At 32.1% G+C, this 144179-nt stretch overlaps 11 protein-coding genes and 1 non-coding gene across 15 annotated transcripts in view; 5 read left to right on the forward strand and 7 right to left on the reverse strand.

The window, feature by feature from the left end:
• The first annotated feature begins 1598 nt into the window (after positions 1–1598).
• On the forward strand, positions 1599–4085 carry LOC110633574 (ethylene-responsive transcription factor ERF119). The gene is made up of 3 exons (XM_021782237.2): positions 1599–1748; positions 2094–2330; positions 2456–4085. Exon 3 carries the CDS (start codon positions 2665–2667, stop codon positions 3739–3741), a length of 1077 nt encoding a protein of 358 aa, XP_021637929.2. The 5' UTR covers positions 1599–1748; positions 2094–2330; positions 2456–2664; the 3' UTR covers positions 3742–4085.
• Positions 4086–20464: 16379 nt separating this feature from the next.
• LOC110633585 (3-ketoacyl-CoA synthase 6) lies at positions 20465–22325 on the forward strand. Its single transcript, XM_021782249.2, has one exon. It carries the CDS (start codon positions 20577–20579, stop codon positions 22065–22067), a length of 1491 nt encoding a protein of 496 aa, XP_021637941.2. The 5' UTR covers positions 20465–20576; the 3' UTR covers positions 22068–22325.
• A 26795-nt stretch (positions 22326–49120) lies between these two features.
• Positions 49121–52232, forward strand: LOC110633554 (homocysteine S-methyltransferase 1). The gene is made up of 7 exons (XM_021782198.2): positions 49121–49636; positions 49755–49811; positions 50138–50343; positions 50469–50598; positions 51446–51649; positions 51729–51800; positions 51878–52232. Exons 1-7 carry the CDS (start codon positions 49466–49468, stop codon positions 52019–52021), a joined length of 984 nt encoding a protein of 327 aa, XP_021637890.1. The 5' UTR covers positions 49121–49465; the 3' UTR covers positions 52022–52232.
• A 1912-nt stretch (positions 52233–54144) lies between these two features.
• LOC110633563 (zinc finger protein CONSTANS-LIKE 6) lies at positions 54145–55971 on the forward strand. The gene is made up of 2 exons (XM_021782207.2): positions 54145–55493; positions 55579–55971. The coding sequence occupies exons 1-2, from the start codon at positions 54387–54389 to the stop codon at positions 55837–55839; spliced, it is 1368 nt and encodes a 455-aa protein (XP_021637899.2). The 5' UTR covers positions 54145–54386; the 3' UTR covers positions 55840–55971.
• A 5560-nt stretch (positions 55972–61531) lies between these two features.
• Positions 61532–62698, reverse strand: LOC110633592 (LOB domain-containing protein 42-like). Its single transcript, XM_021782258.2, has 2 exons — positions 62399–62698; positions 61532–62292 (listed from the first exon to the last, which is right to left on the reverse strand). Exons 1-2 carry the CDS (start codon positions 62586–62588, stop codon positions 61754–61756), a joined length of 729 nt encoding a protein of 242 aa, XP_021637950.2. The 5' UTR covers positions 62589–62698; the 3' UTR covers positions 61532–61753.
• Positions 62699–78852: 16154 nt separating this feature from the next.
• Positions 78853–84841, reverse strand: LOC110633584 (uncharacterized). Its single transcript, XM_021782248.2, has 3 exons — positions 84619–84841; positions 79689–79891; positions 78853–79309 (listed from the first exon to the last, which is right to left on the reverse strand). Exons 1-3 carry the CDS (start codon positions 84718–84720, stop codon positions 79042–79044), a joined length of 573 nt encoding a protein of 190 aa, XP_021637940.1. The 5' UTR covers positions 84721–84841; the 3' UTR covers positions 78853–79041.
• A 2479-nt stretch (positions 84842–87320) lies between these two features.
• LOC110633575 (uncharacterized) lies at positions 87321–89555 on the reverse strand. 2 transcript variants are annotated; one of them, XM_021782239.2, is made up of 4 exons: positions 89288–89555; positions 88667–88877; positions 88523–88586; positions 87321–88178 (listed from the first exon to the last, which is right to left on the reverse strand). In XM_021782239.2, the coding sequence occupies exons 2-4, from the start codon at positions 88828–88830 to the stop codon at positions 87864–87866; spliced, it is 543 nt and encodes a 180-aa protein (XP_021637931.2). In that variant the 5' UTR covers positions 88831–88877; positions 89288–89555; the 3' UTR covers positions 87321–87863. The 2 variants fall into 2 exon arrangements, with proteins under 2 accessions (XP_021637931.2, XP_021637930.2); XM_021782238.2 differs by having other exon boundaries at positions 89274–89555.
• A 5129-nt stretch (positions 89556–94684) lies between these two features.
• On the reverse strand, positions 94685–101054 carry LOC110633579 (50S ribosomal protein L15, chloroplastic). The gene is made up of 3 exons (XM_021782242.2): positions 100514–101054; positions 98232–98383; positions 94685–95098 (listed from the first exon to the last, which is right to left on the reverse strand). Exons 1-3 carry the CDS (start codon positions 100947–100949, stop codon positions 94877–94879), a joined length of 810 nt encoding a protein of 269 aa, XP_021637934.2. The 5' UTR covers positions 100950–101054; the 3' UTR covers positions 94685–94876.
• A 6840-nt stretch (positions 101055–107894) lies between these two features.
• On the forward strand, positions 107895–110690 carry LOC110633557 (zinc finger protein JAGGED). The gene is made up of 5 exons (XM_058140159.1): positions 107895–108220; positions 108372–108463; positions 108867–108998; positions 109271–109352; positions 109735–110690. Coding segments are annotated over exons 1-5 (813 nt in total). The 5' UTR covers positions 107895–108218; the 3' UTR covers positions 110240–110690.
• Positions 110691–118394: 7704 nt separating this feature from the next.
• Positions 118395–127916, reverse strand: LOC110633577 (uncharacterized). Of its 2 annotated transcripts, XM_058139921.1 has the most exons (6): positions 127760–127916; positions 127191–127323; positions 126927–127030; positions 120755–120926; positions 120499–120639; positions 118395–119133 (listed from the first exon to the last, which is right to left on the reverse strand). In XM_058139921.1, exons 1-6 carry the CDS (start codon positions 127807–127809, stop codon positions 118750–118752), a joined length of 984 nt encoding a protein of 327 aa, XP_057995904.1. In that variant the 5' UTR covers positions 127810–127916; the 3' UTR covers positions 118395–118749. The 2 variants fall into 2 exon arrangements, with proteins under 2 accessions (XP_057995904.1, XP_057995905.1); XM_058139922.1 differs by lacking the exon at positions 127191–127323 and having other exon boundaries at positions 127760–127898.
• Positions 127917–128509: 593 nt separating this feature from the next.
• On the reverse strand, positions 128510–132954 carry LOC110633580 (caffeoylshikimate esterase). Of its 2 annotated transcripts, none has more exons than XM_021782244.2 (8): positions 132320–132954; positions 132119–132148; positions 130977–131106; positions 130740–130886; positions 130479–130609; positions 129811–129948; positions 129046–129144; positions 128510–128904 (listed from the first exon to the last, which is right to left on the reverse strand). In XM_021782244.2, exons 1-8 carry the CDS (start codon positions 132608–132610, stop codon positions 128686–128688), a joined length of 1185 nt encoding a protein of 394 aa, XP_021637936.2. In that variant the 5' UTR covers positions 132611–132954; the 3' UTR covers positions 128510–128685. The 2 variants fall into 2 exon arrangements, with proteins under 2 accessions (XP_021637936.2, XP_021637935.2); XM_021782243.2 differs by having other exon boundaries at positions 132287–132953.
• Positions 132955–144172: 11218 nt separating this feature from the next.
• LOC131175767 (small nucleolar RNA R71) overlaps positions 144173–144179 on the reverse strand; it is a 107-nt gene continuing 100 nt past the window's right edge. The window contains exon 1 of the small nucleolar RNA XR_009145957.1: positions 144173–144179. This exon is cut by the window's right edge and continues 100 nt beyond it. This is a non-coding gene — a small nucleolar RNA (small nucleolar RNA R71).

Consider the following 144179-nt stretch of genomic DNA (forward strand, 5'->3'; position numbering starts at 1 on the left):
ATATATATATATATATATTAAATTAATTAAAGAAAAAATAATAAAAAAAATCCCAAACTTTCCACTTTTTATAATCATACCCTAAACTAAAATTTTTTAATAATTATATCATTTACTTTATATAACAAAACAATTCTAATCTCACCCTATGGTTAATAATTAATAAGCACATATAGGAATAGTAATAGATTAAATATTTATAGGATATTAAATCTAATCAAATTTTAATAATATAAATTCGATTTGAGCAATAATACTCATAGCAATTTAAATTATAAAAAAATTATAAAAAATTAAAAGATAAAAAGAGTAAATAGTTCCCAATAATATAAAAAGAGATAGGAACAAAACAAACACAAAGAGAAAAAATAAAAAAGTAATACCGATTTAAGATAATAAAATTGTATGGGAAATAATAATAATAAAAAAATATTGTAAAAAATGGAGGAAAAAAAATTCAAGAATAAATGAGGTTATGAACAAATAAGCTTGTTTATTTTATTTCTTGACTCTTTCGTTCACTTTCTCTACTCCTACACAAACTTCAACGTTAATCATTTATTTATTTATTTATTCGAAATAACGTGCAACTAACCGCAGGTGGAATTGTTTCATTATACACAATAAAGGCATAATTGTTAAAATATTTAATTTAATATTTAGGATTTTTTTACCATTTCCCTTAAATTATATCTATCAATTTATGTTGTCGGTGATAATATATATATATAATGTACAAATTTTCAAATATAAATTATAAATATTATAATAACATAATTTTACGAGAATGATATTTTTTTAACAAAATTTCAAGTATTTTTTAATGAACAATGAAACTTATCTAGCTAATAATTAATATCCTTATCTAAAATATAAACTCTTTTTTCCCTTCTCAATCACATTTTCAAATTTTCAAAATTTGAAAATGTGATAATAAAAAATTAAAAATATTCCATTGATATTGGATAAATACAAGTTTTTTAGATAATAAATTCTTGTTGGATAAAATACTCTACTTTATTTTGAATTTATATATATCTATATTATTTTGGATAAAGAAAATAAAAGTATTTTTTATTAATAAAAAACTAACCAAATATTTTTTAAAAAATAATAATATGTTTTTTCCTGGCGGTCGTACCGTGTACGATGGGAAAACTGACCGTGGAGTGGGTTGAGCCTCGACGCTTGAGAATTCTTAATTGAGCGCGAAGATTCTCAGTGGCAATACCTGTAAATGTCAACAATTACGGCCCTTATTTGGACGAAAAATTAGCATCGTAAGTCAAGAGAAACTGCCCTCCTGAATCTGATATATAGCCGACTCGAGGGGCTATTTTTTCTGCCATACGTGACTAATTTCCACGAGCATCTTACTAGCGCGTGCAAGAAAAAAACCATTAAAGGCGTGAGGATGAGGATGAGCCCACCCACCACATTAATGGACAATAGTCATCATCGGAGTGGAGCGTGTAGAGGACGCGCAAGAAGTTAAGTTTTGAAAGACGGGTGAGAGTAACAGGCTGTTGAGTGGAAGGCAATGGCATGATATGCAGGAGAGGAATGGATGGTCATGCATCAAGCATGTAAATATCCCAACGCCATGCCAGCTCATCAGCAAATATCTATTTATTGATTTATTATATATAATTTTTTACTTTTTCTAGCATCCGCCCTTTTAATGCCTTATTTTGACTGCTCAGATATCAGCAGTGAGAGAAAGGCACAGAGAATAAAGAAAAGAAAAGGTTTCATACATTTTGTTTATTTTATTTGATTAATGATTTTTCTTTTTAGTTTTTTTGTTTTTAATAAATTTTTTCTGTGGTTTCCATTGAGATTTGCGTCTTGGTCTATTGCCTGTGCTCCATTGTGTCAGTGAGGTTTAACTATGGTTAATTCTTTGTGAGAACGATAATAACTATCTATTGATGGTTGTCAATGTTCTGAAGAGCGAAATCATAGCCGTAGATTCGTAACCCCTTTTATTTTATTTATTTAGTTATTTATTTATCACACCGAGGGGTTTAGCTGTTTCACTATATTTATCACTAGCTCATTCTTTGGTTTGGCTTTTTGTTCTCTGCTTGAAGGAAGCTAGAACTCGAGAGGTTCTGTGTTCTCAGTAGCGGATTTATGTCGGCTAGTTTTGATTTGGCTTTGATTGGGGCTCTGTCGCAGCTCTGGTTTATTCCTTCCGCTTGTTCAACTCTTTCTATTTGCTTTGCTTCTCTCTGTTGTGGTTTTTTCTGCTATATGCTTCTCTGCTGTTTCCAGCAGAGGTTAAATCTGTGGTTTCCAGCTGTTTCGATGCGTTTGAGACCAAAAAGGTAAGCGGGTTTTGCTACCTTGTTATTTTTTGTTAAACCCATGTTTTATTTATTTATTTTGTAATAGTTTATGTTTTTGTTCGGAATCTGAAAGGGTTTTTGGGGTTTTTGATGTGGTTTTGCAGGACTTGTTCTGGTGTCGAGTGTTTTGGGGGTTTTCATATAAAGCGAATTTTCTACCTTTTCCTGTTCTTGAGAGGGGCTCTCACTTGACGCCACTGTGATATAATCCGACCTTTTTTCGTCTTTCATTTTTCCAGATTTTCGTTTTGTTTGTTAAAAAACAAGAAGTCATTGAGGGGGGTTTTGGCGAGTTTTAACCCATCATTTCCTGATGCCAGAGCCTAGAAAACATCCTTTGAACCCCAGTAAATCCTGCAAAAAAGTCGCTGACACCAAATCAATCTCGCCGGAAGAGTCGAGAATGGAGTCCAAAATGAGAAAAATTCGTGTCATTTACCGTGATCCATACGCGACTGATTCTGATTCAAGTGATGATGAATCAGAGATAAATGTTGAGAGATCGTTTAAATCCAAACGATTCGTGTCCGAGATCAATTTTCCATTCGTTGTCTTTCCTCAGTCAAAAACCCTCGAGCCTGAGAGTTCCTGTCAAGACAGTAACAACAGTGGCAAAACCCCCAACAAGAAGAGAAGGGTTTTGGGTAAAACCCCATCCCCTGCAACAACTGCAGCAACAGCAACAACTGAAACAAAAGTGGCGCGGAAGAAACCTGTAGGTGTTAGGCAAAGGAAGTGGGGTAAGTGGGCAGCCGAAATTAGAAATCCAGTCACCAAAGTCAGGACTTGGTTGGGTACTTACAATACTCTTGAAGAGGCTGCGCAGGCTTACGAGGCAAAGAAGCGCGAGTATGATGCTATGACCATGGCAGCCTCTGAGAAGAGCCAAAATATTTCCATTTCTGTGGCAGCCTCTCAGTCACAAAACAACAAGAAGAGCTGCACTAACCATCATGGTCCTGTTTCCTCAGAAGACACTGACAGCTTGTTATCACATACTTCTCCATCTTCGGTTCTGGATTTGGATATTTCAGTTGTGTCAAATCTTAATGGTGACTCTAGTGATTTGATCAAAGAAGGTGGTTTTGATGCAGATGTTGCAGATCTTGAGTTACCCGATTTGGGTTTTATGAATGAGCCATTGGGGTCGTGCCCAGTTGATGAAGATCTTAACCTGGGGTTGGAGTTTGGTAACCTCATTGATGATTTTGGGCAACTTTATGATGATTACTGTAACATTGAAGATCTAGACATTTGCAAGTTAGACACCGATGAACCAAGCGAGCTCCCTGATTATGATTTTGAGTTTGGCAACGAGGAATTTGCTTATTTGGATGATCTTCATCATCATCAACAGCATCCACTACCCTTCAATATTGCATGCCCATAAGTTTTGCAGCTAGGGTTTTTATTCGTGTTACTAGTAGTTTATATTAAGTTATATTACAGCAAGAAACACGTCTTAGGAACAAAAGATGGGTTCTCTAGATTGTTCTTGTGAGTGAGTTTTAATTTATTTGTTTGTTGAAAGATGGAGGTAGGGATGAGCTCTTTTTTGTAGGGAAAGAGTCCTTTGGGTTTTCCTGTGCTATCAGAGCCGTCCAAGGGATTCTAAAATGTCTTGAGGGTATTCAATGATGCTGGATTTTGAGAGTTTTGGACATTCCCTTCTTTTTCTTGCTTCTGAATTAAGATATGAAATGAGATGAGACTTGTGTGTGATTTAAATTATAAGATTGAATCTGTCCTTACTTATTTTAAGCATTTTTCATGCTCTTCACATTGTGTGGTTAATATTATTGATTATTGTCATTGTTTGATTTGATTATGCCGATGAATAGGTCTCCTCCAAAACCATTAACTACAATGCCCGCATTCTAAGGTCTTTTCAAGTGAGGATCTTTTAGCTGGGATTGGAAAATTATAGTTAACCTAATCTTTAGATCTTGATCCAGAATGATGGTATCATGGGTTGTATTTCTGTGTCTTGTGGCTGCTGATTTTCCTGTTGTGCATGACAGAAAACAGTATATAATTGGATTAGCTATGTTCATACAGTAGCAATTTTGGGTATTTTGATATTGTTTTTGGAATTTTTGTTGAGAAATTTATTTTTTTAAATATATTAATTAAAGAGTATTAAAAATAATTTAAAATTAAATTTAATAAATTTTAATTATAAAAATATTAAAATAATTAAAATTTCTTAAATTATTTTTTTAATAACATTTAAAATATTATTTTTATTAAAAAAAAATAATTTTAACATATGAAACTCAATATTAATAGGACACTTTATGGGCTCCGAGGAGGAGTGTTATTCTAAGGAGTTGTAAAATTCCGGTGGCATTCAAAGCATATCTGGATTTAAGAAAAAGGAAAGGAAAGTACGTAACGTTGAATCTAGAGGAGCCTTTATAAGCTAGCTGGATTCCAAATTGTAATGCCTATCTGCACTTGTCCTTCATTTAACGAAGCTCGTGTAAAGGTATGCCTTTTGTGGCCTTGTGTTTATTGGCACCTGCTTGAAATATTGTGCCTATTGTAATTTTGTGTCCCAACTCAATTATTTACATAAATTCATATTAATAATAAAATATAATTTAACTAGCAGTATTTCTAAATTTGTTAATCTCTAAATTTAACGGTATCTGTACTAACCCTCGCAGTGATACTGACTGGTTCGTTGAACGAACCTAATCAAATTAATAATAAATCATACTTGAAAAATGGGCCCTTCATTCAGCTAGTAGCTTTGTAGCCGATTTAGTGCCTAATTGCTGTAAAAAAATAAAAAAAAAAAAAAAAAAATCTCGATAATTCTTTCTTTTTCATTAAAATATATATATATTAGTAACTATTCTTTCTTCGCAAAAGATATTTGTGGAAGAACAAAATTAATCATAAAAAATATTTTATTTGTCATTTCTTTACAAGATAAATTAATTTTTCGGACTATAAATTTAATTAATGACACAATGAACCAAGTAATCTTATAAATGCAATCTAATAGTCTATCAACATCGGTAGTTGCTATCAATTATTTTGGATTTGTTGCTTGTTTATTTTTCTTTCAATTTTTTTTTATATTGAATAATAATAATAACAATTGTAAAATTTTAAATTTAAAATAATCAAAATTAATTATATAATTTTTTTGTTATTAAATTTGTTTAAATTTATGTAATATTCCCAAATTAATTAGGTTTCTATTCCTTAAAAACTTCTTCTATTAAAAAGAGAATGTTATTTTTTTGATAAAGAAAATATTTTAATTAAAGATAATAATTTTTAGAAAATAAACAGGGCCTAAAATTTTAATTTTTATATTATAAAATAAATACTTAATTAATCAGCTATTAATTCAATAATAATTGGAAGTTGAATATATATTGCGAATTACCAAAAATAACAAAGGTCATTGGAGTGTAGAAATGAATGTCTGTAGAGTTGAATTTTTTCATGAAAATGTAGGAGCACTTGCGGGTTGACATAGTCCAATGGGTGCACCATCGGCAACCCCAGCTTCATAATGCTGTTTCACCCACTACACGGTGATGTGAAACGCCATTGGCTGCAACTCACCATACCACCAAAGTAGAAAAACATCCACATATGCTAGTCAACGTAATATCGTCCCAATAAATTTCTTTTGAATTTTCAGCATTCATTCTCTAAAATTTTCTCCTAAGTATTATTTTATTTTTCTATTACATATATAGGGTAATCTGAATTTTTCAAATTCTTTATCATTGAGTTGTATTTACCATAGTCTTGGATATTATTTTTAATTTTATATAATTCATACTTCTTTTTTTTAATACAAATAATGAAAATGTGTTAATTTAGTAGTTCAGTCTTCATGATTGAATATTTATTTTATTTTATAATAGCTTATGTGTTTAAATTAGGTCGTTTTATATTTTTTTTAAAGAAAAAAAAATCTACATATAAAAAAAAATAAAATGAAAAATTTTGTATGATAATATTAGGTGGGTACTCACTTCCAGAAATAGAAGAATCAATCATAACCTCATCATGTGGTGATAATACCGATCATGTCTAGGATGGGCGTACCAAAAAAAGTAGCATAGGAGATGTCAAGTGCATTTGGGCTTAATCATTCACCTAATTAACTCAGGAAAGCTTAATTAATTAGGATAATACAGGATTGACTCTCTGTTTATTGGTTGAATTTCATTGTCAATTCAGTCCACCCCATATATTAATTATTTTTTTATTTCGAATGCAGGCTTAAATTGACAAAAAGCAGCATCCAACCGCTACACGGTCATCTTTGTTTTTGTGTAACTGGATTTTTTTTAATGTTTCCATGAACATATGTGATGAGCTAACATTGGAATAGAGTCTTATACAGAAAAACAGATCGAGTTTATTTTAATTTTTAAAATTAATTTAAATAAAGAAATATTTCAATTTTTATATTTATCATTTTTGGCTTATAATAATAATAATAATAAGAAAAAAAAGCTTAAAATCTTATAATAAGTCCTAGTCAACCTTCAACTCTAAAGTATTAAAGCAAGGGCTTGGCCGGCCTAATTTGTACGTCATAGTGAAAAAATAGAAAGAAACAAAATACAAGACAAAGGAGATTTGTACGTTAACTTTTAGATCTGGTTTGGTTGATCTAATTTAGTAAAAAGCTTACAATATGAACAGTATTTTGTGTTAGTAATATTCAAACCTTTGAGAAAAAGTTTGCAATTTGTGGTTCCCACTCCCATCACTGCGAAACTTCCTTCAAGAATTTCTTTCTTCTTCTTATTATTTTTTATTATACAATAAATTTATAAATAATCATCCTATATGCCTCCCTACTCACTAACTTTTTCCCCAAGAATGATAGTTCATAAGTCCACATCATCCCTTCTCCATTGAAAATTAAACGTTTTCTTTGTGGAACTGTTTATAAACTTTCCACCGCTACAATCCACCACCATTGGAGATCATTCATTTGGAAAGCAATGGAATGCTATGCTCTATAATTGACTTTTCTAATTCACAATTCCACAATTCTTCTATATATTTTATTTGTCTATAGGTATTTCATAAATTATTGACACCCCTTTCCTCTCCTTAATTTGTAAATATATAAGGGTAAATTGACTTGAGACTTGAATATAATAAGAAACATGGTGATATCACAAGACCAAATCAAACTCTACGAAATGTGCCTTCAACCCCTAGCTACTCTCTCTCTATATATATATCACCAAGAAATTCACTGCAAAACTCTTGGAGGTTGTTTTCTTCTAAAAGAGATAATTAGTCTACAAATATTTTAATTGTAATTATAAAAAAAAAAAGATTATTTGAAATATGAAGAAAAAAGTAAAAAATAAAACAGAAAGACAAGATTATTTTGGTGTGTGTGTATATATATATATATATATATATATTATTTTAATTACATATATAAGATGATAAGATATTCAATATATGTAGTTATCACTGAATCATGTTCGTTGCCATTGTTAATAATTTAATATAATAATTTAATTTATAAATTAATATATCACACCAAAATATTTTTTGATTAATTATACAAATGAAAAAGTGGAAAACACCAATTACTTTTAACTCGTGTAGTCTGAATTTGCAACAGGCTGCTTTTGTTTTGTCCAGAGAAAGCAGGCTACACTGTAGAATCTAATAAATGTTAAAATAATAAAGAATCATCCTACCGCATTGATTAACCTATGCACTTCTCCCAAAAAAAATATAAACAATCACGCAGGAGGAGTGATTTCATTACCAAAAGAAATAGTCCGACGGATCAGAGAGATTGAAGCAACGTTATTGATGGGTTTCTTTGCTATGTCATTTTCCTGATCAGGACAGGTGAAACCAGCAGTTGGGAAATTGGGATTCAAACTGGGACGACTCAGTTATTGCTGTCCAAGTGAGCAATATATCAACTATAATCTAATTTGTCTAAGATGATGGGTGTTAAAAATATTAAAATTTGAATATTAATATCTTATATTTATCATTGAATTACCAATAACAGTAGAATATAATGCATTGCAGCAAACTTGGGTAGGACTTGGAGACGATCCAATGATTCAAAGCCTACGATTGTTCTAATCAATTTCACAACGACGGCTTTATGAGCAAATCAAGGAAAACTCCATAACGTAGGCCCAATTTCATAACCCAGACCAAAAGGACGACCATATTTATTACATTAGCCTATCGGATTACCTAATTCCATAACCCAGCCCAAAAGGAACATACATTATTTTTTTTCTTTTCAATTGCAAGGAGCCAAGGAGCATACATAACATAAACCCAATTGAGCAATCTTGGTGGTTTCCATACTTTGTGGGTTGTTGTCTCCCTCCTGGCTGCTACACCTGAAAACCCACAACAAATTACATACACTAGCTCAAGTGAACCAGACAAAAACTATAGTGGAAATGTACATGGAAAAGTAGGGATATTTGACCCTCAGCATCTCAATTATCTCAGACCAGTGACCTAATGAGCTTGAGCAAACTAGCTACCCTGCCTGATGCTCTCCTATCCTCCATTTGCTAACGTATGAGCAGCAATCACATCGTTTATGTGCACAGGACCCACTGTTGTGTTGGGATATTCGCCTGGCAAACCTGACGAAGAAGTGATCCAAAATGCTCAGATTTTTTTTTCTTTTGCTTTAAATATGTTGAGTGTGCCTTGAATCGTTGACGGCTAACATTTTTTCATAATTCAGTACATGATCCTTGCATAGATATGGCGCAAGATCATCTCGAGGCCTTAGGATTTCAAGCCCTTGATTAAAATTTAATCAGAGGATTCTCCTTTTTGATGTGGGGGCGTAATCCATCACATGTAGCCATGCTTTTAAGCATACCAGAGCTGCAATCAATGAAGAATTAATTCTTCAAATCAACCAAAGATTAAAATTGAAGAGGGCAACAACGAGTGTACTGTTACATTGCAGCGTTTGCAGTGACTCGTTGAGGGTTGTTGGACATTATATCGGTATCTTATTGAAGAGCAGGAAGAGGTCAGCACAACTCGTTTCACACCACTAGCTTTGGTACAGGAAAGTCAGCACATTCAAGTTCCCTTAATGCATGGATCGATCAAAGTTGCCTGCTAAAAAAAATAAAATAAAAAATAAATGAAAAATTATATGACTTAATTACTATATCAAATTACATATGAGCTTTAATTACAAAGTTTTGAATTTAAATTCTCATTAAAATTTATATCATCGAATTACTTCACAAGAATCTTCCATAATTATTTTTTAATGAGCAAATTTATTAAAACGTAAAAATTCTTGAGATTTGCTGCAACAAACGTTTTGGCCTATGTTATTTTAAAATAATAATTTTAATTTATAATATCATCATTGAAAAGTATAACAATAAAAAAAAAACTGAATCTTAAAAATTAAATTTTATTTTATTTTAAAAGGTAACATGCTAAAATATAATTAAAATTGTAGTTTATATTTTCTAATAAATTATGAAGATGAGAATTATTAATTAAATTATAAAAATTAAATAAAATGTTATAGAAAATATTATAAAAATTTTAATAATTTATTAAAAAAATAAAGCACAAGAATGCCTAGATGGGGAAGCCATTTTTGTTAACTCCATAACAAGTTGAGAGGATCAGAGCCGGAATTGATGTGGACCAAAACGTCATTCAGTCAGCGATCAAAGGCAGGCTAGATTGGATAAATCCTTTTTGATTTGGCTTGGGCCATACAAGGAATAGCCTAGCTACACATTTGGTCGAACACGGGCCTAATTATTTAGCTCGCAATTTATTTTAATTTTAAAACCATGGTATAAATAAGGTGAAACGCAATTAGGGTTGATCAACAGGCTGAATCAGATCAGAATTAGAAGTTTAGAATTCGAAGCTAACAAGTCAACATAATGGAAATCATCGTCTGATGCAATAATGAAACCAAATAATTAAAGTTGTCGTGCCCCCAACAACCTCAGCCTCATAATGAATCAAAAACTGTAACCTATTAAGTCATCACCCGTGCAAGAGAATCCCGTACACTATACTTAAAGCCATTAATTTTACACTTAATCTGAAATTGAGGTAAAGGGCTTATTTAATATTAGTTTAAAAGCAAAAAAAAAAAAAATTTTTTGGCTTTAAAAAAATTATAAAAATTATTAATGAAATTTAAATTAGTGATATTAAAATTATCTCCAGCACTATAAAATTTGAATTTGAGCTATTTTTTCAAATTGTATTAAAAAAATAATTGAGAGCAATTTTTTAAATTTAATTAATATATTTTAAAACATTAAAAATTAATTTTTATTCACTTTTTCATTTAAAAAATATGTGAACAAGAATTTTTTTTTCTTCTACTTTTATTTTAAAGTTAAAAAAAAAAACTCTAATTTTCTATAAGTGAACGATCCTAGTTTCTTTTTAAATTGATAACAAGGTACAAAAGTAATAATTAAGCTAGTTGCCATAGTTTCATCATGGGTATTGTGCCAAGTAGCCTAAAGATAAGAGAACAAGACCATTTAATTTTTTACAGGGACAGATCAGCAAACACAACAGGTATCATTTCATGCGTTTGACGAGTACATTAGTATAAATACGGAAAAACAATTTTATGGCTCCAAGTGGGTACTATTGTTGAAATTTTTACAAAATCTTAATTGTTGAGACCAACGTACTTAATTAATTTGTGAAGATGGTGGTTAGGCCGAACAGGATTTGATTGAAATCGGAAAATTAAATTGAATTAAATTAATTTAATTTAATTAATTAAAATTTAAAATTTAATCAGATTTAATTTTATATTATAAAAATTTTAATTATTTTAATTATATTTAATTTAAAAAAATTAATTAAATCAAATCGAATTGAATAATAATTTATATATTTAAATTGAGTCAAATTAAATTAAATTAAATTTTGAATTGATTTATTTTTATAAAAAATTTATAAATTATATTTAATTATATATATATTAATTATTTAATTTTATTGATTAATGGTTATTAGATTAAAATTAAAGTTAAAATTAGATCAAATAATTTAAAAATTAAATTTAAATTAAAAAAATCAATTAAAAATCAAACCGATCACTTTAAACCTAATCGAATCGAAATAGAGCAGTTTTATTTAATTTAATTTTTCACCCATTTCAATTTAGTTCGATTTCTAAAATTTTAATTTTAATTTTTATAATTTAATTTGATTCGATTCGAACCGAAAACTTACCCTTAATGGTGGTTGAAAGCTGGTTGCTTTGTTATTATATGTGATTATTGTTATCATTATTAAGAGAATAATTACATTAATATTAATCCATCTCATTTCAGCATATATATAAATCAAATATATTTTATATTTTTTATATTTAAAACACTTGAAAAAATTTAATTAAATAAAAAATTATGTATTTTTTAGAAAAATGACTTCCTTACAAGAGGGAGTCATATTTTTATTTTTTATATTTTGATAATATCATTAAAATATAAAAATATTTATACATCTATAATATAAATATATATTATTAATTTAATATTATAATTAAATAATAAAAAATATTTTTATAAAAAATATTATTTTCAAAAATTTATTATATATAAATTATTTTTTATAAAATAAATAGAATCAAATACTCAATAATTTAACAAATAATTACATTTCTCTACTATCAAAGTGATATGGCCTTACAAATTTCTAAACCTTACTTTTCAATCATAACCGCCTCTCTAAACTCTCTCTTGCTTTCTTTACTTCTTTTATTTATGAATTCTTTGGAGTGGCTATTATTGAGTATTTTCACTTATAATTATTTTTTATTTTTTTTTTACTAAAATTATTTCTGAAATTATAAAATTTTAAATTTAATATCAATATTAAAAAAATTATGAGGAAACCTACTAAATAGGTTGGCCATAGAGGAGAAGAATAAAGCTAACAACATGATCTGTGCTGATGAAAACGTATGAGTACGTGTAAGTTGATACATGGAACACATGTGGAAGCCATTAAAGATATTGAAAAGACAGTGGGACAACGGGATCGGCATGTATTTCAAGCGATAGCCGTTGGTTGGTTGAATAGGTCACACCTCGGTTTGCAAATTCAATTCCCTACAACCCTCAAGCCTTCAAGCTGCCACCAAAAATCACATACAAGACCGCTATAACTTGTTACATGGACTACTTACCAAAGTTGAGAAATTCTGAATTTAAATCTTATTTTAAATTAATTATAAAAAATTAATGTTTATAATTATTCGAAAAGCAAAAATTCTCTCTATATATATATATATGTGAAGAGTTGGTACCATTAATTTTATAATAAAAAATAAAAAATTATTATTATTATCATTTATTTATGTGACTTTAAATTTTAAATATATTTTAATAAATTTAAATTATAATTTAATTTAAAAATTTTACGTTAGGATTCGATTAGAATATTTTATAAGATTTACAGTGATAGTCGAAAATATAATCTCTAAGAATATTATGAAAATTTCAATATGGACTAATATGAATATTTATAATTTTTTATATATTAATAGTGAAGGGTATGAATATTAGTATGAGCAACACGTCTTGCGATATAGATCAGTATAAATATTATATTTTTTATCTATTATAAAAATATTATAAAAAATTCGATAAATACATTAGAATTATGATTTGAGAATTATGAGTGAATTTATTTTATATTTTTTTAATATAATAAAATTTTTTTCCCTCAATTTATCCATGAACATAAACTTTATAATCAAATCACTTAAATTTTATATCTATTATTCTTCTCTTTTCTATGCCTTCAATTTCCATGTCTGATTTTACAATTAATATAAATTTATTACAGCAACGGCAAGAGTTAACATTTTGCTATTTTTAAATTATAATCATAAATTTTTCACAGCAAAAGTAGAGCTATATTGCCAACAAAATAAATTAGATATATATTTGTTTGTGATTTGTGCAGTATTTATTTATGGGTAAGACGATTTAGCTTAATTATTTTGTTGCATAATTGAATAATGAGTGAATCCCAATTGTAACGTCTTGTTATTGAAATTTTTGTTTAAAAGTAATATATTAAATATATTAACTATAAAATATTAAAATTAATTTAAAAATAAAATTTACATGTTTTATTTATAGGAAAACCAAATAATAAAGTAATTTTCAAATTACTTTTTTTTTTTCTGTTTAATGCGAAACAAGCATTTATTGGGTTTGCATTACTTGTCATTCTAGGCTTAAGAGATCACACCACTGGCTAGCCGCCAAATCAATTTTCCTTCGCATTATCTTTCTTTTTTTTTTTTTATATATATTTAGCACAGTCCAATAATGAATCACAAATTAATTTTTATACATGAAGCAAATTATCTCTTTATCCATATTTTAGAATATGAATTGTCTATCTTACCTTAATTGAATGACTACGGCCGGGGTTTTTTTTTCCTTATTATATTGAGAATTTTATTTTAAATTATACATTTTCATGCATAAATTTTTAATTTTATATTTAAATATGATGATTTGAAACAAGTAAGTTGGAATTTGATTTTAGAAGTATAAATTGATTGAATAAAAGTTGATTTATTACTTATATAGTATTAGATATGTGAATAAATATTTAATTTCTAATTGAAATTGTAATGAGAGCATAGTTTTATGAAATATTTCAAATTTATATTTAAATAAGATTTTTTTAATTATATATAAGCTAAATCCAAATTGATGATAATTGTAATTAATTAAGTAAAAACTTATAAATTATCAAATTTAAATATCGTGTTTATCGTATTAATCAAGAATAATTTGTTAAAGAAATATGTCAATGTCTCGCTATCATCACATAAGAATTAACAAATTATATCATTAATCATATGAGGTATGCACCTTCAATCAAGTGAAATTCATAATTTAAACATTTTCCATTGATGGGGAACTTTTCATCCTTTTGCAGACCAATTAAGAAAGAGATTCATAATGATAAAATTTGGATGGTTGGTCCTAAATCCATTCTTGTGCATGTTGACAAGAAATGAAGTAAAGTATAGCAGTGGACAAAGAACTCGAATTTTCACCCCTTATTATAACAAAAGTTTTCATAACCTAACTTCAATCAGCCTTTGGATAACGCAAAATGGCAAGAAAATAAATTGTTACGTTGCGACGACCCCACATAGCATTGGGCAGTTGTTTAGTTTGGTGATTAGTAAGGGATTAATTATGAGAATCTATACTTATCCAAATCTATACAACACTACATTATTCTATACAAATTTTATGGCTACACGTGTATATCAAAAAAAAAATTGCATATTGCTACAAATATAATCTAATTACTTCCAACTACCCAACTGTCAATATCAATGGCAATAAAACAATGGAAACGAATCCCAGCAAGGCAGAAAGATCAACTCAGTTTATGGCCCCAGATGTTAAAAAGGTCATTTGTATTTATATAGCTAAGTCCCCAATGCTAGGACTTTATTAATTTCTTTCTCTAATGCTTTCACTTTTTGCCTTTATAATTGTTATTTGGTGGGTTGTTCTTTACCCTCTATATGACTAATCAGATTCAGTGGAATAGAACTTGATAATTTCACTGCACATTTTTCTCTATTATTTTTGTTTTCGATTTCATTTAATACTAATAAATGAATTTTAATTTGATAATATTAATGTCATTATAGAAGTGTAAAATTTTGAGTTTGGGTCTCAATTAAATTTAATTAACAAAAAAGTAAGTTAATGAAAATTTAAAAATTATATACACTTCACAATTTAATTATTTATATTTAAATTATAAAGCAAAATAAAAATAAAAATAAAAATGTTAAATTTCATTTATATAAACGTGAATTTTAAATAATGAATTATTTAAATTTAATATAAAAGTGAATTTTAAATAAAGATTAATACTTATAAATGATTAATTAAGTTTTCTGTAACAGCAGGATAGTGTTCAATTAAATAAATAATTACAGAATGAAAGGTCTTTTTATCACAACGATATATAGGCCACGTTATATATATATATATATAACGTGGCCTATATATCGTTGTGATAAAAAGACCTTTCATTCTGTAATTATTTATTTAATTGAACACTATGCGTAAATATTATATATATATATTATATATAACGTGGCCTATATATCGTTGTGATAAAAAGACCTTTCATTCTATAATTATTTATTTAATTGAACACTATGTGCAAATATTATATATATATTTAACGTGGCCTATATATCGTTGTGATAAAAAGATCTTTCATTCTGTAATTATTTATTTAATTGAATACTGTGTGCAAATATCATATAGCAATTACATGTATTTGTAATAAACAAAATGTATAGTAATAATGTCTTTTATTAAATTCAGTCAATATTTTTGAAATCCTATTTAAAAATTATTATCTACATAAATAAAATAACTTTAGTGGGGCCACTTGCTTGTTAGGAAGGAAAATTTTTATTTAGACACAATTTATTGTGGACTCAAGTAATATGATGGTAAGAAAAAGAAAAATACTTGAAATCCTATTTAAATTATGATTTCTATTATAATTTGAATTTTTTAATTTTTATTTAGTTTTGATTTGTTATTTTTAGTTTATTAAAAACTCTAACATTATTTCAATTTAATATAGATTTTTAAATATTTTTATATTTAGATTAGCAGTTTTTTTAATTTATTCCTAGTTAATTTAGAATTTATAACTCTATAAATATTCATTCTATTCTCATAATGTACTAATTTTTCATATTTATTTGATAAAGTTTTTTTATTCATAAAGTTGTATTGCTTTATTTGTCTTTAGATTTTAGATTAGATTTTACATATTTTTAAGCATTCGATCGTACATCTATATTTTTCATACTATACGCTACATCACCAAGATATAAAATGTACTTGTGTATTGGATTTATGCAAATTGAGTTTAGATAAAAAAAAAATCCATTAGAAAGTAAGTGAAAAAAATATTGATAATCATGAGGATAAGATAGTAATCAAAAGATAATAAAGATGGGGAAAAAAGGTTAAGGTTGAGTATGTCTTAATGCAGATTGACATGCAGAAAGAAACAATAGGGGAGTAGGTGTTTGTAAAGTTAATTAGACAACAATTGTATTTTCCTGTTTTAATGTGAAGTACTTGCATATATATATATATATATATATATATATATATATATATATATATATATATATAAAGAAATAGATTGTGGGTAGATTACTTGTCCTTGCTATCTACTTAGAGCTATAGGTTTATGACTACCAGCTGAAAGAAAAATTAGCATTCCTATATCATTTAATTATTACATGATTTAATTGAGTAGATTATCATCCTGAAATTATTGGTCCATCTGCAGATATAATTTAATAACTAAACAAATAACAAAGGAATTGAGAAGAAATTCGAAGGAAAAAAAAAAGAAAAGAAAAGTCAAGTTATACAAAAATCATAAAAATAAAATCATCTAATAAAATGATGACAGTATTGTTATTGTTGACAATATGGTTTATATATATATATAGAAATTAATCAATTTTTTTTTTAAGAACAATTTAACCCTAACGCCTAAACTCATTATCATGCATATACACTTGTGGAAGTCCAAAAAGAGTTTCTTATTTTTATATATGATCCTTTTCTAATGTGATTAAAATCAACAAAATTAAGGTTTGTTTTATGAAAAATATTTTTTTTTAAATATGAATATATTTTTATTTTTTAACGATTAAAATATGATGTGGCCCAACTGCAAGTGCACGGGTCGTACAAGTAGTATAGAAAAAGATATCGTTCCCACGAGGAGTTGTGTTAATGATTGATTTTTGGATATAAAAAGTTGACTAAATTGAACTATCTTTGAAATTAAAGTAACAAATTGATGGGTATTTGAGTATGAAATCTATATGTGCAAAATTAATAATCTATCCAAAAATGTATTAATTAAACTAAAATTGCATCAAATTGAAATAAGCAAGTTCAAATATGGCAATATTTAAAATGGCAAATAATAAAATTCAATTAGAAATTGACAATGATAAAAAGGCGATTCCGGAGTTCGGGATTTCATATTCGAGCTATTTTGGGATTTTAAATTGGTTATCCAATCTTGCGGAACTTACGGGTTTTAAAGAGATTAATTCTTAAATCCTTTGAATACCCTTTCGAGTGAGACAAAGAGTGTCTTAATCAATCTAATCCTACTTTCGTGGAGTTAGAATTAATTAAGACCCATTAGGTTCTTTAATTAATATGTGAATCCTCTTAATCCTTAGTCTATTTCTAGATCTAAGTTAATTAAGTCCAATTTCTTGATTATCTATCACAAGGCCTTCTCCTTTCGGTGACTCAACCATGGATTAAGAACATCACTTAATGAGATCCTATATTAAGCATGTCATTAAGTACACAAGAAATGAATCAAATTCATTAAGACCACAAAATATGGATTACCCAATCAAAATTCACATAATATCTCAAATATTACAACCCTTACTCCAGAATCAAATAAAACTACTCACTACCCATAATGTTTACAATATATCCTTAGTTTAAATGGAAATAAAGCTTTAATCTAAGTTAGGAAACAAGAAACTAAACACTAAAAATGTAGGAAAAATGTAAGAAAAGAAAGAAATCTCCAAATCTGATTAGAAATGGTGTGGAAGGTGAATGTGACTCTTCAGTTGCTGCCTTTCCTCTTCTTCCTTTCCTTTTCTGCTCCTCTACTTTCTAAAATGGAAAATGGGGCTATTTATAACATTTTCTGACATGGAGCCCTAAAATGGTGTGTTTTAGGAGGAATTTTCTGAGGGAATCTTCTGAGGGAATCTTCTGCCAGCTCATTAATGAAACCTTTGTGGGACTGCATAAGTGGACTGCATAAGTTATGCGATCCTTATGCGATTTTTCACTTATGCGAAACTGCATGACTTGGCGCATAGGTTATGCACAATTCCGTGAGACTTGCATAAGGGAGGCGTGAATCTGCATAAGCTATGCACTCCCCTTATGCACCATTCGGCAGGTATTGGAACAATGATTTTCCTCCTTATGCAGATCTGCATAGCTTATGCGGCAAGTTATGCACAATTTGGTCAATGCATATTTCAGCTTGAAAACTTGTTTTTGACATCTTTGGCTGTAGAAGTCACTCCTCAATGGCAAAATTTCTCTTCAGTCCTTCAAAAACACCATTTTTCCTACAAAATAAAGTAAAAATTACAAATTAATCCAAAATTGACAATTATGAAAAACTAACTAAATAACTAATGAAATTAGCTAAAAATGACTAATAATCAAATAAAATGGCTATGAAATTAAACCTAAATGATTATGCAAAATGTATGCATCAAAATATTAAAGAAAATAAGTTAAAAAAAATATTTTTCTGATAGAAAAAAATTAAATTAATTTTAAATAAAATGTGTTTCTCTTTTTTAAAAAAGAAGTTATTTTTTATTTTTAAATTTAATAATCTTATTAAAATATGAATATATATATAATAAACACATAAAATTAATTTAACATTGTAACTAAATAACAAAAAATATTTTCTATACAAATTATTTTTCATAAAATAAACGGAGCCTAAAGTTAAACAATCCTTTCTTATCGCTAATATTATTCATAGTAGTTATATAAATAATCGTTTTTTAAGAGATCTGTCAAGCTATTCGTGTTAGTTATATATTCTAATCAATTCTTCAATGTGTAAAATATATTTGTATATGTTACTATTTTTTATTCTTTTAAATTTGAGAGAAAAATATGTAAAATTCGTATGTAAAAAATAACTGAATTCATAAATACCTTTTTTCTTTTATATTATATTTTGAAGAGAAGAGAAAAGAGGGTGGGAGGGATAATAAAGCTTTAACGTCTACATGCATGATAAGAAATCAATTAATCAGAACCCATTTTCCTCTTTTTTTTCCTCCCCTAATAAAATTTCTGCATATGAAATGTCAAACTAAACAGTTAATTAATCCATATAAAAATATAAAATTCCTCATTTTCCTGTTTATAATTGCAAGAGCAGTCATTTTTTGTTTAACAACAAAATTATTAATTAATCAAATGATACAGTTTTTTCATTTTATTTACAATTTCTACGAGGTTTCATTTGAATGCTAATATTATTAGTTTTTTTATTTTCAAAATTGTAGTTTTCATTTTGGCGATATCTACAAAAAAATGTTGATAAATTAATATTATCAACGCAAAGATTTAGTGTCACAAATAATGTGAAGGAATAACATTCACAGCAGCGCAAGCATTGACACTTGAAAAAAGTGAGGATGAATATTTAAGTTAATTAACGTCTCTAATTTAAATTATTAATATAATTATTAGGGTATTTTTTTGTGGCCATCTTTCTAAAAAAAATTAAGTAGTGGTATACTTTGACTTTTCTAAAATTTCCATCTTTTGCTTTAATGGATTCTACCAATTTGTCGATTTGCAGTTGGGGCAGTCAAATGCTGCCTCTTTGAGTTTCTATATTCCACCAAGCAGGATGGCCGTGTGAATGCTCTCTTCTCTGTGAAATGCCCCTCCAACCGTCTCTTTTTCATTTCGGCCATCACTTCCATATGCATTAAAAACCCAGATGGGGACATTTACAAAAAACGCACTAATTATTAATTTCATATTAATCCTCATCTTATACAACTAATTATTATTATTATTAGTAATTTTTTTTATTTATTTGATTCTAATTGAAAATTAAATTTTAAAACTCATAATTTTCAAGACAATTTTATTGTTGTTGAATAAAATTTATTGGTACAATTATTTACAATAATTTGATGATGATAACAAGTTAAGGGAATTAATGGGTATGCAAATACTTAATAGCTACATGGACAGATGCAACCATACGAAATCCTAGTTGGTGTATGTTGGGTGCTTAATTACAACTGGAAAGAAAGAAAAAAAAAAAGTAGGGAAAATTAATAGCAAGTTAAGTGAGCGTTGAGTGACGTGTGTCTCTCATTTAATCCTCTCATCTGCCTCCTTCATTACTGATCGGTCCCCTTTGCCTTTATATCTCCGCCATCCCAAGTCCTCTCCCATACCTCCTCAGTCCTTTCCTAATATCCTCTCTTCCTCTCCCTTTTCTTCTTTTTTTTTTCTTTTTTTTTTTCTCAAGCAACAAACAAGTTTCTGTTTCACATTGGTGAAAATGCCTCAAATCTTACCTGACTTCTCTAGTTCTGTTAAGCTCAAATACGTCAAGCTTGGGTATCAGTATCTTGTTAATCACATTCTTTACCTTTTGTTGATACCTGTTATGGTTGGTATTTCCATTGAGGTTCTTCGTTTAGGCCCTGATGAAATCTTGAACCTTTGGAAATCACTTCACTTTGATCTTGTTCAGATCCTTTGCTCTTCTTTCTTCATCATCTTTATTGCTACTGTTTACTTCATGTCCAAACCAAGGACAATCTATCTTGTGGATTATGCCTGCTACAAACCTCCAGTCACTTGCCGGGTTCCCTTCTCCACCTTCATGGAGCACTCCAGGCTTATTTTGAAAGATAACCCAAAGAGCGTTGAGTTCCAGATGAGGATTCTTGAGAGGTCTGGGCTTGGAGAAGAGACTTGCTTGCCTCCTGCGATTCATTATATCCCTCCAAAACCAACTATGGAGGCTGCAAGAGGAGAAGCTGAGCTTGTTATCTTCTCTGCCGTGGATTCTTTGTTCAAGACAACAGGGCTCAAACCTAAAGACATTGATATTCTCATTGTGAACTGCAGTCTCTTCTCTCCAACACCATCCCTGTCTGCCATGATTATTAATAAATACAAGCTTAGAAGCAATATTAAGAGCTTTAATCTCTCTGGCATGGGATGCAGTGCAGGGCTTATCTCCATCGACTTAGCTCGCGATCTTCTCCAAGTGCATCCAAATTCAAATGCAGTTGTGGTTAGCACAGAGATCATAACACCAAACTACTACCAAGGAAAAGAGCGAGCTATGCTTCTTCCAAATTGTCTCTTTCGCATGGGCGGTGCAGCAATTCTCCTCTCGAACCGCCGGTCTCAGCGGTGGAGAGCCAAGTACCGCCTAGTCCACGTGGTTCGAACCCACAAAGGAGCAGACGATAAAGCTTACCGTTGTGTGTTTGAGGAGGAAGATAAAGAAGGAAAAGTGGGGATCAATCTATCAAAAGATTTGATGGCCATTGCTGGTGAAGCCTTGAAATCAAATATCACGACTATTGGACCTCTAGTCCTTCCAGCATCTGAACAGATCCTGTTTTTGTTCACTCTCATTGGCAGAAAAATCTTTAACCCGAAATGGAAACCATATATTCCCGATTTCAAGCAGGCTTTTGAGCATTTCTGCATCCACGCAGGTGGGCGAGCAGTGATAGATGAACTGCAAAAGAACTTGCAGCTATCTGCAGAGCACGTTGAGGCTTCAAGGATGACACTGCACCGTTTTGGGAATACTTCATCTTCTTCGCTTTGGTATGAGTTGAGTTATATTGAGTCCAAGGGAAGGATGAAGAGAGGGGATAGGGTTTGGCAGATAGCATTTGGAAGTGGATTCAAGTGCAACAGTGCTGTTTGGAAGTGTAATAGAACAATTAAGACACCAACAGATGGGCCTTGGGCTGATTGCATTGATAGATACCCGGTTCATATTCCTGAAGTTGTCAAGCTCTAAGCTTCAAGAAATTAATATTTGGCGGGATTTGGCTTCATAGGATGATATCATCTTCTTGTTTGCATACTTAAAAATCTGGGATTTCCTTCCACTTTATCTTCTTCTTTGTGTTCTCTGTTTGCTCTTTAATTTCTTTATCAATTTCCAATATTCTAGACTGTATTAATTATCCTGGTTATCACTCTTTTTTTGCTTTATGTATAAATATTTATATATAAAAATTTGCATATATATATACACTTTGAGGTTTTATGGTTTTTTCTTTGACTTTTGAAAAAAAAAACATTAATTTTCATTGGCAACTGAAATATGTATGAATTTATATATAGCAAAATATGTTTATTTATTAGTGAAAGTTTGAGTTAATTGGTTGATCGATTTCGCTTGACTTTAATATAAGAAAAAAACAAAAAAAATTTAACTGATCGCAATTGAGCTGGCAATTAAAGCTTATAATTATGATCTCAATCGTACATGCCAAAATAAATGTACCCAAAGATATGATGATCACGTACCTGAGCCATATATAGTAATGCCATTTGGCATTTATAATTGGACCCCCTTAATGGAACCAGGGCCGGAGCTCTATCGGGACTAAGGGATGGATCGCTCCTATAAGTTTTTTTTTTTTTTTTAAGAAATATTTTTCATTTAAAATTAATATAATTAAAAATTATTTTAATTATTTAGTATTATAACATATTAATTATAATTTATTAAAATTATTGTATTACATCTTTTCTTTATATATAATTTTATACATGGCGTCATGCTCTCTCATAATCTAATGTCTAACCATTTAATGTGGTAAGATATACATTTTTTTTTCTTTAAAAAAATATAAGTTTTTTGTTTAAAATATCTTATAATTCATTTTTAATTTATTTTATTAAGGATCGAAAATTTAATTTAAAGAAAAACTATCATGAGGGAAGGTTTTCGATTCAGAATAGAATTAATGCATTTTTGTTTTATTATAAACAGCTGTTATAACTTATTAGCTTGATTGGTATTCGAAGATCGTGCACAGTTGGATAATACTCATATACTAATTCCATAAATTAAAAAAAGAAAAACTTTTTCTTCATTCTGTTTTCTTTTTTTTTTTTTTTTAAATATCTCCTTCGTTATAGTCCTTTGAAATTAAATTTGATTAAATTTTTGAAATTCACTATTGAATATTATCAATCAGGAAGTTCTATATAATGCACTCCACGGATAAAATCTCTATTATTTTTATTCTCATTGGGCATATTAAATAATTTTTAGTATACGCCACAAGAAAATTAGAGTTTTCGTAACGTATTTAAATATGTCACTAAAAATAATGGATCAGTGATGCAATATATATATATATATATATATACCACTTTGTTTCTAATGAGCCTGTAATTAAAGAATTAGTAATGAGATTTAATTTAGTGACCAACTTAGAGTATGTTTGTCTTAATTTATAAATTGTAAATTAATTGGCTAAATTGTTTGTATAATATTTTTTAAATTTATAAATTAAGCATATAAATTGAAAATAAGTTGGGAGTCAGCTTTTTCTACTATATATTTTAATTTTAATTTTTTAAATTTAGTGTAATTTTTAATTATTTTAATAATTAATATACTTATAAATTTTTTTTTATTACTAGAAAAGCGGTTGCTTATCCCACAATATATTTAGGCAAATAAAAATATTCTATCATACTATAAGTATTTTGTAGTCACACAAGCAAGCATGAAACTTCAATCAAATCAAAAGAAGCAATTCAACAAGTCAACTTATAAACTTTAAAATTAAGTTAACGTTCAAAATGATTTATAAAAATAAAAACTAGATAAAAATAATGTTTATATAATTTACTTGTAAATTAGTTTATCAATTATATTACCCCATTTGATTTTAACAATTTCACTGTATACTTTTATTTTAATTTTTTAAACTTAGTGCTTTTTAATTATTTTAACAATAAATATATGCATTAGTTACTTATTAGCCGCTATCCAACATATATCTTGGTAAAAATAAGATTTTGTTATAAGTATATCACACAGGCAGGCATGAAATTTCAATCAAACTAAAAGAAACAATTCAATAAGTACAAGATTAATAATCCAAATCAAGCAGAATAAAAAACGTTAAAATAACAACAGCAATACTTACATGATTGAGTCACGAAATTGACAAGGAAAGTTTAAGAAATATCAATAAAATTCTTCTTACTTTAAAAAAAAAAAAAAAAAGAATGACACGCTCCAACCTTAGCAGATAGATGGAAAACAAATAATAATAATAATAAGGCAAAGGTAAAACTTTAATAAGAGTTGGTTTAGAAAATATGTTGAGGATAATGGGGGCGGGTAATAACAAAATTATTACTTATCAAAACTTTTTCAATCCTTTAATTTGATGGGTTGAAAAAAATGAATATGTTTTTATGTAAAATGGATCAGCCCCAAGAAGATATTAATGAGCTTTGTAAGAGAACAAATTCGTTGTCATGGAATGAGGTCACTTTAGAATTTTATACAAATGATAAGGAAGCAGAATCTGTATCAACTTTAATTCTGGTGGGCAAAATTCTGGCAACAAGAAGCTTCCCTATAAACCATGTCAGAAATATTCTCAATCAGGTTTGGAATCTTGCTTTTGATTTTAATGTTAAGAATGTTCCTGAACATAAGAATACTTTTCTGTTCACTTTCAAGCATGAAAGAGATAAACAGAGAGTTTTATAAGGCATTCCTTAGTCAGTTAGCAATGCTCTATTAATTTTGAAATCATGGTCTCCACATCTAAAAATAGAAGAAGTTGATTTCTCTACATGTCCGTTTTGGGTTCAAGTGCATGGCCTTTCCCTAAATCAAATGACAAGAGAAAATGCTCTTAAAATAGGTAAGATCTTCCATGGGGTGCTTGATACCGATCTAGCTTCGAATGACGATGTGTCTATTGGGACCTGTATGAGAATTAGAGTAGATGGGGATACAAGGAAGCTGCTGTTTGAAGGTTTTACAAATAGAAGGGCAGATGGTTCTTTGGAAAGGGTGCGGTTTCGGTTTGAAAGGCTTCCTCACTGTTGCTATATGTGTGGTTTATTAGGTCACTAGATCCAAACATTTCTAAATATAAATCAAGTTACTGGAAGTGAAAACAAGGGGAAAAGGCAGGAGTTTGGTCCATGGATGAGAGTGGAAATTTTTTCCTCAAAGCCAAAGAAAAAGCCAGCAAGTACACATACGAAGAAGGATTTACCTCTGGTGACTTCCAAGGTGGTGGCGCGTAGCAACTACCCTCTTTAATTAGAAGTTTCTTCTTCTGAATTACAAGAGCAAACGCAAACTCCAACCCACCAAACAAGTCAACCAAACCTTACCTCTTTTAACCTAGAAATCATTGTACCTTTACCTAGCCATTCCCTCAAAATCTTCCAACTAGTACTTCTCTCACCAAACCTCTGCACAAATCAACTAGCCTTTACCCTAAACCTAAACATCAGTCTGTTACCTATGAGAAAATTGAATCAACAAGCAAACTTACCTTAACCCATGTTGACCTGACCCATAAAACAAACCAAACCTCATCTTCCTCATATGACAATCCAGCTCACCTCTGTTGTAACAATGCTTCTTCAAAATGGAAGATTTCATCAAACTTGTTCTCAATTACAAAGAGACAAAAAGAAAACTTGAAGCTTCCCAATTTGGATGTACCAAACCCATTACCTTGGCCTTCTTTATCTGGGCTTTCTTGCGCTCAAATTATTGGAAAACCAATCCACATCCCCGAAAGCAACCTAGTTCTCGACCTAAACACCATTCAGCCTTGCTCTACTTTCACAAACCTTACTTTGGCCAACCCTTTCTTTGAAACACAACATCAGTTACAAGAAGCCCATAGAGTCCCTAAGCTCAAACAACTGTCCATTTCAAGAAAACCCAAGCTTAAGGCCCTAGCCAGAACAACAACTCTAACCTCAAATAATCTACAAACACAGACAGAAACCTCCAACTTGGAAGGGCAACATAATGTTGAAAAGGAAAATGGTTCTACCATCTCTGAGGCTAAGGTGGCTAGCCAGAAGCCACCAAAATCGCCATGAGTCTTTTGTGTTGGAATTGTCAGGGGGCCGGGCAACCCCTGACAATGCGAGCTCTGAGAGAGCAAATAACAACAAACAAGCCCGGATTAGTTTTCCTTTCGGAGTCTAAAAAGAAGTGCAATTTTATGGATAGATGGAAATTAAAGTTTGGTTTTATTCACTCTTTCTACGTGGAACCATCAGGGTCATCAGGGGGATTAGCTCTTTGGTGGGATAATTCCTTTTTCTTTGCAGATTTTGGGTGCCTCTTCTCGTTGGATAGATGTATCTTACAGCGGTTCCTCCACCTGGCATGCTACTTTTGTTTATGGGGAGCCAGCGGAGCATAAAAGAATTTCTTTTCTCAAGGATCTTAGGTCCTAGAATCTTCATGATGGAGAACCTTGGCTAATTATTAGGGATGTTAATATTTGTAGTAAGCATGAGGATAAGTGGGGTCATCGCTCAATTAACAGGCAGATTGCAAATGAATACCATAATTTCTTATTTGATGGGTTGCTAGAAGAATTATAGTTCAAAGGGAATAGGTATACCTGGTCTAATATGCAATCGGGACAAGCTAGAGTCATGGAGCAGATCGACAAGGCCATTAATAATCCCGAATGGCGTCTTCTGTTTCCTTCTAGCCAACTAATACATGGAAAATTTAAAGGCTCGGATCATCGTCCTTTGATTCTATTTCTTAATCGAAGACCAAAGAAGGTTAGACGTAATTTTAATTTTGATTTGCGCTGGTCTTCTTTTTCTGATTGTGATGATATTATCAAGAATGTGTGGAATTCAGACCATCCTACCTCAGATAATCTGTTGGGAAACTTGGAATCTTGCAAAGAAGCTTTGTTGTCTTGGAGTAGAAGGAATGTGAGAAATTCTCAAAAGAGAATTTAGGAGTTATCAAGAACTCTTGAAATAATTCAATCTTCTCCTTTTTGTTCTGTTTCACAAGAAGAATTTTTCTCAAATCAAAGCTGAGTTGAATTTTCATTATAAGTTGGAAGAAGTCTATTAGTTTCAAAAATCAAGAATCAAATGGCTTTCATGTGGAGATAAAAATACTTAGTTTTTTTCATTCTTCCACAACTCAGCGAAGACAAAGAAACCAGATAGTCAAAATCTGGGATAAGTATGGTAACTGGATTCAAGAAGAGGGGGCAATTAAAGAAGAAGCTTTGAATTATTTCAAATCTTTGTTTACAGCAGAACAAAGTCCAGATAATAGTAATTTTTTTCCTCTTATTCCTCACCTTGTTTCAGATGAGATGAATGATTTTCTATGTGCTCCAGTTACTGACGAGGCGATTAAAGCTGTAGTCTTTAGTATGGGCGCATGTAAGGCACCAGGGCCAGACGGTTTTCAGGGGATTTTCTTTCAAAAATACTGGCCTGATGTGAAGAATTCTGTTATCAAAATGGTTCGAGACTTCTTTCAATCCGGTGTTTTGCCAGCCCATATAAATGAGACCACTATTGCTCTAATTCCCAAGAATAGCAATCCTAATTCCTTCGCAGAATTTCGCCCCATAAGCTTGTGCAATTTCTCTTATAAAATTATTTCAAAGACACTTGCAAATAGGCTTAAACTTTGGCTGAATGATCTCATTTCTCCCTTACAATATGCTTTTGTTCCCCATAGAAGCATTCAAGATAACTTGGTAGTTGCTCATGAAGCTTTCCATGGCCTTCAGCATCAATCTAGGAAGAAGGGGCGCTATGACTATAAAAGTAGACATGCATAAAGCTTATGACAGTGTCCATTGGAATTTATTGCTGTCTATCATGCGTAGGTTGGGGTTTTGTGGCAGATGGATAAAATGGATAGAGCAATGTATTTCCACTGTTAATTACTCCGTTATGATAAATGGTTCCAATTCATCTAGCTTCTCTCCATCAAGAGGTTTGAGACAAGGGGACCCAATTTCCATTTACCTCTTTCTCTTAGTTTCGGATTTGTTATCTAGGATGTTCTCTCAAGCTCAATCTGATGGGATTATTCATGGTTACAAAATTTCTAGAGCTTGTCCACCGCTAACACACATTCTTTTTGCGGATGATACAATTCTTTTTGGAGAAGCATCAATGGAAGAAGCTTCAAGGATTAAGGAGTTACTGGATTCTTATAGCTCCATTTGAGGCCAACAAATTAATTTTGTTAAATCAGACATCATTTTTAGTAGGAATACTCTGACTGCTCTTCAAGAAGCTATTTCTAACTTATTTCATATTCGCAATTCAGGTTCTCTCTCAAAATACTTGGGATTGCCAGTTTAATGGGGGAAGTCAAAAATTTAAGCTTTGTCCTTCCTTAGAGAGAGACTAATTGGCAAGCTACATGGGTGGAAGAGTATATTGCTTTCTCAAGCAGGGAAAGAAATTCTCATTAAATCAGTCATTCAATCAATTCCCTCTTATGTGATGTCTTTATTTAAGTTGCCATGTGGTCTTTTAGCTGATTTCCAAAGGCTAATAAAAAAATTTTGGTGCAGTCACTCCATAGGCAAAGGCAACATCCATTGGATTAATTGGAACCTTTTATCAAAGAGTAAACAGGAGGGAGGTATTGGTTTCAAACACTTAAATTTTTTAAATATTGCCTTGTTAGCAAAGCAAGCTTGGAGCGTAGTCTCAAATCCAGAAGCTCTTTAGGTTAGGATTTTAAAAGGGATTTACTTTTCTTATTCTGATTTTATGGATGCTAACTTGGGTAATAAGCCCTCTTGGGGTTGGAAAAGCTTGTTGGAAGGGAGGAAAACTCTGCAGATAGGGTTAAGATGGAATATAACTAGTCCATCTTTTGTTAATGTTTGGGAGGACCCTTGGGTTCCATCTCTTCCAGGTTTTAGATTATCTTCTTCTAGACCACCAAATAACCCTATTATTTATGTGGCAGATCTTATTGATGCATCTTCTAATCAATGGAATATGCCACTTTTATTCTCAATTTTTAATTCTGAAGATTGCAAGGCAATTTTGAAAATCCGTTTGGGTGGTATTGGCAGAGAAGCTCAAAGAATTTGGCGTTTTTCAAAAGATGGGAGATTAACTGTTAAATCTGCTTATTTCATTCTTAAAAGGCTCCAAACGAGTGACACCCTCCATAATCGTTCCACTTCATTCTCTTTATCTAATGTGTTCTGGAAAAGTATATTGAAACTGGATGTCCCGCACAAGAATAAAAACTTTGTTTGGAGAGCTGCAAATAACTCTTTAGCCACTAGAGAAAATTTATTGAGAAGAAACTGCTCCAGCTCTCCTTCCTGTCAAATTTGTGGATCTCATGTGGAATCTCTTGAGCATCTTTTATTTTTTTATCCTCATGCAACTGCTACATGGTTTGCTTCTTCTTTGAGCTTTCGGCCTATCCCTCAAGGATTTGGTTCTTTCGCAAATTGGTGGTTTTAGATGCATAATTTTGTATTCAAGAATGATCCTCAGCAATTGAGATTGATTGCTTTTATCTGTTGGCAAATCTGGAAAACTCGTAATTCAGCTATTTTTGATGGTAAGCATCCTGATCCTATTTTATCTGTGAGAAAAGCTCATAATGATTTCGAAGAGGTGCAACACTTAGCATTTCTTCAACAACATTCTCTGCTTAATCTAGCTGATTCAAGTAGAAGTTGTGAATTTTGGGTTCCACCTCCTATAGGTGTGGTTAAAATAAATTGTGATGCATCTTTTGACTCTAGATCAGGAAGAGCAGGAATTGATGTTCTGGTAAGGAATTCTCACGGTGTCCTAGTGGATGGAATAGCTTTTTCTATGTGGTCTCTGTCTCCTCTTGCTGCAGAAGGAGAAGCTATGCGTCAAGCAGTGATACTTGCCATTGCCAAGAATTACCATCAAGCTTATTTGGAAACAGATTCCTTGCAACTGGCTCAACTTTTCTCTTCACAATCCACTCCTGTGTGGGAGTTAGACGCCATTAGTCAAGACATTCGATTAATCTTGAGGAGCTATCCTTCTATTTCTATTATTTTCACTCCCAGGTCAGCTAATGCTTGTGCAGATTGGATAGCAAAAAATGTAAGATGTGACAATTTGTTTCAGGTTTGGGTTTCAAATACTCCCTCCCAGTTTCAGTCTCAGTTGTATAAGGATAGTTCTTCTCCTTCTATTTAATGCAATTCCACTTCAGATAAAAAAAAAAAAAAAAAAAAAAAAAAAAAAAAAAAACCCTTCAAAAAATTTATAAAAATTTTAACTTCATTACAAAATTTTTACTCTCAAACATGTCAGATATCTACTCGTTACGTTAAAAGTCATAACTTACTTTTAAAAATTTCCTCCCAAGTATATTACAAGGAGAGTGTAGCTTCTCCACTGCTTGGGCTTGCCTAGATTTAACTACTGGTAAAAAAAAAAAAAAAAAAAATCTTATTTCTGTACTCTGTATTTGTGAAGAAAATTAATGTGATTTTCTCTGGTGAAATTGTATTTTGTAGTAGTTGCTGTTATATCTCTAGGAATGATAGAGATTCTCAAAAGATGAACGTTACGATCACCCTAACTCTTCAGTAAATCCACTCCCTTTCTCTGCTCAAACATATCTATTTCGGTATCTATAACCTTGAATAAAGCATAATTTTTTGTTGCATTAACTAAAGAATTTTGCACTAATATGAAAATCGAAGTCCCATTTGATGTTCATGCCACATGCCATTTACCCATATGATTAAGATCGATGTGGGTCGAGGAAGATTCAGATGGACAAGGTTAATGATTGAATCCTTTTGTCATAGACGTTGAGTATACATTAGTTTCTTACTTGGTTTGTTTTAGCACTAATTAAAAAAATCTAAGACAATAATTATGGATTTTGGATGATCTTGATTCTTGAATTTTTGTTGTTCTGCAATGTACATGGCGTTTAAATTTCCCGTGACATTTCAAATAACAAAGGTGGACTGTTTGCTGCACAATAGACATTAGAACTGTGATTAGGGCTTATTTTTCTTCATGATCATGTAATGATATCAAGGAAAGTTGATTAAGGCCAATTTTTACTGTCAGTTATCTCAGAAAATTGAAGAAGCGTTGCACAGTTAATTAGGTTTGCATTTGAAAGCCATGAATTGTAATGTTTTGTCTCCTTCTATGATATTGTCTTCTCTAAATATTTTGTTTCCATCATTTATTAGGCTGAAAGTCGCAAGTATAATCTTTTCCGTTATGTAAATTACTCTCTCTCTCTCTCTCTCTCTCTCTCTCTCTCTCTCTCTCTCTCTCTCTTTGCTTCTTATGTTATGAAAAATTAATTTCATAAAATTGAAGAATATAAAATTTAAAGTTTTTTTTTTTTTTTGATAAACATTAGAGTCTATATTTTTTAAGCCCATTATAAACTTTGTGTAGTTGAGTGGTTGGAAGTGCTCAGCTTTCAGCTTTTAACTCTTAATTGCTGGTTTGAAGTATTTGATACACATAATTTTTAAATTAATTTTATTAAAGTTTTTAAATTGCTTAAAACTAAACTTTTAATTGTTAATTTTTCCCTTTCAATCATTAGATGTTAATCACTGACTCTGGCGGTTCAACTAAACATAACCTTAATTAGGCAACTTAAAAAATCATTGATGATTTCTCTTAAAAATCTTCTTGACTTATTTAGCTATTAAGCTAGTTGTTTAGTGATAAAATACCTATCTCAAAGTGCAATAAATAAGGTTTAGAGTGCAATTAAACCCTAGCAGCCTCTACGAGATGGATATTTTATTTTATAAATATTTCATATTTATAATTCAAATTAAAATTTAAAAATAACTATTTAACATAAAATTAACTATTATACTCTTAATGACAATATTTTCTGCTAGGTTCAAGTTGACTCCCACATGTGTTTCCTTTTCCTAAAAAGACTTAACAAAAAAAGTTGCTATAATAGTGACAACAATAGTGAATGCAACTTATGGTGTAATCAATTGGTAATATCTTATTTAGATTTGGTCTGTCAATGGATCTAAAATATAAATATGTGACACTAATTTATTTTATATAAAATATTTATCGATTAAATTCAGTCTATTGTGTAGATAAAATATAATATATATGGTGGAGCTCATATATAAAATAGATAAAATTCATATATTTGTATTTTGAATCTATAATAAAAAGAAGTTTTAAGCAATTTTTTTAATAGGAAATTAGAAAAGTTAGAGTTCGAATCTCGACATATTAGGTGAATAATAAGCCTTTAGCTACTAGATTAAGTCAGATTAGACAACTCTCAAACGACTTTTATATATGTATATAGCCTCAAATGGAATTGACGCCTCCATGATTAATTAGGTTTAGTTTGGTTTGGACATTGGATGTCTGAGTACCTTGTGTAGATAAGGTTATAGATGTGTGGATGTATACATAAATTAAATTCGACATTCATGCAGTCGTTGGTTGTTGAATGATTGCTACTTGTATTCCACTGTAACCATAACTTTAATGGAGAAACTATTAAGTGCACTCGATACGTATGTACCATCTCTCACAATCACGTGAGATTCACTCTCTATATTATAGAGAAAGTCCACTTTATATGCATCATTTTTTTAATTTCTTCCGCTCTTCTTTAGACTTCCTGCAATATATATATCTAATTAATATTGATAAACAATCATTTATACAAATTATAGTTAATTTAGCAATAGCATATATATGTTTATCAATGGATTCATTTGTGAATTATTTCCTTATTTTTCAAATTATTTTTATTGAATTTTTAATCATAGGTTATTCACTTTATTGCACCAATTAAAAGCTCAGGATTAAATTTCAACGTCAAAAACTATTTTACAAACAAAAGATAATTAATTATTGGTGTAGTTGAACCATAGAATCAAAATCTAAGGTCAAAGATGACGCGATTATGAATAGGCTTAATTGTAAAAAATATATATATATATATATATAAAATAATTTTTTAAAAATAACTTAAGTTTTTAATTTTTTTAATTATCAGGATAAATTTTTAAATTTATATCAATTATAGTACACAATTAACTTTTAGTTACTAATTTTATCATTTAAATTTTTTCTCTCATTTTTTTATAAATAAAACGGAAACGAAGCGAATTTAGCTGAAAGAATATTGGCTGAATCAATATTTAATTTATTTTTACTAGTAAACTCAAAAGCTCGTAGTCTGTAACAATATTGCTATCTTTTTATCTTTGAAATTGAACACAAAAATTTAATCTCCAAATCCATTATCATATAAATTATTAACATATTTCTAATTATTATAATGTCTTGAGAGACAAACCTGTAATGGTGTTCTTAAGAAAAAAAAATGGAAAAAACACATGTTAAATATCATAATTAGTTGAAATATTGCTTTTCAAATTCTTCTCTTTCAATTTTTTGTTTGTAGCTAGAGAGTGTAACACATCTTTTCTAGAGTTTGACCTCTTTTTTGTGGCTTAGCCTTATGGGTCTAATTTTTTTTACCAGCCCATGGATACCTACCTTGTTATGGCACTCATTATACTTTTTTCAAGTCTCTGCTCTAATGCCATGTAAAATTCTCTAATCTGATGACTGTGAAAAACTATCGGCAATGTCCATGAGCTAAGTTTGGGATTGACTCCACCAAAATAGCTTATGCAATTTGAACAAACTCCACTTATCATATATTCTCTTTCAAATTTTTGTTTGTAGTCGATATAGGATTCCACCTGTATTCAACTCGGCACAACATCTATATAAATAAAAACCCTGAACATGGAAAAAAAAATTAATACCATTACATAAAAAATCACAATTAAACCTTATGAAAAACCTAACATTAGCATAGTGTTATGGTGGGTTAAAACCTAACATTATATGTCTTATCATGGTTCCAGAGTAAATAAAAATTAAGTTTGTGAAAATTTTGAGAGACGGAGAAGGTTTTTATTCTCTATTACTTGTTTTGGTGGGTTAAATTAAAACACTTCAAATGTTATTTCCTTCCTCATCAAGTATAAAATAATTTGTTTATTTATTGTATTCTATCTTCTTTTCTTATGAGATATTTAGATTCAAAGATTTCAAATGGCGAAATCAATTTATTATAAACTAAAATCACAAATATACTTGTATACATCTAAAAGAACACAGATATATAAAAAAAATTATATACAAAATAGGTAGATTTTTCACATTATAAAACATGTCTTTAGCTCATAATTAGAGTGGGCAGTTTGAAAAATCAAATTAAAGTAAATTAGTTTAGTTCAATTGGTTATTTTTGAATCAAATGATTTAATTCAGTTTGAAGTTTTTGTAGTTTTGACTTGGTTCGATTATTTTTATAAAACCCAAAAAAAAAATCAAAATGGACGAAAATTCTATACTTTTGGCATATATATATATATATATATATATATATATATAGATTAAACCTGAAACACTAATCTCAATCATAGTCTCAAAGATGTCTCACCCTCACCCTTACCCTCGCGTCCCCCCTCCTTCACCTCGTCTCTCTCTCGATTTCTCACTCAAGTCACTCTCCTTTCACCCTGCAATGCTTCGACAAAGCCCTCGTCTCCTTTAATGGCTCTTTAACACTGAGTTGCGGTATTTGAACACTTCACTGTGCTTTGACAGCCTCTCAGTTTCAATGTGTTTCGACGACTTCTTCCCTTCCCTTTGTCTATTTCTTCATTCTTGCTTACCCATAACTAGTAAGTTGCTTTTGCATGCAACAAAGAGCCTTCAATTCTTAGGTTTCTTGTTTGCATTTGCATTTTGGTTATATTGTTGAAATTTATTGTGATTTTGTTAATTTGTTGTTGTGTAATTGATTTGTTGACAAATGATCATTTTTGTGCTTACTGGCTAGGCATTTTGCTCAAATCGATATATTAAACCGAATCAATTTGGTTTAGGTTGATTTGGTTATTTTCTCAATTCAATTTGATTTTGATTAATATTTTACATGAAACTAATTTTTAATTTTTTTAATCTAATTTATAATTGATTTTTTAATTTACATGAAAGCAATTATTATTTTTATAATTGATTTTTTTTAATCTAATTTAGTGCAACTGTGCTAGATAGTTGATAACGAACTAAAGGAGTCAAGGTCTTATGTCTATTAAAAAAAAAAATCTGAGTGAAAAGCAAGGAAGTTTTATTCTCGCTGTGCTATGGGTTGGGGTCCGCAGATGAGTTTGATATGCTTCATGAGCTGGTCTTTTGGGATTTGGAATTTCACAACAATTATGAATGAAATGTGTGAGTGACTTGTATAAAAATAAAAATTTTTTTAAAATTATTATAATTTTAATAAATATTTATTCTCCTCATCTATCTAGTCTTGTGTGTTTATGTCTATATAAGAAAAAAAAAAAAAGAAAAGTCTACTAGCTGTACGAAAAGCAATATAGCCTTTATGAGCTTAGCTGTGTTGGATCTGCAGTGAAAAAAAGGGTTGTACTCGAAGGAAGTAAATGAGCTCTTTTGTCAATTTTGATTTGGACTGAATTTAATTAATATGATGTACGAATGAGATTTGCTTCTGGAGAGGAGCCAAGGTCAGCCCCTTAATGGATTTTGAAGCTTCAAATTTTCTGGTTTCATAGGGTTTGATCGTTATTTTAGATTGAAAATAGCCTTTTTTAGATTGAAAATGAAACTCCATTAGAGAACCAAGACATTACATCGTCTAATGAAAGGGGACAAAGGATTGGAGGATAATCTTCCATCCGATCCTATATGCCATTAGTAGCCTTTTTTTTTTTTTTTTTTGGAACTGCAAACATATGCATTACAAGGCCCCAAGGGCATCAAAATACAAAGAAGATCTAAGTTCTGCTGGATGATTTACAATCCAATTATAAGGAAGGCTACCTCTAATCAATAATTTAGCAATACAGTCAGCAACTTTGTTTGCTTTTCGCCTAATTAAAGAGAAGGAGATGGACTCAAAGAAGAGAGACAATTCCTCTCTTTGGGTTAGGAAGTGGCTTTATTCCTCTCTTTCCATATATATCAACACACTATAGCAATTAAGCTCAAAGACTTGTCTTCAACTTGAAGGTCTTGAATGATTGCTATCCACCAATGGGCAAAGGATGAAAAGCCTATGGGATTTGGCTTGTAATTACGCTCACTTGAGAACCAAGAAACTTGAGAATGCATGCACCAAAACAACATATGCTCGACTGATGCTGAAGCATTATTGCATACAGGACAACTCGAACTAACAGGAAGGCCTCGTTTTGCTAGATTCTCTTGAACCGGCAATGTGTTTAACATCGCCTTCCACAAAAACACTTTTATCTTTGGAGGGATTGGCAGGCTCCACATCTTGTTCCATATGTGGGGAGGAATAGCTGTTGAGTGACTAGGGCCTTGGGACACTGCACTGTTCTGTCGAGCCTTTAAAAATCTGTAACCATCTCTCACAATGTAGTTGCCTGAGCTGTCATAGTGCCAAATGATGGAGTCCTTAGTTCCAACAGGTGCCACAGAGATGGATTGAATGACCCTTGCCAATTCCTGAGGAAAAAGAGCATTTACTAAGTTCTGCTTCCATTGGAGTCCATGATGGTCTATCAAGTCTGCTATATGGTTGAGATGGGGAGGGCAGTAACTAGGTCTATCTACCTGAAAATTCCCAGGTTGAGGAATCTAAGGATCAAACCAGATTAGGGTGTCCTTGCCATCTCCAATATTATGTCTAATTCCATCCTTAATGACATTCCTTCCTGCTATAAGACTCTTCCAAATCCAAGAGCATTGTTTATGAGAAGAAGAAGAAGCATGCCAGAATGATGTGTTTGGGAAGTAAAGACCTTTAAGAATTCTGCCCCATAAATTGGAAGGGTTTTGAATTAGTCTCCAATATTGCTTAGCAAGGCATGCTAAGTTAAAAAGTTTAAAATCTTTGAACCCCATGCCTCCTTCTGACTTTGGATTAGTAGCCGATTTCCAGCTAACCCAATGCACTTTTCTTTCATCTTCCTTCCTCCCCCACCAGAAATTAGAAATAACACTATTGAGCTGTTTGCAAAAACTGTGGGGGTATTGAAGAACAGCCATAGAATAAGTGGGAATAGCACAAAGAACAGATTTAATGAGTGTTTCTCTTCCTGCTTGAGAAAGGAGTTTTGTTTTCCACCCTTGAGTCTTAGATAAGATCCTTTCTTTGATGAAACTTAGTGCTTAATGTTTCGATCGTCCCTTAAAGGAGGGAAGACCGAGATATCTATCCTCTTTCCTCATTTCCTGCATTTGCATCATAGAGAGTATCTCATTCTTCAGCACTTGCGGAGTACGCTTGCTAAAACAAATGCTAGACTTTTGGATATTAACCCACTGCCCTGAAGCCATTGAATAAGCACAATGATGTTCTGGATAACTAGTGCTTCCCTAGTCGTGGCTTGACCAATCAACAGAGTATCATCTGCAGAGAGAGCATTAGTGACAATAGGAGTGTTCCTAGTCATCCTGAGTCCCTTCAAGGCTCCAGTTTGATTAGCTTGCATAATTAGACAAGATAGAGTTTGTGAAATGAATAAAAATAGATATGGGGACAATGGATCTCCCTGACGTAAGCCTCTCGAAGGATTGAAAGGCTGCGATGGAGAACCGTTAATAAGGATAGAGAAACTTACAGTTGTGACACATTGCATTATCAGATGAACCCATCTAGGATCAAACCCAAACTTCAACAGAATTTTTTGAAGGAAGGACCATTCCACTTGGTCATATGCTTTATGCATATCTAATTTTATAGCCATAGAAGGATGTTTGGAGTTCCCTTATTTTAAGAAATGAAAGACTTCATGAGCAATGACAATGTTGTCCTGGATTGCTCTAGCAGGAATGAAGGCAGCTTGGTCATGAGAAATGAGATAATCCATCCATGGTTTGAGCCTGTTAACAATCACTGTAGAGATAATCTTATAGATGAAATTGCATAGGCTTATAGGCCTATATTGATTCATTTTAATTGGGCTCTTACATTTGGGAATCAGTATAACATTTGTTCTATTGATTTCTTTCAACATATAACCATTGGAAAAAAAGTGTTGCACTGCTTTACAAACATCATTGCCTACAATTTCCCAGTTATGATGGTAGAAAACACCAGAAAAACCATCTGGACCTGGGGACTTCATACTACCTAGATCAAAAGCAGCTTTTCGAATCTCTTCATTGGAAACTTGGGTTAGCAGAGAGTTGTTGACATCCAGAGTGACCTTAGTAGGAAGTAGATGCACAACCTCATCTTCTCTAGAGGGGGAGCCTTTCGAATATAGGTTGTGGAAGTAAGAAAGAAATTCATTCCTAATATCAGAATCTGACTCAATCCAATCCCCGTTAGCCTTTTGAATTCTCACAATGGAATTTCTGTGATTTCTTTGGATGGTAGAAACATGGAAAAATTTTGTATTTTTGTCCCCTTCTAACAGCCACTGAATCCGGGATCTCTGATTCCAGTGAGTTTCCTCTCTTCTACCAAGCTCCTGAAGACGCTTGAGGATCTGTTGCTCAATCATTTTGTTGCTCTCAATATTCATATGGGAATATAGCTCCTCCAAAGTTTGCTTAACATGATTCCCATTAAAATGCATTTTGCTCCACTTGGATAGATCCTTGGGACAGTATTTCAACTTTTGAACCATAGAGAACAAGGGAGAGCCACGAAAGTTCTGTTGCCAAGCAATGGAGATGACATTAGAACACCCATTGTCCTGCATCCATTTTGCCTCAAATTTGAACAAGAATTGTCTTTTCCTTTTGATTCCTTCAAGTAGCAAGAGCAAGGGCCTATGGTCTGAGCTTAGCAGAGCTTCATGAACAATACAAGCATTAGGATAGGATTCCCTCCTTTCTATAGAAACCAATGCCCGATCAAGCCTCCCTTGAATAGCATAGCTGCCAAATTGCTTGTTGAACCAAGTATACAGAGGTCCCTTGCATTCTAGATCAATCAGATCTCCTTCAATAAAAAACTTCGAAAAATTTCGCACCTGGGACTGTCTGACTGCACTACCTCCTCTTTTTTCACCTTGAGAAATGATGGAGTTAAAATCTCCAATGCATATCCAAGGTTCAGGAGCTGGAGACTTTAAAGCCATAATTTCTTTCCATAATAGAGCGCGATCATCCCTATTAGGGCTCCCGTACACAAAGGTTGCATGCCATCCCACTAAATTATCTGCCAAAAGAATGTCAGTGTCCATGAAGTTGGTAGAAGTCTGCCGAATGGAAATATGAACATCATCATACCACCACAGAGATAATCCACCTGAAAGACCAGTAGGATCCACATAGCAGCTATTAACAAAACCCAATTGTCTTCTTAGATTTTCCATGATAACTTTTTTATTTTTATTCTCCATTAAAAACACAATGGAGGGGTGATATTTGAACAAAACCTCACGAAGAGCATGTACTGTCTGGGGGTGCCCAATCCCCTGACAGTTCCACACTAGGGCCATCATGGTGTCCCTGGTGGCTTTTGGCCAGCCACCGAGGCCTCAGAGATATGGAAGAGTTTACTGTTATTGAGAGATGGAGTTTCTGGGTTGCTATTCTGAGTTTCCTCATTTGCTTTAGCATTTTGAGATTGGGAATTTTCACTAGGTGCATCACGATCATCCCTGGTAGAGGGTCCACTCCTGGCCCTTCTCTTCCATTTGTGTTTGCTAATTGTTTTTTATTTCCCACCTTTATCTCCAACATTCTTAGAATGACTCTGAGCACCATCTTTAGGAATATCCTTGTAAGCCTGAAGAGTACAACGTTCTGTTTCGGATGAGGATATTAAAAGCTTCTGCTTTTTGAGCTTGCTTGGATCACTTTTGTTAAGGATGGAAGCGATTTCTTGGGGATTAGGCCCACAAAGGATGTCTTCTAGATGTGTGAGACTGGCAGCTAAATGGATGAGGCAATCAAAGGGCTTGGGTACTATAATCTCTGAATGTAAAGGATTTGGCCTTATAACTTCTAATTGGGCTAGTGAGTCATGGGAAAGTCTTTTTTTGGATCTCTCTACAGACGAGATTGGTGGGCTTGATTTGGTGAAAACAACTGCTGTGAGAGAGTTGGGCTGAGAGTTCCAGATCTTTTTGTCTTTAATTTGAGGTAAAGGGTTACCCTAGTCAAACTGAGATTTTATGTAACACCCTCATTTTAGTAAGTCTGTATATTCTATTGTTTTAGTGATTAGTGTCGGTTCAGACAGCTAGAATATCTGAAACTACATTTAGACTAGAGTGAGGAGTCATAAATAATTCAAATAAGTGTAAGAAAAATTAAGAAAAAATTTTAGAAATGAAATACAACGAAGTTAAATGAGTCAGTGCCCTAGCGATGGGTGACCCTAACGGGAAGTTGCTGTCTTCACAGCTAGTAACCTTAAACTCGAGGAGAATCCCATGAAATAATTTCGGGGATGCCAGAAAAGAGTTATGGCGCCCTAGGTAGCATTAGAATATCAAGAAAAGGTTAGGAGAATTTTTTAAGATCAGTACAGTCAATTTTGGCTTCTTAAGCCAAACAGAGGGCATTTTGATCATTTCGTTTTCAGAGATGATTTTTTACCAACTAGTCCAATTAAGTAAGTGAATTATATGACATAAAATATGATTTAATATTTGTGAGAAATTAATTAAAAGTGAGTAAAAGAAAGACTTATCGGTACTAAAGAAAAAGGCGAACTAAAAACTCGGTAAGAGTGAAAATTCGGTTAATGAAATTTTGAAGTCCCATATTGACCAGGAATGAAATTTATTAAGTCATAAAGCTAAATTAGTTTAATTAATGGAGATTATAAAAATTAAATATAATTAAATAAATAGTCAAAATAAAATGATTAGGAAATTCAAAGTAATTACAAATTTGTCATTCCACTTATTTACAAATTTGCCATTGAATATTTAATTAATATATAAATCACTTTTTGGGCATAAAATTCAGGCACCTTCATGTTTCCCGTCCATCCTTGCTCTCTCTCTCTTTTTTACATTTTCCTCCATTAACACCTAAAATAAAGCTTGAATTCCTAGGTTTCTCACTGATTTCTTTAGGAAATCAATAGAAACCACAAAACTTACCCTTGAAAAGAAGAGAGCACTCAAGAAATCAAGAAAAATTGGAAACTTGGAAGAGCAAGAAATTCTGCCAAGAAGGGTTTACCAAGGGGAATTAAAGTTTGATTGAAGGGAAGGGTGCTTGAAGGTTGATTGAAGCTAGCACACAAGGTTAGTGCTATGAACTTAATTTAATTTTTAAGTTTGATAAATTTGGTTAGGGTTTGATACATTTGGAAATTTTATTATCTATGTCTTATTTATTGCAATTAATCAAATATTATTGCTATTGGGATGTATGATTGTTGAAATATGTTGAGAAGATACCAAATGAGTTAAGGGAGTGTAGTATTGTGTTTATGCAGGATTTTCTGGACCTTGAGTCCAGTGTGGTTTTTAGGCCATAAGTAGAATTGTACAAGTCCAATTGATGCAAGGATAATTGGAGATGAAACTAGACACATAATGACATAACTTTCATGAAGAAACCCTGCCTAGAAAACCAAGTTAGAATGATCTAGAAATTGCCCCAATCAGGGTGACCAATAAGTTGTCCCTGGAAAATGACAAAATGAACAGTATTTGTCCATTTGGTCATAACTCACTGTAGAAATGTCCAATTGACTTGAAATTTATATCAATGGAAAGCTTAGACAATTTAGAACAACTTTTATGAAGAACACAAACTTAAATTTTGAACCTAAATAATTGAAATTTCTAGCCCAAGTTAGGACACTAAATCTGGCAGAACCAAATTCTGTTCAGAATTTCTGAACAAGATCAATCCGGCTAATTATGGTATTTAGGCCATAACTTGAGCTACAAAACTCCAAATGGAGTGATTCAAAGGGAGAATTAAAGAAGACACATAAAGGAATAACTTTCGTGAAAAAAGTTTGGCCAAAATTCTACTGTAGCAAGGTTCAATGGAATAGTAAACTTGGACCTCAAATTCTAAAAAATTGAAATAAAACCTAGGAGGTTAGGAATTGGGTTTGGCAATCAATGCCAACAAAAATAATATGGAAAATGTGGTATTTTGGTAAATTTAGACTCAACAAATTTATTATAAATCAAAAAGTCAACCTTTGAATAGAAATAGTCGAATGAATAGTAACCACTAAATTATGTGAAGTAGAAAATCAAACTATAAGAACCATTGTAGTTATTAATATATGATGTGGTAGGTAAATTATGAATGGTGAATTTGAGTGACACTAGGATTTAAGGAAATTTAGCTAAATTTGAAATTCATGAACTATTCATGGATTAATTGAAATATGAATGATAATTCACCTAAAACATGAGAAATAGACAGTTAAAGCTTATATGCCCATTACAAATAGAATTGATGATACATTAGTAATACAATTCGAAATATGAAATTATAATTAGCATAAGTGAATTGTCAAATGTATAAATTAAATGAAGTCAATATAAAGAATTATGTTTCATTGTAATTAGAATAATAATAATATCATACCCAATAAGTGGTACATGAGAGGAATTAAAGTGAATTATGAATACTTGTTCTCATCATGAGAAAAAAGATGTCACGACCCAACCTATGGGCCGGACCGGCACTAGGACCTGGGCCAGCGTAAAGCCCCCGAGGCCCGTAGTAAGCCTAACTGTTCATTTACCCAATTCTAAGGCCCATTTGGGCCCAATTTTAAGAAAACAAACGGACAGAGTTCGACCATAAAATGGACTTTTCAACGGGGAGTTTTTGACTCACCCGACCTGTAAACACAATATATAGTCAATTGGGGAGCTCAGCTCACCCTCCACATACTCATCAACATAAAAATAAATGGGAGCTCAGCTCCCTCATCCAATCCATCAAACATGCATAGCATATTAAGTTTACAGGTCCCAAAATAATAATTTAGTTTACAGACCCAAATCAAATAAACATTTATAACACATGCGGAAATTCTAAGATTTAACAAGTTTATACAAACAGTAATAATTGACCTGCGAGGGAGAAAGCAGGTTAACCTCAAAAACATATCCTCCTGTGGCCTGTAAAAATTTTTGAACAGGAGTGAGCGTTCGACTCAGAGAGTAAAATATCAATTTTAACCATAATCTCTATAACTGTCTAAATCTAATGCACCCTGTAGAGTGAAATGCAACATCAACAACATTTTCACATCATAACATCAAAAAGGTAATTTGGAGCACTCACGCATCCTGTAACATCAATCATAATATATGGGAGCTGATCCCCTATACAGCTCTCTTAAATCCAACCTGGTGCCAGCGAAGAACTCAGCTCGGACTTCCACTTAATAACCAAATCGAGGGTCCCAGCGAAGAACTCAAGCCGTGACTACCCCTCGAAGGATCGGGTCCCAGCGAAGAACTCAAGCCGTGACTACCCGTCCTATCCATAGTCCACACCACATCACACGCACGCCAACGCACGCACACTGCTCCAAATTACCGCAACAACATTCATGGCACTTTAACAGTTATCAATGCAACATAAATCGTGCCTAGAATTTAACTACATAAATATATGCATATAAGTGATGCATGGGCATGCTGAACATATAATAATATCGAAATTACAATTAAAATTAATATTTTACTCACAGACTTGATGACAATCAGAGGAAGAAGGTCATCGACTCACGACAATTCAATCATTTAATAAATTTGACTCAATACAAACAAGGAAAAAGACCGATCGTCATAAGTCGTGAAAATCAGTCTCCCTATACCTAGGACCTACCCAACCCGCAAAGGGCTCAAAACACACTTCTATACTCACAATCCATATATCCACAGTTCAATCATATCACACCTCCCGCCCATCAAATCAGTCATCCATCACAATACGCAAAATTTCAATTTAGTCCTTATTATTAATCATTTTTGCAAAAACTGCCAAACAAGCTCTAAAAATTCTAAAACTTTGCCCCATGTCCTTAGCAAGATTAATAAGCTATTGCAAAAAGAATCATAATTTTCTAAGCTACCACGAATATTTTATGGATTTTTAATCCTATTCAAGCACTAGAAAATTACGAAAAAGCAAGGTTCGGGTTTACCTTAGCCGATTCCGACTTCGGGAACGTGCTCGGGACGTCTGACAATAGGGGGGTAGCCAAAACCTTGGTCCAATTCGGAGACTTTTCCATGCGGAAATTCACGGCCAATCGCCGAATTTCCACGAATTGAGAATACCTACACGAAGCCCATAACACGGGGGTTAGTACATAAATTTTTCAGAATTTTCTAAGCTCATTAAATGCTCGGAAAAACGGACCCACCGAAAAACGGTGTCGGAAAAATTTGAAATTTATGTCGCCGCGAAGCTCTCGACGAGTGGAGCGCGCTGGTAGCCTCGGTTTTCTCTTGGGATTCATGATTTTCGAGAAATCTAGCCCAAAAGTCGAAATAGGCTAAAAACTTCCCGAGCAAAAATTGGACAAACTGCTTGATGGATTTCGGCGTTCTTGGTGTCTATGGAAAGCTCTCGCCGAGTAGATGATTTTAGACATAAGACCCGGTCCAATTGGTGTCCGGATCGGCCGGATTTTGACCGGAGAAGCCGAAACGTCGCGCGCGCGAGGGAGGGAGATCGCACGCGTTTTCCGGCCGCTTAGCGCGCACCCGGGCGGGAGGTGGTGGCAGGGGAGGTGGTGGCGGAGGGAGGAGAGAGAAAAGAGAGAGAGAAGGGGAGAGGGAACGGAAGAAAAAGGGAAGGAGCCGTCCCATCCCGGTCTGTTTCATCTGGCGATTCGAAATACAAAATTTTAAATTTTTACTCTGCCTCGGGACCAAAAACGAGGTCCAAAAATTCTGAAAAAAATTTCAGAAAACTCAGAAAAATACGTAGACTCCAAATATATTTTTAGTTTTGCCACATGGTCTTTAAATTAATTTTTAAAATTCATCAAAGTTTATATTTTCGGAAAATTGAACCCGATTTTTAAAATCCGAAAAATCTCAAAAAAATTCCTAAAATTTAAATAAAATTAAAATACCAAAAATGCTCATAAAATTTAAAATTTTGGGGTGTTACAAAAGAGAAATTAAAATTAATACATAAATAAGTTTGTATCTCAACTACATTGCTAGGAAAAATTTAATTTTCAGTTATGGACCTCATAATATATTCATAATACAACTGAGAATATAAAATGTGAATTATATATATATGGACTGTTAAATGTGAAAATGAGGCGAAATTATCACTAGGGCTTATGTCTCTTTTGTAACTAGAAATTAATACCTTATATAATTAATAGCATATGAGAAAAAAAAAAATATTTTGAGTACAATGGTACATGAGAACCATTATTGTGAATTGTGATCAAAATGAAGGATAAAATGAATGTATAAATTTTGAGAAATACATAAATTATGTATAATTATGATTCAGAAAATTTATATTCCCACTGGAAACAGAATTAAGTGATCTAAATTGTAATTAAAACTTATAACGAATTAATGATATACTAATACATATTAATACTTAATGGTATTTATGTGCTCATGTATTGCCTAGATATGTGTGTCAAATTGAAAAGATTGGCATGCCAATAGAGTATTGTTTAGCAGTACTGCGTAAGGCTTTATACCTGCACTCGTGGCTTTATGCCCGCACTCGTGGCTTTATGCTCGCACTCGTGGCTTTTATGCCTGCACTCGTGGCTTTTATGCCGGATTATGTGTTATTATAGCTTTTTAGCTATACTGACTGCATACGTGGTTGACGTTCCGCGTCCCATGGTATGACGGCCCGAGGCACCGCGGTGTCCAGTGTCAACGACCCGTTATTCAATTTAGTTAGCCTGTCATAGGTTACCTGGACAGTGTAAATTATTGAAATTATTTAAGAACATTAGTAATTAAAAACCTTAGAAAGTATTGAATAAAATGAGGAAAAAAAAGATTGACAATGGAAACATAACTGAATCAAGTAGTACAAATAAAATTTTCAGAATTGTACGAACCGAAAAAACAATACGTTTAGAATTAATCTGTATATCGAATATTATTACTGTATAAACTCAGCACTTTCAAAGAGGGACAAAATAGAATATAAGATAGTTGATATTAAAAATATTATACCAAATTTAATTGATACCCGATGATCTAAATTATACTTTAGAATTATACTTCAGTCTTTTTTATTTGTATATATTATTTTCTTGTTATATTATTGCACCACTAAGCAGAAATGCTTAGCGCGATGGATTTATTTCTTTCGCGCAAGTACTGAAGCTAAAACCCAGTGGACATTTGACTGGGATTTTTAGAGTCAAGATCTGCAGAAGTGTCAGACGTGATCAAAGTTGTCACCTCCTCAACAATGCACTTAGATAGGGCTCACATTAGTCATTTTATGTATTTTGTATATTATAAATATTTCGTATGCTGTAATGTAAACTAAGAATTTGTAAGTAATATTTATGTGATGTAAATTAATAAATTGATTACTTCATATGTAATTAATTTGTACATTATATAAATTATAAATTTATTTAATTAGTATATAAATAATATAAATTAATGAAAATATGAGAATTTTGATATGTTAATAGAGCATGAATGACAATGTATGAAAATGAATGTGAAATTAAATTATATAGAGAATATTTAAATTGATGAAATAATTATGATTAGTATAGATAAGATTTTTTTGTGAAAATATTATTGAAATTTCAAGTAGGTGAATAGTAAAATAAATCAAATGATAATAAAAATAGAAAAATGCTGCTAATTTTTTCATATAAAAATAATCAATATTAAAATATATAAAAATAAAATTTTTTAATAAATAAAATAAGATAAAATTAAAAAATATTGTATATTTTACTCGATTATATTATATTGTAGTTGAACCAGAGGTGGTACGTTTTAAGGGTTGCGATCTGTCTCAATCACCTCAGGAGGGATTTTAAGGCTTGGGTTGGCCGAATTCACAGAGGGGGAAGCCAAGGTTTTAACATTGATTTTTGAGAGAGGTGCAGGAATAGTAATGGTGGATGAACCATTCTTAGTGCCACCAGGACAAAAGGGTTTTTATATAGTGGTAATAGTAACCTCGGGCAGATAGAGAGTGATGGGTTTTGGTGTCGAGGTTGCAGGGTTCTCAGATAAAGGACGATTTTCTATATCTGGGCATTCATGGAGTGAGAGTGGTTGTGTGGACATTGGATCACTCGCTGGTGGTGGAGATGGAGACACACGCGTCCCCGAAGGTTTTGCGTGGTCTTCTTGGTTGAAAGGAACCAGGGGCAAATTTGCAAGATTTATAGTGGGGATTGGAGATGAAAGATTACCTTCTTGGATTCGAAGAGCAGATTTTGCCAAAGGTTTAGGATTTCTTGCTATAAGCCAAAGACCATACCTGGTTAAGGGTTGTTCCGAATCTCTCTCGGCCGATTTTAGTTTTTCATCACAATGCCGAGACACATGGCCAATGACTCCACAGAAAAAGCAGAACAATGGCAATCGTTCATAGTTAAAACTTATCCATTCTCTCTTGCCATGATCAGCTGTGATGAAGAAGCCCTTCAACAGAGGTTGTGATACCCGAATCCACAATTTGATCCTCAGATATGTTCTCCAATCATCTTTCCTTCCTCCTTAGCATCCCGTGCAATAAAATGTATTATACATTGTTTTCAACACCTAAAATATGCAGACATGGGAGGAACATGGTGCCCCATCAATCTCCACCTCTTCACAGCTCAATTATATTATATCATGATGACACTACCGTTTTTTTTTAATTATATCACACTAATTATCTAGTTTCATAAAGCCTCTTAATTAAGGAGCCGGCCCTTGCCCCATTATATCCTAAAAAATATTTTTTAATTATATGGATTAATTATTTTTTTCTTTTTAATAATTTTAAAATCACCTCATCTTCAACAGTTTAGATTCCTCTTACTCATTAATTTTGACTTGCTCCTCATTTTGGATTAATTTGCCACATACTCAATTTGCATATCAAAGTTAACAAATAATTGAGATTTGTTTTACAATTAAAAACTTGAAAATTTTTAATGAATTTATATTTGGCTTAAACTTGCTTAAAACTAATGCGTTTAATTTGAATTGGACTAAATATTTAAACTACAATAAATTAAAGGGAACGCGAAGACACCAAACCCCTTTCCTTTATTTTTCCACACTATTTTCTTAAGTGTAGATAGTCAAAGTCATTTATTTCTTCAAAGCAATGGTTGGAGAAGACCGTACTTCACCGAGCGTTCGATGGTTTTCTTTTCCCCTACATTAGAAATATAAATATTAAATATCATGTCTCAAAGAGGTTGAACTTAGGGCATGTCATTATTAATTAAAATATGTTATTCATAGGCACCGACACCTTTAATTTATTCGATGGGTAAGGCTTGAACTGGGTCAAATGCCAAGAATTTCAAGCTTGCTCTTAGCACTTTGCAGCTCGTTTGAGGAATGACTTTTTTTTTTTTTATTTAAATTCCAAACAAAGATTTAGAGTTGGTGCTAAGCAAAAATGGTATTGCTTAGTCCCATGAAACATGCCATGTCCATGCATGTAGTTTTTTTCCTCCTCCAACCCCACCTAACCTGCTTCCCCTTTCAGAGACTTTGATTTGATGAGAGAAACAAAGTAACAGGAAACCCACCTACCACTACCCTTTTTTTTTGGGATAATTGGAGATATGATGTGGAAGAAAGAGGTAAAATTATGTTCAAAATACCATAAATTTTTTTATGAAAAGTTTAAAACTTTTATTGAAAAAAGAAAAAGTAGAAATCAAAAAGTTCAAAAAATTCTTATATAATATTAAATTAAAAAAAAAGCCAATAAAAATCAAATATATGAATAAATATTTTGATTTGAAGCCATAGATTGACTTATTGGTCAAACAACGAAGAGATACTTGTTGGCTGGCTGTTTCCTTGGCTCGATATTGTTAAACTTAAAACCGAGAGTGGATAAAAAAAACCAACAAATTTGACAAGTTAAGGATCTGGATCCATTCCATGTTGTGAGACTTTCCCACTTTAGGAAAAGAATCGCCCAGTGTTAGGTTCTTACCAAATCCCAACACCAACCAACTAATATCCAGCAACAATTCACAAAATTAATAAATATAAAAGAAAAGAAAATCTCTTGCAAGTCCCAAACTCCCATGGGTTGTTGAAAACTTGAAGTCTTGAACCCTTCGTCCGCGTTCACAAGCCTCCATCCCCGGCGCCATTCCTTCCATCCTTTGCCTACGTATTTACTCTCCTCGCACATCTCCACATACATACACAGATGGGAGTGGAGAAGACAACCACATTGCTGGAGGATCTTGTAGAAAAGGCAGGAGGCTGTGCAGTCATTGACGGTGGATTCGCCACCCAGCTCGAGACACACGGCGCCGCCATCAACGACCCTCTTTGGAGCGCTCTTTGTTTGATCAAAGATCCCCACCTTATCAAAAGGGTCTCTCTCTCTCTCTCTCTCTCTCTCTCTCTCTCTTCTTCTGCTGTTTAATATATTACATTAAATGCTCTGTTTTTGTGGGCTTTTGAAATTCTTTTTATTTTTTCATATTGTGTAGGTTCACTTGGAATATTTGGAGGCTGGTGCGGATATTTTGGTCACTTCCTCTTACCAGGTTTTGTGCCTTTTCAAACTGAAATGAAGTTTAGTTATTTATTTGCTCGATCTTTGCCCTGTTTCTATTCTATAACATAAGCTTTTTAGTGTTAAAACATCAATGCTCAATATAAGAAACTTGGTTAGATTGCGACAACAATATAATGCATAATCATGAGGAATTGGATTTGGTTTGCTTGGACTATATGAGAAAACGAAAAATGATGAGATACAGAAGCAGAAGGGCCAATCATTTAACTGATACTTCTGTCCTAAATTCTGTAACATGGATTTGGATTTGTTGGGGTTTATGATGTGATTTTAGTTTTTTTCTTACATGTTTAGGCCACTCTTCCTGGATTTGTGTCCAAGGGACTGTCCATAGAAGAAGGAGAGTTATTATTAAAGAAAAGCGTTAAATTGGCTGCTGAAGCCCGTGATAAGTTCTGGGATGCTGTGAAAAGTAATCCTCTACGTGGATATAACCGAGCTTTGGTTGCAGCCTCCATTGGAAGCTATGGAGCGTATCTTGCTGATGGGTCAGAGTACAGGTAGCATCCTTCAAGAATTAATATTTTGCTGAAGCTTTTGTTTGAATAGTTTTCCTAGTTCTGTATATCAATCTTATGGTTGTATTTATCTCTTTCTGAATGTGTATATGATGTTTTGCTTCCAGTGGATATTATGAGCCAGATGTGAATCTGGAAAAGCTCAAGGATTTTCATCGACGCCGATTGCAAGTTCTTGTGGAAGCAGGTCCAGATTTATTGGCTTTTGAGACAATTCCAAATAAACTAGAAGCACAGGTTTTTTCTTCTCCCGTTTCTACTTAATAGAATGTCATATTCTTTCAGCAAGTTGATAAAATTGAGGAAAAGTGAGCTGATTGAGGTAGTAGGACCAGTGAACAAGAGAGGGGAGGTAATCCAAAAACGGTTTGGACTGAAAAATGTTTTAGTTTCACAACATTTCACAGAAAAGACTTGGTGCTTCACAGGATACAATGGAGAAAAAGAAAGAATTTTCAATGATTTTGTTTATACAATAAACAAGAAGCAGCTATTTATGAAAGCTATGGTTTGGGCTATAAACTGCAAAGGATATGCAAGCTATTTTTTAGTATATTAGTGTTCCTTTTTCTAGATTAGAATTACACAAAGATTTCGTGTTAGTGTTGTTATTTGTTACAGAAACAAAAGCATGGTGAAATTAAAGACAATTGTGATTGTAAACTGAAGTATTGCATTAACGTATTAACTCCAACTGGACTGCAGCAAGTACATTGCAAATAACATTTTTCATTCAATTTTTTTATAAAGAAGTTCATGAACGTTGTTCAGAAGTACTATAATTTTTTTTTTTTTTTTTTGCATTTGAAGCATGCTTAACATAATTTGGTCATGTGTAAAGCATTTTAGGCATTACATGTGTCCAATCATGGATTTTATTTTATCAGAGGGAGAGTTGCCCTTTAAAATGACTTGAAAAAATTTTCATTGGATGAATTGAATGGTTGCTGAACTAAATCTTTCATTAATAAGAATTTTATTGGTAATATGCACACAATTTTATATTTTTTGGCAATTCTAACCTTCTTCCACTTTCTTTCATTATATATTGCCTCTTGATGGCATCTGAATAAACCATTTACAGGCCTGTATCGAGTTGCTTGAAGAAGAAAACATCAAAATTCCATCCTGGATTTGCTTCAGCTCTGTGGATGGTGAGAATGCCCCATCTGGGGAGAGTTTTCAAGAATGCCTTGAAATAATTAATAAGAGCAACAAAGTAAATGCAGTTGGAATTAATTGTGCACCTCCCCATTTTATTGAAAGTCTCATATGCAAATTTAAGGAGGTAAATAACTAAACTTCAACGAATAGACAAGATGTTGATTTTTGGTTACTCATTGGCCTGCAAAATTGTGTCCCTTCAGTTGACTGAGAAGTTCGTAATAGTATATCCCAACAGTGGCGAGGTATGGGATGGCAGAGCTAAAAGATGGCTGGTGAGTTTCTCACAAAACCTGCCACTTTCTGCTCTTATAGAGATTGTGATTTCTTACTCTGTTTTGTGCATTGACAGCCATCAACTTGTTTTGATGATGACAAATTTGAGTTGTTTGCGACACGATGGCACGACTTAGGAGCTAGCCTTATTGGAGGCTGCTGTCGAACCACACCTTCTACCATTCGAGCCATTTCAAAGGTTTTAAAAGAGAGAGAGTAAGAGGTTGGAGAGGCTATGAATTCAATCACTTCAGGAATAGCTTTTTATACTACCATTTACTTCTTGTAGTTCTTATTTGTTAGCTGTTAGGTGATTGGATTTGGTATTTTAAATTTTGCAAAGTGAGTTGCATATCCAACCTTCATCTCGCCATTTGGCAGAAAACAATTTTACATTTTTCTGTTTTACCTTATAAAAGAAATTCATCACAGGCCTCACTGTCTAATGAAATTTATTAGTGATTCAGTTCATGAGCTAGAGGAAGGTAAAGATTATTGCAGTAACTCCAGATTGCTTTATCAAAATTGATTGTTTTCAATGGAAGAAGTGCGTTTTGACACAAACCCATTCCATCTGGTCCTCCTCTTCCAATCTGTGGTACTTTCCACTTTCCACAGAGTCGGTAGCTGCTTTTGGTTTCGAATTCGGGAAACCCAACCCATTAAAATTAAAGAGCCCATCAAAACCCTTGTCCAATGCGTCTTGAAGAACAAGCATGGAATTCTCTTTTTCAAAAATTCTTTTTCTCTAAATTTTGAAAATAAAAAAATTAAGATATTTTCTTTACAAAAGCAATGCTTCATGTAAATAATGTGCATTTTTTTACATAAATATTCATGTGGCAATGAGAAAAATTATGTAAAAAAAAATGGATTAGACTTAATTTCACCCTAAAAGTTAATTCAAAAGAAAGAGATTTGTTCAAATAAATATAGAATAATAAATTCCTTAAATATCTCAAATATATATAGCATGAATATTTAAATAATTTCTTCATTGTGAATGAAATATTTACCCTAAAATAATTAAACACCAGATTTTTTTTTTTAATGAAAAGTTTTATCCTTTCAATTTTTAAAATTAAAAATTTTAAATAATTACTTATTTGGAAAAAAATAATACTAATTTTTACAAACTTAAAAAGCAAGCATGATGTAATCCAAGCTATCCAACACAGAAATAATCATGGGATTTTTTCGCTGTAATTTGTGATACCATCTAGGATAACATATTTATGAGATTTTAAATTTATGCGAATGTGAATTGAGAGAGAGAAGGAAAGAGGGAGAAGGCCAAAACAAGGTCATTTTCAAGGAAAGGACTATGAATATGCGAAAGTTTCCCCACGAAAGCCACTTATTCTGTCTGAAATTTTATTCTGCTTCCTTGATTTTGAACGCATTGATGAGGCCTCCACATCATCGTTATCCATTATCCTTAATCCTATCTCTTCGATTTTTATACGGTACTGAACTAAAATCTAGCTTAATGTTATATCTATTTCAATTTTGTTCTTCAATGTTACCTAATCTCAACTTGTCTATTTATTGATTAAACACATATGGCCTCTCATAAGCTTCTGCATGCATCAAGAAATAGATTATGAAGCCAGTGGGTCATAATCTAGGAGATTAGAATTAAAATTTCTAATCCTTTCCTTGAGCGGTAGCCATTTTCTTTTTGATTGCTTTTGATGTCCATATGGGTCTTCCTTAATGAACTTATTTTCAATTAAAAGAAAAAAAAAAATTGTACCTAAAGCCAAAGCTTCTTCATTTTATGCAATTTCCCAATTGGACAGGAGCTAAAGACTTTCAAATGGCAAGATCTTATTGGCTTCTCCACCACAAGAACGGAGAATGTTTGAAATTTTGAAGAAATGGAAGTAGGGGACCGCAAATAAAAGTCTGGAGAGACTGGACTTTAAAAGTTTAATTTAAACAGGTAAAAGGGCAGGAGGCAGACATGGCAACAAAACGGCCTCCCTCAAATTGCAGGATGAGATCAAAATGTTGGACATCAAAAAGAAGGACCCATTCTACTCCTTAGCAGGCACCCTTTTCTCTTTTTTTTTTTTGCATAGATTAGCAGGCAAGGCACCCTGACCCACCAGAAATCCCTTTGTAAGTGACGTAGCCAATGAGAAGGCAGAGATTAGGATGATCCTTACAAACCCAACCAATCAAAAACCAGATAAGGCCCTGTTGTGGTCCCAAAAGTGCAATCACTTTCTTCTGTGAAAATTCAGTACACTCAAAAGTGCATCCGAAAAAGAAAGGAAAGCCCATCTGACTGTAAAAGCGTGCTTTGTGGGTCATACACGCTATATACGAAATACTAGTACCGCTGGGCTAGTCATTCATGTGTTTGGGCCATCCTTGTCTTCACTATTCAGGTCCGAAAGAACTGAAGAATCAGTGAAACACCCCACCCCCACAACTCAAGGACCCAATAATTTCTGTGTATCAGGTTGCTTGTTTCAGCTTTGTTTTGATTTGATTTTTCGTTTTCACTTACTGTTTTTTGGGTTTTTTGACTTCCGATTGTTCTCGTTTCTTGAATAAAACCAACCCCACACCCTCCAATGATTTCAGACAAAAATGTGGCCAACGCCGTTGGTAGCAAAATGACTAGAGCCTGTGATAGTTGTATAAGAAAGCAGGCTAGATGGTATTGTGCTGCCGATGACGCATTTCTTTGCCAAGCCTGTAACTCCTCAGTACACTCCGCTAATCCTTTGGCTCGTAGACATGAAAGGGTTCGCTTAAAGACTGCTTCTCTAAAGTATTTGGACCTAGTTTCAAAGGAGAATTGTGTGCCATCATGGCACCGAGGGTTCACAAGAAAGGCCAGGACACCGCGATATGGAAAGCCTGCATCTCGTTCAAAATTCGAACAAAAATTAAGGAATACCATTCCGCTTGTGCCTGAAGTAGGCTCAGATGAGATATGTCATGAAGAGAACGAAGAGGAGCGGCTTCTGTACAGGGTTCCAATCTTCGACCCATTTGTTGCTCAGTTATGCACTCCAATAACGATCTCAAGTAATAATGAAGCAGAAACGACTACTGCTGCTGGTAATGATTCTGAACGCACAGTTGCTGACGGTAATGGAATCGAATCGAAGGCTTCATTTGGTACCGGAGGACAGGATGTTGAGAGCCTACATGGATTTCTCCCATCCGATATGGATCTTGCAGAGTTTGATGCGGATGTGGAGAGCTTGCTCGGTAGGGGTCTTGAAAATGATTCTTTTGGGATGGAGGAGATGGGGCTTGCGGATTGTAAGGAAGAGGAGCTGCAGAGGGATTATTATGTTGGAAGGGGAAAGGTGAAGCTTGAAGAAGAAGAGGAAGCGGCAGAAAAGGAAAAAGAAGCTGTAAGGGACGGCCATGTCGATACTGAGATTGAAATGGCAAGAGAACCGCCTTTTGAGTTGAGCTTTAACTACGATTCTGCAACATGTGGAGAGGAAGATGAGAAAGTAGGGACTGGAGATAGAGACTTAATTAAGAACAACGAAGAATATGAAGATGATGGTGAAAACTTGAAGAAAAAGAAGAAGAGAAAGATACTATTACGGTTAGATTATGAGGCAGTTATAACAGCTTGGGCAAGCAAAGGGTCTCCTTGGACCACCGGCAACAGGCCGGACGTCGACAGCGACGAATGTTGGCAGGAGTACTGCATGGTAAAGACTCTCTTTACATATTTTTCATGTAAGATTATTTGTTTTATATACAGATAGATTGATACTAATAAGTGTACGTTTTCAGGGAATTTGTGGAGCCAAGCTTCATCACCATGGTTATGGAGATCATACAAGTGGTGTAGGGGTACAGCACCCGGCAATGGCAGATGGAGGGCGAGAAGCACGAGTGTCGAGGTACAGAGAGAAGCGGAGAACAAGGTTGTTCTCCAAGAAAATAAGATACGAGGTGAGGAAATTGAATGCAGAAAAAAGGCCCAGAATGAAAGGGAGATTTGTGAAGAGGGCAAGTTTTGCAGGTCTTGTTTTTCCTCTACACACCATATGAGGAGTACTGCTCATTACAACTAATTTGCTTGTACAGAGTAGGAAATTACAGGAATCAAAATAATGTATCAGTTAGGCCTTTAAATTAAGGTCTGTGAAATAAGTGAATAAATTAAAAAAAATTTTGAGCTTCCCTTGCTTTTTCTTTCACTTCAAAGAACTTGTTGTTCAGAAATGGTCATTTTGCAGGATGGGATCAGAATTTAAAGAAAACACACAAGGCAGCAATGGAGGCACCCTAAAGAATAAACATAGAGGCAACTATCTCATTTAAAATGTGTTAAAATAATTGTCTCCATATCAAATCGCAAGAAAGAATGGTAATTTGAAGAGAGGAAGAAGGTAGATTGTGAAAATGCATAGTACATTGTTGATTTTCCGAAGTTGAATTTTCCGAGGATACAAAGTTGAATCCAAGTCATGATGATATGATTTCCCACCACTAAAATCTAAAAGTTGAATATAATGAGATAAATGAAAGTACCACCACCGATAAAATTCAATAATCCAATAGCCAATACTCCCAACAAAAAAAAATTATAGTGATCACTGAAAAAATGTAAATTCTAATATTTTGAGGATTTATACATATTATATTATGATTTTTTTTTTTTTTACCTTGATGAATAACTTATTTAAACATTCAATATTGAAAATTAAATTTGCTGAACACATTGAGATTTAAAGAAAACAAAAAGAACTTGAATTGAAAATTTCGAATTTTTCAAGCTTTAAGTTGTAACATTTTAAAAGATATGACCTTAATTAAAACTAAACCCATACTTTAGAAATGTTTTTAATTTATTTTTAGAATTAATTTTTTTTAAACTTGCTATATGAGTATTCTTGAGTCACTTTTTGCCAATAAAATTAAAAAAAAAAAATCAAACGATTTTTAAAATATATTTTTTCTGTTAATTTAATATATTTAAACAAATAATTTTTAAAATGTTATTCAATAAAATCCAACCATAATGAATATTAAATGTTAAATTATTAATCAATGTTTATAAGTCCATGAATATTTATTTTCTGGTAATATAAGCATACAAGATGGTCGAACTCTTGAATTATTTTAGGACTGGTAGTACCTAGCATTATAAGAGGAATCAAACGCCTGTTGAGATATCTCTGTCTTCATCAAGAAGAGGAACCAATTAGATTCAAACACATTCTGTTTCAGTTGGCAAAACAGGATGTAACTTATCATGTCTTTCTCAATCATTCTATTCTCAATTTCTGAGAAGATAATTCCATCTACGGGCTAAGTCAGGATTCCTTGTGATTACACAGATTAAAAATATATATTTATTATTAGAAAATATTGATAAAATCTCACATCTTAATTAAAGCTAATTATATTTAAAAAATATATATTATTTTACATCCTCAAAAATTATTCAATACATTTAGTCTAGTCACTCATAATAATATGAGTTTCACTTTCTATGAGTCATAAAGGAGTTATAATTTCATAAAGAAATTGTCAAGTTGGTTTAGAAGGAGCTTAAAAGGGAGAATCGTGACACTGATTGTGAGAGTGGCCCATAATAATAAATATGAATTTTGGCCATTCTCTCCACAATTAGACTTTGGCATATAAATATGGTCCCTACACAAAGATTGAAGGCTGATATAATAAAAACAGAATCATCAAATAGCCAGCGGGCATCAATTAAATCTAAATTATTGTATTAGGATTACTTACATGTGACGATTGATAAAAATAAGTTAATTAAGTTTAAATTCTTTCAAATATAACACAGGCATCTGTCACTATTTAATGAGTATCAGAGTAATCTAAATTGTTAAAAACAATTATTATTTAGTCCTCATGATTTATTGAAGTTATCAAATGAGATCGTTAGTTATCAATTAAATATAAATTATGTCTAGGAGTTGATTCAGGTGGTAGAGAAATTCATTTAGCCTTAGAGGTTTCATGTTCGAATCTCATCGTTAACTTTTTGGTGAATTGATATATTCACATCCAATTAACCTATACACAAAAATATTCTGAGTTTTAACTTCGACTAGATGTATTTTCCTTATCGCTGTGTGATTTATCTGTACACTCATTTAAAATAATAATAATAATAAATTCTCAAATACCCTCCATTCATTTTCCTTTCTCCGTCAATTTTAAAAATCAGGAAAATGTTCAAAGTCATTGGCTCCTATTCATACACTACTTAAACTCAAGAATACAAAGTTGCTAGCTTTCTTTGCCCGGCAATAGCCCTACCTTTTTTTTTTTTTTAACTATTTTAGTTTTTTCCTTTTTTAATAAACAAGTGTAGTTCTTTCATATAGATGTTTTTTTTTTTTTTTCTTGCTCTCTTTGGTGGAGATTTATGCCTGGTATGGCTTGTATTTCTATCCTCTTAGTAGAATTTCTTAGCTTGGAAGAAAAATCTCTATAGTTTCTTAATGATCTTTACCTCAGCCTATCTAATAGACAAATATGATTTTTAAGCAGCCATAGATATCAAAGTAAACATATGTGATGGCACTAGTTTGTAAATAATAGAGAACCTTTGAACCAATCTATTCAGAATGTTATTCTCCAAATCCTTATAAAGGGTATCTATTTTCTTCTTTAAGTTTTGCTGCTGGGTATAGATGTATAAGTAGGTTGATGTATTTTATTTTATGGATTTTATCCCCAATCTTGAGTCTGAATTTGACTCTGAATATATGAATAAAATCTTTCTATCTAGTGAAAAAAAAAAAAAAAAAAAAAGTACCAAATCCCTCTCCCTCGTACGAAAATTCACCTCGTATTCTACCATTTTACAATACATGTCATTACTATCACCTTCACTTAGACCTGGCTATCAGTTCCAGACCAAATTCGTGATCAAGGCTTCAGGAGAGTGAACTTTAACTGAATTAGGTACTGATGGTTTCAGCTTGTTTCGGTCCTTAGGAAGCATCAGTTCGATTCTATGGCGATTTCGACTTCAATTTGTGATGGTTCCAATTCTAATTGAGGTATGGTTTGATTTGGCTTTGATTTAAAAAAAATAATAATAAATTCCTTTTAAAAAATTTTGACAATTAAATAATTTCGAGTCATAATATATATTCTCTCAAGTATTGTGCGTTGTTAAATAAAAATAATAATTTTTATTCATTTTAAAATTTAATACATTATGCGATACATTTGATTGAACATAAATAAACTATATATTAAAATAGAAAAATTTACAATTAATTTTACAACATATGAAGAACAAAAAAAAAAAAAGTAAATGCTTTGTAAGTGATCATTGGTATTATCGATTTTATTTTCTTAATGACGACGACGTTCGATTTTTTATTGGTCATCTAAATAAAATTTGTGCATCAATGATTCAGGTTCATACTAAATTGGTGTTTATGTAATGCATCTAACCTTGTACTGAATAATTGCTCAAGTGCAATTTTTGAAATTAAAGCTTCTAATAATTTTTTTGGCATCTTATAATATATAACAGAAAATTTTAATTCATATCATTTTTATCAGTGAAATATGGAAAAGAAGAAATTATCGGCATTTAAGTTAGCCTTAATTTATGAATTTAAATTTAATTTCTGTTTATTATTAACAAAATTTTATGGCTAATATGGTTCCATTTTTATCTCTGGAAGGAGAGGCGAAGAGGTCCATGCAATGCAAGTGAACAATGCCATTTTAAAGGGCTTTCAAACCTGTGAATATGGGTCCATTTTGCCAATTTAATGTCATCCTAATGCATTGGCAAAAATCGTCATGTATCAACGTCCGTGAAAATGACTCTCCATGTGCCTAACATATATGAGCTTGAGGTAGCAGCTTCAGTTTGCATTATCACTCTCAGCACTACTAGACCCGGGCAAGGACCAAGTCGGCCCTTGAACCGAACTGAGATCAAACCGAGTCAAATTTAAAATTGGTTTTGATCGACACTTTAGAGTTTTGAATCAGTCCTTAACTGGAATTAGGGGGTTAACTAAAAGCCCTCCTTCCTTGAACCGGGTTTGAAATTGGCAGATTCCAATCGAAAATTCCAAATAAAAACCGATTCTTTTCAAAAATTTAATTTTTTTATATTTTTCTAAGATTTATATTTAGTTTATTTTTGAGTTTTTTTATAGTAAAAATTAAATTAAAAATAATGCCTAAAAATTTATTACAATTTAATAATACAAGGGCCAAATCAAAACCATCTTGAAATCTTTTTGAATCAAAACTATTTCAAACCAGAACAGTGAAGCTGGCCAAATCGATGATTCTGATTAATGACTGGCAATTTTTTGGCCCACGATTATTCTATTGGTGGAATGTTCATATCATAACTAAAGCAAAATATTAAGATTTTAAAATTCTGAAAAGAATTAAAACCTGACAAGTCTGCTGTAAATATTTGGATTGGGCTTAGGGGCCCAGGCACCTACTCGGCTGACAATGGCTCTATTATAATATTAAAGTCTCATGTTTTCAAATGGATTCGATTTGAAAAATCACTTTTAACTCAACAAATTAGTTGGAATCCCACTTGTTACATTTCAATGGAAATGCGAATATTTTGAACAAAATTACTCCCAATTATATATCATTGAATTTGGCTATAAATATCATTATGAGCACTGGCGAATTTACCACTCCCCACTCATTCTTTATATTTTTTTTATTTATTTTTTAATATTTTTAATATAATTAATTTTAATTAAGACTTAAATTCAAAACCTCATAATTTTGAAAATCATATCAATATTATGAATTAAAGTTCAATAATTTTTTTAATTAATATTATTATTAAAATAATTATTTTTATAATAATTAATCTTGAATTAACTTTCGTTAATTTAAATATTTTATACATGTATATAAATATAAAAATATTATTTTAGCAGTAATTATCATTCATTTTATTTTTTTATTTTAATGGAAAGGTATTTTGATATAATCAATCATATGAAAGAAGTTATATTTAATATATCACATTAAATTACTTTTTATTTATTTTCTTATTAAATTTCGATTGAAAATCGAGTTTATTAAATCTCAATCGAGTTTACAAAATCTTTTAATTAATAGACTCCCACCAATCTAGATTGGCGAGCTTAATTTGTTAATTAATTCCTTTTATTCATTTAAATATTATTCAAACTCAAATTAGTAAACTTAAAAATTTTTCTCAAGAAAATTACTTCTAATGAAACGGCAGCCAAACACGCAGACACACATTTCTGAAAGCAAAAGTAGTAGTGCTGCGACGTCCACATGGAGGAATAGAGCCAATACGTGCAATGGAGCCTTGGAAACTCACAAACCCCAATAATCCATGCATGAACAGCAGCTGTCTTCAATCTTATTCTACGTGTAGTCACCTCACTGCCGTCTCAAAACCCTTATTCTTGCAAGAAAACAATCGAACAGTTAACCATTCATCATAGCCATCGCCCTGAATCAAAGGATAAAGTTACCCAAAACCAAAAGTATTTGATTATTTTTTGTTCATTGTAATTACGTTTCTTCTAAGCTAATCGTACCATCAATTCCCGCCTCCCCTTTTGTCGAATGTCGATCAAGAAATGGAACAGAATCCGGTCTTGAAATTAATGTTATTCTTTTTCTTGATTTCTGGTATATATATATATATATATATATATATATATATATATATATATATATATATATATATATTCATTCGCATCACAGGGGTAAATCACTTAATAGTGATCATGTCTTTATTTTCTTTTGCAGTATTAGTATAACCAAAAGCCCAACCATTTAAACTTACATAGCACTAGCAAATGAAAAGTTGCTCTTCATTTTCTTATGTGTTTACCTAGCTAGAAAAGAAGACCAAAATTACTTGAGCTATGCCGATGGGGAAGAAGACCATGTAATGAGATACGTACACCTGCATTAATTAGAAGCCGCAACTCTACTTCACAGGAACGGGACCAAGAGCGAGGTCCAAATCAACCTCATCCCCATCATCGCTTAGGCTACTGAATTGCAAAGCCCCGTTGGGTTCGCTATGGTTTACATCCTCCTCTGTCTCAACGGAGAACATGCTCTCATCATCTCTGCTGATATCCCCATTTGCCAGCTGACTCAGCCACGGCTCACGAAGCGGTTCGAAACTCAACTCTCCATGTTTAATCCTGAGCATTGACTCAGGAGGGGAAATGGGGCTGGAAACAGGACGTTTGAACCGGGCCCGGTTCTTAACCTTGTTGAGTTCATGAGAGTTAGGGTCCTTGGACACGTGGCGGATGTCATAGGTTTTGAGAGGATCAATCAAGTGTGATGGTGGTGCGTCAGGAGCAGATGGCGTTTGCATGATCGGTGTGCCTCTGAGGACTGCATCGACAGCTGCTTGGCAGTGAGCCCAATTCCCAGACCAAAGCAAGCCCACCGACCCATATACTGGATTCACTATCCGCCCACAAGCCTCATATAACAGTGAACTAAATACAGCTGCATGCAACATTAAAGATCAAAAAATAAAACACAAGAAAAAGCTCATTGATTATTCCTGATATACACTAAAAAATAGAATTGGTGTGGGTGCTAATTTATTTACCAGGGCGGAGGTGTGGGGGACCGGCTTCGATGAGGTTGATGAGGCCTGCACGGCCATAGAACTTGGCCAAGAAGAGAGTGGCATTGGCTTGAGAGTCAGAAGATTTGATCCATTGGAGGCAAGGTCTGATGGCGCAGTCATCGCTGCAACCTTTGCGTAGGACCCTGCAGCCATTGCAGCTCATCCTCATGGTTGATTTTTTGACGGAGGAGGAGAGGGATGGGGGAGAGGGGTATATAAAGAGGAGTATGGAGGGTGAGTGCAGTGGTTTCCAAAGGAGTGGTGTGATGGTAGTGAGAAAATGCAGAAAATCAGGGGTTTTGTTCCCAACTTTTTATCTTGGTTAGGTAGAAGTTGGAGTGTGCTCTCTTTGGAAAAGCCACTGATTCTCTTGTCTTTACTTTGGATACTACTTGCCCTACATGCACCGCTTTATTACAAACCAGCCATAATCTCCCTTTCTTTTTTTCCCCATTTTTTACAACTCCAATAATCAATCTTGTAGAATTTTATTTATCTAAAATAACTAAAGGAAGGGATTATATTTTTTATTTCAGAATTTATGTATTTGCAGCATCTCATCTGCCTATTATTCTCGTACATAATCTGAAATGATAAAAGGTTAATTAATTTGAAAATTTTATATTTAATAATAAATCTCATTACATATTTTATATTTTAAAACATAATTAATGAGTCTAATAAAAAAAAATTCCTATTAAGAAATGCTGATCGAACTTAACTTTGAGAGCCACTCTTGCCATAGTCAAAATGGCTGTGGCGACAGCTAACAAATGCTGCAAATATACATAACGAAATTAGCCCCTTCGATTTATGCAGTTATTTATTAATTCCCAAGGTCCTTTTTGTCATCCGTTGATCTTTACATATTTATTTATCAGCTCTTCTCTGTTTCAATCTCTAGCTTATTTTTATCAAATTGAAAACAATAAGTTTAACTTTTGATTAGTCGTCTTGAATAAACAAAAATAAAGGAAAAATCATAGAGTTGATAATTGTCTTAGAGACTGGGCAAGAATTGTGCTCATAACGGATATCAAAAGCTTCTTCTGCAAATAAGGTTGTCACATGATTTATACATGTTCATCTCTCCATATTCCAATATGCTGATTGATATAATATGAAGTGTCTCGCTACAACTGGTCGGATGACTCCTTGACTTAATCAGTCATTCTATGAATACTTGACATAAGGAATTGACTATTACCATTCGAAATGGCCCTTAACCCACGAGAACAATCTTTATTGAACTTATTAATAACTACATCAGGATAACATGTGCATCAAGATTGCAGTCTTGTCCCAAACGAGACCAATCACTTGCCTAACTCATGTCTCAAGTCGCATACTCCCGATTATCTTACAACTTTTAATCACTGTCATTTTAGACATGTCAAAGACATGATTATCTTACAAAATAATATATTCTGACTTTAGACAGAAAAGTAGCTAAATAGAACAATCCCACTTGGCTTAAGTTTCCACATGTTTATTTATAATTGAATTTTTTATTATATATATATATGGGCATTTACTATCCCAATTAAAACATTATTCGAATCCTTAACTCTAAATTCCTGATCTCGTCTTTTGCCTCTTTTGTTTCTCTGATTTGTCCTACCTTGAGCTAAAACCATCAAAGTGCTAAGTGGGTCTTCTAACTAGGGCGGAGCAGAATTTGGTTCAAATTAAAAAATAAAATCGAATCGAGTTAATTTGGTTCAATCGGTTCGTTTTACATTATAAAAATTTCAATTATTTTGGTTTGGTTCTGTTTTTAAGAGAAAAAATCTGTTAAACTGAACTGAACCGAATAGTAATTTATATATTCAAATCGAACCAAATCAAACCGAATCTATTTTTGAATTGATTTATTTTTATGAAAAATTTATAAATTATATTTAATTATATATATACATATTAATTGTTTAATTTTATTAATTAATGATTATTAAGTTCAAACAAAAGTCAAAATTAAATCAAATAACTTGAAAATCAAGTCTAAATTAAAAAATCAATGAAAAATTAAAACTGATTGATTTAAATCAAATCGAATCGAAATAGGGTGATTCTGTTCGATTCAATTTTTCACCCATTTCAGTTCAATTCGATTTCTAAAATTTAAAATTTAATTTTTATAATTTAATTCGATTCGATTCGGTTCGAACCAAATACTCAACACTACCTCTAACCCATAACTGTTTTACAAGTAAGCAGTCATAGGCTATCTCCAAACACACCAAAAGCACCCAGAAGTCGTAACCTATCTCAAACTTCATCAAAAGTGCTCATAAGTGATTACAATTATGCCCCAAAACATCCATATTCTTTTGCATTCTTAAACAGCACCTTAAACACGTATCCTTCGTCCAAGTACCCAGAATTGAAAGTTATCACCGGTCTTGACTTTGGGTTTAAGGGACTTTCTTCCCTAGTGGCTTTTGGTTTGATTTGATAGTTAGATTAATTATTAATTATATATCAATAAATATATATTTTATATTAATAAATTTATTTTAATATTATTGAAATCGTTTTTTCGACAAGGAAAAAAATCGTTTGATTTTGGGTATAAAAAAAATAAATAAATATTTTTATAATGAAATTCACTTATTAGACAGATGTCTGGCCCATTAATAATAAAAGACAAGAATAAAACAAAAGGGAGAATGATCCTTAATTGAAGAGGCATAGGTGTAAGGGGGGCATTAACATAATCGTAGGTGAAGAAGAAGGCCAAATAGGAAGGAGACAGCAGATGAAAGGTGGGAGTGAAATACGTTCATTGGAACGAGGCACGTGGAACGCAAGACTTCAGACCAAAACCGGATCGCCACGTCTCATCGTCAAATTTAAAACGACTCTCAATCAGATCAATTACAATGCTCACCCGTGCTCTGTATATGTTCAAACTCCCGGTTTACGGGAGTCCGTACATGTTTTTTTTTTACCTTTTATTTTTTTAATTTTCAGAAGGGAAAAAATAAAAAATGAAACCGCCTTAAAAATCTAATAAAAAAAGGGTGGTTTTGGAATGGGACTGTGGGCGGCCTATGGAAAACGCCTGTGGTTTTAGGCCTTTCTATGTTTGTGTGAAGTGTGCAGTTGTGTCTCTGATTTTTTGAAAATCATATGCTCTTTATTCTTGGATTCTATGGCCTCCTATTATTACAAAATTTTGTCATTTTCAGTTGCTTCTCATCAGTCCTTAATAATTATGTAATAGGATTAGAAAATTTTATAAACTATAGTAACCATGCATGAATCGCAAATTAATGTAAATTCCTTTAATTTGTTAATTTAAACATATATTTCTATGAAATTATTTATTGGTAGATAATTTAATGAAAATTTTTATTTTTTAATATTTAGTTTATAGATATTTTCAAATTATTGTACTTATATTCTTTTTAGTTCATTCGCTAATTTTACATAAAATATAATATAAATGGGCATACAATCAAATTTCACCAATGGGAATGTCTGATTCTTATCAAAAAGGAGTTAAAGGTTTTGTTCACTAATTTTCTTGAGGTGATGGGATGACATCAACAAACTTGGAAATGGATGATTCATCCTTTGCCAATTATTACCAAGCATTAAAATCGCGAGCAAATGGATAAAATTCCAATTTATTTGATACTTGCGTGCAATTTTTAAATTTACATTGAAGTTTAAATATAAATAATTATCCCCCACATGGTGTAGGTGAAATAATTTACTAAAAATTGCAATATCGTGGATTACCATGCATGCATCTCAGAAAAACATTATTTGAAAAGGTCATTTGATTACTATTGTTATTGTTAAATATAGAAAAACCTTACAGAAACATTATGGATTGGATGCTAATAATTATCCATATATGACCTTTACGTCACACAAAGCTAGCTAGTGCAGCTGCTGTGAAGCACTACGACCCTCCTATTTTAGGAAAAAATATGTATAGGCATTATTTATACCTTTTCATATAAATAATATTGAAAATAAATAAATAAGCGGCAAATAGTATTGTCAATTATAAAAGCAGGTGATATATATTGTAGCCAGGTAGAGGCATAGGTATGGAAATTTGTATCATTAATCCCCTGCAAGTTGGAGTGACAATGGAGGACAAAAAAATGAGAGTGAATTGCGGTGTGCTTCCTTGACTAACGAGTCGATTTGAAGAATGAATAATATATACAAGACACCCAGTACGATTGATGCTTCTCTCTGGTCTTTTCTTTTCGCTTTTCTGGTTTTCTTTTAAATTTGTTATGATCAGTACATAAATTTAAAACACACGTATAAATTGCATAATCACACAATATAAAAAGAGAAGAAGAATAATACAGAATTTAATGTAGTTCAACTATAAGGTCTACATCCACGGATAAGACAAGAGAAAAAAAGTTCTACTATAATGAAAATAATAAGATATAATCACTCAGAACTCTCAAACTCTAATACTAACGTGTTTTCTGAAATCTCACAACTCTCAAACCCTCTGCAACCACCACAAATCTCACTTTTTATCTCAATCGGGTAGCAGCGCGAAACTTTTGAATTGAATCACAATTCGGATCTATAAAAAACATATACAAATTTCACGCCACAAAAATAATAAAATTAAATAATTAATTAGTGTTGGTTTTATTAATATGTTACTAACATTTCATGCACGTGTGCCAGTACGAGGATCTATGGGCACATGCAATATTAATTCATTTAATTAATGAAATATTGTTAATTAAATCATCACTTGTTCATAAGCTTTGGGAAGCTTAAGTAGGACAGTAATTGTCAACCTTTGAATTGTTTTAATAATGAAAAGATTGGAAGTGAAGGCATTTCTTGATTTTCACGTGACATGCAACACAAAGATGATATTGGAAATTGTAATGCGAGAGTGGACATGGTGGGTGGTGAAGCTCCTCTCTCGTCTATTGCGTATCTGCATATAAAATGGAGCTTATGAGGCAATGGGCAATTCAAAGGTAAGGGAAATTAAAAGAAAGACGAGTGGCGTGTAGTGTATAGAGTCAAATATAGGCAACTGGCTGCCAGATGCTTCTCTTCCCTCTCTATCAGTCTGTGGCTGATGGGGGGCATATATGACTATTACTTAGGGTGTTTACAGTTTTCGAAGTATCAAATTAAATTGAAGAATTGTATTGATTCTATTTTATTGTTTTGAATCTATTTTTATTTTTTATATGAAATTAAAATTATAGTATATATCATAATTATAATATTATCTTTCAATTCTTTATCTTTTTTAATAATTTTATTTATAAATATATCAAATTTTTTTATAATTTTTAATTATAAGTATTTTATGTAATATTTTTAATCTTTAATTTCAAATTAAAATTATATTAAAATTTTAATTTAATATTTTAATTTTTAAACAGACTCCCCTACTATTGGCTTTTGAAAATTGCCCTCCACTTAAACTTGGGCCCAGTTTAAATCAAGTGCACAATTCAAAAACAGCGACCCATAAAAAGCAGACACATGTGACTGATTGGGCCATCATCCAGGGAGCTCTTCTTATTGGGCCATGTAGTGTTTTATATTACATCCGCACAAGCCTCTTAAATTTTCAGCTTTCCACTTTCTCAGAAAGTTACTTTTAGGATGACAGAATTTCCATTTTATTCCAAAACTCAGAAAATTAAAAAATAAAAACAAAAAGCATAAATTTAATGTTTCTTTTATCCTTCATAGACTCACAGATTTTATTTTATTTTTTTTTTAAATAAAATTTGACTAAGCTGGAACCACAGATTTTTTAATAAACCAAAAAATTAATTTACGTACATCAAAATTGAACGTACTTTTACATATATATTTAGTGCATCAATTTTAAAATACTTATTAATAAAACTAACCTGCCTCTCTTACAAGGGACCCTGGGCTAACAATGTCTTATAGATGAATTGATTACGACATTTTGAAAGAATATGCACTGCATATATCTTCTCTCCAGGTTTTTTTTTTTTTTTTTTTTTTTAATGAAATCTTCTCTTCAGGTTTGATGTTACTGGATCTGGATGTTGAAAGTTCTCCAAAGTTTTTTCTTTGACAAGTTTTTTTAAGCTGTGTTGTCTATTGTTTTGGTTTTTTCCAATTAATAATGCAAGTTTTTAGATTTATGTGTTTTTGGGTTAGTGTTGCGGTTCATTAAAATTTTTTTGTTAATATAAACCTGTAAAATAAAAAATATATGAGTCAAAGTTTTAGTCAAAATCATTCGACGCTCTAATTAGAGCTGATATGAGAGAATAATATATTATAATGATTAAGAAAAAAGAATATATCTCTGTAGATAATTTAATCTTTTTATATATAATATAAACAATAATTAGTTATTATAAGTTAACTATGTAATTATATAGATATTATTAGCTAGTATAATTATAGGATTATATTTCTATTTATAATATATAATTATAGGCATTGTTATATTTGGCAATTCTATCTTTAATTAAAATTTTTTTCTTTTATTGAGTGGATATTACGGTGATTGAACCGACTAATCAAATCTCATAACTCAATCATTAAATATGATTAGATTTGTGAATTATTCGAAAACTCTACTTACTGGTTCAAAAATATATATATGGAGAGTTATATCACATAGGTCGATTAACTTATTTTTATTAAATTTTTACCTAGTTTTTTTATTAATAAAATTGTTTTAGTTTATAAAAACAATTACACAAAATGAAAATAAAAATAGTGAAATATATAAATGACTCATTATGAAATTGTATGATGGCGATTTTAATTAATTTTAATTTTTTTTATTCAATACAGATACAATAAATCAGTTATAACTGAAAAGTTACGAATCAGGAGGTAATTTCACCATAACAATAAATAATTTTAAAATAAATAAATAAATAACTCAAATTCAAGACTTCCCACTCCTTACGCCTTTTAAAGCGTAGAAAGATCAACAGGCTAATCCTGTGCCTAAAACTAAAATTTAGTTGCACGGTGGAAGAAAATAATAAATGGAATGGGTTAATGAGCAAATGCATTACAGCACATTTTTGCACATGATGTGTTAATAATTGAAAAGAATCATGCCAAATCGCACAGTTAGGGCTTTTGAGTTGGCCCATCAATTATTTTTGTTTGACAAGACGAGTTAAGGCTTCTGGCTGGCCCATCTGAAACAACACTGGCACCCAATTTGTAACTTACACTCAATGTATAGTGGCGAGATGTCGACATTGCTTCCTTCCTCTAACATTGCTTCTTCCTCTAACTTCATGGACAAAATAATCTCCTCTATTAATAGAATTTTGCTATATTTATCTTTTTGGAAAAGGGTAAATTTCATCCAATTTTGCAATTTTTAGTCAGAATTAGACAGCGCAACAATTAAATTGAATCCCTTATTTTATAATACTTAAACATGATATGAAATCTTTATTCAATTGATGGATTAAAATTAAAAATACATAGTTGGAGGTGATATTTGTGTACAGAGCAGAGCATATGTGGTGGCGAGGCAACAAGCGCATTAATGAGCTAAATTGTATACTTGTGTCGATGAAGAAGGGAAAGAAGAAAAGGAAAGATTTAAAGAGAGTCAATTTGATTCCGAATCCAAATTACAAGCTGACAAAAAGCAAAACTACAAAAATCACTAGCAGCTTTTTTTAAACTTCTTCCGCCGCATAATACGTGGCGCTTTCTCACATTGGTTTCTCTGCTCTTCTCACCCTTTCTCAATCTCTCCCAAAAGTTTACCAGAATACGAGACGCTTTCTGGTTTTCCTACTCAAAATACAAGACCATGCTTATAATAAAGATTCTTATTCATCACATTAATTAGATTAAAAAAATTAAAAAAATAAAGCTCATTGTTTTGTTCTTTAATTTGCGCTGAAGCTTATGTTTTAATCTTTTATTTACAGGTTTTATGTACCTATTGGAGTTCTAGCTTTTTCACAGTCTGCAATTGATAATAACTTGTCTTTACGTATCTTTTCCATAAAGGGACAAAAAGTTAACTGGAAGTAGCAAAAACATAATAAATATGCATGTCCAGTTTCTAAATTATACGATTCTACGAAACACTATCTCCTCTACTATTATTCAACTACTTCTACGTACCCTTTTTTCTTTTCCCTCTTTTAATTTAAGAATGTTAGTCTAAATTATTTACCTAGTTTTGATTTAGGGATTAACTTAATATAATATACAAAAGCTTCCTAATTTGCGATTTCTCTACCATTTTTAACCCTATCGAATGTCTTTTACTAAATTATTTTACTATCCTCAGCTTGATTCTAACTTTAGATCAACTGTTGTGTTGGTAGGAGTCAACGACTGGCACACCCACTGATTTGACGGATTAGATGTTTGTTTTTTTTTTTTTTTATCAAAGTTAATGCATGTGATAGACTAATACATAATGTATAATGGATTCTGATTAGATTTGGAAGCACAAGCTAGATATCAGCATGAGCATTATGTGATGTGAGCCATCAATAATATATTTACTGCAATTAAAAAAAATAATATTTACTAGAAAGATGAGGAACATTATTAAAAGGAAAAAGAAAAAAAAACTTGACTAACGAAGCAAAAACCCAAATCCTGCAAGAAATTACCAAAACCTGGAAACAGTTAACTCATCAGTACTTAAAGCCATGACTCACTGTGCTAAAAAACTGCTTCTATAAACACTGTTACAGACAAGCTATGTACTGTGCATTGAAGAAAAAGAATAATTGAAAGAGCTAAAAACAGAATCTTTTTATATAATTGAAGTGATATAGAGATGAATCCCTGTAATTACATTAATTGCTTCCATCCTTCTTCTTCTTCTTCTTCTTCTTCTTTCTCCTCTGAACAGTACTAAACAGAAAAGAGAAACTAAAAAGGATCCAAAAAGGTGTACGTACGTAGAGGGATTCAAGAAAATATAAAGTTTCCACTGTAAATCACTATAAAACAAAATTCTCAGCTTCTATATACACATCATATAATCGTTCATTTCATGTTCCTTCCTCCATTAGAAAAAAAAAAAAAAAGAAGAATAAAGATGCCAAAATACCCCCCTTTTTCCCTTTAAAATTACTAAAACCAGCCAGAATACCAGCTCGAAAATTATGGGAAAAACGTGGGTATTTTGGATAAGATTAAAGGAAAAAATAAAGGGAAATCGAGTAATTATACTAGTTGTGGAGAGGATCTGGGCAACTGGGCACTCTTCTTTTGTTCTCTTCAAATCCTTTCTTACTCGTGTTGAAACTGGAAGTCCTTCCATTGAAGAACTTATGAAATAGGTGTTCTTTGCTGGCCTTATTATCAGTAGTACTGATATTTTTCGGTTTTAGATTTGGAGGAATGCCATTGTCTGGAAATATCCGAATAGCTCCTGCCTTGCACTCACTGCACATCCAAATCTGCAACACAAAGATGAGGAACACCACCAGTACTGCCAGAGAAGAAGAGTATATGATTGATCTCCTGGAGCTGGCAAACGACATATTGCTTGTTAAGCCACATAAAAGAAAACGAAAAGAACTGCTATCAAAACACCACTCTCTCTCTCTCTCTCTCTCTCTCTCTCTCTATATATATATATATATATATATGTTTGTATAAATCTTGAAATTATGAAAAATCTCCTTCGATAGAGTCTTTTTCTCTCAAGAAAATAGAGCTTGCTGGTTTGGGTTCTTGGTTGTTCAAGTACACAGCAATCACTCTCTATCTCTTTCTCTTTCTTTCTGTGAGGTTTAGGTATGGGTGAAGAAGAGGCGGCTAATTTGGGCAAATGAAGGAGAGTGATAGATGAATGGAGCCACAGAGCCACGGGCACAGTGGGCCACGTGATGAGGAAAATGGCAGAGGAGGTTATTAATTTTGTTTATAATGCAATTGAGCAAATTACCTAACAGACATATTTTATTAGTAATTATTTTGTAAGTGTTAGAGCTCCTTATATTACTCCCATTGACGACTTACTTCTTTTATAATCAGTATTCAGTAATCACCATTGCCTTTGAATTTCTCCATGTCGGTAATTTATTACTTTCTCTTTTCTATTTCATTCCCACGCGCCCCCTTAATTTGATCAAAATATTATGTTTTTTTTTTATCTAGCATAAAAAAAATTCATTGATTTTATATATATAGCATGTGGGTATCCCTAAGAGGATCATCAACTTTCTGATAGTCATAAAGTTTAACACCAACTTTTAGAGATAATGCCTAAAGAAAAAGGTTTGCATTCTATAAAATGATGTCATGATTGAAAGTGCTAAAAATTAGCTTGATATGGTAACTGTTGCAGTGGAAAAAGAAAACAATGTTGGGAGAAATTTTAATTCATGGCACGCGCTAAGCATTAAGTGTGTTTTAAAAAATTAGAATTACTATTGCCACGACTTTGCTAAATTAAGTTTTAAAAAAAATAATTTAAAAAAAAAAAAAGACGCGGAAGGGAAACATGGGATGTGAATGGGATTCGGCCGAGGCTGGCCGGGAATCTCGCGGCGGTGTTGGAGTCATCGGTTGTGTTTGACGTATGTAACAAGGAAATCATGTCTCAACGAGTGTGGTCCGTACGATCTTCATTTTGGATACTATAAAATTTGATACCTCTTCTGAATCCCCTGTTTTTATTTATTTTTTTTTAAATAGAATATCTTTGATTTATTAAAAAAAAATCGATTTTTTGAATATAAAAGTACAACCTAGGATTAATTTTGCTTTCATTCAAATCAAAGCCTAGCTACATGTTCAAGGGATGCTTTGACCTTAAAAAATTATTATTTTTGGTTGCTTTTTTAACACACATGCCATAGATTTCAATTCAAAGAATTTATTGACATTGATTATCAGTATTTAGTTTGATTAAAATGGTTTGGATGAAAAAAATTAATAAGTTTTAATTTTTTGTATTGAAGTGATTTTTAAAATTATGAGATTTTGAATTCATATGATGATAATAATAATAATAATAATAATTTCAATGAAAAGAAGTGATTACTTATTTTTATTAAATTATGACACTGTTCAATCTAATATTATGATAAGTAATTTTTTTATGAAAAAGTTTATATGTAAGATTTTTTTTTTTACAATAATATAATAAATCGGTCAGGCCTATGAATGAATGGAGTACGTAATTAAATTGTTAGTGCCTAATCAATAGCTATCTACCGTAAGATGGTTGAGTACAAATTCACACGTGAATGAGTACTTGTAGAATCACATGGTATTGCAATTTAGTGGTGATGGTGGTTTAAGAGAATTAAGAAAATACATACACAAAAAAAATCAATTATTAAATCCTAATTAATATATTGATTTAGTCAGGGAGACTCTTGATCACGTGCTAAACTTGTTACTCCTTACATGCTTGAAATTAATTAAAGGATAATTTATAATTTAATTTTGACTTAAAAAATTATAGTTTAATCTATTTATTTTTAATAAAAAATAAATTAATTTTCAAAAAAATAAATTTTTCATAATAAAATAATATTTTTTTTTATTAAAATTCACCGCGTACGCTTAATTAAATTTACATAATCTTTCATATACTTGTAAAGTTTCAAACATAGGTAAATGATTTAAGTGAGAAAAATCTTAAAGAAGATTTTTCATGGTTTCCACCATCAAATAGTAAGTGTGTGAAACTGAAAACGATCCATTCGGTTTTCAATTGAATTGAATCAAAGAAATTTTAAAAACAAAAAAAATAATAATAATATAACAAATTGTATTAAACCAAAAGAAAGAGAAATTCGAAGGTAGAGAAGCCGGCAGGCAAGGAGGGTAAGGCGACAAGCTATTAGAAAGAAAAATCAGTAAGGACTCTGTCTTTGCACTTCGGCTCTGAGGGTTGGCCAGAGATGGCAACGGATTGAATATTTGTGGGTATTTTATTTGATTGAATATATAATATCATATGATTTAGTAGCATATATTTGAGTTTAAGATGGATTCGAGTTTAAGAAATAATATTCATGGTAGATTTAAATTTTGTGTACTAAATTTTTTTATAATAATATTTATAAATTTATATATATAATATTTTAAATAAATAGAAATTTAAATATTTATAGTAGTATTAAAATTTTTAAAATATAAATTGTTAATAAGAAATATTTTTTTTATAAATTATTAATTAAAATATATAAAATTAAATGAATTATAATATTTTTTAAGTAATAATAATTAGATTTGAGATGAATTTAAGTAAATAAAAATAAATTTTAATTGGGTTTCAACAAGTTGAATATTGAAAATATTAATCAAGTTTAAATGAGATGATTTCACACGTGAAAGAACTATAGTGAAAGGTAAGTAACTCCAAATATTGCAATACAACGTATTATAGATTTTTCACTATATTTTATTTTTTTTTAAATCAAATGGAATCAAATTATTAAATAAATTGAGACAATTTGATTCGAAATTGTGGTTCAATAATTGATTGATTGTGCTTCTTCTATGCTAATAAGTAGGGCTGTGCACGATTTTTAGAGAAATCAAATCGAATTGAACTGAAGAACCGTACCAAGCTGACAGGAATTATATCGAACCGACACCGAATCGAATTTATATATATGTTTTTCTATTTTTTTTAGATGTATTATATATTTTCAATATAATTATATATACTTATACATGTATATATAATTATGAATTAAATAGAACTTAATATTACATTTTATTTTTATATATTTTCTTAATAATTTTAGTTATAAATACATTAAATTACCTTATCATTATTAATTATAAATATATATATATATATATTAATTTTTAATTATTTTTATATCTTATAATTAAATATTATATGATTAATAAATAGTTAAAATATATATTATATTATATAATATATTTAATCATAAGTTATATATACACTTTATGATTAAAGATTATATAATTTAGGTATAGTTAAAATATATATTATATGATATATTATATGTTAATAATTTAATTCAAAATTTAAATGTTAATTTAAATATAATTTTTTAAGAAAATAATTATATAAAATTATTTTAAGAATATATAATCAAATTAGAATTGTACCAAATCAAAGTAGAATTAAAAATTATATCAAATTAAAATTAAAATAATAAAAAATTAAATTAAAATTATATCAAATTTTAAAATTTTAATTTAATTTTAATTTTTAAGTAAATCTCGATCTGAACTAAAACCGAATATTCTTACTCGTCCAATGAAACTATCTCTTCAGCTTTGCAATTAGTTTTCCCATAATGGGGTTGCTTATGCATAATTTTTCTTCTCCCCGAATATACAGACAACTAAGGAAATGTCATTTCCGTGCAATAAATCGACAAGACTAAGGAAAGATCAGTGAATCTCTAAGTTGGTACGGCAAACAAGCAATCATGGATATCTGGGGTACAAAGAGATGAGATCCCGATTTCCACTATAGTAAATTCTAAAACAAAAGAGGGGTAGTATGGGAATTAAAATTGTTGTCATCAGAGGTTGAACTTTGAACTCTGGTGCTTAACAATTTCGTCTTCTTTGAGCATTAAAAAAAGTGGGTTTTGTTTTGGCCTGTCACTGAAAAAGAAGAAAAAAAAAAAAAAAGCAAAGAAAATTTGGACGAACCCCAAATCTCAGATAGGTAATGCGGAAAAAAGAAAGAAAGAAAGAAAAAGGCTAATATGATCTTTTGCAGGCAATAAAGTTGAGAAATTTAAGCTTATAATTGGACTTTGTACTCCTCTGGGTGTCCTTTACCATTCTATTCTGCCCTTTTATATATCTACTTGAAAGAACTTAAATCCTCTGTTCCTGTCCTTTTACTACATTTGCCATTTTCTTCTTGGCCTTACTGGATCCATTTTGGCCTTTTCCCTCTTGCCCTTTTCCTCTCCCAATCTTTTTAATGAGCAAATTAAAAATTGTATGGTCAATAATGTGATACTCCTGCACAAAGACATCACCCCTTTTGCAATGTAATATTTACACATTTCAGTCCATTATAATTCGCTGCCTCATCCCATCATTACGATAGCCCTACGTCTGAAAATGACACCACCAGCTCTACAAATTTTATCATCATCTCAATTCCTTGCAAATCAGCAAGTCTCCTAACCCACTGAAGCTCTTCGTAGTATTGTAATTTTTTTATTATTAGAGGTCGAAATTTAAAAGGATTAATTAGATAATTGATTTTTAAAATTTTTCCCTAGAGAATCGATGATCAACCTCAATGGAGAGGGAGAGGTGGGATCTAGAGGTTAGCAATAGCGTGCTACATTAACACTATATTTGGGAAAATTGTAAGGGGAAAGGAAAATAAAAGTGGAAAAGTAAGGAATAAAAATAAAAATTATTTTCTTTCTCCTGTTTGCATTGAGAGAAAAAAATATTAGAGAAAAAATTATTTTATAAATAATAAAATTATAATTTTACTCCTAAATTAAAAAAAAAAATTATTTAATATAAAATCATATTTATACTTTTAAATATTTTCCTCGTACTTTTCTCTTATTTTCAAGAAAAATAAAAAAAAAATATTTTTATTCTCCTTTTAATATTTTTTCTCCTTCTTTATTTTTTATTCAATTTAAATAAAATAATAAAAAATAAACTTATTTTCCCTTTAAATTTTCCTTCCCCTCCTACTTTCCTCGCTTCCCAAACATGTGTAAAGGTTTGATGTTTTGGCAAGTTGATATTTGGTAGAAGAATTTTTTACGATACGGCAATGAAGAAGAGACCCCACCCCCGACATTGCTTTTGATTCATGGCACTCTATGGAAACAAGATCGGTCGTGGCCATTCTTGTGGTCTTCTCATGGATGTTGTCTGTGCAGGAGCACGTGAAGGATCATCTGAAAATCCTGTTGTTTTCTGATACTATATCTATATTTCCTTTTTTTTTTTTTTTTTTTTTTCTTACTTCCAACTTGAATCTCATTTCCTTGTATGCGTTTCTCTATTTTTTTATAGGCTACAGAAAATATATAATTATTTATAATTATTTTATATGTTTTTTAAAATAATTATTACATTTATTTATGTATAATTAAATTATTATTACATATCAAATATTAAAACGAAATAATCACTTCATTATATAAATTTTCATATAGGATAGCGAGGCATAATGTTTCCAACATTCAAATATGAGATATTATCATCTCAGAGTCTCAGTATTAACTATTTAGTTAACACCTCATTCACTTGTGTGCTTCTTGATGATTTGGAAATATTCCCCAATTAATATTTATTATTAATTTCTTAATGTAATAAAAATAAAAGAATACAATTACAAAAAACTTAATTTTAATTTTATATAAAACAAATTTATTAATTTTTAAATCAAATATTTTTATATTGAGATTCATATATTTATTATTTTAATAATATGTATATTTTAATATTAATTTTATAAAAATTTTGATATAAATATTTAATTTAATAATTATTAAACTCTTGTCTTGAATACACTCAAGATAAAAAAAGGAAAGTGCTTTGATGAGGAATATCAGAATGCTGTTTCTGCCTGTTATTTTTCCAGAAAATGGTACTCCTCTTGACAGCCTGGTCTTGAAATTTCTTGCCGTTTATGGGGGAAATAAAACAATTTTCTTCAAAAAGAGGTAACCCAACTTAGTAGGTCCAATGAACAAGCCTGTGCTTTTTTGCAAAGAGAAAAGAACAATGGGCCCAACTCCTACCTCTACCTCTGCCCCTATGATATGCTAGACTCGCACTCTAAAATTGTGTGCCGCGCAGCTGAGGTTTGACTCGTTACTCAGAATTGGATTAGTTGGGTTGTCAATACCTCAAGTGCCAACAATTTGCACCCATAACTAGTTTCTTATGTGATTGTTCTTGGCATCTACCACCCCACCGTGAAACAAAGCTAATTCAGACCTTCTACATACTGCTTAGAGACCAAAACTGAATAGTTCCATTATTTGTTTCACTCGTTATACCCAGTTTTCCGGTCTTCAACTTGCCGGTGACCTGTCTTTGCTCAGAACTATGCTATTGATTCTTTGTAATTCGTTCCAACTCAGTCAACAGCTATTCTGAGACTTTTGGCAGGAACTCTGCACCTTGTGTTTAGTTCCCCCCACTGTATGTGAGGAATCAACAACAGAATGCAAGTTCATTCCATTCGACTCCTCCGTACCTCTTATCATGACTCAGTGCACTATAAAATTGGAAATCAAATTAATGGAAAAGATGCTGTAAAAGCCCCTGGGGCATCGGGAGGGGATTTGAAATGGTTGGCTGTAATAGGAGTTCGGCTGGTCCTAACAGATGGCAGAACACTGTGGAACCCAACCGAGAGCGTTTGGAGCTTCTCCACCTGCCGCGGCAGCAAAAATTTCAATAATTTCATCTTCTCTTATTTGAAAACATGACCTGTACTTGTCTGACTAGCATTAGGACAAAAGCAGGCAGTATTCTCTAAATTTGACTTTCTATTCGTCTTATTTATCTTGATAAAAATTTCCTTGATTGTGCTTTCACAAATCATAGACGCACTATATATTTCGACATAAGCACGACAATATAATTGCATGATACAATCACCAAAAGAACTCAAAATATCATGTAACAAAACTTAGTTATTTGGTCCCATAGATGATTTTCTATGCATACCCAGCCATCCCAACATTTGAACTTGTACGATTTGCTTTCTGTGCTGCCTGAGGGGCAGTAGCCTTGGAGAAATACATGTAGTAGTATACATTAAGAACCATTGTTGCAACTACAAACACTGCTCCAGCAACAAAAACACCTTTCCGCAATGTTTCACATGAGAAATTTTGAGCATATATCATTCCCCGGTACTTGGTGTGGTATGCGTTTTTCACTGCCCCCGCAATTAGACATGCTTCTGCAACCAGAAAAGTCAACCTGCAGATGCAGAAGATGGAAAAAGTCTCACAAAAAGAACATTTTGTACATTAAACTAGACTGTCTTGCTACTGCAATGATTAGTTCCAAATGCAAATGTACATAAAAGGTTAATTATTTCCAGAAAATGAAAAGGATCCTTAGCAAAAAGTTTAAATGTAGATTAATACCAGTTGACTTCTTGCGAATCACATAATAATATAGCATAGATGGCATATGCCTGTGCAAAATGAAATATGTACAAGAGAAAAAGAATGTGGTTTGTGTTGAATGTTAATAGTTCATGTGGCTTGTTAATGTGCCTGTGCCATTTATCAGATAGGATTCCCTTATCAAAATTGTGTGAGAATGTTGTATAATTGCAGATGAAAATTCTAACCACGATGAGACAAAATAGATGATGGACCAAGCTCGATTTCCGCCTGGGGCTAATGGTCTTCCAAAACACATGCACTTTGTCACACCCATTAGTAATGATTCACTTGAAAGAAGAAATAAGAAAGCACCCACTCCATAACCAGTTGCAACATCAGAGTTGTAGACACAGTATGTAGCATTTGTTAGATCTTTCTCAATATGGCCCTGTCATGCAAAAAATAATGAACTTGAATGAGACCAACAAGGGGAGAGAAAAAGAAGCAAGCATGGATGATGGATTGCAAGCGTCTAATTTGAAGTGGAATTCCTGATTATGTCACAACTTTAAGTACATTATGCTTGTCAACAGCTAGGGAAAATTGAAATCCATATCTAAACAATACAGAATTTCGAATGTCATAATAACAAACTGAGATTTTTTTTTTCCCTATCAATAATTTGCAGTTACCTGCCACAAATATCTAACTATCCCTATTTCTCACCAATTAAATATATTAGACAACATTTTTACCATTGGTTCCCAATCCTATCTTTTAAGACTGCTTCAAGCAAGCAGAGTGAACTAGGATTACATGAAATTATCCAACCTTTTACTTGAACTACGATTACTTCAAGTAAACAATCGAATTAAAGTAATAATAAAGCCACAACCTACAGAGAAAATACTTCACTTGCAGAGGTCCAACTGTGCATTCATACCATGATCATATATTTATATCAAGTACTTTCACCATTTGATTGTGGCCTTACTTCAACCATTAAAAGAAAATTTTAGGATCACCAGAAATGCCTCATCATTTGTGATACCACCATGTCTAATTCAGTAAGTCTAGGAACATCCGTTAACTAAGGAAATGATGATGAGTTGAAGTTTATGACATTAACAATAATTCACCTAATGATGTTTGTAAGCTCAAGTAGCCCCAGGTCATAGGCAATTGCCTGCCAAAGTTACATCAGAGCCTAGTCGATGGCATTCAACTCAACTCAACTCAACTAAGCCTTTATCCAAAAAATTTGGGGTCGACTATATGGATTCGCTTTCTTCATTCTGAACGATTTTGGGTTAAATCCTCAGAAATGTGTAATGCTTATAGGTCATGTTGTACTACTCTCCTCCAAGTCAATTGAGGTCTACCCCTTTTTTTCTTTCTATCCTCTAACCTAATGTGCTCTACTTGTCTAACTGGAGCCTCCATATGTCTACGCTTTACATGACCAAACCACCTCAATCTTCTTTCTCTCAACTTATCTTTAATTGGCACCACTCCTACCTTTTCTCTAATACTCTCATTACGAACTTTATCTAGTCTAGTATGGCCACTCATCCACCTTAACATTCTCATCTCTGCAACTCTTATCTTAGATGCATACGACTCTTTCAGTGCCCAACACTCACTACCATATAACATAGCCGGTCGTATGGTCAGATGCGTAAAATTTTCCTTTCAATTTATTGGGAATCTTACGATCACATAAAACTCCCGTGGCACGTCTCCACTTCAAGCATCCGGCTTTAATCCTGTGACTAACATCCTCCTCACATCCCCCATCTACTTGAAGGACTGAACCTAGATATTTAAAGTGATTACTTTGGGGCAGTATCACTCCATTGAAACTAACTCCTTCTCTATCACCAATTTGGCCTTCACTGAACTTGCAATGCATGTATTCTGTCTTCGTTCTACTTAACTTAAAACCCTTTGACTCTAGAGTACTTCTCCAAAGTTCTAGCTTTCTATTGACTCCTTCTCGTGTCTCATCTATCAAAACAATATCATCCGCAAACACATCATGCACCAAGGAATACTCTCTTGTATATGTTTCGTCAGTTCATCTAAAACTAATGTAAAAAGGTAAGGGCTTATGGCTGATCCTTGGTGTAATCCAATTGAGATCGGAAAATCTCTTGTATCCCCTCCCACTGTGCGCACAATAGTAGTCGCTCCTTCATACATATCTTTCAATACTTGTATGTACCTAATAGATACCCTCTTTTGTTCTAACACATTCCATAAGACCTCTCTTGGAACATTATCATAAGCCTTCTCCAAATCAATAAAAACCATGTGTAGATCTTTCTTCACATCTCTATATTTCTCCATCAAGCTTCTAATAAGAAAGATCGCTTCCATAGTTGAACGATCGAGCATGAAACCAAATTGATTGAGAGAGATAGAAGTATCATGACGTAGTCGATGCTCAACAACTTTCTCCCACAACTTCATAGTATGGCTCATGAGTTTAATTCCCCTATAGTTTGAGCAACTCTGTATATCTCCTTTATTTTTAAAAATAGGTACTAAAATATTCTTCCTCCATTCATCAGGCATTTTCTTTGAGTTTAGAATCTTATTAAATAATTTAGTTAACCATGCCACTCCCATATCTCCCAAATACTTCTACACTTCAATTAGTATTTCATCGGGTCCACAGGCTTTACCCACTTTCATTCTCTTAAGTGCTTCCTTTACTCCTAAAGATATAATCCTTCTAGTATAATTCACATTTTTTTCTATTGTTCTATAATCTATATTCACGCTATTATCATTTTGACTATTATTAAAGAGATCATTAAAATAATTTCTCCATCTTTCTTTAATGTCCTCATCTTTCACCAACACTTTTCCTTCTTTATCCTTAATGCACCTAACTTGATTGAGATCTTGACATTTTCTTTCTCTCCTCCTTGCTAATCTATAAATATCTTTCTCCCCTTCTTTAGTTCCAAGTTTCTCATATAACTTTTCAAAGGCCTGTGCTCTTGCTTGACTAACTGCCTTTTTTGCATCTTTCTTTGCTATCTTGTACTGTTCATATGCCTCATTATTATCACATTTAGGTAATTTCTTATACCATTCCCTTTTTCTCTTCACTGCCTTTTGTACTTCCTCATTCCACCACCATCTCTCTTTTGAGGGTGGTCCATGTCCTTTAGACTCTCCAAGTACTTTTCTAGCTACTTATCTAATCTTTGATGACATCTGTATCCACATATCATTGGCCTCCATATCCAGCTTCCATACTTCGGACTCGAGAAGCTCATTTTTGAACTTCACTTGCTTTATTCTAGTTGATGGCATTAAACATATAAAATCTTAGCAAAAGTTACATTATATAGAGATATAATGTTTCTTTGGCTCTATATGTTCTATAAAAAAAAAAAAGGTTTCCCAAAAAAAAAAAAGAGCATGTTCTGCAATTTTGGTGTTTGGGATGGACAGAAAACTGGTCAACAAAATTGTATACATGGTCAAAGAAAAGAGTAAGCAATTTTATGATTTTTTACAAACAAAAAATGCAAGGAACTCTCAAGAGATTCACATAGTTATACATTCGTTAGTTTACCAATCATTTCCAGTCATCAATTGCCCTTTGTATCTTTTCTTGGAATGTTCTCTTCTGCTTAAGTATATTTAATTGAAGCCAAATGCAAAATAATATGAAGCTCTTATAGCCTTGAATATTTTCATACAATTTTTCATTGAAAACAAAAATTTCTAATGTATTCTAAAATGTCAAAATCTAGTTCAATTCCACATTCAGTATGATGACCCAACATTCAACAAGATTAAAATGGGCTTTTGATGTAAAACATTTTCCATCAAACAAATAAAACCTTATTTGTCTGTTACTTTCCACAACCAAACAACTAGTTAAAAAACTATCCAGTTGATCTTTCCCTGTATTAAACATTAAAGCCATGCCTTCATCTATTCAACTCTAAATTTATAAGCAATATCCCTTCATTTAATAATATACATAAATCCTATAGAGTCTCTGCATCACATGCAGAGGTCCAATGTGCATGCTTATCTTGAAAAAATTGTTAGTCATGGCGGACCAAATTGAAAACTTACACATATTGACCACAAAATCAAAAGTTCAATTTTGATTGCATTATTTACCCTCAAATGGTTGCTATAAGACTCTGGCCATGTTACTATCATTAAACCAACATTGGGGATCAGAGAAAATACCCACAGGATGCAAAATGGCGTGTAATTAACTAAGAAACAATGAAATGATAAGGCGTATGATATTACTAAAGAAAACAACCAATGTTCTTCTACTATTCGCATTTCACTTAATTAACGCTGTTTGAAATGTCCTAGAGGCTCTAGGACATATACGTAAGGGCCTACACAGAGATGCACCACAGTTTTTGATAAACAAGTTGTTGGCATTAGAACATATGACTTTTAATGAATCTACTCTGTTAAGCTAATCTTTATGCAACTAATCCTTTATGCATAATCCTTCAAATTCTCACAACCCACACAACAACTCTACGGCAAACGCCCACCTAGCAACCTCACCTTACGTCAAACTACCTCATACAGACACGACTTGTGGACTTATCAATTGTAATGAACCAGTTAATCCTACATTTTGTCACTTATTGTCTTGGCATTCGTCCATTTAAACATACAATATGGACAAGGAACATGCCACCACTTCATATAACTCAGAGTTTCTGAATGTTGCTCCCCACATTCACCTCCACCTGTGGATCATCAATCTGAAGTAATCAAAATTCCAAAGTTACTAAATCCTCCAGTTCACTACAATGTGAGCCGAAATAGAAAATTATATATCTTAATATAGGACTAATCTGCTAATGAACCCAAACTTAAACAAAGTTTAGATACATAAAAACTCTTAAATTCAAACTTACATAAAATTCAGTACGAATTTTAAGAATTAACTATCAAAGCACAGATCTTCAATTCACCCCATATCTCAGGACCCCCATACCTCACACCTCCACAAAGTTGGAAACATCTAATACCAGGAATAAACTTCCTAAGCTAAAATAGAGATGAAAGCAAGAGCAAAAACTGAGTATACTATTCTTAAAAACCAAAATTTAAACACAGTTAAAAAGAAGTTAGAAAACGAAAAGGCAAAAGAAAGAGAAAAAGGCATACAATGCTTCTTCGTCTCTCAGCGGCAATGGCGAATCCAAAGGCAACAAGGCTCAGAACCACCACCAGAAGGTGGACCAGAGTAGAGCCCTTCCCTTCTCCCATCTGAAAATCTCTTCTTTTTAGTTTTTAGTTTTCTATGGAGAGGAAGTGTCGTCGAGAGAGAGAGAAGCTGCAATTTCTGTTCGCTGGTGCTCAGTGAGAGGTGGAAAAAGTACCAGTGAGGGACTTGCTTTGTACGCAGTGGAGTGGTGTAAAAGAAGACTTTCCAGACCCACGTTACATTTGGTGAGTGTAAACCACGTTGCAGTTAAAAAATTCATAGAGTCCAATAGAGAATGAGCGTGGTTTCACGCGATGGGTTAAGATTTAAAGATGGCTAACAGAGACGAGGGGCCAGAACAAGGACTATATTATTGTATGTGACGCGGGCTAACCCGTTGTGATGTGAATATGCAATTATACTTTCACCACGTAAACAAACACCGTTGAAAATAACTGATTTTTCTTTTTCTTTTTCTTTCTCTAAATTACCAATGGTGAAGGCAGATCCATTTGGAAATGGCAGGGCGTAACAGAATGTGAAGGTTTAGGATAAGAATGTGAAGACCCCCTCATTGGATCCTTAAATCTGGCAGACAAGCATCTCAACCTGCGGTGGAGTAGAGCAGGATTCCAAAAACATTTTCTTTTCTTTTCAAAAATTTTGACCTTTTTCATAAAAAAAAATAATTGACCTTTGCCCAACAGTTGGTCTGGTCAGAATCTTTCCTTTCCCTCCTCCATCCACCCACCGTAAAACCCCTTTTTTTTTTTTTTTTTATTTGCTTATGTATGTGTTACATTAACGGAAATCAAAAGTGTTTGAATAACTAGAACTTTGGATAAATAGAAACTTCTTATTAGTTAGTCTAAAGGATTGACTGTTGATAAGCGAAGATGGAATTTGAACAGAAGTGTGTATATAATTTATAATTTTCAGCTTATTTCGCCATCATTCTACCATTGGGTTAGGTTAGGTTGCATTCTCAGAATATTAGATCAAGTGTGTTTGGTTGGTAAAAATGTGCTCCTTCATTCACGCAGATTAAAAGTAGTTCATTAGTGAATTTTTTTTTATTAATTTTTTTGGATTGGTAAATTTCATTGTATATTCCTTAATTAAGGTACAGTTTATGTAATTTATCAAAAAGAATCCAACTTTTATTGGAAAGATATTCCAGCAAATCAATAGATTAAAAGGAAGAAAAAAAAAAACTCCTCCAAACTCAGAGCCATAAATTCCTTGATTCCGATAACCCATTTACATAAAAGTTGTATATAGTAGTAGTAGTTTTGAGTTTGGTTTTTAAGTTAATTTATCATCCTATACTGATTATTTTTCTTTTGCTTTTGAAATTCGAAAATTTTGAACCACAATATGGTAGTAGCAGTAGTATTATTTTATTAAAGTACTGCAATGGCAATCATTTTTAATTCGAAAAAGGATAAAAATAAATATTATATATATTTTTTCAAATTTCCAGGGCACATGCCATGCCTGCACGCTCCCGCATTCTAACGGTTAGAAGCAGCTGGAGGAGCCTCCCTTTGGGACTTGAAACGCAAAATCAATTCTCAGTGTTCAGTGGACCGTCGCAAAAGCTAATTGCATTCTCTTTTCTATGCATCCTTTCATCTTTGCAATTGCTTACGTCTCCCTCTTAGTATAAAAAATAAAGAATTAAATGTTATTTTTATAAATTTTAATTTTTTTAAAAAATAATTATTAATTTAATTTTATAAAATTAATATTTAATCTTTTAAAAAAGAATGGATATTGATAAGATAAAAAATTAATATAATTTCTTTAAATATATAAATAACATTAATAAAATATTACAGCTTATATGGACCTCACGAGAGATCATGATTGCTTTTTGACTCTCAGATATGAGAGTTAGAGCTGGTCCAACTTAGGGTTTTAAGAAGGAATAATAAAAATAAAAGGAATTCCCATAAAAAAAAGGTTCTAATTCCTTCTTTAAATTGGCCTTATTGGAGGTCCATGCATGCCGGCGCAACTCACGAAAATAGAGAGTGCGTTTGAGATTTTAATTCATGGATATTGGAAACTGAATTACCATCCCAACAAAGAAAAAAGAAGAGCACCATATCCATCCTGTTATCATTTGATTGATATTAAATCACAGCTTATGTCATTAAGATTAAACGATAGTTCAAGTGATTTCATTCATTAGATTGGACCAAACGATTTGGACATTTTCCCAACAATCTGAACCTGATATTGATTGCAGCAAGGTCCGTCTTAATAATGTAACTCCACCAGAAAGCCCTGCCCAAAGCCAAAACTTTTGCAGTGGCCTCGGTCGTTGCCTCTGATGCCATTGCCAAAACATAATCAGAGAAGAGGAATTGCTTAAAAGCGCAAAGAAATCTTTCACGTACAGAAACAGGAGATATCATGTTCATTGCTCGCTGCTTTACATCTTTTTTCATACCAAAGATGCGGTTTTACAAAGCAAAGATCCTGCTCTTCATCATAGAGATAGGATACAGACAAGGAATCATTGATAACCCATTCCGTTTCACCAGGGCCCATTTCTTTTTGCCCATTGGCGTGATTCACAAGCGAATATCAAAAGCATTATCACACGAACATTTTTACTTTTGCAGGTTGGATGAAAAAAGCAAGATCATGCCGATAAAAAAACGAAACAGAATCATTCCATTTCTAAAAAACAAAGGGTAATATTTACATTGTAAATGACTACATCAAAGACTCGACGCCGACTTCAATTTTTGTACAGATTTCCCTTCATAAGCCGCTCATTGGAACTCCAGGACTTAAAAAGATAAAAAAAGAAAAATTTTCACATTCTCACCTGAGACTCAGCATTACTTTTTATAATAACACACAGGATTGAGCGAAACAAGAGTTTTCTCAATTCAACCCAATCCCATCTCCTACCGATCTTCCTAATCACAAAATTCCAATAACCCTCCATTATTTTTGTTAACAGACACTATTTGACTTACAAAGACACATCAGTACATACAAAAGCACCCTTAAAACATATTTAGTTATTTACACTAGCAAAAGATGCCCCGCCCTCACCTTTCCCTCTCATGATAAGTTCAAAATTCCTCTCACACTATCAAAGATGTTTGACCGATTGTTTGTTTAGCTCCTTCTTTTTTAAAAAAAAAAACTATGTACCTTTTGTATAATTGAAATTGGGTTTTCTCTATGCCAAAGCAGGGATGCTGCAATTCCTGCGATCCCTGTCAAGGCAATCAAAACCCTCAATCCTCACTGCTGGTTTGTTCCCAAAATTTGACCTAACGCAGCCTGCCTTCCTTGTAGAGGAAGTCGGAGAAGATGATAAACCCGATGGAGAAAGAATCGGCACGGGCATAAGTGGCGAGATAGGAGAGATTTTCTCGTCCCCAAATCGGGCGTCTTGAATTAATGGGTTAGCTACTCTGCTTGGCGGCGACCCACAAAAAAAAGGGGGCGACGAGGCTACTTGTGTACAGGATTGTTCCACACCACAACCACCCTGCAAATATTTACCCCATAACAAATTAATTACGCAGATCAAACAAGCTTTTAGAAGCTAATAATCCATAACAATGTACGATTGAAGGGGAAACGGATCTATTTCATGTCTAATCGAAATCTCTTTCTTCCAGCCCACAGAATTAACCAACCTCATGTTCATGGATGGTACCCAGATGTGCTGTAAATTTTCCTTTTTTGTTGAAATGTCGATATTTTCACAGGGACCACGTCCAGATTGTTTATTACCAGAATAATTCATCATAGATAATACCATACGAGCAAAAAGAAACCGAAAACAGAATAAAAATAAACATAGGAGAAAAGAAAAGAAAACAACTTTACCTTTGTCAGGATTATTTCCAAAAGATCAGTTCCTGCTTTTGAATCACAAATCTCCGCTTGGTGGCTGAAATTCCAATGAATTTTATGAGTAAAAAAAGAAAAAAAGATCTAGAATTTTAAAAAATAAAAGAAAAAAAAAATTACCTGAGATGCCATCTGAAAGACCTGACAGGGTGGTCGTTGGCGGTGGTCAACATACCGAGACGTCTTGGTTTGGGACAAACAACCGGATCTCTCCTGTCCGAGACGCAGCTCCGTATCTCTTCGCGGGTAGAGAAAGCGCTTGGATGGATAGCACACTGGTTCATCTTTTTTTTTTTTTTTTTTCCCCCTTAAATCTCTATGAAGAAAAATCCTGGACAGAAGTATCCGCAAAAAATTAGCTTTGGAGGTTATTATATAATTTATAACAGTTCTAACGCGTGTACCAAGAGTTAAACATCGAGATCCAGTCAAACAAGATTTCATAAATTGCCCCCAAAGAAAAAAAAAAAAAAAGCTAGCTCGATGATAATGATTTGCCAACTCGACATGTTTGACACCTTAGCTCAAGATTAATTTTCAAAGCAAGCAAGATTTAATTTAATTTTGAATGGATTTATAAAAAATAATAAAAAAAAACCTTGAAATTTCACTTAATTCACGAACCAGAAAAACCAAGATCTGTTAAAGGCTTTTCCAAATATAGCTACCACCATAGATCTGAACCAATTCGACCAAAAAAAAAAAGACATAGAAAGAGCTAAGATACTTTAGGTACTCAACTGTACAGTCTTCCTCCAAAGGGTGACTTCTCAAGTATCTGTGTATATTTATCGTTAACGAAGAAGAAAGTCAGGTTAACGCAACAAGGAGGAGGAACAAGACGGTCCCGTTTGCTTTTATAGAAAGGGAGAAGGAAAAGAAAATAAAGGAGGGGGCGAGATCAATTGGGGAATTGGGCAACAGCACAGAGGAAGGGAAAGGACCACCGACTACTCTCTCTCTCTTTCTCTCTGTCTCTCTCTGGCTTTCTTTGCGTTTATTTAAATTTGGTAAATATTTTTATTCCTTCACGCAGGCGGTGCCACCCGCGAAATCTCCATCCGTTTTGGCACCCTCATTGAAAAAATAATTATTGGGAAAAATAAATACCGAAATAAGGTTGAATTTGTCCCTTTACTTATTAGGAAGTTTTATTTAATTTATTATCAAAATTTAGGCTAGTAAATGAGGGTAAAGAGAACTTAATTTTTTATCTAGATAAAATATTCTTTTCGATTTAATTGATATTAGAGTTTTGTAATAATTTATGTGATTTTGAATTTGAATCTCATTCCTATATAAAAAATAATTTTGCTCTAAATTTAATTCAAAATTTATGTAAGTGGATGAAAATAAAGAAAATTTAATATTTTATCAGGATAAGATATTTTTTTCGATTTAATTAAAATAAAAAATTATTATTATTTTAATTAATAATATTAAATAATAAAAATAATATTTTTATTTAATTAATTATACAATATAAAAAATAATATTTTAATTTATTTAAATAAATTATTTAATTTATAAATAAATAAATTATATAATATAAAAATAATATTTTAAAAAATAATTAAATAATTATATATTTTTATTAATTAAATTAATTTAAATATAAATTAAAATTTATAAATTAAATTAAATCAAAAATTAAAAATAAATTAAATTTAACCTCCCTGACAACCTTATTCCAATAAATATCTGTGAAAGTGAAATTGAAAAAGGTTGGTTCTGTAGATCACAGGCACACTCGCTCCCTCTTATTGAAACGTGGAATCCGAGATCTGGTTGGTGTTTGGGACGTGGTCGGCATGAGTGAATTTTCGACTCTTTAATTGTATTATTATATTATTATTATTCTTCTGAAGCTCATGCACGTGATCACCATGGATTCATCAAGCGTAGTAATGCCCCCAGTTTCAGAAAAAAAAATATCTTTGGGATCTTATTTTGACTTCTTTGGAATTTCTTTTATTCACATTATTTTAAAATAATATGCAAGAGTTAATATGTAATATATTCAAAATTTAAATTGTGGAATGTTATTATTAATAAATAGAAACAATGGCTAGGAAGGTTTCATCCAATTTTCAAATCAACTAAAACAAAGTCTTATTAAGAATATTTCTTATTTAACAAATAAATGTGCTCGTAACTTCCACCGCCTAATGCACACCTAATTATATGGATAGCATTCATTACCTCGTTTTCCCAATCTAAAAATTGAAATTAAAATCATAATCCCAATCCTTTATTACAATTGGATTCTAAATTATTTTAAAACTTAAAAATTACATCTTTTTTTTATGAAATTTATATATCACATTAAAAGTTTATTAAATTCACTAATTATAGTAAAAAATGATTTTAAATATCATATTTATTAAATATGCAAATTTTTAATTAAAAATATAAAAATAATTATTATTCGTATAACTATATAAAAATGAATTATAATAACTGATAATATATTATCCGTTTTTTCTGTCTTTGAGGTTGGGAGCGTGTATACTATGTCTATCTGTCATCTACTGAAAATAAATAAATAAATAAAGGAGAATTTGTGATAAATGTGATTAAAAAAAAAAAGAAAATTAACGTGAAAAATGATAAAGATAATTATGATACGGTGGAGAGATGACTATGAAAGGATATTACTGTACTTTTCGATCGTTACCGACCATTCATTTCTTGCAATTTTATCCTCCATCAATTAATTTTATTTTTAATAAAATTATTTTATTTTATTTTATTGTGGCTTGACAATTTTAAAAATAAATAAATAAAAATAATCACGTGGAGGGACAAGCCATGTTTAAGCTGGCAAGGTTCCCATTTTGGTACTGAAAAGGACACGTTGGCCACGTTTCATCCATTGGTGTCCTACATCAAGGTCAAGTGGACAAGTTGTTTTTTATTCGATACTCTATCTTCTACAACCGTTTTCCTTGTACAAAATCTCTCACTGCCGTTGGATTATTTGATTCATCCTCAGCCGCTCGATTGCACTTTGATTTTTTTCCCTCATCCTTCATGGGGAAAAATAAAACAAGTTGTGAAAGAGAATGAGAAGGGAAAATATTGAGGAAATTTCTTTTTTTCTTCCTTCAAGTAAAGGGAAAATCAATTTATATTCTTATTTTTCATTTATTATTTTATTTTCTCTTATAATTCTAATTTCCTAAATATAATATATAAGTCAATTTATAAAGTCAATATTTTTAATAATTGAATGGAATTTTTTTTTTTATTTGGACATGCAATTTGTAGGAACAAAATGGCTCTTGATGAAGGTGGGATCCTATGTGGTTGGCATTGACCTTGGACTGCAGTTGAGTTGAAAAACAAGTATGCCAAGGACATATGTATACCATGAAAATTGAATAATGGTATGTTTGATATTACTGTTAAAATTATTTTTAAAATAAATATTTTTTAAATATATATTAATTAAAAAATATAAAAAATAAATTTAGTATTCTTTATAATATAGTACACCTCAAAATTTAAACTAATTCTCAAAAGGTTTAAATCTTTTAAGTATGAGTTAAATCCAAATTCATCACTAACCGAATATAGGGAGTTCGAACAAGACATAAGAAATTCAAACAAGATATCAGGAATTTAGATAACACCAAGAACAAGAGGTTGAAAATATTAAATGTCTAGTTTGAATTGAGTTCGGATAAATAAGGTAACCTCATATATTGGACATAGACTATTAGAATATGTTATATTTTTACCAATAATATTATTAGATAATAAGTTGCGATTTCGTAATATTTGAAAGAAAATAACTAGATATGAACTGACAAGATACCGAATATTATAGATTTACCTTATAAATAAGACTTTTGACACCTGTCAAGTACACAATTCATTTCTTTCATTTTTTTTTAGTATTTGCTATTTATCATTTATTGACTTGAGTATTAAAGTAGCTACCTTTAGGCTATTGATTTCACATCTCTTTGTGTTACTTTCTATAATCCTTTCACTAATATGAAAATTACAGGCAACACCATTTTAATAATAAAAATAATAAAATAAAATTTTAAAATTATTTTTTAATATCATTTAAAATGATATTTAAAAAAAAAACGCTTTTTGATGCATAACATCAATATCAAACAAACTCTAAAAATTTATTACATTCACTTTAACTGGAAAAAAAAAAAAAAGAATTCTTTATTTTTATTCCTTTTATTTTTATCATAGATAATATATTTAACATTATTCCCACCAACTCATGCTTTTCTAGCGTTGAGTATTTTCTGTTGGTTTAACTCATCAATTTTTTAAATATCACCTAATCCAAATCTCAATAACAAATAATCCATTCGTGAAACTGTTAAAACAATTAAAGGGAAAAAAAAAGAGAGTGCAACAGTCGAAATGAAGCATAATTCACTTTAACACGGAACAAATTAGTTAGACAAAGCCAGCCAAGTAATAGCTTTATCTCTCTTCCCATTTGAAGACCAATCCTGGCTGAGTTAGGAAATTAGCATAATCGGCAGCATTAATAATTATCATTTTTAGGAAAGAGGGTAATGACGAACACAAAAGGCCATTTACCTCATGGTTGATGCTGTTTCCGGCAATGACTAGTTATATTTTCATAACATTTGACGTATTTATGTCCTGCCACGTGCCATCCTTAATCAAAATTCGATAGATAATTATTAATTAGTTTAATATTCCGAAGAGAAGGGTCATTTTCAAATGTTAATATAATATTAAATTGAATTCTAATTGCAATTAACTTTGTCTTTCCTAACTTAGCTGAGGCTGCTAAAGTTAGGACTTGCACTTGCAGTTTTGTGATTAGTTTTGGTGTGACCCACTTTGATTTTCACTTATCTCTAAGCATCAGGGCGGGCGTTGATGGACTGTCAAAAGGGGTAATAATTCCAAATTATTAAGGCCTAATTGCAAGACAATTCCAACGCTTATCTTTTTCTTGACCACTCTCACCCAATTAACGAGTGACCCATTTCATAAATCTAAAGCTAGTGTCTCATTAAGCAATATCAGTAAAATATTATAGATTCGATTATTGAATTGTGTCTGTTCTAATCAATGGAAGCAATGGAAAAGTGAAATAAGCAATGTATGATGTGACACCAAATCGAATTCATCAAATAACGTTGACGAATGTTAACCCTTTATTTTTTAGATTCCTATTTTGTGTGATGCCAACAAATTTGGACCATTCCAAGTTAAAGTGTGGATGTGTACCCAAAGTGGTCCGATTTAGGATGGCTTGTAAGAAATTTTGTAGTAAAAATTAAAATTTGTCATTTCTTTTTTCAAATTTAAACTAAACTATTTTAATTATGGAGTTAAATTAAATTAAAAATGAAATAATCTGATTTAGTTGGATTTTTTGAAATGATTTGTACTAGATAAACTCATTTATTTGAGATTTTATTTGTTGAATTTGTCCAAACATACTGATTATTTCTAATTTAAATCACTATTTATTCAATAGTTATAAACTAAAACCACTTCTATTTCAAATTCAAACCATAAAATATAATTCAAAAAAATATATATTAATTTAAAAAATTAGCTATATATATATATATAATGATATTTTAAATTTTTAAATTTAATTAATAATTTAATTGACTGAATCAATAATCAATTCAATTTAATTTATAATTCACCGAGTTAAACTGTGAAATTGAGTTGAATTTAATACGATGCTTATAATAATGAACGCAAAATTACAAAGTATTATTTAAATATATATACAATTTGATGTGCTCCACTCTAATTTATTCTTTTTAAATTTTTTTTTGCTATTAAAAAAATTTAAAAATATGAATATTAACTTTTTACTTTAATTAACAAATAATTTTTTTTAAGTTTTTAAATATAGATTCATTCAATTGTTTATTTAATTAGATAAATAAAAAATATAAATTTTAAAAATTTTTATTAAAAGGTTTTTTAGAACCAAATCTCAGAGTATTAAAGACATGCCTATATTTCTATTAAAAGGAACGAAAAAAGCCTATATTTAACCTCCTTCCAATTAAAAAAAAATTAAAATTTTAAAAATGCAGAAACCCTACAGCATTTTGGGCGCCTCGTTGAATGCTTATACCATGTTTGGGAGAGGGAGGGGAGTACTCGAAATTTAAACCAAATTATAGAAAAGCTTCGAATGAATTGCAGATACAAAAACAGGAAATCACATCCTGGGACAGACAACTAAGAAATCTAACAAACAGAAAATAACAGTAATAATAATAAGCACCCAGCTTTATATCTCCACGTGCTATTTTACTCCTTAAACACATAAAAATTAATGAAAATGGTTCAAGTAGAGACTGGCTCAGATGCAGCAGCTGCAGCCTTTTTCTTTGCAAAGTATTCCTCAGCTCGAGCAAGGTTCTTAATAACTGATGGTTTCAACCACTTCTTACGCCCAGTTAACACAGTAAGAGAGCAACCAGAAGCCTCAAGCTTCTCCTTGGCCGATTCTGAAAAGGCCCGAGCCTTCAAGTTCAGCTTTACACTTAGCTCCCCATCACCTAGAATCTAAATCCAAAAGAAAACAATAAGCAAACTTAAATAACCATTGAAACAATACATTTTTTCTCTATGGCAAAGAGTCAAAGGGAAAACAATTGCAGCTTAGATTTGGTCATGACCATATTCTTTGTTAGGTTATCTGCAATTAGAATTTCTTAGTACTCTTTAAATTGTGGAAGCAATGGAGACAATCATTACAGCTTTCCAATGCTTGCCTTATCATTAAAAACTGATAAAATCCGTACACTAGAAATTCTTTCACCGAATGAAGGGCCTTTATTATACTTTGATAAAACAAAAATCTACTGAGGAAACTTTTAACTCACTGGTTGAAGGGGAATATTTAACATTGCAAGTTAATCTAGAAACTTAACAACAATTTCCACTGCTGCAACAACAGAAAAAATAAAACATTTCCCCCCTGACGCCATCAGAACCAGATTAATTTTCAATATATTGTCCAGTTTATTAAGAACCATATAGATTAATGATAACTCTTCTTTCTTCTTTTCTTTTTTCTTTTTTTTTTCTTTTTAAAAAAATTCTGTCAACATCAAATGGGGGATGGGCAAACCTGTTATAAGTAAAGAGTAGAGCAGTTAGGCCAATCCAGTAGTTAAATATGGAGATTCTATTAAACTAGTTAAATGTAATTACTCTCCAGTCAGTTGTAATTGTAGAGTGTACAATTCAAAGAAATATAAATAGGAACTTACATGTAAAGAGGAGATTATCCAAAATCATTAATAATCAAAGATATCTCTCATCTTTGAAATTTTATTAATAATCAAAGATATCTCTCATCTCTAAAATTTTCTCTTTCTCTTCTCATCCAATCTATTTCTCTTCTCATCTCTTCTCTTTTCTCATCTACTTCTATCATTTTCTCATCTATTTTTATCTCTCTCTCCCTATTCCTCAGTTTTAGTAAGTGTGCAGGCTGATATGTAACAAATTGATATCAGAGCCCTGACCTGAGCCGGGTTTGATTCCAATATTTTCTGCAGGAGTCACAATTCTAGGCATATTCATAGGAGCCTTCCAAAATTCCAGAATTCCCAGTTTCTCTCCGCTGTTCTCTCTTTCTCTCTTCTTTCTCTCTATTCTTTCTTTTCTTCTTCCTTGAAATTTCTTCCCTTTCTTTCCTCTATTTCTTCTTCCTTCTTCACTTCCTGCATTTCAAGAAACCTGTTTCTTGAAATTCTCCCTTCTTTTATTTTCTCTTTCCTTTTCTCTATTCAATTTTCTTCTTTGTTCTTCTTCCTTTTCCCTTAATTTCTCTTTCTCGTATATTCTTCCTTTCTTGCGACTCTATCTTCACAATCTTCATCTGCAATTACTTCTAAATTCTTGCATTCCCAAATTTCCAATTCTTGGGTACTATTAGGGTTTTTCTCTATTCTTTCTTGAAATTCTTGAAATCTTTATTTCTGCCAAAACTTTATTCCCCCTGCCCCTATAAATTTTCTTCTCTAAGAAGCAAAATTTTCCAACACCTTACCCAGCCTTCCACAAGAAGATCATAAAAGACCAATCTTGGGAACAAACGTTACTTAATAGGATTATGGAAATTGTCGACGGAGGATTAAAAAAGCAAGAAGAATTCTTGTTATAAAAATTAGAGAAATATGAGAAGTCATTTCAACAGAGAATGGACAAATTGGTTGAAGCAATTTAAGTGGCAAAGGAGAATGTTGCAGGTTTTAATAATGAGGATCCAATTCCTGAAAAGTCAAGTGAAGAACAAGATGCCCTTAATGAAACTTCCAATAAGGAAGACAATTGCACTGATGTGGAGCAGGAGCAGGATTTTGTTTTTAATTTGTCTAGTGCAAAAGAGAAACATGAGGAGGAAGATGAAGATGGTGATGATAGGAAACTAGACTTTGCTATAGGGAATGTAGAAGCTAAACCTGAAATTCTTGCTACAGAAACTTTTGGGGATGTTCTTGAAAATAGGAAAGATAAAGGAGCTACAAAAAGTGTGGGAACTACAAGCAAGTGGCAGAATTTTAAGATCCATGACGGTGAGTTCAGATATTGTAATCCTATAAGTCTCATAAAAGATGAATAAGAAATATCAAGAAGGGAAAGGAAGAAAGTTAAGCCATAAATTGAAGGAACAAGCATGGGAAATTTAGAGAAGAAAAAGAAAAAAAAATATTTCTTTGTTCATTAACAATTCATACGATCACCTACAACTTTTAGCCAATTCTATGGGATATTTCAACCGAAGCATATGATGGAAGTTAACATTTGGTATTCCAAAATTCAGGGAATTAACTGGCCAACAAAAGTTGCTATGTGAGATTCTCACATTCTGTCAGCTGATGAGAAGGCAGCAACTAAAATTCATTTCAATTTCCAGCATTTTCTTCATTCTTGAGGACAAGAATGATTTCAAGGAGTGGGGAATGTTACGAGTAAGGAGTAGAGCAGTTAGGGGTTAGTCCAGTAGTTAAACAGAGAGATTCTATTGTGCTAATCTATTGTAATTAGTCTCCAGTCAGTTGTAATTGTGTAGAGCAGATCCAAAGAAATATAAATAGGAACTTATAAAGAGGAGATTATCCGAGATTATCCGAGATTATTAATAATCAAATATATCTCTTATCTCTGAAATATTCTCTTTCTCTTCTCATCAAATCTATTTCTCTTTTCTCATCTATTTCTATCTCTTTCTCTCCCTATTCCTTTGTTTTAGAAGTGTGCAGGCTGATAAGTAACAAAACCCTTCCAACAAAATGGTCTTACAAGGCAAGTTGACCTAAGGGCCTAAACTTCAAATTGAATAATTTTCAATACTTTAGTTAATATGACCTTACGCTCAGCATAAACGGTTGAACTACAGGCTCACTGATATAAAACTTGACCTGTGCACCTTTGACGTCCATATTGTAATGATGATCACAACAGCAGCTCCTAATTTATATTCAAATACTTCCATTTTTCTAATTAGACAAGCTGATATAATGTGAATATCGGATAATAATATTTGGACTTAAGGTTTTGCCGTGCGACAGATACTTATTAAAGTCAGGAAAGAAATTGTGATGTCAAATATAAAAATATACAAGCAGCTGTGAAAGGTTAAATATAACTCTTGAAATTGCCATTCATATATAGAAATCAATAATACCTTCAAAGGGAGTTTCTTTTCTCTTCCAGATGGATTGATCAAGCCCTTCTCTTTCAAAGTCTCCAATGACACCTCTTCGCCCTCTTGAAATCCTGCTGCTTCTATGTCTTTTAAATTAACAGGGACATATTTAGGACGACCCGCATGCATACCTTCATAAAAATAAAGAGATGAGAAGAACAGTAGTACAAATCTAAAAGAATGTACAAGCAAGGACTGTGCATACTCATATGCATAACATGTATTCATTTCAATAGCAAGTTTTTTCCATGTTAAAACAAAATGGAAAATAGAAATACGGATGTCCAATTTCATGATACATAAAGTGAATGCAGGTAGCACAACAAAGAGGCATTATAGGAATCAAGATTCAAGAAGCTAAATCTAACTTGTACCCAAAGGATTGTTGCTATGAGTTGACGATCGTCAGCAAACACCACTTTCATGTCATAATAGTACCTAAAGAAGCTGGTATTATTCTACAAGAGGATTCTTCACCACTTCACCAACATAAGAAGTGGTCAAAGGAATTTCTAACATGATATATATTACACACAGCTATTTCTCAGACTTCATTGATTCAATGAATAAAATAATGATTTCAAAGAAGGGAAAAAATATGAAATACCAATATCCTTGATAAGTGAAAATCATATCTTGTGTAATCTACATCAATATCTAAGGCACCAAGAAATAGATGTTGTCATCAAGTTCGGAGTGAAATTATAAACAAAATTCTAAGCCATTTACATTCAAAGCAATTCAAATAGAAGGCCAATCAAGTTATCTTTCCTCTTTTAAGACTTAAAAATACTCACAGGTTCACCAGAAGGTCATCAATCACTTGGTCTGGAGAATCACCAATAAATTTCTACAGATTTTCAATAAAATGCTTCTGAGCCACCCCTTTTTGATGTTTAAAACAAGACATCTAACTAGGAAAATATGAACTTCTGTTGATCCAGGCTAATTTATGCTATTGCTAGCTAGGTTCAACATGGCATGAAAACTCAAAATAAAGTATCTCATGAATTTAGATAACAGATTCTCTATACCAATCATGGCGATGCACCACTATAAACTGCTCCCATCCCACATAGCATATTTATACTTCCAACTGCTTTCTTAATTTGATGGGATACCGGGATGATTGACTGTAGGAAAAGAAAGAAGTCCTAAGCAAAACTCTATGTTTGATTATCTACTTGTGCTCCATTGAAGCATTCACTTCCCTAAAAAAATTTATTGCTCTTATAGAAATGCTAAGTATACCCACATTTTTAACTGAACACTACCAACATCATAGTGCAAGGAATCATAAATTACAATCCATCTACATAACGCATAAGATTCTCCCCAGCACCTCTGCATTGAGGTTCAATATCGACAGAAAAATTCAGGTCATGTACAACTATGAATTGAAAGCTTAAAATAATAGTATTCAATGGCAAAGTCTTAAAATTCAACACAAAAAGGAGCAATTGGATACCATAAAACTGTCAATTAAAAGCCAATCTGCTATTTATTAAAATCTGTTGTCCTCATTGAAGTTAATACATTTCTTGCAGGGCGTACTGACTACTAAGCCATGCCACTCGAAGATAATCTAGCAGAAATTTCAGAATCTAGCAGAAATTTCATAGGATATTACTAATAGAATTCATGAATGATAAAAATTATTGCACAGAAGCTTCTCTATTTCAAATATGATACAAGTTCAAGATTTCGCAGAGGCTGAAGCATATAAATTTTAGACATAAAGGTAAATGTTCTAACTTGCATTGACATCTTCTTTGAGATATAGAAAAACTAGAACACAGAGTCCTTCTACTTTTAAGACTATAGTGTTTCAGGTTACTTATAGGAATTACCGAAAAATCCACAAAAAAACCAGCTACTAGACTGCATCCAATTTTGACGAGGTCTCGACAGCAAGGGACAAAAGGGTTTCATATTCCTTGTTCGTTGCTATTGCAGCACTTCACAGCCTATGCCTATTTGTCTCCCGTTTCGAAAACACAACTTTTGCAGAGTCGTTTTCTTCTTTTCAAGCTAAAGATTATCAAATGCCAAAACATGTCTAGGTAACTAACTTTCGGACAGAGGAAAAAGCAAGAAAATTTGAAATTATCTCACTATCTATTTATCTCCTACCAAATTGGCATTTTATCAAACAAAAATAGGGCTCTAACTAAATGGATAATAACAATTAAATGTAAAATACCCACACAATCATCCAACAAAAAACAATACACAGCAAGCCCAAAAGTGTTGCCAAATACCTCCAGCAATTCCTCGCAATTTGGGGATGCGGCGGTAGAGGGGCATCTGGCCACCTTCAAACCCTTTTCTAACACCAGGACCGGAGCGCGACTTCTGACCTCTCATACCGAACCCACAACTGTTGCCTTGTCCAGCAGAAATACCTCTTCCCTTTCTCTTTCCCTTCTTTCTCGACCCCGGTTGTGGGCCTAAATTGTCCAACCTGAACCTCACATTAGGAGTTGGAGATGCAACAGCAGCACTAGCTGCCTGATTGGTAACTACTAGTGACGGTCTTCCATTTGAATTGCTCTTGAAGTTGAGTTTAAGAGGAATGAAGTTGCCGGTCGTAAACTTCAAATTTGCCAAGTTTCCCTTGAATGGGGAAGAAGGTTGATGAAGGGAGGGTGTGGTTTTGAGAGGAGCGTTTGAAGAGAGGGAGAGGATTGCTGCCATGGAGAAGATAGAAGAAGATAGTGCGCGCTAGCAGTTTCAATTTTCTAGGAAATTAAATGGATATGGATAGGGCAATAGCCCACAGGTGCCCCTCTTGCTGGTCATTTGCCGAAACTCTCACTAAGTTTTTTATTAGGTAAATTACTACTTAGTTGAAATATTTTGACATTATTAATTATTTTAGGTAACAATTAATAAATTTTTTAATATATTTTTAAAATAAATAGATAAATTAATTAATAATATCAAAATATGTGAATTAAATAATAATTTATTTTTTTATTTTCTAACTTTGAATTAAATTTATTTTATTATAATTTATTTTTAATTCTGTATATTCCTAAAATTTTTCAAAATGATAAGAGTTTAATAAAAAAATATTTTTTAATGTTAAAATTTTAATATTGAAAAATATTCATTATCATTGTTGGCATATAATATATTGAAAAGTTTAATGGCAAATAAAAGAAGTAATAATATTTCTGAGTTGGGTTTTAAAAAAAATTATGAGTTGGGCTAAAGACAGCCCAAAATCCATTTCCATGTGAGGATATGAATGGGCCAAAAACTTAGGCCTTGAAGCTCAAAAGCTTATATTAGGCTTCTGCCTACAACTTTTTTGGCTTCCTTCCACACTTCACAAGACACTTCCCACTTTTAAGGTCTATTTAGATGGGTGAATTAACGAAAAAATAAGGAAAGGTAATATATACTTTTTATGTTTATATGTTTAGGAAGAGATGAATGAGGGATAAATTTAAGGGGGTGTACAAATAAAAATATTTATAATTCTCATATCTCATTCCTTGCCCCTCATTACACCTTAATTTGAGGTGTAGAAATAATTGAGATTTAAAGGATAAAGGAGGGTAAGACTTACCCTTACTTATCCCTACCCTAGCTTTATTAACTTACTTTTTCTCAAATAAAGGTAAAATAATTACTTACCCCTTATTACTTTTATTTACCCTCCCTCTCCCTTATCCAAACAGGCCCTTATGAGATAATTATTATACATCGTTACTCAACTTTATAAGTATTTTTATAAAAGTTATCGAACTTTAATTTCTTCCATAAAATTTATTAAATTTTAATTTGATTTCATAAAAATCACTGTAACCTAAAATTAAAGGTTTTCAAATTAACCTATTGATCTGTCAATTATTTTATAAATAAAATTATTTAACCAGTAGTTACTGGTAGAGAAAAAACAGAGAAAGGGGAAGGGTTTGATGGTGAGAGGGGTAGCTGAATGCGTTTTATGTATCCTATTTTTTTTTTAAGAAATTAATAAAATAAGATAATTTTATTTATAAAATAGTTGACAGGTCAGTAGGTTAACCTATAAAATTTTAATTTATTGTCACAATAACTTTTATGAAATAAAATTAAAGTTGAATAAATTTTATAAAAGAAATTAAAGTTTAATAATTTTTATAAAAACACATATAAGTTGAGTAACTGCGTATAATATTTATCTTATTTTTATGCTGAGCTAATTAGTACTTTTGAAAGTTTTTTAATTGTTTGAAAATCAAAAGTTATTCTTTAGATAATTTGAATTTAAAATATTAAAATTGATTGGAAATTAGAAAGGATTAATTAACAAATTTATATTTATTTAACAAAAAAAAGTCAAGATGTAGATTAATACACACAATATTGATATACTTTTTCACAATCAAACACTTTAAATTATAAAATTTGAGACTTTAGACTTTACACTTCATAGTATTGTGAACCATAAGAAAATATTTTTAGATATAAATAGAAGTATATAATATAAATCATAAGCAGAAAGTAATTAAACAAAAGTACAATTGAAATAATAGAAATATAATATATGGAACATCTCAGGATTTCAAGTTTTAAGTTCTTTTTTTTTTCCATTAAATTAAAACTTCATTAATGTGATATATTGTGATTAATAAATGCATTTCCAAATTAGAGTAGTAGTATCAAATCACAAATTAAGTTATTTTATATGAAATCGTCTCTAAAATTATGAAATTTTAAATTAAAATATAATTTTTTTAAAGCACAATCAATAACTAGGTTTGGATTGGGCAAAGAACTTAACTTTCTGTGTTAATCCAAGTCTAGAGTATATAAAAATATGTAATATTAAATTTCAAATTGGATCACATTGAATTTGAGTCTTGATAAAGTTTAATTTTTTTTTTTTAAAATGAAAACCATCAGTGTGGAGTAGAGACATGGAAGGGTTATAAGGGAGTCGAAACTAGAAAGCATATTGACCTTTTTTTCATGAGTAGTGCATGTGAGAAATTACACACATGAAGCTACTGTTTTGATGGTACTTGACGACAAATTGCTCTTATATTTGAATGAAACTTGACAACCTCTCATCTACATTAGAACTATGCAATTGGGTCGTTTTGATGATGAGGGGGAGAAATAAAGAGAGAGAGAGAGAGAGAGAGAGAGAGAGAACCAGAGAAAAGGCATCCACATCCAAATGCATAAAGACATTTGAATTAGGTAGCTTTGACAACAATCTGCCTTAGATTCTCTTAAAAACTGCACAAAATCACTAGACAAGCTTTCAATATCAGAAAGAATGGTCAGCTTGTCCCTTTGAAACAAATATAATTAATTATTTTATAAGGAAAAAATTGTTACCAAAACAGAACCTCATTAATTCCACTATAGTCTTGTGAATCCTTAAATTTTGGGTCCAATAATCATTGCCATGTATCTTTCTTTATCATAGGAAATGTATTCCTTTTTTCTTAATTTTTTTTCATACTTTTCTTGAATCCACCACCTAAACTTCAATCAATCCACATTCTAGCTAAGGTCAAAAATAATTATAAAATATAAAGTCAATTGTTCAATTTTTTTTTTCATGTATAAACTAAGGTTGGATTATATTTAAAAGTACTTTAAAATTATTTATTTTAAATATATCATATCAATATGAACAAATGCCTCTTAAGAACTGCTCATAAAAAAGATTTATACTCAATAGGTAAAAATTGGCATGAAAAACCCTTCAACAATAAATTCAAAAAAATTAAAGGGATGGCTATTGACTCCAATTTGAATTAGACTGCACCCACCCGATCATTTTTTCCTAACTCTTTCTTACCATCAAAATTGTGTGGAGTGGGAATGAGAAGAAGGTCTTCCTATCTCAAATTCCAAAAAGCCACCTTAATAATAATATATTATTTTTTTTAATTAAAAAATACTTATTACAATTTTAAAAAGTATATATATATTATTAAAATTATATTTAAAACTTAAAATTTCAACTTATAATTTCTTGTTTAATAAACAAATTTATATTATATAGTGATAATTGAAATAAAAAAAAAAATGCACGAGGAAACTCATCTTGCTTTGCATTTTAGTGGAAAAGTTAATTCTTGCCTAACTTCGATTTTATGCGGGACGAGAATAGAGGGAGCAATCTGCATCCCGCCCTACTATGTTGCCATCCCTAATACATCTTTAGTGACGAGTGGGGACTCTGGCCCCTCACAAATTTTTAAAAATTTAAATATATAAAATTAAAGATTATTCCTATATATAAAAATTTTGTTTATTTTTTACTTGCAAGTATTTATTTTTAGGGAAGTATTATGTTATAAATTACAAATTTTATTTGTAAGAAAAATTTACTTTTGTAAATTATGTTAAGGAAATAAACCTCACAATTAATAATTATATTTATAATAATTAATTAATAAGTTTTTATCTCATCATAATTCATAACATTTTTTTTTGTATAATTAGATCCAATTAGAACTCAAACTCAATGCCTCACAATCTTTGAGACAATTGGTCATAATAATGATTTTAATTATCATTTATAGCTTGTATTAAAAATAACTTCTCTGATTTAAAAAAAAAATAAGCCTTCAAATCAAATTATATGTACGCCAATAAAAAAATTCTTTATTTTTTTAATTTTAATTATAATTTACATAAAATTGCTATGAGGAAATTATGAATAGAAATACACTAAAAATATATAATTCTTTTATAAATTATTAATATAATTTGCTCCCTCAAAATAAACCTTTTAGCTTCGCCACCATGTGCACATGAAAGAGACATCGACATAAATTTTCACTACAGATTTATATACAGCCACCTCTAAGGTTTGGGGCTTGAGGTTATTAGTTAAGCAGCAAACACATATCACTAAGATAATTAAAAGAATGGGGTCAAAACTACAAAACCTGATGAATACAGAGAAGAAGATTTAATAATATATTTGGCACAGCCAAAGCCAAATTAAATCTCAAGTACTGGCATGGGATGAAACTGATTGGAAAAATATTTCAAATTGCAAACCATGAACAAGAGTGAAAGGATTTTTCTCCTTTAATTTCATTTGGGCTACATAATTAGGCTTTCTATTTCCTAAAGAAATTTTACTATATTTTAATAGGAAAAATATGGGTTCTTCCTGCTGTGTAAGTACATTCAATAAGAAAATAAAATTTCATTATATATATATATATATATGCTTTTGTGTTAAAATCTAGTAATAATAAAGAAATATAAACAATGTATTTTCATTTCTTTTAAGATTTTAATTAATAAATTAGGGGACATTTAGAGCAAAAGAGCTGCTTGCTTTCTTATAACTGAAAAAATTTTATATTTTCAGGTTTTATCAAGTATAGTTTGTTATTTTGAATGGTTGTTCTACAAGTCTTGAATTGCGAGCTCTTTTAATTTTTCTTATGTGTTCTGGATTGTTTTGGTTACTCTACCCTTATCTCGCCTCTCCCGTTCCTTACCTTCCTTCTTTGTTTCACTTTCCTTGTACGTTTAAAGCGTCTCCTTCACCCCAGTTATGCTTCATAGGAAAATGATTCAAGGAATCACGATTAAGTTTGGGCAACTATATGATGTCTTTGTTGGGTGCAGTGTGTTTGGTATGCATTCGAAAACAAGGCTTAAACATGAAGCACATAAATTATTTGATGAACTGCCTGAGAGAAGAGAAATGCTGTTTCACGGTGCTCCACGGTGGCTGTTTGCGAAGAAGAGATTTGGATGGGAGGTAATTTTGGTTTTTAAAAAGTTTCTCTCTCCTTTGACCATTTTTAAACAGCAGAATCAAACAAATTTGGATAGAGGACTAAATTGTTAATGAGAAAAATGCTAAGAACGTTTTAATGAGTTTTTAAAAATATAAGAATTGACTTATTAATAATGGCAATATCTAAAAATTAAATCGTAAATATCCCTTAATTTTATTTTTTTAAATCGACATCACTGTATTTAACTTTATGGTGTTGAAAATTACTCTGATGATGTATTTACCTCATATGCGAAGAAGTGCATTTTACTCTGCTGCTGGTTTAATCTATTTTTGTCTTCTAGAACCAAAACAGACATATTTTTTTCCCTTCTAGTTCATTCTTTATCTCAGAAAATGAGCGAAATGGAATGTCAATGGTAGATGTGAAGTTGGAAGATTTGACTGAAAATCATTAAATTAAATTGCAATCAATTTTTGAGGATTACCACTAGACACAAATGGTGGGATGGACCACTTAAAGTAAAAAATTTAAATACTTGTAAGAAAAATTTCAGATATTTGGGCACACATGGCCATTGCCTGCTTGCTTGGCCTTGCCATACAAATATGTTAATGCTAATCATAATCAATACCACCAAGTCAAGGCCATGAGATATCGTGGTCCATATATATGAACCACCTGCAATTGATCTGCCTCTTGAAAACCCAATGAGCTTCTATTGCTGTTTATGCCTCATTAATTTTCAACAGGAATACACAGGTGAAGCAGATACTCTAAAAGGACCCTTAGTAGCTATAGGTTGAGAAATGAGCTTCCATCGATTTAACATTCATTAGATAATTTCACCAACACTAAATTTGCTTGATTCCTGTCTTATTTAGGTATATATCTCTCCTTTTGCTTTATTCATGATTTGGCTTTCATATACCGCATTAAGTCCATAGGGATTTGTTGTTCTTAAAAAAGTCCATAGGGATTTGCACTAACACTCCATGTGCGTGTATGTATATCACAATACTATTAGAATTGTAAGAGTATGTATTGTGATCTATATGCAAGATACTTGAATTATAAATATATTATTGTGGGGAAAAAAAAAAAGAAAAGAGAAGGGCTTTTGTAACTTTGTTTCAGAATCTTGATTGATTGACAATGACAATGAAGAAGAAACTAGCTAGGATCGATGTTCCAAAGAATAAAACAACAATTGTGTGGGGTTGAGATCACTATATTCCAACTTAGATCTCACAAAACCCTAACAATTAGATATTGATGGTAACACTTCCATGACCCGTGGCAATTAAGTCCAGGGTACAATGATTCCCAGGAAGAGCCTTAAGCTGCAATGGGGACCATAAAAAACTTCTGGCATGGGTTTCAATACATCAACAGAAAGAACAGGAAGGAGTTGTGTGTGCACTATATGATAAATTATTTGGTGCATCTGTTGTATATATAATAAATTTACTATAACTTTTTTTTTTCCCTTTTATGAGTAAAAATCTTTATTAAAAATATATCAAAAAAGAAACACCATGACTCATTAACCAAAACTACTATAATTGTGTTTATTATAGTGGAATTCACACGAGACCCATTATAATTAATAATTACAATTGATTCCTTTTAATGCACTTTATAATTTTTTATAATATACAGCAGCAAAAATTGTAGGGCAAGAGGATTGCACAACTTTAATTAATGATGGGAAGATATGCAAAGGACACGGGTTTTTTTATTGCAATCTCTTGTGTCTCAGCTAGAAACCTTATAAACTATTTAAATGCATTTCATTATACATGACTGAGCATTGACACTATTAGTTGTAGGGCAATAGAGACCTAAGCTAGCCTCCTTGAGTGAGGCAAAAAAAAAAAAAGTAAGGCAACGTCCCTCTCATTCCCTTGTTTCTATCTCAACCTAACCAAATGACACAAACCACCTGCCTTAGCCTCTCCCCACACACCCCCTCCACCCTTTTTAAAGTCACGAGACCACACTGTCCCTTGCTGTTCTCCCTTCAATTAGAGAGAGAGAGATAGAGAAAGAGATAAGTCCAGAAGGGTTGGCAGAGAAACTGATAGAGAACTTTCAAAGCTCTTTTCTCCATCTTCACTCGACTAGCCTCTATATTGCAGTCTCAAACTGAAGTCTTATAATTTTGTAAAGCTTTAGTCATCTTCCCATCTGAAAGATTGTTTACCTCTTTTTTTTTTGGCTTCTGTCTTTCTCTGTCGGTATCATGTAGGTCTCCCCCACAACCCACCCCTTCCTTCATTCACCACCTGCTTGCTTTTCTCTAATTATTTTCTATCTCCTTTACTACTTCTTAGTCTTCTCTCTACCTTTTTTCAACTTTCTTTTATGACTTTGCCATTTCTCTTTGTTTTCCCAGGAGACCTGAGAAGAACCCACTAGACCTCAACAACTTGCCCGACGATTACACTAGAGATGGTAAACAAGTCTTTGATGAAGGCTCTTCCTCTGGTATGCGTAATTTTTCTTTCCCTTTCTTTTATTTGCTTAAAATACTACAAAAAAATTGATCCATAACGATTATTTTTTAGTAAAAGAAGGGAAAGACTAAATACGATCAAGAAATTAGAAGGAAAAAAACACCAAAAAACTTTTTGAAGAGAGGAGGCAGGATGCACTCTTCAAATGCTAGCTAAGTTGTTTTGGCTATGATGAGTGCAGATTAATTTCTATCTCTTTTGGCATTATGAAGCTTGAAATGAAAAACTAGAGGAGGAAGAAATGGAACAGGAGCTAAAAGAAAAGTGGGTTTGAATTGCTTCATCTTTGTTCACGATTTGGGAAACTAGGGTTCGGCTTTAGGGGCTAAGAATGGTCTCATCGAAATTGCTCTAATTGGTTGCTTTTGTTGCAGGCTATAGGAAAAAGAAAAACGGCGCGAAGGATGGGAAAGATGAGTGCGATAAAGTCTATGAGTGTAGATTTTGCTCCCTCAAGTTCTGCAAATCTCAAGCTCTTGGAGGGCACATGAACCGACACAGACAAGGCAAGTCATTTCTTTTTCTCTTCTTCTATCAACATATGTTGTTCAACAAAAATAAACTAACTATTTAAAAAAAAAAATTTTTTTCTATAGAATGGGCAGTGGTTGTTATTTACAATGATTTGCCATGAAATTCTAGTAGTCATATCAATCTCGAGGAAAACCAAGTTGGTGTATTGTTGAAATTCTTGGTGGAGAGGATTTTTGGGGGTTGATTTTTTATTTTTATTTTTTTTTCTGTTACTTTGATTTGATTTGTGTTGTTGGCTGCTCAGAGAGGGAGACAGAAACTCTGAACCGAGCTCGCCAGCTGGTCTTCAACAGCGATAACCTAGCAGCCCAAGGAGGTCATCTAGGGTACGTATAAACAAACAATGCATATGCATGATCACCATTGTTCTCTATCTCTTTCTTTTGCCCTTCCGAACCTTCTACACCATTTTTACTTCTTTTCTTGAGATTTTTCCTCAGAGAAGGAAAATAAATAATGTAACCAAATGACCCGCTGGTTGTTTTTAACTGAAATAAATAAATCTTGATCTTTTTACTTTCTTAAATCTTGATCCTCTTGTTGTTGCACCAAAGGACATACTATGCTCGATTAGTTTCAGTATTCTGTGTTCGATTTAAAGATCACTAACATCACGGCACCAACATCATTCATCTTCTTCTTCTTCTTCTTCTTCTTCTTGTTTGATGAAAATAAAAAGGACGTGAAACGTTCTAATGTTCCTAGCAGCTGCCATCCCATGGCGCCAGGAAGTTACCATCCATCAGGTATTGGAGATCCATACAGATCAGTGTACCCACCGAGACTATTCTCTGGTTCTTCTTCAACTATCTTGCCTGCAGCACCACCACAACCACCTCATCAACCATATCTATACACATCTCCTTCGGGCCTCCCTTCCTATCCCTCACAATACCCTCATCAACAACCCATTAACGATTACTACATTGGCCATGTCCTTAACAACAGCTCACAAGCATACCCTTCACACCAAAGCATGAACTACACAATGGGTGGTCAAGAATCCAATTACACTTGCATTGGTGCACCGGTAGGACATGGTGGGTTTGGCGCCGGTTCGAGCCGTGGATCGGAGGGAAGTGGTAGAGACGGGTCACTGAGCAATCAGGAGGAAGGGTTAAATTGGGGAAGAAGCTATGCAGCAGGGGGAGCTGGATCGCAGCAGCGGTTGGATCCTCCTTCATCGATCAATCGGTTTCATGATGGGTTTTAAAGGATTGTGCTATTAATTAATTTTCTTTTTCAAGGTGGGATTGATAGTTATGAATGAAGCATTTATCTGCTTTGACACGGCAACCAGAGAGAAAGGAGAGGGACCTAACAAACTGACAAATGGGGTCATGCAAGGAAGGAGAGAAGTTTTTGGTTAATGTACAGGGACTGGGGCAGCTTTCTGAGCTCATTGACACTCTCAGCTAGTTTGGCTTGGAGCAATAGGAATTGGAGGGGGTTTGTGTTGGAGTAATTGTACTATATCCAACTATGAAAATGAAGGGGACTAGAGCTTGTGAGTGGGACAACGAGTTAGATTTGAACTGAAAGTTCCTAACCCCTTTTTGCATTTGGAGTTCGTTTTGCATGGCAATGTATTTTTATTATTTTCTTTTATAGTATATTTTTGCTTCTTGTATATATTTTGCTCTTTCTAGCGTTTTTTTTTTTAATTTTTTTTTATCTTCAATTTTATCTTTAACCAAAGAATTAAAGATCGACATGAGGGTTAATCTTCTCTTTCCTTCCCATTTCTCTCTCTCTCGCTCGTTCTGAAACTCACACTCATTCACAAAAAGAAACCAAAATTGGGATCTTTTTGTGTCTTGAAACATTTACAGTTAGGAAAGATTTCTGTGGTTTATGGTGAATCGCTTTCACCTAAGAATTTCACACAACCTGATTCAATGACCCAGAGAGAATTGGTTGGGAATTCCATTCAACGCTTTCTCTACTGAGACGTTTCTTGGCTTGCTTGAAAAAATCAAATATGAATATGTCAAGAAAAGACTGTAGAAGCAGTGGATCTCTTCCTTAAAGCCTTGTAAATTGTTCTTCTGATCCTGTTCCTGTTTTATTAGCGAAATTTATGAATCGGTACATGTGGCATCGATCAAATGCAATTATGTTAGTCATGAAGCTCATCATTTTCTTTTTCTATTTACTTCTCAGCGAGCAAAATGACCGTCAAAACAGTCATGATGGATTTTCAAGATCTTAGACATGATGATTTTCATCACCAATTATTTAAGGGATCCCCAGTTTATTTAATCCAAACTCGAGACTTCTTTCCATTGAAGTGCTGTAGAATTTGACCTAGGGTTTAGCTTTTGGCTTGAATTTATATTTTTGATAAGCTTAGATTGTATTTATATAAGACTGAATACTGATTACAGATACTTTTTGTTGCTATCTCTTATTATAAGAAGAACAAAAACTCATAGTTGGAATCCCCAATAATCATTCTTCAAGCCATCCCAAGTAGAAGAAAAACGAAGGGCGAAAGAACATATAAAATTTTCTAAAATCTAAAATAATTTTGCAACCCTTGATAATTGAAGAGATTTTTTTTTTTTCTTTATACGGGTTTTGAACAAATTCTTTTAATATGAAGACATGCATGTTATTTTCAAATTTTCTCCGGAGAGAGGGTGCTTATGATTCAGAGATGAATTTTCTCTAGGTGTGTCCACATCACGATAACCTGAATTAAACTTTATCTAAACTTGCAAATCCATTTTAGATTTTTGAATTCTTATTTTCCTTGTTTCAATTAATTGCTTTTGTTTCTTTCTGTCTTGGACTATTCATATTTTTTTACACAGTTTAAAGCTAGCTAAAGAAACTAGTCTATGAAAAAAGCCATTGTTTATTATTACCTACTGAGAAAAATTTAATGAAGCCAGTAAGGACTTAAAAAAAAAAAAAAAAGAGTTCACAAATTTTGTGGCCAAAATGTTGCACTGGAATATTCAATATGATGAGGAGTTTCAGGTGCTTAAAAGTGCAAAATTTATGAGAGATTGAAGAATGGTAGGTTAGGATTAGTGCTCAAATTAACCTGTATCCGCAACCTAATATGAGCAGATAGAGCTTCAACACTAGAAGTTACAGAAGAGACAGGTTGTTTTTGAGAAGCAAATGAAAGCAAAACCCTAACCCTATTCCTAATATGTACAGACTACTCAAGCAATAGGTTATGCTGGACTGGACTTCTGCTACTGGCCACCACTTTCTTGCAATTGTGATACCAAAATGTCAACCATGGAAGCTACATCGTGGCCCCATGCTGCTATTGCTTAATCTAAAATGGCTACCCAGCTGGACCCAGAAAAATTACAACATATATATACTTTAGTTTTAATTTTTCACATTTGGAAATAACTAAACAAAAGGAGGGAGATGGCAGGTTTGGGTTTGGCTTCTTTTTAGAAGGCATATATATGGGTCAAGTTTGGTCACGTGAACTAAAATATTTAAGTAATATATATTTGATTTGTTTTAAAGAAAAGGACCAACTGCAAACCATTGTCCATTAAAAACTGATCATGAAATCCCAAAGGAGAGGAGCTTGGAGAAGATGATGGCATGATTCAGTCTTGGTAATTTGCCAATTTCAAAACAGGAGCAATGACCCAAGATATGGCATGTGGAAGTGGAACTAGTTAAGGTTGGTTTTAAGGCAATAAAATACTCCTAGATCTCATCTTCCATTAAAAATCAATGAAGCAGTCAGCAGGTAATTCTGTCATAACAAAGAGAGAGATCCATAGTAGAAATATCAGTGGTTTAGCTACATAGGATATTTGTCAACCTACAGACCCGTACCTGTCACGAATATATCTTGGGATCAAACACATGAGAGAGAGAGTATTAATAGTGTGTTTGCTGTATAGAGGCAGAACTATACTAAAAAAGTTTCAGGATATCTAACAGCCATTACTAAAAATTGAGAGAGAAAGTGTGCAAAATTTAGAGGCACAGTGGACGGCTATAACAGTATAGATTCAGCTCATTTCTTACAATACAAAGTGTGTTGGAATGTTTAAAGCTGCTCCATATGTCTTTCTTTTTATTAAACAATTATAACCCGTTTGAAATAATCCTATTTTAATTTGACTTGTTCCTCAGTTTAGCAGCTTTTTACACAGTTTTCTGTCACTAACTCTATTCTTCAATTGATGTTGTCTTAATTATCTCTTGCCTTTATACATTTGCTAATCAACATCTTTATATAGACTGGACAGCCTCCATCCATCTCTGAACAGCTCTCCACCTATTTATAGGCCATTAATTATACTGTAAAATTTAAATCAAAACTTCACAGTGCACACCCACTTAATTACACATATGTAGAAGTATTTATCTGATGGCGACTATCCTATACATGCCTATAATTTCTAACTCCAATAATCCTGTAATATTATTTCTTCTACACACTTGCCATTACTTCCTTGATGCAAAGGGAAAAAAAAAAAAAAAAGAAAAACTAAGAGTAAGAGATGGATTTCGTAATTAATTATTCCTTCTTGTTAGAGAGCAGGATAATCTTTCAGTTTGGTCCTTTTTTTTTTTAATTAATTTATGATAGTCTTCCAGTTACAAGAGTAGATTTCTGTCAGTGATAACTAAGGATTTAGATCGTGTTTAGGATGGTGTCACGTGACTGAGATGGTTTTGGCTAATGCAGGTATTATGGTGTCTTCAGGAATCACACGACTGCTATCAAACTGTTATGGCTATTCTTAAAGGGTTAGAAGAGGTTGGTTTAAACGGGTCATGATATATGCCTAGAAATCCTCCCTTTCTAACACGGAGGGATCTTTACTTATAGAATTAATGCGTCAATGTTCATTTGACATGTGTAAAGCCGTTATGATCTGCTTGAGGGGTTCAATCGGGCTGTCTTTTATAATAATGGCTCTAGTACATATGAGCCAATAACGACATGAGACAACTAGTCGGGTGAGCGTAGTAGACTTTTCAGCTGATTGATTTGCCCAGATGAGTGCACATGTCAGCCTTCTAACGAAAGGTTCTTAGGCTTAAACAAGTCGGATATTACCACTAACTATGCCTATGTAGCTCTGAATTTTTAATCCTTGCTTCTATAAGCAAATCGCGGCATAATCAGCACAATGATAGATGTTAATTTTGCATCCATATATTTCCTGACATGTTGGTTACATTATTTCGATGACATTAGTTATAATGTGGGCTGACATTATCGTGGTGGATCCATTTAACAAGTCTGTTGGTCATCTAAAGTTCTCATTGTGTAGGCTATACGATTGCTTTGATGTGAAGGTTGGCTAAGCATCTTCTTTAATTCAGGGTTGTAGAAGAAATCGAGGAGGGAGGAGTGTTATTAGATAGATTTCTATTTTATCAGGTTTAAGGAGAATCCAGCTTCTTTTGAGATAGGGTCTCATTTGTCTAAGAACTTGTATATTCATACCTTGAAGATACCCAACTCTTTTTAGGGACATATACTCCTTCACCTCATGTTCACTAATCTCCTTGGTAGCGTACGTGCATCCCTTTTTATGTACATATGTATCGTTTGTTTAAAGGCCTGTCTATTTATCTAATATCAGTCAGCTTGAGGATTAATTATCCACTATATATATTTCACTCCTTGAACTTAATTAATAGAGTTTTCTATTTTTTAATTTTATGATATGCCATCAGGGAGTTTTATTTTGTTAAAGCAGAAGCTTATGTGTATCTTGCATTACCAAAATATAATTATAAGCCCACAAATTGAAATACAAGCAATTACAATTATAGAATACAATAATTTAAAGCTTGTGAGAGGCTGCAAATGATCAATTAACCGATTGCATCTAGCCTTCACTCCTAGTTGAAATTTATTTGGAGCTTAATTAGTAAGATAGAAAAGACCTATTTCCAACAGGGAATGGATGATTCAAGTGATAAGAAAAATTCATTCAACTGAATAAGTTTTAGGTTCAAATCCCATAACTATTGCACATTTAACGGTTTAATTATAACTTATTGATTATAATAGAACTCATATGAAATCTACCATAATCAATTGTTACAATGAAACTATTATATATATATATCAATTTTATTGTATAATTTTTTCATTGTTGATCTCTTAGCATGTTATATCTACATGGTGTAAAAGATGTAATATTTTCTTTCCTTTTAAGTTTCTTTTTGAAATAAATCTACTTATTGAGATTTAATTGGCTTGCCATACCAATTAGATCACAGATTCAGTGTATAATTTCTCCTTAAGCTTATTATTGCTGGGAAGCTGTAGTTTGAGTCATTAATTATAAATTATAATTAATGTAAGTGAGAAAACTATGTCAACAAATTAAATGTCATAATCATAACAAGTTTATTTTTTAAATTTCAGTGATACATGAATGTTGATATTGCCACTCCTATTTGAAGTTGATTATAATATCGTTCTTTAATCATAAAATCCTTTTAAAAAAATAAGGTAGATTTTTCTTTATCACGTTATTTATATAATAACTAATATAATCCTTCCATGGATAAATTTTGATAATTGTTCATAAACTTATCTAATTGTAACATTACAGTCCCTCAACTTAAAAATGTAACATAAAACCCTACCAACTTTCAAACTTTGCACAGTAAAATCCCTTTAATCTCCAATTATCAGTTTTTCAGTTAGACGTTGACCTGATCAGTTCCAGTATGGAGCTTAGTCAGTATTTCTCTTTTCTCTCTCAAGCTATGTGTAAATTAAATCATTATTCTCTTTATAGATAGAATAATTTTTCATACATAAATAGAATAATTTTACACTCTGCATAAGAGAGAAAAAAGAAATTTTGACTAAGCATCATGGGGAAACTATTCACATCAGTTTCTAACTGAAAAATCAATTATTGAAAGTCAGAGGAATTTTACAGTGTAAAATTTAAAAGTTTAGGGAGTTTTATATTATATTTTAAAGTCTAAGTTCAATGATAGTTGTTGAAATTTATCCATCCTTCCATGTTATCACAATCTAAGGATAATTAATAATAAATCTCATGTTTATCCATAATTGTATCATTTCGTATTATCCACAACTCAAAGTTTCTAAAATTAAATTACAAATTTATTCATGATGATACTAACATGGAAGAATTTTATTAATTAGTTTATAAATAATGTGGTAAACTAAATTTAATTAAAATTTTCTCCTTTTAAAATGGTTTTTGAAACTCCACAATTATTTTTAAATGCTCAATTTTTAAAGTGTTTTCACACTGTTACCATTAATATTCTCTTAATGAAAAAAATTAATAATTTTATTTACCAATATATATTAGTGTGTAGTGAATTTGAGTTTATTTTTATTTTTTTTAATTTTTAGAAAAGTAGTGTGTTTGAGTTTGGAATCTTTTGGATGTGGTGATTTTTAAATGAATTAAGGTTTTGATTTTAATGAAGTAACTATTATTTGATTGTTAGGATGACATGTTTGAGGACATAAATTATTAGTAAACAAGGTGTACATTTTGCAAATGGAGAAATGCTAGCAACTGTCTCTCTATATACACTTCCTTATTATTTATTTATATCTTGTCATGCATAACAAAACTAATTTTATAGATTGAATAAAGCATTCAATTTTAGGTTTTACTAATTTTAAATTTATTTTTTTCTACAATTTTATTTAGTATATTCATTTAAATTATTTATAAATTTAAAATTTTTCATTGAATGAAATTTTTATTTATTTATTTTATCAATTCTCACATAATTTAAACAAAGCATCTAAAAAAAATGTTAATACCAAACTCTATTTGACCTATAGAATATAGATTTTTAGTTATATAGAATAAAATTTAAACAAATAAAAAAGAAAGTATTCAAAAGAGAATGCATAAAGAGGTGTTGGTAATATTTTTTTTGGAAAATAATATAAAAAATCTCTTTTATAAATCTCTTAATTCTAATGTGAGTGGTTTGTAGATGAACAAATTAAGGATGTGAATTTTTAATATTATAATTAAAAAGTTAATTAATAGTTTCTCTGTTCACTTTTATTTGTCTTTTTTCAAGAGTTGTTTTAATCAAAATTGTTTATTATTTTTAAAAAATTAAGAAATATTAATATTTTTTTTTCTAATTTTAGCTTTATGTCTACTTAATAAGTATTTCTATAATGAATAATTTAGTGAAATGAAAGCACATTTTATTATAATTTAAGATTACCTTGTGAACATTTTATATCATAAATAAAAGATGATAAATGGTGCAATAAATAATAATAATAATAATAATAATAATAATAATAATAATAATAATAATAATAATAATAAAATATTATTGTTATTAAAAAGTTAAAAATACTAAAAAAATAAAAGAGAAGGAAAAGTTGATTTGCAAATTGCGATGCAAAGAAGGAGAGAATTAAAAGAAAAGGACAGAGGAAAGATAGGTAGGAATACATAGCATATATAGGATGAGTTGAAGCAAGCAACCAATGGAAATATCCCCTTGGCTAAACCTAAACGAAATTCAAGACGATAGAAAACGACCCATCAATTGCAGTAAATCAAAGTGGGCTCTTAGTGCAGATCACGCCTTTGATCAAGTGATGCCGTCTTATGGGATGCCATCGTCGACGCAGGTTTTTCTTTATTGGTCTTGTTTACTATTATGCTAACTATAGATACATCTTTATCACCCTCTCCCCTTCTCTGCCAATTTTTGTGTACGATTTTTTATGCGTTTCAGATTTGTTTTTGATGGGAGTTTTATGCATGGCTGTTGTGTCTTCTGTGAAACAGACGTGGGTTCGAGTTGCATGAGAGAGGCATCTCTCTCTCTAATCTCTACAGTGACATAAATTTGTCTCTTCCTCCATTACATGAAACGTTTGTGCCTGTGCTTTTTCCTAAGAAATAATAATGTGACCTAGCTACGGTTAAGCCTGCGTGCTCTCTAGACTGCTTCTAGGTCGGGTTCTTTAGGAATACCAACAAAAACGTTTTCGTTTCTGCATGTGACCCGACTTTATATATACTTTATACCCATCAACATCTATATGTTAAAAAAAATATTAATAATAATATTGCTGTGTATAATTATAAAACCTAAGCTAATTAAATTATATAATTTACATGGTCACCGACTAAAAAAAAAAAAAAAGTTCTGGCATGTGCAATAGCCAAAGAATCCCTGACTCCACTAAAATGAAGGAGATGAAACTTTGTTTCATAGCCTCAATCAGTTCAGACTATTCATTTTGTGCACCAGCAACTCCAGCCTTAATTAGTCTCCAGGCGTATATATTCCGAATAAGCAGTTCCAACAAAGAAACCTTTTTATTTTTTTCGCTGCTCTCATTGAAAATCAAACTTATTGAGAGCTTGCGGTTCTGAAAATAAATCAATTATTATTAAATTACAGGTCATCGATTAAGAAACCTCGAATTTATTGTAGAGAACCAATAATTTTCAATCCCTAGTCATGAGAAAATACTTGCAGTAAAAACCCATGAGAATAGATATAACACAGGGCTTTCTGGGCTGCGAAGAGAAAGTTCAGGAAAAAGAACTGTGACATACTGTATTCTCTTTGATGTCTTGACAACTTCCATCTAACGATATTTTGCATTGTGTAATGTACATATTCGTTCTTTTGGTTTCATTTTTGCATGCTTCCTTCTGTAATCTTGAGCAGCAACAGACATGCATCACAAGAACTGTGGTTGAAGATCAATGATCCACACTACGTTGACTTAGTTTCTAGCTTCAAAGAAACAAATTCAACATTTACTAGTTCAGCAGCAGCACGAGCAGCTGCAGTTGCTCGCTCTGCAGAGGCAATGGCAGCTCGAGCTCTCTCCAAGACATCAGAAGACTGTGATGTTGTCCCTCTTTTAGCATCAGTAACTGAGCCTGCAGTATGGTTTCTGATTGTTGGTTCAATTTCATTAGCATCTACCAAGGGCATGTTGCTCATGGGGCTAGAAGGCTGAAGATACTGAGATCCTTGCTTGCTATCTGTATTGATGATAGGGCTTGCCCCATTGGAAGGTGAGGGTTTAGGAGAGCTCAATTTCATAGGAGCTTGAGAAAGTGCAGCTTCAGCTACGATTTGCTTTGATCCAGCCTAGAAAACATAGAAGGGCATAAATTCACATCTTAATCATTCAATAGAAAACAATAAAATCAAACTACGAGTGTCATTAATGTCTACAACTACAATTCACCAAGCTCCAAGACGTGATTAAGCTGGTGTGCTTATGCCACAATCTTGAATGAGCATCATATCAGCTAAAATCAGGTAGCTCGGAGCTTATTAAAGCTATCAACCCATGTACAAGTTGGATAACTCTGCACACACTCGCCAATGATAGGCTATTCTTTTTTAGCGAAGAAAGGCATGCTCAGCTGAAACCAATTGGTCTTTATATAGAATATAACATTCTTTTCATAGTGACAAGCAATTAGTCATTTCTAGCTTGGATCTCATGAAGCACCTAACACAATCAACATTCCACCTAGGACTTTTACGATGCAACAATAGGTAAAGACATATAATTCTGCTATAATATAACATTTCACATAATTTTGCATAGTGTAAACTATTGAAAAACTTCAGCATGGCTCAAAATAATAATAATAACTGCCAAGTACATTGCTGTTGCTATCACATATAATATCCCAAGTCAATAAGCTATAAGGGGTGTCCCAAGACACTAACTTTTCACAGCTTTCCCTTTGCAGGCTATTTCTGTAACTTGAATTTTTGACCTATAAGTCAAGTTAAGCAACCTTGCCATTGCACAAGGCTCAACATCCCCAGTCAGCAGGATCATTGAAAAAAAGGAAAAAAAAGAAAGCTTCATATCCTATGGTAATTAGTAAGTTTTAGAACCTTGTTGAGTTGAATACAGAAAATATCCTGAGACCCACATTTCTGTAGTATTTGACAAATGTAAAGCAGCAACAATATAGAAAGGTGGGATAGGAAACATAAGCATAAAGTATGAAAGATATCACAAAAATGCCACAGGCCACGAAATTTAATGCTTCATCTTAAGACAACCATAAATTGAATGGAATCCCCTAAGGCAAACTACTAATAAGCATGAAATTTCTAATGCATTTGTGGATTTCACTTCAACGCTATGATACAGAAGTGAACCACAGTGTTGAATGTTGATTGCAGATTTTTCAAAACTTCCTTCAGCATAGTTCATTTGATTAGTATAACAAGGACATTCAATGAAAGTTTCCGGAAGCAAGCCTCTCAAAAATTTCATAAGCAGGTTCCACAAATTATGATTGCAAGAAGCTCAGGAAGTAGGATTCACAATATATAACAAATGTTTTAATAACTTAACATTTTTTTGCCAATGAACAACAAAAAATATAATGCTATGTCCATTATGAACCAGAAAATAATTTCTGAACAATGTGCTAAGCATAACTCAAATAAAAACAAAACTAAAAACTAAATTGCAAAATGTACCAGAAGATCTTCATGCTTTTTACCAAGCTCAGCTTCTGTGTTAGAAGAATCCCACTCCAAGTTATATTCTTGTGCAATTTCCTTCAAAACCTTAAGCCTTGTCTCTGCTGATGGAGTGATAACAGAAAGCTTTTCAATGATCTGCACAAGCAGGAATAAAAAGTATAGGTAAGACACACCAGTACACTATATTTTCAACTGCAGTTTCAGTATAAATATCACTTGCAGAAAATGAAATAAACTATAGCCAATTAACTGCACGGTTGACACTAGAGTCAGGATGGAGCTCAGAAGCAGCCATGACAAATTCCTTTCCATATTTTGCAGAAAATAAATTCTTGATCTGCAATAAATCTGGAACTTCTGAACATCTTGGGGCAGAAAAAATTATGCTTGCAATAGCCTCTCGCAATTCAGCTGGACATTCCCTGTTATACAAAAAGGATAGTTTGGAAAACTGTGGTGTGCAGAGTTGAACGCATCAAGTATGTCTCCCATCTAAAACACATTGTTCTAGCCAAGTCCACCAAAATTGCACGAGAAGCATTACAAAACAGTAATTAAGCATCTTATGCCAGGAATAACGCAACTATCTGGCACTGTATTAACTTCTGGAGGGCCATAATAACACATGGCATTGGTGGAAAAAAAAAACTAATTACGGGGAAATTTTACTTGAATAAACCTTATTCCTAACTTGCTCATATAACAAATTATGACACATAAAATAATGCACCAAAATCTAACAACAAAGGCACCACAAACCACATACCCTGATGTCAAAACAAATGTAGGCCGAATATATGGCAGATGCACCATTCTGAATCATTTGCACTTGGAATGTTAAGGTAATATATGAAAGAACTTTTCTGCTTGCAATGCACTGGATGCTATTGCTAGCATCCACCTCATCTCAACAATAATGAAACACAGTGCATGAGGCTAAGAACTTAAAAATATACCAAAAACAAGAATTTTGATGCAGGACAGCCACCAAAATCAAGGATTAGGATTACTATTTAAAGTTTTTTGAACGTATAATTCATATTGGTACCATGAATAATATTTTGGAATATAAAGTTCTCTGGAAGCTAACTGATAGTGAAATCAATAAGGATATTCAATAGAAAATTGTAGAAACTAATAATGATTTTCAAACCCAAATGGAATGCTGGTTTTTGAAAATTTGAAGAAAAGAAAGAAATTTTTATATTTCACCTTTCAGAACTCTTTCGAAATATACCACAGGATCCTGCTAGTATTACATCTAGGATTGCAATTGCACCACACAATCTCCAAAGAGAGCCCAATGACAACAAAAAAGTTCCAAAATTATTCCTACTTAATTGAAAAAGATTATATCAATATAAATAAATAGGTTTTGAGTTTGTTAGTCTATAACAAGAATTTAACTCCGCCTAAGTAGTTTGCGCTTAGTCGGTCCCAAGCCCCGATAAAGGAGGAGGGTTGCAGTAGGTGACAACCAGCGTAAAAATTTTGTCACACCTTATGATATGAATTAAAATGATATAAACGTTGGGGCGTCTTCTACTTAAGACGCGCTACATTGGAGCCCGGGTGTAGTGAGAAATATGCAAGGGTGTAGGGCGTTCACCGAAAGCGACGCGCCATGCCAGCACTCGGGTATGGTTTTAAATGAGCAAGGGTTCCCACATCATGGACGGGTGTGGGTAAAGAAGTTAGTCCATAGGACAGATAGTAGAACAGATAGTGGAACAAAACACAAAATAGACATAGAAAACAATAGAAGATATCATAGAAGGAGACAAATTAGGAAGGAACAGGATAGGAGGAGAATCATGGTTGGTACTTGGAATGTTAGATCACTTACAGGAAAATTAATGGAGCTCATGGATACCTTGGAAAGGAGAAGGGTGAATATTGCTTGCATTCAGGAGACTAAATGGGTAGGAGAGAAAAGCAAGGAAGTGGGTAATTCAGGGTACAAAATGTGGTTTGCTGGAAAGGAGAGAAACAAGAACGGAGTGGGCATAGTTATAGATAGGACATTGAAAAACGCTGTAATAGATGTGAAAAGAGTAGGAGATAGAATTATACTAGTAACGCTAGTACTAGAAGGAGAAACAATAAATGTAGTTAGTACTTATGCCCCACAAATAGGACTAGATAGTGAGAGCAAACAAAAGTTTTGGGAAGATATGGATGATTTAATGCAAAGCATACCAAATGAAGAGAATATTTTCATTGGTGGAGATTTGAATGGACATATAAGAAGTGATAGGCAAGGTTATGAGAATGTTCATAGAGGTTTTGGTTTTAGCAGTCGAAATAAGAAGGGAAAAAGCATCCTGGATTTTGCTATGGCATATGACCTAATACTAGCAAATACCTACTTTATAAAAAGAGAGTCACATTTAGTGATTTTCAAAAGTAGGCAACATAGAAGCCAAATTAAATTCCTCTTAACCAGGAAGACAAATAGAGCTCTATGCAAGGATTGCAAGGTCATTCCAAGAGAGGCTTTAACAAGTCAACATCGGTTAGTGGTCTTGGATGTCAAGTTTAGGAACATTTCAAGTAAGGTCAGAAGAAATAGTGTAACTCGAATAAAGTGGAGGGAGTTCAAAGGAGTAAAGCAATTGAAGTTCAAAAATGAGCTTATCGAGTCCGAAACATGGAAGCTGGATATGGAGGCCAATGATATGTGGATACAGATGACATGAAAGATTAGAGAAATAGCTAGAAAAGTACTTGAAGAGTCTAAAGGACATGGACCACCCTCAAAAGAGAGATGGTAGTGGAATGAAGAAGTACAAAAGCAGTGAAGAGAAAAAGAGAATGGTATAAGAAATTACCTAAATGTGATAATAATGAGGCATATGAATAGTACAAGATAGTAAAGAAAGAGACAAAAAAGGCAGTTAGTCAAGCAAGAGCACAAACCTTTGAAAAGTTATATGAGAAACTTGGAACTAAAGAAAGGGAGAAAGATATTTATAGATTAACAAGAAGGAGAGAAAGGAAATGTCAAGATCTTAATCAAGTTAGGTGTATTAAGGATAAAGAAGGAAAAGTGTTGGTGAAAGATGAGGACATTAAAGAAATATGGAGAAATTATTTTAATGATCTCTTTAATAATAGTCAAAATGATATAGCGTGAATATAGACTATAGAACAATAGAAAAGAATATGAATTATACTAGAAGGATTAGATCTTTAAAAGTAAAAGAAGCACTTAAGAGAATGAAAGTGGGTAAAGCCTGTGGACCCGATGGAATACCAATTGAAGTGTGGAAGTGTTTGGGAGATATGAGAGTGGCATGCTTAACTAAATTATTTAATAAGATTCTAAACTAAAAAAAAATGCCTGATGAATGGAAGAGGAGTATTTTAGTAACTATTTTTAAAAATAAGGGAGACATACAGAGTTGCTCAAACTATAGGGGAATTAAACTCAGGAAACATACAATGAAGTTGTGGGAGAGAGTTGTGGAATATCGACTACGTCATAATACTTCTATCTCTCTCAATCAATTTGGCTTCATGTCCGGTCGTTCAACTATGGAAGCGATCTTTCTCATTAGAAGCTTGATGGAGAAATATAGAGATGTGAAGAAAGATATACACATGGTTTTATTGATTAGGAGAAGGCCTATGATAGTGTTCCAAGAGATATCTTATGGAATGTGTTAGAACAAAAGAGAATATCTATTAGGTATATACAAGTGTTGAAAGATATGTATGAAGGAGCAACTACTATTGTGCGCACAGTGGGAGGAGACACAAAAGATTTTCCGATCTCAGTTGGATTACACCAAGAATCAGCCATAAACCCTTACCTTTTTACATTAGTTTTAGATGAATTGAAGAAATATATACAAAAGAGTATTCCTTGGTACATAATGTTTGCGGATGATATTGTTCTAATATATGAGACGCGAGAAGGAGTCAATAGAAGCTAGAGCTTTGGAGAAGTACTCTAGAGTCAAAGGGCTTTAAGTTAAGTAAAACGAAAACAGAATACACGCATTGCAAGTTCAGTGAAGGCCAAACTGGTAATAGGGAAGGAGTTATTTTGAACGGAGTGGTACTGTCCCAAAGTCATCACTTTAAATATCTTGGCTCAGTCCTTCAAGTAGATGGATGATGTGAAGAGGATGTTAGTCACATGATTAAAGCCGGATGGTTGAAGTGGAGACGTGTCACAAGAATTTTATGTTATCGCAAGATTCCCAATAAGTTGAAAGAAAAATTTTACCGTACAGCCATACGACCGGCTATGTTATATAGTAGTGAGTGTTGGGTACTGAAGGAGTCGTATGCGTCTAAGATAAGAGTTGCAGAGATGAGAATGTTAAGGTGGATGAGTGGCCATACTAGACTAGATAAAGTCTGTAATGGGAGTATTAGAGAAAAGGTAGGAGTAGTGCCAATTGAGGATAAGTTGAGAGAAGGGAGATTGAGGTGGTTTGGTCATGTGAAGCGTTGACATACGGAGGCTCCAGTTAGACAAGTAAAGCACATTAGGTTAGAGGATAGAAAGAAAAAAAGGGGTAGACCTAAATTGACTTGGAGGAGAGTTATACAACATGACCTAGAAGCATTATACATTTCTGAGGATTTAACCCAAAATCGATTAGAATGGTAAAAGCGAATCCATACAGCCGATCCCAAATTTTTAGGATAAAGGCTTAGTTGAGTTGAGTTGAGTTGAGTTGAGTAGTCTATAACAAGAATTTAGACTGCAAACAGGAAACTAAAAAGATCAGATGCCAAACAACTTTTAGAAATTAATATAAAGCGCCACTAAAATTAATAGACCTAAATAAGACTCAAAACACTACAGATTAGTCCATCGTAGCAAAAGAGTAAAAAAATAAAATACCCTCACTCCTAAAACCAAGGATAAATAATACATAAACCAAAACTTTATAACCCAGAAAAATAAGTTTAAGAATCAACTGCTAAAGCCTATTTAAGCTCCTATGTAAAATTTTCATAACATGATACAATAGGTTTGGGCATTAAAACTAGCTTAGTACTCCTTCTTATAAGATCATATACAAAAAGCAAAAGTTCCATGAAGCCAATAGCCTAGTAGTCAAAAACCTGCCCCATAGTGCAGGCAGACAGTTGAGAATTTAACTCCTCTTACACCTCCCTCTCCCTACCCTTCAACCCCAAAAATAAAAATAAAAATAGAGTGGTCAAAGTGAAAGCGAAGGAAGGGGGGAGAGGGGGGAGGAGGGTTGGTGTTTCAAGTTTGTTTCTAGTATATTTGAAAATCAGGAATCAAAAAAATATTCCACGCATTCATGCACATCCATAGGCACATAAATAAATGAACAACTACATATTTTAGAAATCAGATAAGTAGCCATGCTTCAAATTTTTATTGAAAACCAAAATAACAACCAAAAACACAATCGAATTGGAAACAACCAATCAAACAAATACTAAATCGCAAAACACAAGTGATGAAAGATGATTTTTAGCAACTGAGGAATAAAGCTAAATGCTAAATTTGTGGTACAGTTTTAACTCCCAAATAAGAAGGCAGAACTCTCTTCTAGCACTAATTAAACGATCCAGAAATCTCTTGGAAGCAGTTCTTTAAATTAATTTTATATTGACAGTGTTCCAAGTATTTATCTAAAGAGCAAAACAAATACTCTGACATTTAATGAAACATAGTTCTAATCAATCTTCTGCTCACAAACTGAGATTTCATGGAATAAGATACTTTAAATACTTAAAATCATAAATATTCAGAGTCAATCAATGCAGACAAAAGAAGCATTGGAAGACTACCCCCTGCTATAAGCACAAAACAAGTATCTCCCAAAGCATATAGCTACATCAGTACAGTATAAGAAGTCCAAAAATTGTCCTTTAATTAATTAATTAAAAAGGGTATTCAACTAGTTTAGATCCTAAATTAACATATAGTAGGCATCAGCAAGGCAATCCAAGGTAAGCATCTAACAGCCACAAATTTTGTCAAGGCATGAAGGCTTCATAGTTGACATCTTCATTAAAATTGTTATTTCTACAATGTAATTGCTCCATGGGCATTGTATATGTTTTGTGCAAAAATGTTTTTGCTCTATATGGTGATGGAAGTAAAAGAAAACTGTCACAAAATTAGACAAATAAATTTTCTAGGGCTTCAGCACTTCATCTGTAATCACTTTCGGACAAATTCTGAAAGATGGATCTCTGGAGCAGAGACAGAGAAGGGGCGGGCGGCCTGTGGATTTGGGTAAAATCAAAATGCCTATAGGTTGGGGAAAGCAGCAGTTTTCTCTTGGAATTATTGAAAAAAAAAGATTAAACTGCAAATCTGCATAAAATAACTATGACGTACTCATTTGATACTGCTTCTGTTGTCAAGAAAGGCAATTACGTATAAAAGTTAATCTCAATAAAGAAACAAAAAAACTTACTTCTGACTATCAAGAATTGGAACCCGTGCAAGAACAAACTCACAAAACAGCTCCAATATCTCATATGCAGCCCATATATTTTGCTCTCTAATTACATGCTCCACCTGACAAAGAAGATAAATGTGCACAAAAGAAAGAAAAAAAAAAATATATATATATATATATATATATATATATATATATATATATATATATATATATATATATATAAACAAGACTCCTGATTAAGCAGTTCACTAGCGATTATCAAAACTAAAATGGTACTCGAATTCGAGCTATTGCTTCTTGGCCAGCCTGTAAAAATTGTGCAATTTCCTTGCGCATGTGTTTGAGCTGCAAATCTCTTTTATTTTGCAGCAATTTGATGCGTGAGATTGCCAATGTCAAACATGTTTTGCTGAAAAAATGCCGGTTATAATAACTCAGGAGAAACAGAACAAACCTTAATGCATTTATTCAATTCGAAAGCAACAAAACAAAGATAATTTGACTAGAGATCCACAATTACACAAAGAAAAAGTGAACAGAAAACAAAATCGTTGTTAATCACATGATCGAACTAATGCTGCCATGAAACTTTAAACTGAGAGGAACCCATAAACCAAAATCTAAAAATAGCCATAATCATATTGAAACAAAAAAAAAGACAATTCCCTACACAATATTAAACCTACATAAGTTGCAATTCACAAAAATAGATTGTTAAGCAGCCCAGTATAGATTGACTAATCGGAAATTGGAAGTGAATAAAATATACGAAACAAAATCAAATAATTATCAACAACCGGAAGGAAAATAGATAAGAGCAAAGAAAGAGAAAGAAATGAACAGACCATTTAGCACCAAAAACTCCTCTGTTGAAGAGTTGATTTAAGAGTGACATTGATGCTTAAACTGAGAGGACAGTCTCTGAATTTTCCCTTTCTCTGATTGATTCTCGCTATGGTCAAATCTGTTAGGTACCCACCCTGTTACGGTTTCTTTTAACAGATTTTTGTATTGGTCTCTTCGGATCCACAATAATAAACGACACGTCGTTTGTGTCTGCACAACCAAATTGTCCCTTAAAACAGTTAATTTCTTTTGATTTTCTCTGCCCCTTTACATTTGTACATTTGCAAAAACCCTTGTTGTGGCTTGGACTTTGTGATCTGTTAGTAGCGGGGCCTTAATGGCCATATCAAGTCTAATTATTTTGCCCACATTATTTTTATTTTTATGTTTTAGTCTTAATCATTTTTTTTTGTTGCAGTTATGCAAAATGAGTCAAAATTAAAATTAAAAAATTTTTCATAAATAAATAAATAAATATATAATTTGTTGGGAGGGAAAATTTTTTTTTTTTACGTAATTTGTCAGTGGCAAGTATTTTCTTCTCTTTCGCCTTAGCTTTTCTTTGCCCTTTATGGGTTTGGTTGGGAACTCCTTTCCATTTTGTTTTTCTTGAGATCTGTAACCGCTCCAAGTGTTAGAGCTTTGTTCCTTCACTCATGGTGATTTGGCTCGAGAATTAACATTGTAAGGCTGGTGAAGGATTTGTTCGTTTGGCTGTGGTTCAAACTTGCAGCAGTGTAAACGAGATATAGAGAAAATATAATGCTTATGTTGAATTACTTGTACGATAATGGATGGTAATGAAATGTTCTTATTGTTTGAGGGGGAAAATGCCAACATTTGGATAATCGAGCACAAGGGCGTTCACAGGATATAGGAAGCCAATGATAGAAGTTACAACAAATGAAAAAGGCTAATACAACTTTTACTTAGTTGAGCACTGGGAGTCGAGCCATCTAGTAATATCATCAAAGATAGCAAAAATTCTGTCATCAGGTTCCCCTTCAAGAATGGAGTGATAACCTCCTTCATAGAGCTTCAGCGTTTTATCTTTGCTAGAGGCCTTCTGGTAGAGAAACTGGCTCACCATAGGATCTGTCACCTTGTCAGCAGCTCCATGGAGAATCAATAATGGAGATGAAACCTAAGACATCTCAGGATCAGTTAACTTTGTTGACATAACACTAAAAGCAAGTGTTGTTTTAGGTAATAATGATGGAATATCAGCTTTATGCAACAAGATAGATAAAAGGATGCCAAAGAAATTAAACAGATTGAAACTCACCTTGTCCAGTTTTGCCTCAATATCCTCTGTAGCCTTCAGGAGTTCCACGGCAGTTTTTAGTCGCATTCGATCGTTGTAACAGATTACATTGTACTCTGCCTACAGTAGAAAAGAAGCAAGATGTTATCTTATGAATAAATCCTGGCATACTATATTAGAAACCTGTATCAGATCACACAAGAAAATTGCAGTAATTAATTTGGGAGCTGTCTATGTGTGTGTGCTTGCTATTTTCCTTTCATATTAACTTCAATTTTTGGTGGGATGTACATAAGTGCTCAAGCGAAGCAAGTAACATTGGAGAATGTAAAGTAGGGAGAGAGAAGTCTTGGTTCAGAACCTAGTAAAAAGATTTCATTTTGAGGTTATGACTGATCAAGATGCCAACAATTAAACATTAATTCACAGTCACAAATCCAAAAGGAATATAGGATGATTTAGTAATGGTTTTACTAGTTATCAAGACGTATTAGTTGGTTAAAACAGTGTCAAGTGTATAGGAAGAGAATGGCTGCTGTAGTGATGATCAGACTATAATTTATCTTGGCATAAAGGCATATACATTCCCGATTCCTTCATTTAAGCTGTAATCATTAAAAAACCAAAAACATATCCAAAAATCTAAGGAGCACCACACAGCCAAACATAGGCATTTTTTCTTCGTATGTTAGTCGGTGGCTATGAGGTTCATTCAGCAAGCAAATGAAATTGGTTTAAATTGCAACACCATTTAAGTGCTTTCATCAGAAAGAACAAAGAACAAACCACTTTTCTCGACTTCAGGTCTCTGAAGCCCAGCTCTGCTAGATCTCTCTGCGGGAGAAGCTTTGCTTTTGGCATGACTCTGGACAAAAGTATTAATGCCTTCAAAACTGGTGGTGGCGGTTTCACATCCTCTGCAATCTTGGCAAAAACTCAAGGTTAACAAAAACTTTACCTTACTGCAGATGAGAAGATAAAATGTGCATGCTGCAAACACCTGTCTAAGAGGTCGACGAATAAAATGCAATAATAATCAAAGTGTCAATTTTAGACGTATGACGCATAAGATATGCGAGGTGTTCTACGTGAGGTCAGTGCTTGGGTAACAAGTTCTGGTGCAATTAATGCTTTTCTACACACTGTCCAGGGTTGTAACTTACTGCAAGACTAAAGCCCTATCGAGAAATTCCTGCCTCATAAATGTAGTCATTCAAGTAAGTAAAGAAACCAATGAACTGTTTTCATCTGGCTAACTAGTTTGGCAGCTTACACATTTTGCAAAGTTAAAGTTACCAATTTGTTCTTCAAGGGACTGAGAAATATGCAGCTTGGGAAACAATGCACATATTTGAGTGTATGTAGCAATGCAAACGAATTGATGATAAGCTTTTAATTAAAAAGTAAAGCATTCACTTAAAGGATTTCTGAGTTATGATCCAGGATGTGCTTACTCTGCACATTGCAGCTACAAGTATTACTCCATCCCATGCATGTGCTTCCTTTAGGTGAACTTTGAGGGCCACAGCTCCACCCATCGACTGCCCCAGTAAGAAGCAAGGCAATCCTTTTAATTCAGGTCTTCCTGCCAATAATAGCAAAAGGGAAACCTCAGAAATGACATTCTACACATGTTCACAAACTTGCAAATTGCAATAAGAAAGAATAGCAGTGATAGTGATATTTGCCATTTCAAGACATGGTACACAACAAACCTTTAATTTTTGCATATCGTTCAATGATGTTGTCAACCAATCCGTCAAAGCTTGGGATGTAACCATGCAATCCTTCAGATAAACCAAAACCAGGATGGTCCAAAGCATAAACCACATAGCCAGCTACAGCAATTCGCTTTGCAATACCTGAGATTTTTTAACTCTCCTTATTTCAAACACAATGTGTTATGTGCAATGTTATTCCTATACCAAATAGGAAGAGACAAAATGACAAACCTTCAAAGAAGAAAGTGCAAGTATCCCCATATCCATGGCAAAAAAACACAGCACCTTTAATTTTCACACCTGATGGAGGCGTCCAGCTTTTCAAAAAAATTTCTGTACCTCTTGAATTCCTTTCATACCACTACAGAATGCAATTTAGATATTAACTTTATTAGCGTGAAAAACATGTCTTCCTCTTTGCAACCGTTTTTAGATTGAGTGTTGCATGGTTTATTGTGTTTAAATTGAGTTCAGCGTAATTTATTAATATATTATGTAATATGATATTATATTATAAGATATATTTTCATTGGTAAGATGTTTGAAAAAATGGTATAAAAAAATAAATATAAAAATTACTTAAAATAACCTTTACCTTTTGTTTAGATTAAGGGGAATGGAGAGAGGAAAAAAGAAAAGAAATGTGATTCATCACATTTCCTTTGTTTGGATAGCAAATAGAGGAAAGAAATGAGAAGAAATGAAGGAAAATTGTATTTCCTAATTTCCTTCGTGAACCCAAAATATTTCTCTCTAATTTGGAGTGAAAGGAAGAAAAATAGAGAGAATTAGATACTATTTATATTAAAATTACTTATACACCCTTAACATCATATAATAATAAAATCATAAATTCATGGCAATTAAGTAATTTTATTAGAAACAAAATTACATTTCTCCTATGTTTTAGCAAAGTATCCAAATTATAAAAAAGAAATTTGATTTCTCTTCTTTTTTTTTTCTCTTCTTTTCTCCTCTTTAATTTCTCCTCGATTCCCTAACTCAATTAAGGATCCAAACAAATGGTTAATGAAGATAAGGGGATATGGAAATTTTTTGAAAATAAAAAAATAAAATGTAATTAAAATTTTATAAATTGTGAAAAAAATAAAGATAAAATGAGAATGAAAATTCTTCAAACCATCCTGAATCATCAAATTGGTCATTTGAAAAGTTGTGTCAAAAAAATTATCCTTTTACAATCCAAAACCACCTTTTCCAAGAACCATGATCTAAATAGGGTTAATTGGCAACACAGCTAACATCTATTTCACTACAATTGCACAGAATATGAAAATTCAACTTTTCATTTTATTCATTCCCGTTCTACCAAGAAAATATAGAAAATCCCAGAGATGAAAAAACGATCTTACCTCCTCTGTTCTAATCCCTGTAGGAGCCAACTACACAGAAAATTCCAAAAAAAAAAAAAGATCAGTGAGCAATATAATAGATAAAGCAACCCAAATTCAGATAAAAGATCACATCCAACAGATCAAGCAGTTACCATGATCATAGTCAAACCAAGAAAACAATCAAACCTTAAACAGAGGATGGTCAAGCTGCTGTTGCACCTGAGTGAATGCCGATCGAACCCTTCTGCGAGCCGGCGCATGATCCAAATTCTGCGATGCAATCAAATTGAGCTCTTGACTAAGACCATCAAGGGGCTTGCTTAACTCGGCCATAACAGTTAGGTGGGGATTTCCAGATGATGTTGAAATAGTTCTAGACTTGAGTTTCAAACTAGGTGGAGTAACAATGGGTAGTTGGTGTTTAAGTGGATGGTTGATCGGAGAGTGAAATTTCCGGCGAGTAAGAGAAAAGCTGGACGGCGTTAATCCAAGTTTAAGAGAAAAATCCATAGCAAAAAATAGGGAACAGGAGAGAGAAATCAAAAGGAGAAATGGGTTTGAAGGATGAAGCAATTGGTGGATATAGCCGGCCAATTAGAGTAGTGGATGGCACATGGTTCAATGGCTACTGGTCCTTAAGCACTATTTATATAATTTTTTTTTTTCGGTTTGTTCGATCTATTTAATTTTGGAGACGGCATGGCATCTGAAATCTGCTGTTGATGTTCATCTTACATCACCGACAGTCAACGTGAAATCCTTAGAAATTGAAGATTGATTCGCTATCCCATCTCTCTTCGGCGGCCTCTATGTTCATCCATTCATACCGTGCAACCTTTGACTGCTTTGCACATGATCCAGATGACCACCTTTTGTATTCTTTTCCAATACATAAACCACACGTGAATTGCATTTCTTATTGCCCTTTTTTTTTGCCGAATCTAATAAAAATTATAACTTAATTTTCTATTTTTATGATAAATAAATTCTATATTTTATTAATAAAATATACTTTATATTAAAATATTTATTAACAAAAGTTTCAATTTTATAATAATTTAATCATTTAAATTTTCATATATCTCTTAAATTTAAATTGACTATTTTGAATATAATTTGATTAATAGTAATTTTTATAGAAACATTATATTATTAACAGAAATATGTTTTAGAAATTAATTTATTTTTAATAACAAAATAAAAAATAATTTATTTATAATAACAAAATAAAAAATAATCTATATAATATTTTAAAAATTAAATTATAAAAAATACAAAGCAGTTAATTTTTTTTTCAATAATACCACATGACACGCTATAAAAAGAAATTGAACAGCTAAAATAATTACAAATTAATTACTATTTAAATTAATAAGAACCATCATATTTAATACCTTTTACACGCTAATTAAGGAAAAAATCTCCGCCCACATATTTGTATGAAATCATTCAACTATTTTTCATTTGATTTTCCTTTCTTAATTAATAGATTAATTTTCCATCCGTTTTTAGAGGAAATGTCTCAATTAATTCTTATTTGATTTCGTTTCTTTTTTAGTTAACAAAGTAATTTTTACCCATTTTAATAGAAAGTTCCTTAACTATTCTTAGTTGATTTCCTTTCTTTCCATAATTAATAATTTAATTCACCATGAAGTTTTTTTTTTAATTTTTTTATATGTAGATGTGATTATATAAAAAAAATCTTATTTAATTTTTTAATTATTTTTTTACCCATATTAATAGAAAAAAATTGATTTTCTGTATGCATAAGTATTATTATATATTATAACTAGCCCTAAATTAATTTAAACTTTAACCATTCCTCTAAAAAAAAAATTAATCATTATTTTAATTTTTTTATATTTCACATAACCATTGTTAAGTTAATATAGTTTTGATATAGATAAAATAGGTAATAAAAATATGATATGGATTAATTAATTTTAATTTTTTTTTAAATATTTTAATATTTATTTAAATAACAGAATATTAAAGTTAAATATATTAAAAAATTTATTAATTATTATACAAATTTCATAAAAATTTAAATCTATAGAAAAAAAAAATACAATTTGAGATAATAAAATTCTTAAATAATATTTAATTTTATAATTTATAAGTGCTATTTTATTATTGTTACTTCACTTAATATGAAAATTTAAAATTTTTTTTTAAAAATTATTTATAGAAAAAATTTAATTATATGCATAAATTAACTTTAAAATATATAAGTATTAAAAAATATATAAAATTAAATATAAAATGAAATATTAATAATAACTTTATGGAAAGCACAAGATTTACTAGCATATATGCGCTTGAGGTTGTTACGGCAGGACTCAAAGCACTTTGGATTCTAGAAAGTTGGGTGGATTAAGAGCTAATTAGAACTTGTTGAACTTAAATAAAATTTCATTAATTTTGAGAGAGGTTTCATGAAGCCTGGGCCCAGACAAACAAATAGTCCATTCAAAGATCTACCCATTAGAAAGTTAGGGTTTTTCCAAAAGCCTTCCCAAGAAGAAGTTTCAAGAGATCCCCACCTTAGCCCCGTTGTAGACGCACAACTAGCAGCCAGGGACACATCCCACTAGCATAAACTATGACGATTGCCTTTGCAACACAGTTAGAAAGGACAAAACACCAAAGCCCCAACCATAATAAAAGAACATAGAGAAGCTCGACTAGAATCTAAACCACTAGAGAGAAGTGCTTTAGTATGCTAGTTGTCACCTCCTTTGCTACCTGAGAAAGCAATGAGCCTTTCTCCAAATCAAAACACTAACACAGAGCCTGCACAAAAACCACTCCAAGCTGAGGACGACAAAGCTGAACTTCCTGTGTGGGCGACTAGAACCTATCATCTTTGGCATTTTTAACCCCCTTTGGATGCCAACATCGGGAACAACTCAATTCTCCACTCCTCAGCTTTAGTCATGGCCAACCTTGGCTAACTACAATTAGATCTTCCACATAATTTCTCAAATAATGCACACAAATCTGCCACAAAACCAAAATAAGAAATATGAACACCCCAACTTGGAGATGGAGAGAGTTCCATCCATAATTCAGGGCGAGAGAGGGCCTTCTCTTGCCCAAAGAGGAGAGAAAGACCCACTAGAGGGTAGGACGCTCAAGTGAACCGAGAGATAACCAAACAGTAGAAAACCAAAAGAAAAGGAAAGCCAAGAGAGTTGTGTGAACTTAAAAATTCTAGTTTGACGTGAGTTATTAACTAGAATTTAATAAAGTTTAGTATAGCGAAAATTTTTTATAAATTAATTAACTAAAACTCGTAAAATTCTTGAATGGTAAAGATTTTTTACTGGAAACCATTATGTTTATTAGTTGTGCTAATTTATGAGTCCTTGTATTTTATGTAATTTTTGTCTTCATAGACTTTAGATTATTTTGTGTGATGTTTTGTTTCTTACGCCTGCAAGTCTTTTTTGTTTGCTCCTTTCCCGGTTTCTTTCTCTAGCACAGCAATCTCTATCTAAATGCTTGGAGAGTTGAGCAAAAATGTGTTTCTCTTCCCATTGACAACAAGATGAAAGAGACTCTATATAGGTCATCTCATATTTTTTGCATTTATAGTCTTTCTACCACAACAAACATTGCTAGAAGCACCTTTTGCCTCAGCAGAAGTTGCTGGTAATAGTGCAGAATATGCTAGAAGCTGCTAGACATGTCAAAGCATTATTTTATTTTTCTAGTTTTGAAGTTGCAATTTGTATCATGCAGTTTGTTAAGGAAATATAACTCACAATTAAATAACAAAAAATTGAATTGGTTTAGCATAAACTTACTCCACAAATAAATATTCTATTATGAGAAAAATAATAATAAACACTAAATATTTTTCTTTCTCACAAATCACTCAAACCCAATTACACCCAAAACCTCACAAAAAGTTAGAGAAAATTCTCTCTAATTATCTCTCTCACTTATCTCACAAAATTGGGCTCTCTATCAGAAATTGGTTTGCTCTCAAAATGGAGAATCAATCTCCTTATATAGCCAAGCATGGTTGGCTTACCAAGTCAGCAATTCAGTAGCAAATTGGAAAAGTTGCTCTCCTTTTTATTTTTCAATTATGACTTGTAAGTCTTTGACCCACTTTATAAGACTTTAATTCTTAATAATTAAGTAAAGTCACAACCTAACAAGTCTCTACCTTGACTTAAATTCTCTTACACCAATAAATTAATTTCTTCAACCTTCTCTATCAAGTAATATAGAATTAACTTTTATAATTTCTATAGAAGTCAACTTTCATTTGGGTAATATTTTCCACTCTTTTTTGTTAATATTACCTATTGCCTCATCTTTCATATTTCCAATCAATGTGCTATCTTCCAGTTTGTAGAAATTCCTTACATGAAACTTCTCGCCTTTTAAAATCACAAAAGTATCTCGACTAACTCTCATTACTCCACTTTGAATGGAACACCTATAACCTAAGGAATCTAATTTTCCCAAGGAAATTAAGTTCTTTTTAGACTTAGGAACATATCTCACTTCATTAAATATTTTCACACGATCATTGTGCAGTTTGATTTTTACTCTTCCAACATTATCAATTTCCATTTTCTTGTCATTGGCTAGCTTCACTTTCTGTTCTTTCTTTACTTTAATTTTATCAAATCATTACTTCTTTGAGCATATATGGAAAAGACAAGCAAAATCTATTAATTACTCATCTTGTAATGGATCCTTTGTCTTTTCCTTACTATCATCCACACTTAAAATATCACATTCAATTTCTTCATCGATTGCAATTGCAGCAATCCCTTGTTTTCCATGACTATTTTTGAATTCTTTGAACTTTGCAAGGTCTTCCTTCATCTTCTTACAATTATATTGAATATGGCCCTTCCGATAACAGTAGTAACACTCTTTATTTGTAATGTCTACTCATGGTCTTAAACCTAATATATTATTTCTTCTTGAATTGCTTCCACATGTATTACTTCTACCATGACTAGAACTCGCAATAAAAGTTCTATCATCATTGCTACTACTTGTCTTCTTGAATTTTTCATCATCCAAGATAAGTGCAGCAACTTTCTCTACTTTCAATGTTTTCTTCCCAACTGTTAAGACTAGCACCAAGCTTTTATAAGATTGCAAAAAAGATGTTAAAAACAAGAGAGTTTTATCTTCTTCATCTATTTTTACACCAACACTAGCCAATTAAGTAACTAAATTGTTGAAGTAGTCAAGGTGATCTCTAACATCAGTATCTTCCTCCATTCTGAGTCGATATAATTCCTTCTTCAGGTACAAGTGATTTGTGAGTGATTTGAACATGTACAAAATTTCTAGCTTCTTTGACAAAACAACTGGCGAAATCTCCTCTAAGACATTGTACTTCACATCAGGAGCTAACATCAACCTAATCGTACTCATCACCCTTTGTTAAAGTTCCTCCAAATCATCATCTTTGATGGTCGCCGGTTGTTTCTTATTCAACACCTTAATTAATCCTTGTTGGATAAGGATATGCTTTATAGTGCTTTGCCACAAACTAAAATTATTTTTCCTATCTATTGGCTTCAAATTTTGTGCTTGCCATTTTTGAATCTCAAACTATGGCTCTGATACCAATTTATTAAGAAATTATAACTCACAATTAAAGAACACAAAATTGAAGTGGTTCAGCGTAAGTCTACTCCATAAATAAATATTTTATTATGAGAAAAATAATAATAAACACTAAATATTTTTCTCTTTCATAAATCACTCAAACTGTCAAATGCAATTACACCCAAAACCTCACAAAAAGTAAGAGAAAATTCTCTAATTTTCTCTCTCTCACTTATCTCATAAAAATATGGCTCTTCATCAAAAATTGGGTTGTTCTCAAAATGGAGAATCAATCTCCTTATATAGCCAAGCATGGTCGACTTACTAAGTCGGCAATTCAGTAGCAAATTGGAAAAGTTGTTCTCCCTTTATTTTTTAATTATTAATTTACTTATAAGTCTTGTTCCACTTTATAAGACTTCAATTCTTAATAACTAAATAAATTTAAGTCATCGCCTAACAAATTTCTACCTTGGCTTAAATTCTCTTGCACCAATAAATTAATTTCTTTAACCCTCTCTATTTTCAAGTAATATAGAATTAACTTTTATAATTTCTGCAAAAGTCAAATTTCACTTGGATAATATTTTTCACTGCTTTTTGTCGATACTACCCATTGCCTCATCTTGCATATTTCCAATCAGTGTGCTACATTCTAATTTGTAGATATTTCTTATGCCAAGTTTCTCGTCTTTCAAGATCATAAGAGCATTTCGGCTAACTCTCATAACTTCACCTTGAATGGAATACCCATAACCCAAGGAATCCAATTTTTCCAAGGAAATCAAGTTCCTTTTAAACTTAGAAACATATCTCACTTCGTCAAATATTTTCACACGATCACCGTACAGCTTGATCTTTACTCTTCCAATACCATCAACTTTCATCTTCTTACCATTGGCTAGCTTCACTTTCTCTCCTTTTTTTACTTCAATTTTATCAAACCACTCCTTCTTTGAGCATATATGGAAAGGACAAGCACAATCTATTAATCACTCATCTTATAATGGATCCTTTATCTTTTCCTTACTATCACCCACACTTAAAATATCACATTCAATTTCTTCATCAATTGTAATTGCAGTAGTCCCTTATTTTCCATGACTCTAAATTCTTTGAACTTTGCAAGGCTTTCCTTCATCTTCTTACAATTATATTAAATGTGACCCTTTTTATAACAGTAATACCACTCTTTATCTACAATATCTGCTCATGGTATCAACCCTGATTTAATATTGTTTCTTGAATTGCTTGCACATGTATTACTTTTATCATGACTAGAACTCACAACAAAAGTCTCACCATCATTGCTACTACTTGTCTTCTTGACCTTCTCATCATCCAAAATAACTGCAGTAACCTCCTCCATCTTCAATGTTTTATTCCCAACTGTTAAGGCCATCACCAAACTTTTATAAGATTGTGGAAAAGAGATTAAAAGTAAGAGAATTATATCTTCTTGATCTATTTTCACATCAACACTAGCCAATTGAGTAACTAATTTGTTGAAGCAGTTGAGGTGATCTCTAACATCAGGACCTTCCTTCATTCTGAGTTGGTACAATTTCTTCTTCAAGTACAAGCAATTTGTGAGTAATTTGGATATGTGCAAGCTTTCTAGATTCTTTCACAAAATAACTAACGAAGTCTCCTTCAAGATATTGTACTTCACATTAGGAGCTAAGGTCAATCTAATCATATTCACAGTCTTTTATTAAAATTCCTCCCAATCATTATCTTTGATGGTCGTTGATTGTTTCTCGTTCACATTAGGAGCTAAGGAAATCCTTTACAGTGCTTTGCCACAGACTAAAATTATTTTTCCTATCGAATGGCTCCATCTTAAATTCTATGCTCACTATCTTTGGATCTCAGACCACAACTCTGATACTAATTTGTTAAGAAAATGTAACTCACAATTAAAGAACACAAAATTGAATGGTTCAGCATAAGTTTACTCCACAAATAAATGTTTTATTATGAAAAAAAAATAACAAACACTAAATATTTTTCTCTTTAATAAAGTACTCAAACTGTTAAACTCAATTACACCCAAAACCTCACAAAAGGTTTGAGAAAATTCTTTTTAATTTTCTCTCTCTCACTTTTCTCACAAAATTGGGCTCTCTATCAAAAACTGGGTTGCTTTCAAAATGAAGAATCAATCTCTTTATATGGCCAAGCATGGTCGACTTACTAAGTTGGCAATTCAGTAGCAAATTGGAAAAGTTATTCTCCTTTTTATTTTTTAATTATTACTTTACTTGTAAATCTTTAACCCACTTTACAAGACTTCAATTCTTAACTACTAAGTAAATTTAAGTCACTGCCTAACACAATTATATCAGATATATTTTGTGTTGATTATAACATTATCAAGAACACTGTTGGTGTCAGAGCATGCCTTTCACTGAATGTTTTCAATAGATTCTTACTTTATAATTGAGTTTTTAAGAAAGCATTTTTAATGGAGTCTGGTTTGGATTCACTAGGGATGTGATGATGAGAAACCTAATTGATTTTAATTTCAATTAAGATAAATAAAAGCTTAATCATATTTGTGGGTTGGAATTGTTAGTAGCATACCCTAGAGCATATCATTTTATATGTATTTAGTACATATTTTATTAATAAAAGGCAATTTCACTTTTCTATTTGTATAATGTATTTATGTGTAATAGAAAAGGTTCATTGATAGTTTGTTAGAAATTATATTCTTAAGTTATTAAGAATATGAGTGACAGTATTTCTAACACAAAGTATCATAAATTGGTTCACAATCGAGGATACTTCACACAGGACATGACTTATCCAGAAAGATTGTAATCATGTTTGTTCCCAAGTTATTTATATGAGATATAAATAAGATAGAATGGTGAGTCTTATGCCATATACCAAACATGATAGGCACTTATACATGATAAGTAGGCCAAACTAGTGACGCATATGACAAGCAAATGGAGTTTACTCTTGTCAATGTATTGTCATATATCATACCAGTGTATATAATCTTTAGACTTGAGATAACATAGTTATCTTATATATAGGTGGTTTGAGTTTGATACTGCTTTCATTCTTGTACTGTGTATGGGTAAATGGGAATGTGTTGGCTCCTACTAGTTATTTATGGAGATAGGTGTTAATTAAGATGGAATCTGTTACCCTAAGTAAATAGGGATAAAATTCTATGTTCATTTAATTGTTCTTGATGTTTCAAGTTCCTGGCTAAGATAGACAGATTTAGTCTGAAAAGAGTTTCTAACAAGAAAATCTAATTAATCAAGAACTAGAATTAAAAGAGAACATAATATTCATAGCAAATGGGGTTTGACATAAACTATGAATCCAGCTCGAATTGGGATTTTGTAATAGAGAGATTCTAGTGCATGGTAACATATAATTATAGGTTCATTTAAGGTATTCCTTATTACTGATTGGGTAGTTATAGCATAATATGCTAGGTGTCAACCATGGTTTATGAGATGCCTAAAATGATTTAGAGAAATCATTTATGATAAGAAAGAGTTCTGATGATATTAAGAGTTAATATTATATCTCATTGCCAATTAGTGATGAGTCTAGTAAGTCATACACATACACAAGTTAATCACCAAGTTAAATATGATTTAATTGATTAATTAAAGAGTTTAATTAATTAATTAAATAGGTTTGGTTTGCAATAAGATTGCAGAGTCTCTATGTCACGACCCAACCTATGGGCCGGACCGACACTAGGACCTGGGCCAGCCTAAAGCCCCCGAGGCCCGTAGTAAGTCTAACTATTCATTAACCCAACTCTAAGGCCCATTTGGGCCCAATTTCAAGAAATCAACCGGACAGAGTACGGCCATAAAATGGACCTTCCAACGGTGAGTTTTTAACTCACTCGACCTGTAAACACAGTAAATACTCAATTGGGGAGCTCAGCTCACCCTCCACATACTCATATCATCATAAAAATATATGGGAGCTCAGCTCCCTCATCCAGTCCATCAAACATGCATATCATTATACGTTTACAGGTCCAACATGATAATAATATTATAGACCAAAATTAAATAAATACTTCTAACACATGCGAAAATTCTAGGAGTAAATAAAATTACACAAATATTGATAAATAACCTGCGAAGGAGAAAAGCAGGTTAACCACAATAAAATCTTCCTATAGCCTGAAAAAAAATATTGAACAGGAGTGAGCATTCGATGTTACACTCACTTCATATAGGCATTTTAGGGTAGTTTTGCATCCATTTTGCCCTTATATTTTAGTATATTTTATGTTTTTAGCTTTATTTTAGTTTATTTGTTAACTTTAGATACTTTATATTTGATTTTCGTAATTTTTGTTGTTTTGATAGGATTTTGTGGCAAAATCGAAGATCAATGAGTGCAATAGGAAATAATTTGAAGAGATTTGAAGTTCTTTAAGCATGGAGGAAAGTTGAAGAAATCAAGCCTTGAAAGAGCAAACTAGCCGAAATTTGCTTGAGACTTTGCTTAAGGTCATGCTTAGGGTAAAGCGGCGATTTAAGGAGCGAGACAAGTCCAAAGACCAGCAGAAGAGTTCAGTCTACTCTAAGTCTGCCGAGATTTGCTGAAGGTCTGCTTAACCTTAAGCAGACAGTGTGACCAGAAGTTGAAATTTGCTAAGAAGCTGCTTAGGGTTAAGCCGAACCCTAAGCGGCATCGCCTAACGTGAAAATGTCACGACTTGGATAATTTTACGCCTCATTTCCTATTCACTCCTTAGCTGTTATTTACTTTTAGGGCAGCTTTTTAGGACCATATAAATTCATCATTTCCTTATTTTTGCCACAAGAGGAAGGGAGGAAAAATAAAAAGGAAAGAAAATTTAATAGAAAGAGAGAGAGAAGACGCCATTTTCTTTTGGGGAGGAGCTACTGCACCAGTTTTGGAGCTCCAGAAACCAGAGACTTTGGTTCTTCCACCTGGGTTTTTCTATTTCAGTCCTCTTATCATGTTTTCCTTTACTTTTCCATCAATATTTCTTGTAAATACCATCATGAATGAGTAATTTCTTTAGATTTCAGAGTTGGGAAATATGTCTTAGATTAATTTGTGGATTTGGATTGGGTATTTCCTTATTTTATATGAATATGAGTTTTGATTCCTTCATTGTGTGCTTGATTTACTTGCCTAATGTTGGTACCCATTGGGTATTGTGTTAATCTTTGATTGAAGGACCGAAAGGTGAAAGTCATTGATGGGTAATCATGGATTGGAACTTAAAATCACCTAGATTTAGAAATAAACTAGGACTTTAAAAGGAATTAATTATTGGTTACAAAACTTAATGGGTTTTAAAGTAATCAAATACATACGAAAGTAGGTTTGGTTATTTTAGAATACACTTTGATTTGCTTGAAAAAGATATCAAAGGGATTTAGAATCAATTTCCTTCAAACTCTATTTTTCCCTAAAAATTGGAATGCCCAAGACAAATCCCAATTAATTTATGCATAAACCCCCAACTCTGGAATCAATTTTTACCATAATTAGACTTTCGTTTAAATTACCCATTGTTAATTTTAGTTTAATTGTGAACTAGAATTAGAATTTATTTGTTTGCTCTTTACCCATTTCAATTAGATTAATCAATTTACCTTGCTCATTTACATTTAACATTTATTCATTAATCATTAGCCCAAATAATCGCTTCATTCATAGTTTAGTAATCAAACAGCAAATCCTCGTGGGAACGATACTTGATTCATCACTTTATTACTTGAGACGACCCGTATACTTGCGGATAAGCCACATCAAGTTTTTGGCGTCGTTGCCGGGGATTTGATTTTTGTTTGATATTGAACAATTGTTTGTTTGGTTAATTTGGGCATTTTATTTTATTTCTTTTTACCATTTTACTTTGAGAATTTGTTTATTTTTGTTTTTCAGGTGCTTTATTTTATGAGAAGGACAAAAAGTGAAGAAATCAATTTATTCTTTGAGCCAGAAATAGAAAAGACAGCAAAAGCTTTAAGAGCAGAATCTAAGAGGAGAAAAGCTGAAATTAAGGCTCAACAACAACAAGAAAGAGCACAAGAGTAAGAGGAATTACAAGAAGAAATGGCCAACAACAACAACAATAACAACCGCTCTGTGAAAGATCATGCCTATCCTAACATTGGAGATTTCATGCCAAGTATCACAAGGCCAAGAGTAGAAGCTAATAATTTTGAACTGAAACCTGCACTCTGTCAAATGGTACAACAAGCACAATTTGGAGGAAATCCAAGTGAAAGTCCACATGTGCATCTAGCACACTTTCTTGAGATCAGTGATATGTTGAAGATAAATGGAGTTTCTGATGATGCAATTCGACTCAGATTATTTCCTTTTTCTCTGAAGGACCCAGCTAGAGAGTGGTTACATTCTTTGCCACCGGGTTCTATCACAACATGGGATGAACTTTCTTAAGCATTTTTAGCTCAATATTTTCCACCAAGCAAGACAGCTAAGCTAA

This window comes from Hevea brasiliensis, chromosome 17 (genome assembly GCF_030052815.1).
Source record: "Hevea brasiliensis isolate MT/VB/25A 57/8 chromosome 17, ASM3005281v1, whole genome shotgun sequence".
Lineage (NCBI taxonomy): Eukaryota > Viridiplantae > Streptophyta > Magnoliopsida > Malpighiales > Euphorbiaceae > Hevea > Hevea brasiliensis.

What these genes read in the sequence shown, in the direction of transcription:
- LOC110633574 (XM_021782237.2), top strand. Translation starts at nt 2,665, where the DNA reads ATGCCAGAGCCTAGAAAACATCCTTTGAACCCCAGTAAATCCTGCAAA.
- LOC110633585 (XM_021782249.2), top strand. Translation starts at nt 20,577, where the DNA reads ATGCCTCAAATCTTACCTGACTTCTCTAGTTCTGTTAAGCTCAAATAC.
- LOC110633554 (XM_021782198.2), top strand. Translation starts at nt 49,466, where the DNA reads ATGGGAGTGGAGAAGACAACCACATTGCTGGAGGATCTTGTAGAAAAG. An exon ending in ATCCCCACCTTATCAAAAGG is followed by an intron (nt 49,637 to 49,754) that starts GTCTCTCTCTCT and finishes CATATTGTGTAG; the next exon opens with GTTCACTTGGAATATTTGGA. An exon ending in GCTGATGGGTCAGAGTACAG is followed by an intron (nt 50,344 to 50,468) that starts GTAGCATCCTTC and finishes TTTTGCTTCCAG; the next exon opens with TGGATATTATGAGCCAGATG.
- LOC110633563 (XM_021782207.2), top strand. Translation starts at nt 54,387, where the DNA reads ATGATTTCAGACAAAAATGTGGCCAACGCCGTTGGTAGCAAAATGACT. An exon ending in GTTGGCAGGAGTACTGCATG is followed by an intron (nt 55,494 to 55,578) that starts GTAAAGACTCTC and finishes GTACGTTTTCAG; the next exon opens with GGAATTTGTGGAGCCAAGCT.
- LOC110633592 (XM_021782258.2), bottom strand. Translation starts at nt 62,588, where the DNA reads ATGAGGATGAGCTGCAATGGCTGCAGGGTCCTACGCAAAGGTTGCAGC. An exon ending in TCCCCCACACCTCCGCCCTG is followed by an intron (nt 62,293 to 62,398) that starts GTAAATAAATTA and finishes TGTTGCATGCAG; the next exon opens with CTGTATTTAGTTCACTGTTA.
- LOC110633584 (XM_021782248.2), bottom strand. Translation starts at nt 84,720, where the DNA reads ATGGGAGAAGGGAAGGGCTCTACTCTGGTCCACCTTCTGGTGGTGGTT. An exon ending in CTGAGAGACGAAGAAGCATT is followed by an intron (nt 79,892 to 84,618) that starts GTATGCCTTTTT and finishes TTTGCATGACAG; the next exon opens with GGCCATATTGAGAAAGATCT. An exon ending in ATCTATTTTGTCTCATCGTG is followed by an intron (nt 79,310 to 79,688) that starts GTTAGAATTTTC and finishes CTGCATCTGCAG; the next exon opens with GTTGACTTTTCTGGTTGCAG.
- LOC110633575 (XM_021782239.2), bottom strand. Translation starts at nt 88,830, where the DNA reads ATGAACCAGTGTGCTATCCATCCAAGCGCTTTCTCTACCCGCGAAGAG. An exon ending in TCTTTCAGATGGCATCTCAG is followed by an intron (nt 88,587 to 88,666) that starts GTAATTTTTTTT and finishes TTGGAATTTCAG; the next exon opens with CCACCAAGCGGAGATTTGTG. An exon ending in TGGAAATAATCCTGACAAAG is followed by an intron (nt 88,179 to 88,522) that starts GTAAAGTTGTTT and finishes AAATATTTGCAG; the next exon opens with GGTGGTTGTGGTGTGGAACA.
- LOC110633579 (XM_021782242.2), bottom strand. Translation starts at nt 100,949, where the DNA reads ATGGCAGCAATCCTCTCCCTCTCTTCAAACGCTCCTCTCAAAACCACA. An exon ending in ATTGCGAGGAATTGCTGGAG is followed by an intron (nt 98,384 to 100,513) that starts GTATTTGGCAAC and finishes ATTTTTATGAAG; the next exon opens with GTATGCATGCGGGTCGTCCT. An exon ending in AAAAGAAACTCCCTTTGAAG is followed by an intron (nt 95,099 to 98,231) that starts GTATTATTGATT and finishes TTTTGGATTTAG; the next exon opens with ATTCTAGGTGATGGGGAGCT.
- LOC110633557 (XM_058140159.1), top strand. An exon ending in CATGAACCGACACAGACAAG is followed by an intron (nt 108,999 to 109,270) that starts GCAAGTCATTTC and finishes TTGGCTGCTCAG; the next exon opens with AGAGGGAGACAGAAACTCTG. An exon ending in GCCCAAGGAGGTCATCTAGG is followed by an intron (nt 109,353 to 109,734) that starts GTACGTATAAAC and finishes TGTTCCTAGCAG; the next exon opens with CTGCCATCCCATGGCGCCAG.
- LOC110633577 (XM_058139921.1), bottom strand. Translation starts at nt 127,809, where the DNA reads ATGTCACTCTTAAATCAACTCTTCAACAGAGGAGTTTTTGGTGCTAAA. An exon ending in AAGCAATAGCTCGAATTCGA is followed by an intron (nt 127,031 to 127,190) that starts GTACCATTTTAG and finishes CTTCTTTGTCAG; the next exon opens with GTGGAGCATGTAATTAGAGA. An exon ending in CCAATTCTTGATAGTCAGAA is followed by an intron (nt 120,927 to 126,926) that starts GTAAGTTTTTTT and finishes TTTGTATAACAG; the next exon opens with GGAATGTCCAGCTGAATTGC.
- LOC110633580 (XM_021782243.2), bottom strand. Translation starts at nt 132,610, where the DNA reads ATGGATTTTTCTCTTAAACTTGGATTAACGCCGTCCAGCTTTTCTCTT. An exon ending in TTGACCATCCTCTGTTTAAG is followed by an intron (nt 132,149 to 132,286) that starts GTTTGATTGTTT and finishes TTTTCTGTGTAG; the next exon opens with TTGGCTCCTACAGGGATTAG. An exon ending in TTGCACTTTCTTCTTTGAAG is followed by an intron (nt 130,887 to 130,976) that starts GTTTGTCATTTT and finishes AAAAAATCTCAG; the next exon opens with GTATTGCAAAGCGAATTGCT.